At 38.9% G+C, this 143,185-nt stretch overlaps 8 protein-coding genes and 3 pseudogenes across 12 annotated transcripts; 3 read left to right on the top strand and 8 right to left on the bottom strand.

Moving 5' to 3' along the window:
- Positions 1-765: 765 nt before the first annotated feature.
- On the bottom strand, positions 766-3,902 carry LOC143534314 (protein indeterminate-domain 12-like). Its single transcript, XM_077028826.1, has 3 exons — positions 3,509-3,902; positions 2,502-2,901; positions 766-1,564 (listed from the first exon to the last, which is right to left on the bottom strand). The coding sequence occupies exons 1-3, from the start codon at positions 3,693-3,695 to the stop codon at positions 784-786; spliced, it is 1,368 nt and encodes a 455-aa protein (XP_076884941.1). The 5' UTR covers positions 3,696-3,902; the 3' UTR covers positions 766-783.
- A 1,145-nt stretch (positions 3,903-5,047) lies between these two features.
- LOC143534344 (uncharacterized) lies at positions 5,048-6,015 on the top strand. Its single transcript, XM_077028853.1, has 3 exons — positions 5,048-5,137; positions 5,205-5,630; positions 5,740-6,015. Exons 1-3 carry the CDS (start codon positions 5,048-5,050, stop codon positions 6,013-6,015), a joined length of 792 nt encoding a protein of 263 aa, XP_076884968.1.
- A 9,352-nt stretch (positions 6,016-15,367) lies between these two features.
- LOC143534345 (putative mitochondrial-processing peptidase subunit beta, mitochondrial) lies at positions 15,368-26,329 on the top strand (annotated as a pseudogene). The gene is made up of 10 exons (XR_013135537.1): positions 15,368-15,532; positions 16,299-16,383; positions 23,807-24,195; positions 24,750-25,035; positions 25,109-25,264; positions 25,341-25,443; positions 25,490-25,606; positions 25,714-25,748; positions 25,939-26,046; positions 26,121-26,329. The product of XR_013135537.1 is annotated as a putative mitochondrial-processing peptidase subunit beta, mitochondrial (transcript).
- Positions 26,330-26,393: 64 nt separating this feature from the next.
- Positions 26,394-39,643, top strand: LOC143534346 (putative mitochondrial-processing peptidase subunit beta, mitochondrial; annotated as a pseudogene).
- Positions 39,644-51,023: 11,380 nt separating this feature from the next.
- Positions 51,024-54,023, bottom strand: LOC143534315 (putative hydrolase C777.06c; annotated as a pseudogene). The gene is made up of 12 exons (XR_013135530.1): positions 53,942-54,023; positions 53,026-53,144; positions 52,806-52,918; positions 52,575-52,616; positions 52,426-52,481; positions 52,253-52,340; positions 52,061-52,181; positions 51,901-51,977; positions 51,710-51,773; positions 51,590-51,640; positions 51,461-51,509; positions 51,024-51,316 (listed from the first exon to the last, which is right to left on the bottom strand). The product of XR_013135530.1 is annotated as a putative hydrolase C777.06c (transcript).
- Positions 54,024-55,232: 1,209 nt separating this feature from the next.
- LOC143534316 (thioredoxin-like protein YLS8) lies at positions 55,233-60,177 on the bottom strand. The gene is made up of 2 exons (XM_077028827.1): positions 59,999-60,177; positions 55,233-55,650 (listed from the first exon to the last, which is right to left on the bottom strand). The coding sequence occupies exons 1-2, from the start codon at positions 60,116-60,118 to the stop codon at positions 55,342-55,344; spliced, it is 429 nt and encodes a 142-aa protein (XP_076884942.1). The 5' UTR covers positions 60,119-60,177; the 3' UTR covers positions 55,233-55,341.
- A 1,146-nt stretch (positions 60,178-61,323) lies between these two features.
- On the bottom strand, positions 61,324-65,295 carry LOC143534369 (nucleosome assembly protein 1;2-like). Its single transcript, XM_077028871.1, has 12 exons — positions 65,127-65,295; positions 64,974-65,017; positions 64,783-64,878; positions 63,690-63,782; positions 63,446-63,524; positions 63,304-63,365; positions 63,023-63,207; positions 62,756-62,933; positions 62,628-62,671; positions 62,311-62,512; positions 61,656-61,670; positions 61,324-61,575 (listed from the first exon to the last, which is right to left on the bottom strand). The coding sequence occupies exons 1-12, from the start codon at positions 65,194-65,196 to the stop codon at positions 61,510-61,512; spliced, it is 1,134 nt and encodes a 377-aa protein (XP_076884986.1). The 5' UTR covers positions 65,197-65,295; the 3' UTR covers positions 61,324-61,509.
- Positions 65,296-68,747: 3,452 nt separating this feature from the next.
- On the bottom strand, positions 68,748-73,862 carry LOC143534347 (uncharacterized). Its single transcript, XM_077028854.1, has 5 exons — positions 73,731-73,862; positions 72,273-72,425; positions 71,205-71,461; positions 70,079-71,124; positions 68,748-69,995 (listed from the first exon to the last, which is right to left on the bottom strand). Exons 2-5 carry the CDS (start codon positions 72,410-72,412, stop codon positions 68,748-68,750), a joined length of 2,691 nt encoding a protein of 896 aa, XP_076884969.1. The 5' UTR covers positions 72,413-72,425; positions 73,731-73,862.
- A 37,710-nt stretch (positions 73,863-111,572) lies between these two features.
- LOC143534317 (uncharacterized) lies at positions 111,573-112,685 on the bottom strand. 2 transcript variants are annotated; one of them, XM_077028828.1, is made up of 5 exons: positions 112,627-112,685; positions 112,238-112,339; positions 111,940-112,152; positions 111,757-111,863; positions 111,573-111,680 (listed from the first exon to the last, which is right to left on the bottom strand). In XM_077028828.1, the coding sequence occupies exons 1-4, from the start codon at positions 112,640-112,642 to the stop codon at positions 111,769-111,771; spliced, it is 426 nt and encodes a 141-aa protein (XP_076884943.1). In that variant the 5' UTR covers positions 112,643-112,685; the 3' UTR covers positions 111,573-111,680; positions 111,757-111,768. The 2 variants fall into 2 exon arrangements, with proteins under 2 accessions (XP_076884943.1, XP_076884944.1); XM_077028829.1 differs by having other exon boundaries at positions 111,573-111,695.
- A 1,478-nt stretch (positions 112,686-114,163) lies between these two features.
- LOC143534319 (protein IQ-DOMAIN 6-like) lies at positions 114,164-117,640 on the bottom strand. Of its 2 annotated transcripts, none has more exons than XM_077028831.1 (5): positions 117,274-117,640; positions 116,087-116,335; positions 115,169-115,375; positions 114,965-115,078; positions 114,164-114,880 (listed from the first exon to the last, which is right to left on the bottom strand). In XM_077028831.1, exons 1-5 carry the CDS (start codon positions 117,343-117,345, stop codon positions 114,287-114,289), a joined length of 1,236 nt encoding a protein of 411 aa, XP_076884946.1. In that variant the 5' UTR covers positions 117,346-117,640; the 3' UTR covers positions 114,164-114,286. The 2 variants fall into 2 exon arrangements, with proteins under 2 accessions (XP_076884946.1, XP_076884945.1); XM_077028830.1 differs by having other exon boundaries at positions 116,087-116,341.
- Positions 117,641-119,969: 2,329 nt separating this feature from the next.
- Positions 119,970-122,411, bottom strand: LOC143534349 (IQ domain-containing protein IQM1-like). Its single transcript, XM_077028855.1, has 8 exons — positions 122,083-122,411; positions 121,823-121,928; positions 121,391-121,456; positions 121,201-121,289; positions 121,015-121,102; positions 120,690-120,920; positions 120,506-120,607; positions 119,970-120,414 (listed from the first exon to the last, which is right to left on the bottom strand). Exons 1-8 carry the CDS (start codon positions 122,409-122,411, stop codon positions 120,040-120,042), a joined length of 1,386 nt encoding a protein of 461 aa, XP_076884970.1. The 3' UTR covers positions 119,970-120,039.
- Positions 122,412-143,185: the final 20,774 nt, after the last annotated feature.

Genomic DNA, 143,185 nt, shown 5'->3' on the forward strand with positions numbered 1-143,185 from the left:
TGAAAGTTGGATAATTGTTGATTTTTGGATAAAACCTTATGGACGAAAACTTAAGCTTACTCAACATTTTGTTTATAACACTAGTCATCATGTGTAGTGCATTATGGAAACAAATGTACCCACAGTCACACTTGTTACCAACTTACAATGCAGATCTTTCTTTAACATACATGCCAAAACTATTACACTTTACACGTTTATCATCATTTTAGTTTGATTCATATCAAATATGTATATATTATCATGCCCTTTTCAGAAACTAAATAATTCATGTGGATATTTGTAACTTTAATTCATAAAGTTTATAATACAAAATTGTTAATTGAAGTTACCTATTGCCACTTCACTTAATATTTTTTGTGAATATGTACAATAAGTAAAATTAGAAATCAAAAGCTAAATAATTTTATAATATTTCATAACATTGCATCTATAATTATTTAGCTTCTTATGTTATTTTAAAAAATAAAAAAACACACATGCATACATAGATATAGTATGTCTAATTTCACAACATTTGTCACGGATAATATTATTTTTCATAACCATTTGAGGAATCTTTCAATGGCCTTAGGCTAAGAATCCAATGTATGCATATACATTTTTTAACTCAATTATTCAAATCAAAACCCTACTTAAATGATTTAAACTTTTGACTGCCATAGCATCACATGTGTGAACTTACAATATGCATGGAATATCATTGCATCCTCAAAAGTGTTCTTCCTTTTGCATTACAGTAACAAAAGTAACAGTAAAAAAAGTAACTAATAACTCTAAATATCATATATTAATACTTTCATCAATGCTTCCAATATCATCATCATCACCATCTTTCAGCCCCAAGAAATCCCTTGTCATATTCATCATCATCATATTATTATTATTATTATTATTATTATTATTATTATTATTATTATTATTATTATCAACAACACCATCTTCTTCTTCTTTCTTTGTAGCATTTGCATCCAAGATTTGACTAAATGCATCATCAAAACTTGACACATCAACAAAACCATCTTCACTCATCAACATCATGGTCATCAAGTTCATGTTCACAGGATGGATAAAAGATGTGTTATGGGGTGTGGGCCCACCATCAGCACATGCTTCAAGAAGACTACTGCTTGTACCACAAGTGTTGTTACCAGCTGCTGGAGAGTTAGCAGACACGTGAGGTATGTATGGTTGGTGTTGGTGGTGGGGTCCACCAACCAAGGAAGTTGTAGCACTTGTACATGGTGCTTGAAGACTTGTACCCCTACTACTGCTTAAATGAGTTGTACCCATCTCAGCTGCTTTTTGCAGCATTGCAGTAGCTGACATGTATGGTGTTGGATGGTAGGATATCATGTGGGGCCCATAGGTATATTGGGATTGTAACCAAGATGGAGGAAATAATAATAATGGGTTTTCTTCTTTTTTCAAGAAATGACCCGGGTCAAGTAGATGGGTTGGTATTTGACCCGGGATTGTTGTTGGCTCAAGTTCGGTGATGGATCTTGCACTCTCTTGTGCCAGTGCATCACAAAAAGCTCTGTGTGTGATGAAACTATCCCTCCTGCACATGTTGATCAAGATTATTATTAAAAAAGAATATATGCCCATGAACAACAACACTCCAAACACAAGAAAACAAAAAAAGTTTGTTTTTTTAAGTTCTTGATCCAAAATCACAGACGCCCACAAAGGAAAAATGACTAATTTATTCCAAGAATTGTACTTTTAGTTATAAAAAAGTAGTTAAAGAAGCAAAGAAAACCATCTAGGTACAAGTTTTTAATCCAAAAGACACACACACAAAGCAAAGGTACTAATTTATTTAAAGGTTTTGTATAAAGAAACATCAATGACACGTTATTCAGGCATCACTTATGTGTCGCACGAGTTTTGTAGGAAAATGCAAATGTGGGTCGCTGGAAGACGAAAATTGGTAATATACTAATACGTTCGAACGAGCCAAAAATCATAATGCCCGTATAGTATGATTTGTTTGACAACAAAAATGACTAATGCAACATTGACAACATGATACAGGCTATATAAGAAAATGTGAATGTGGGTCGTTGGAAGACGGAAATTGGTAATATGCTCATACGAGACACGAATTATATTGCCCGTATAATTTGTTTGACGACAAAAAATTTGATGACAAAAAATGAGGATGTAACACTAACAACATGATACGAGCCATATAACCATCTTGTTCATTCTAGTCCTTATGATATGATGTGTATACTTGATTTTGCATTATAGCTATATGGACTTTATGACCTAATGCTGCATTATATACTAGACTAGTCCCTATTGAAAAATTGTAATTTTAATCCAAAAAAAAAACAGTTAAAAGAGCCCAAAAAAAACAGTCAATAAATATGAATAGGGACTTCATTTAATAAAGATTTCTTCAATAAACAAACTTCCAATAAACATGAAACTTATGGTTATATTGAATGCTAGAATGTTATGGTAATAATAAATGAAGGAATTTTTGTTACCTTGAAAAAAGGGTGCCACAATCACATTTGTACTCTCTTGTGCCACAAGTTTTGGAATGAGCTTTCCAATCAGATTGAACTGCATACTTCTTTGAACATTTTTCACATTTCCACTTTTTCTCACCATGCTTTCTGCAAAAGTGTTTCTTGATTCCTGTTAAGTCCCCTAAAGCCCTTGATGGTTCATGATGCACACAGTTCACTTCTGGACACACATACACTTTCTTCCTCACCACTTCATTCTTGTTCCTCTGCTTTAGCTTCCATGGCAGGTTGTGTCCTCTTCTGTGAAGCTGCAGATTTTGATCTCTTTGGAAACCTTTGTTACACATCTCACAGACAAATCTGTTTGTTGCCATTAGTGTTGTTGGTGATAAAGATATCACTTCTGCTTCTGGATCTACAAAACACGCACAAAAAAATATATTATTAAATAAATAAGATTATCATATTTTTAAAGAAACTTGATTATGGTTTCAACTGTTTTTTTATATAGAAAACATGTTTTTCTTTGGAAATAAATTGAAAACCAACCATTCTTTTTGAAAATGAAGATTTAAGTGATTTTGAACACAGGTCAACTGTTTTTTATATATAAAAATATGTTATTCTATAGAAATGATGAAAAAATACTGAAAACCCACCATTCTTTTTTGAAAATGGTGAAAACCCCAAGAAAAAATATTTGAAATTTCAGAAAATTTGAACCTGTGTTGCCAGGAAAGTTTTTTCTTTTTTTTTTTTGAAAATGGTGAAAAAATTGCTTTTGGTTTCAAAGTAACAAACTTTTTATGAAACTAGTGAAACCCCATGAAAAAATATTAGATTTAAGTGATTTTGAACACAGGTCAACTGCTAGTCCATCCATGGGAGACATTATTTTATATAAAAAAATGTTTTTCTTTAGAAATAATGAAAAATATTAAAAAACCCATAATTCTTTTTGAAAATAATGAAAAACCCAAGATTTTATTATATTATATTTTTAATTTCAGAGGATTTTGAACCTGGGTTGCCTGGAAGATTTCTTTTTTTCTTGGTTAAAGGTTGACTTTGACGTGGTGGAGGATGTGCAGCTGCAAAGTAGTTTTGATGATAATTGCTTCCATTTTCTTGACTTATATTCTCAGGAGTTGCATGAAGATCAGATGCAGAGTTACTCAAATCATCTTCCAAAACCACATTCTGCTTCATCTTCTGTCACTAGGTGGTTTCAATATTTATATATATATATTATATATATAGTAGGAGTGTGTCTATAGAAATGAAACAAGGATATGTTGCATCATCATAAAAAGATAAAGATGAAGAAGACAAAAGGAGAATCAAACTTGGAAACAAGCTAAAGATTAAAAAAAAACAAAGGTTTTTGTTTTTAAGTTTAAACCCTAGTTTACTTGATGAAATCCAAACTGTTTTGCAAAGATTTGAGCTATAATATGACATCAACCAAAAAGACAATGTTTAGTTTTTTGGAAGAAACTGAAGCAGTACTGTATGATCAGCTAGCTGTTGTTTCAACAATTTCACACACACTGGTGTGTGTTGTTCTTGATTCTAGAGAGAGAAAGAAGGTGTGGATGAAAAGAGACGTGAATGGGAATGAATAATAATAATAAGTTAAAAAGATGAGAGAGAGTGGGGCTAGGGTTGATGTCTGACTTAGAGTACTGCTTGCTTTCTGTCTTTTTATCACTTCTGTTTCCCAATCTCACCTTTTTTTTATATATATTTTTTGTTTTCTTTTTGCATATTATTGTAGTTAATTCTCTCTTTTTGACAATGAAAGTTTCAAGTATTTTGTGTTGGGGTTTGCTAGAGATACACCACTTAGCTTATTTAAACACCATTCCCTCATCTAATCATAGGCCTCATACGCAACGTATGCTGGCATACGCAACGTATAGAATAATAACTTAAGTTAGTCAAATCAAGGAAGCTATACGAGTCATATGGAAAACCATACGAGTCATATGCTTCACAAACTATACGAGTCATATGCTTCACAAACTATACGAGTCATATGCTTTTATATACAGTTCGTATTATATGGAAGACGAGACGTATAAGATTTCATACGAAGCATGTAATCTAACATAAACATATGAACCGTATATGAAAGAATACAAATCGTATGCATGTAGGTGTTTGAAAACTCATGAGAAGTAATCTATACGAAATGTGTAGGAAATAATACGAAACGTATGACGAAGAATCTTTAAAATTGTACAATTACTTTTGCAAGAAGCGTGAAACATATTTAATCCATCAATCTGTCACATATATTTAGGCCTCATTGATTCTTTGACCATATTGTGAGACTGTAAGACGAATATTAGGAATAAAAGGAATCTCTCAACCATATAAATTGTGTGATCTCATATGGTTTTTTACCCACTTACTTCTTAAACGATATACATCTAACAATGAAGTGTGTGTATATTTTACTCACTTCTTTCTCCCCCTTCATCCCTTCCAAATGTTGTTAAAAATATTACCAACCTCAATTTATTTTTCCAACCACATTGATAAATTTCGTTTATGAAATGCATAATTTTGAAGAAAGTTTTGTGGAATCCGATGAATCTTTCGCCACCGTTTTTGTGGAATCTGGTCATTTTTTCACAACCGAACAGGTACAGGTTTTCTATTCATGTTTGTATTACGTTATCCTGTTATTAACAAAAATGAATCTTATTTTAGGGGTTTATGTGTTTCGATGAGTTGAAGCAATGGGCGTACAACACCGGACTTAACAATGGTTACGTGATAATTACCCAAAGGTCTAAGACAAATGTTGCTGGCGACAAAAACAAGTTGTTTCTTAGATGTAATCGTGGTGGTGTATGCAAGGGGAAGGCAACTGGCAGACACGTTGGTGGTACCAAGAAAATCAACTGTCCATTTCAGTTGATTGCAAAGTACCACAAAGAGGAAGATGGTTGGAAACTAAAAGTTGCGTGTGGTACACATAATCATCCGCCTGCTCTATATATGGAAGATCATGAATTTGCAAAGAGGTTGAACCCTGCGCAAAAAGTTTTGGTTAAGGATCTGACAAACCAGAACGTGGATCCCCAAAACATTATATCAATAATAAGAAAGCAGGACCCTCGTTGTGTGTCTACGGCAAAAAAACGTATACAACGAACAACAAAGGCAGCGAGTATCCCTCCACGGTAACAAGTCTCCGATGCAAGTTATTTTCACACTCTTGGATAATGCTGGTAACCTTTAGGAGCATGATGTAAATGAATCCACTCACAAGTTGGAGAGGCTATTCATCGTTCATGAATTATCGTTCCCGATTTGGCGTGCATTCCCGCATGTGCTGTTCGTAGATGCAACATACAAGACAAATAGGTACGGTTTGCCATTTGTCGAGTTTCGGGTTTTCCCATCGGGTTCGAGTTTCACTGCCATCCCTACTTACATTGCCATCCTAAAGTTTATGTACTTGTTCAGAGGCGACGTGTCGACGAGGGGCAGTCGCATGGCAATGCCGGGACGGTGATGTAACACCCCGACCGAAGGCGGATTATACATCGGGGCGCCACGTATTGTTTCATTACTCGCGACACTATTGGGTGTCAATATTTAATAAATACATTTTCATTGCGCGAGCGCAGAACATGAATCATAAATTAACATAAATCATATCATAACTTAAAATATTCAAATAACATAATATGTCTTGTTACATTTTAATCTAGGTCCAAACAAAAAGAAAACATCCTACGCGTCCAAGAGATTCCCAAAAGCTGCTACAGCAAACCTGAACATGTGTTAAAATAAAACGTCAACACTTGCGTGTCGGTGAGAAATCAAGTTTAATAGATATAAATAGATAACAATATCTGCGCGCATCATGTGTATAACTGGTGTTCAACAAGGGTGTAATCAGATTGTGATCAAGCCTAATAGATCATAGCTCATAGTTCAACCCGTGCTCCCAATTGAGCACAGAAACAAGAAAACTGTGCAAGTGTAAACAAAAGAGAAATCATAAACGATAGTTCTCCCGTGTTCATCTAATGGATCCATGAAAACTGCGGAATAGGCCGACAAGACGGTTAATGATCCACACATACAAATAAACAGCCAAGTCTACGTCCATAACACATGGGGTTTTGCGCGACAAAAGTTTATAAACAAGTTTAAGACTCAAGTTTGTACGAACACATGAACATCCCAAAACATTAAAAATAAAAAGGGATTAGGTACGAGATTACTCACATGTAAACGGTGCGTTGAAAGGTAACGCAAGAACCAAACTTTCAACAAGCGAAGTTAACCTATAAATAGAGATTATTGGTTTAATGATTTGTTTTATGCCTTGAATATATGTTAGCATAGTAATATGTATCTTTAACAAATTATTATATATTATATATTACCGGAAATCTGGGCAGGACAAGGGAAAAGACGAAGGCAGGGAGAGGAGGCGGCTGAGGAACAACGGCAGTGGGCAAGGAGAAGAGAGCAGAGGAGAGTTTAAGTGTTTGTGTGTGTAGTGTTAAATAACAAGAAAATAGTATTATATATAGGGAAACCCTAAGGAACACAATCCCTTAAAAAGAGGGAAAGATCTTATCAAATCAAGCAAAAGATATCAAAAGGCAAAAGATTCCAAAAGCAAAAGATACCAAAAGATATGGCAGCCGGGGAACAGGAAAAAGGGCTGACAGGTTACAGAATAAAGCATGGGAGGAGTCAGATAAAGGTACTGGTCAAGGCATGGGAAAAGCAGATTTCAAAGGATTATGTCAGTCACTTTTTCTGCCAACCAATGGGGTTGGTGCGCATGCTGCGCCGAAAGTGACTATTCAGACAGAAGATAAGATATCACAAAAGAATACAGGCTGACCTAAACAGAAGAAAAGACTTAAGGTCTAGCGCGAGAAGACTCGAGCGCACGCGCGAGGGCGAAGGCAGACAGAGGACAATCCTTAGCGCGCCGCGGGAAGGACTAAAATCCTTAGCGCGTCGCGGGAAGAACTACCATTCTTAGCGCGCTGCGAGAAGAATTACAATTCTTAGCGCGCTGCGAGAAGAATTCGTCTCGCGAAACGCAGGGACAGCCGGTCTTCACGCAGGCTTCCTTGTAAAGAGTCTGGCGCGTGGAGCTGCGCAGACATCCTTAGGCGGGAAGAACCAAAGGACAAGCAAAGAGTTAAGAGAAAAAGGGGTTCAAGGCTTAAGGGTTAAGCAGAGGGGCGGGACGGCGACAAGAGAGAAAAGAGAGGCGGGACGGCGACAAGAAAGAAGAAGAGGCGGGACGGCGACAAGAGAGAGAAAGAGAGGCGGGACGGCGACAAGAAAGAAGAAGAGGCGGGAAGGAATTATTATTAGTAAGTAATATAAAAATATATGTATATAATTTATTTAATGTTAAATTTACAAAGATTAATAAACAAATTTTAAATCATAAAAAGAATCGGATTCGAAAACGGGTACCTGGGTCGGGTCGGATTGGGCAGTTGTCACAGTCTCCCCTACTTTAAGAAATTTCGTCCCGAAATTTATCTCGAAGTAGGTTGCGCAGAGAAAAGGTGCGGGTACTTGATCTTCATCTGATCTTCCCTTCCCAAGTGAACTCGGCTCCGCGCTTGGACTGCCAACGAACTTTAACAATAGGGATGCGACTGCGCTTGGTTTGCTTTACCTCGCGATCCATAATCTCAACAGGCTTCTCAACGAAATGCATAGACTCATCAACTTGAACTTCATCAAGTGGTATGTGGAGGTTCTCGTCAGCTAAACATTTCTTGAGATTGGATACATGGAAAGTTGGATGCACATTGCTGAGCGCGGGCGGCAGGTCTAGCTTGTAGGCAACTTTTCCCACCCTCGCAAGAATCTTGAATGGACCAACATAACGAGGTGCAAGCTTACCTTTCTTCCCAAAGCGGACAACACCCTTCCAGGGCGACACTTTGAGGAGAACAAGATCACCAACTAGAAATTCGAGAGGCTTCCGCCTGCGATCTGCGTAACTCTTCTGTCGGCTTCTGGCAGTCAGCAGATGATCACGGATCTTGGCGATTTTATCGGTTGTCTCTTGAACTAATTCGGGTCCTGTGATTTGAACTTCACCCACTTCGTTCCAACAAATCGGTGAGCGGCACTTTCGACCGTAAAGTGCTTCAAATGGGGCCATACCAATGCTGGAATGATAGCTGTTATTATAAGAGAACTCGATCAGAGGTAGGTGTGAATCCCAATTACCTCCAAAATCAAGAACACAAGATCGAAGCATATCCTCAAGGGTTTGGATGGTTCGCTCAGACTGTCCGTCAGTCTGAGGATGATATGCAGTACTCATGTCCAAACGAGTTCCTAACGCAGATTGGAGAGATTTCCAAAAGCGAGATATAAAACGGCCATCGCGATCGGATATGATGCTCAAAGGAGTACCATGACGGCAGACAATCTCCTTGACATAAAGATGCGCAAGTTGTTCAACACGGTAGGTTTCACAAATGGGCAGAAAGTGGGCAGACTTGGTCAATCGATCCACTATTACCCAAATGCTATCATGTTTGCTTGCGGTCAAGGGTAACTTGGTGATAAAGTCCATTGCTATACTTTCCCATTTCCACGTAGGAATTTCAGGTTGTTCGAGCAAACCAGACGGGCGTTGATGTTCAGCTTTTACCTTAGAACAAGTTAGGCATTTAGCTACGAACACAGCAATATCCTTTTTCATACCAGGCCACCAATAAGAAAGGCGCAAATCTTTGTACATTTTGTCAGCACCAGGATGAACGGAATACCGAGATTTGTGCGCTTCACACAGTAGGACAGTGCGAAGATTCTCATCATTGGGAATCCAGATGCGATTGAGATAGTAGAGAATTCTACTCAGATTAGGGACAAAATGCGCTTCCGCGCCACACGCTAACTCGGCGCGAAGGTTGCCATTGCTGATGGATGCGCGCTGCGCGTCACGAATGCGTGATCCAAGATTGCTTTGAATCGGCGCGAAGTGAAGCTGCGTGCGCGACAAGATACAGTTAAGCTGGCAGGGTTTGCGGCTGAGCGCATCAGCTACCACATTAGCCTTTCCAGGGTGATATCGGATCTCACAATCGTAATCGCTGATGAGTTCGTTCCATCGGCGTTGTCTCATGTTAAGTTCCTTTTGATCAAAAATATGCTGGAGGCTTTTATGGTCTGTGTAAATGATGCACTTAGTCCCATAGAGGTAGTGTCTCCAGATTTTTAAGGCAAATACAACTGCACCAAGTTCGAGGTCGTGAGTCGTATAATTCTTTTCGTGAATTTTGAGTTGCCTTGACGCGTAAGCGATAACCTTGCCTCGTTGCATTAAGTACACAACCGAGACCTTGGTTGGAGGCATCACAATACACGACAAAATCATCATTACCCTCTGGTAAAGTTAGAACAGGAGCTTCGCACAACAATCGCTTGAGCTTCAGAAAGGCTTCTTCTTGCTTCGAGCCCCAAATATACGGTTTGCCTTTGTGCGTTAAAGCTGTTAAAGGCAAAGCGATCTTTGAGAAGTTCGAAATAAATCGCCGGTAGTAACCAGCTAAGCCCAAAAAGGAACGGATTTCGGTAGGAGTGGACGGTGTAATCCAGTTCTTGATTGCTTCAATTTTGGATGGGTCGACATGAATACCCATCTTGTTTACAACATGACCAAGAAACTGTACTTCATCCGACCAGAACTCACACTTGGAGAGTTTGGCATAGAGTTGTTCGGTTCGAAGCTTTTGCAACACCAACCGAAGATGTTGCTCATGCTCGGCCTTGGTTTTAGAATACACCAGAACATCATCGATGAACACGATCACGAATTGATCCAAGAAAGGCCTACACACCCGGTTCATTAGATCCATGAAAACAGCGGGTGCGTTGGTTAAACCGAAGGGCATGACCAAGAATTCAAAATGGCCATAGCGGGTTCGAAAGGCAGTCTTGGGAACGTCCTCTTCGCAGATACGCAACTGGTGATAGCCAGAACGGAGATCGATCTTAGAGAAACAAGAGGCACCTTGGAGTTGGTCAAAGAGGTCGTCAATACGCGGTAAGGGATACCGGTTCTTAATGGTGAGCTTGTTCAGCTCGCGGTAATCAATACACATGCGAAACGTACCATCTTTCTTTTTAACGAACAACACCGGAGCACCCCAGGGCGAAGAGCTAGGGCGAATGAATCCTTTAGCGGTCAACTCTTGGAGTTGACTTGCTAATTCTTGCATTTCAGCGGGTGCAAGACGATAAGGAGATTTGGCTACAGGGGATGCACCAGGGACAAGATCAACACGAAACTCGACTTCCCGAGCGGGAGGTAAACCAGAAAGATCATCGGGAAAGACTTCAGGGAAGTCACGCACGATGGGGATTTCAGAAAGTTTCTTCTTTCCTTCATCGGGTTTGACCACATGGGCTAAGAATGCAACACATTTCTTCCGCAAAAGTCTTCGGGCTTCAGTGCATGACATTAGTTTAAGACCGTTAGATGGTTTCTCGCCGTAGATATGCAGATCACCATTTTCTCGAGGAATGCGAATCATCTTTTTGGCGCAAATAACTTCGGCGCGATTTTGCGAGAGCCAGTCCATACCGATAATAACATCAAAACTTCCAAGAGGCATGGGAATGAGGTCGATTAGAAAATCATGCTCATTAAGGTTAAGCGTGCAATCTTTGATTACGGAGTTTATTAAAATAGTTTCACCATTAGCCAATTCAACTGAAAAGTTTTCGTTTAAGTTTACTCGCGGTCGCGCAAGTTTTTGCTCAAATGCGCGAGAAATAAAACTTCTATCGGCGCCAGTATCAAAAAGTATGGATGCATATTGTCCGTTAAGTAAAAATGTACCATTAACCACGTCATTATTCGCTTGCGCTTGGTGCGCGGTTATATTAAAAGCTCGTCCGCGCGTCACTTGGTTCGAAATTTGGTTAACTGGGTTCGCTTGCGTAATCTGAACTTGTAGTCTCGGGCACGCGTTCCGGAAATGACTGGGATCACCGCAGTTATAGCACGACCTGGGTCGTGGATTAGGGTATGTTGGTTGTGGGTTCTGCAGGTAGGTTGGTGGTGTTTGCGCAATTGGGTTGGAGGGAAGGACTCTACAGTTTTCCGCATTGTGACCAGCGCGGCCACATCGGTGACAAAGTCGGCACGGGACTTAAGGTGGGTGGTGAAGTCTACAGGTTGGGCAAAAGGGTTGGTTTCCTGTGTAAGGTTTCTTAGTTGATGAGGCAGGGAGTGCGGGATTGGTTAAGGCATAGTTATGGACTACAGGGGGTGTTGGGTAAGTTGACAGTGGGTTAGGAGCGTGTACTGGAGGTTGGTAGGCGGGTTGCTGGACAACGAGTGGGTTGGTAAGCGCGTAGGTTTGATGATTGGATTTGCGCTTACGCTTGAGGTTGTTACGGTTTGAGGGTTCTGGCTTGGTTTCTGTTGGTTCTGGGACAGTCTTGGTGAGTTTGGTCTTTTCGGCTCCCCGCAGGAACAGGGTTCCTGCTCTGACATGGTTGTCGCTGAGCACAGCGGCCAACTCGATGGCGTCAGAGAGGGTTGCTGGGTTCCTGGCCCATACAGAATCTTGAATTTCCATGGGAAGACCCCCAAGAAACTTTTCGATAGCTCGGCGGGAAGGGGTAACTAGGTGCGGGACAAGCAAACTAAGTTCGTGGAAGCGCATAGCGTACTCGCGCGCTTCACCACTGTACTGTTTCAAGTTCCAAAATTCCTCCTCAAGGCGCTTTATTTCGTTGGGAGGGCAGAATTCTCTAGTCAGAAGTTCCTTGAATTCCTCCCAGAGCATGCTAGAAGCAGCTTCTGCGCCACGCGCGTGAGCTACTCCATTCCACCAAGTAAGCGCCCTTGATTCTAGGACACTTGAGGCGTATAAGGTTCGTCGGTCTGGAGGGCATTGGATATGGAGGAAAGTGTTTTCAATTTTCTCGAGCCACTGGAGCATCACGGTGGCTCCTTCAAGTCCGGTGAATTTCGGAGGGTTACCCGCATTGAAGGATTTAATATTGTATCCAGAGGGGTTGGTATTAGTTTGGTTTAAGGCTTGGGCTATTGCGGCGGCCATTTCCTGGGAACGTTGCTGCCTACGTCTGCGCGAGGCTTCTCTCCTCTGATGACGGCGAGATAGCGGAGGCATTCTATAAAAGTTTTAATTTTTGTTAATATCTTGGTATGGGAAATCGTTTTAGCGCAAAGTATATCGTCGTAAAACTTGTTTCGCGGAGTTAAATGCTATCAAATTTTGAAATAAAATATGAATTTAAATGCAAACTTAATACAGGTAATGAATTCGAATTGAAAATCGACAATTCATGTATCACCATGACTTTTCAAATCTTCAATTTAAAATATCGAGTAAATGAGCATTGAAGGTTGACCATTCATGTATCACCATGACTTTTCAAATCTTCAATTTAAAATATCGAGTAAATGAATATTGGAGATTGACAATTCATGTATCACCATGACTTTTCAAATCTTCAATTTAAAACATAAAGTTAATGGTAATTGAAAATCAACTATTCATGTACCACCATGACTTCTCGGATTTTCAATCCCCACAACAAACGAATATGTAAGTAAAGAAATAAATTGAAATTTAATAAAAATCGAAAGATCGCGAATAAAACATGAAATCAAGTGCTGCGTATGCGCCAGCATATTTTATAAATATCGAGTAAATAACAATTAGCGCGCAAACATGAGATATTTCTCATGCGCGAGAAGGGACTCTTAGGTATTCTAGGTCGTTACGTCTAACCACCTATCCTAAAGTCACGGAGCTCTGATACCAATCTGTAACACCCCGACCGAAGGCGGATTATACATCGGGGCGCCACGTATTGTTTCATTACTCGCGACACTATTGGGTGTCAATATTTAATAAATACATTTTCATTGCGCGAGCGCAGAACATGAATCATAAATTAACATAAATCATATCATAACTTAAAATATTCAAATAACATAATATGTCTTGTTACATTTTAATCTAGGTCCAAACAAAAAGAAAACATCCTACGCGTCCAAGAGATTCCCAAAAGCTGCTACAGCAAACCTGAACATGTGTTAAAATAAAACGTTAACACTTGCGTGTCGGTGAGAAATCAAGTTTAATAGATATAAATAGATAACAATATCTGCGCGCATCATGTGTATAACTGGTGTTCAACACGGGTGTAATCAGATTGTGATCAAGCCTAATAGATCATAGCTCATAGTTCAACCCGTGCTCCCAATTGAGCACAGAAACAAGAAAACTGTGCAAGTGTAAACAAAAGAGAAATCATAAACGATAGTTCTCCCGTGTTCATCTAATGGATCCATGAAAACTGCGGAATAGGCCGACAAGACGGTTAATGATCCACACATACAAATAAACAGCCAAGTCTACGTCCATAACACATGGGGTTTTGCGAGACAAAAGTTTATAAACAAGTTTAAGACTCAAGTTTGTACGAACACATGAACATCCCAAAACATTAAAAATAAAAAGGGATTAGGTACGAGATTACTCACATGTAAACGGTGCGTTGAAAGGTAACGCAAGAACCAAACTTTCAACAAGCGAAGTTAACCTATAAATAGAGATTATTGGTTTAATGATTTGTTTTATGCCTTGAATATATGTTAGCATAGTAATATGTATCTTTAACAAATTATTATATATTATATATTACCGGAAATCTGGGCAGGACAAGGGAAAAGACGAAGGCAGGGAGAGGAGGCGGCTGAGGAACAACGGCAGTGGGCAAGGAGAAGAGAGCAGAGGAGAGTTTAAGTGTTTGTGTGTGTAGTGTTAAATAACAAGAAAATAGTATTATATATAGGGAAACCCTAGGGAACACAATCCCTTAAAAAGAGGGAAAGATCTTATCAAATCAAGCAAAAGATATCAAAAGGCAAAAGATTCCAAAAGCAAAAGATACCAAAAGATATGGCAGCCGGGGAACAGGAAAAAGGGCTGACAGGTTACAGAATTAAGCATGGGAGGAGTCAGATAAAGGTACTGGTCAAGGCATGGGAAAAGCAGATTTCAAAGGATTATGTCAGTCACTTTTTCTGCCAACCAATGGGGTTGGTGCGCATGCTGCGCCGAAAGTGACTATTCAGACAGAAGATAAGATATCACAAAAGAATACAGGCTGACCTAAACAGAAGAAAAGACTTAAGGTCTAGCGCGAGAAGACTCGAGCGCACGCGCGAGGGCGAAGGCAGACAGAGGACAATCCTTAGCGCGCCGCGGGAAGGACTAAAATCCTTAGCGCGTCGCGGGAAGAACTACCATTCTTAGCGCGCTGCGAGAAGAACTACAATTCTTAGCGCGTCGCGGGAAGAACTACCGTTCTTAGCGCGCTGCGAGAAGAATTCGTCTCGCGAAACGCAGGGACAGCCGGTCTTCACGCAGGCTTCCTTGTAAAGAGTCTGGCGCGTGGAGCTGCGCAGACATCCTTAGGCGGGAAGAACCAAAGGACAAGCAAAGAGTTAAGAGAAAAAGGGGTTCAAGGCTTAAGGGTTAAGCAGAGGGGCGGGACGGCGACAAGAGAGAAAAGAGAGGCGGGACGGCGACAAAAAAGAAGAAGAGGCGGGACGGCGACAAGAGAGAGAAAGAGAGGTGGGACGGCGACAAGAAAGAAGAAGAGGCGGGAAGGAATTATTATTAGTAAGTAATATAAAAATATATATATATAATTTATTTAATGTTAAATTTACAAAGATTAATAAACAAATTTTAAATCATAAAAAGAATCGGATTCGAAAACGGGTACCTGGGTCGGGTCGGATTGGGCAGTTGTCACAGGTGAATCAGTATATGTGATTAATTAATATGGAGCAGCGTATGATAAGGATGGAGAGGATGATAGAGTGGTTGGTTAGAGACAGGAACAGTCCCACTGATGATGTGCCACCGCCAAAGGAGTCGCGGCCGCAGGAGGAGTCGGGCTTTCATGATGTTGGTGATAATGCTAGTAATGACGGTAGTGATGATGCAGGTGATGATGATGCTAGTGGTGTTGGTGATGATGATGATAGAGGTGACGGTGATGATGATGATTTTGGTGATAGTAGTGACGAGGATCATGGTTTATGATGATGATGCCTAGTATGATAAATGCACAATTTAGCTATTATGGTTTTATCTTTTATTGTTGACGCACGTAAACGTTATCTTTTTTTGTTGTATGTGTGAATTCTAGTAATTTGGATGGATTTAGCAGTAATTTCCTTTTCAAACTATTTTGGGGTTTGATGAATGTTAATGCTTTTATTTTTATGTATTTGTTATACAACTATGTGAGTTTAGTATTTAGAAATGTTCATGGTTTCGTCTTTTTTAGGTCAAACCCAAAACCGACCCAAAGTCTTCACAATTGAAGGAACATGGCCTATGTTCGTGTTCATTCATTTAGTTAATGGAACGAAATTCCTTGCTCGTGTTCGTCATATATTAAAAGAGCAGGCATGGTCGAATGGCCCGTCAAACAGTTCTTCAAACATTCGGTTTATTTACAGCCCCAGTTAGGTTACACTTTGTTCTCCAGTAGAAGCAGGCTGCAAAATTCATTGATATGAAAGTAATTATTTAAAGGGATCATTGAATTAGTGTTCTACTGTTCTTGAATTCAAGCTAAATCATTATCAAATTCATTTAAACCATAATTATTGTCCTGTTTATTCATCTTTAGATGTTAGTTATGTCAATAATTGATCACTGGTTCATGATTTCTGATTTTACCAAATAAACCATATTTACTAACTGCAAATATTATTATTTGCAGTTGAACCAAAAAGGATATCCTGGTGCAAGAAACTCACATGCAATCACTATTGTTGGAGACAAAGCTTACGCCTTTGTTTTGGATGGTTACAAGTAAAACTTATTTTGTTACACATTCAAATACGAACGGTATACATTTTAAATGATTCGTATTTAAGCTATACGAAATGTATCCTTTTTATACGAAGCGTTTATTAATTTTACTTAAAAGTTGTTCATATGAATCGTATGTTTTTTCATATTATTCGTATTGTTTATACAAAAGCCATATGAACCGTATAACATTACATACGAAGCGTTTATTAATTTTACTTAAAAGTTGTTCATATGAATCGTATGCTTTTCATATTATTCGTATTGTTTATACAAAAGCCATATGAACCGTATAACATTACATACGAATCGTATGATATCTGAAAAAGTATTACAGCATACGCAACGTATGCTGAATGGTGTGCAAATATACCTACTTAATAGGTGTAGATTGTGTACCTTTAGAATTTGCCTTTGTGTTTAATACTTTTCTATTTCCAACCCCTTTTAAGTCTAAACTAAATTAGCTCTAAAGGTTATGTGTTATGTAATAACTAAAAAGCGTATAATGTCTTGTCATATTATTATCATGTAGACAATAAGTTTTAACTAATATACCTTTTAACTATCACGTTGTAATTAGCTTGCTAGAGATTAACAAAAAAGGGAAAAAAACTTTGATTGGTGTGTGCAAGGACGGATTCCACTTAATTATATTTAACGCATTTTTTGGCTTGGAGCGAGGTGTTGTTTCAGATGTTAGCATGTTTACATGACATGAAAACGTCATGAACGTCTTTCAACAACAAAATAGCCTAAGATATATGTGTTTGTGAGTGTTTTTAAAATTTAGAAGAAAATATAAAGTAAAACAAGTTACTATTACACTTAATAAAATTCTCACAAGAGAAATAAAACGGGAAAATTTCTTAAATAACCCATTTGAAGAGAGAGAAATTTTAAATGATCCATTAATAATCAATATTTTCTCAAATGGATCAACAAATATGGACTGGAGCGACGAGATTTAAAAGATTTGAATCTCGTATGTTCCGTCCAGATTTAAAGTGAATCCGTCTTTTTCGTCTTTCCAGTCCAAATTTTTAGAAAATTTTTTTGTTATTTTTCTCTAATATATTTTTCTCTCTCCTTCAACCTCTCTCTTCTTTTTTTTTCTTCATCATCATCATCATCATCTTCTTTTTATTCATCATCTCCATCGATTTCTAGATTTTGACTTGTCCGAGGAGAAAGATTTCATTAAACACGGAGCGGCTTTATCGTCATCTTCATCATTGTTACATAAATCATAGTAATAATTTTCGATCAACGACGAGAAATCTGAAACTTGACCATTTTCTATTAATGGTTTTTCATTTTATTTTCGGTGATGAATAAGAAAAGATGATGATGATGATGAAGATAGAGAAGAAAAAAAAGAGAGAGAGGTTGAAAGAAAGAGGAAAAAGTGTTAAGAGAAAAAGACAAAAAAATTCTAAAAATTTGGTCTAAAAAGACGAAATTATTAAAAATTTAGACGAGAAAGACGGGATTATTTAAAATTAGATGGGAAAGACGGGATTCACTTTAAATCTGGACGGAGCAGACGATATTCAAATCTTTTTAAATCATTTCGCTCTAGTCCATAATTGTTGGTCCATTTTAAGAATATTGATTAATAATGGGTCATTTAAATTCAGACGGCTAGGTACAACAATAGGGTCAGTAGTCTCTATATTGCATCGTTGAAGCTGCTTCTTCTCTCTTGCAAACAAGCCTACTACAATGACAAGGAAGGGCCAGTAAGTAGAAGGGTAAGATGACCGCGGAGAAAGGCATTACCGGAAGGAAAGTAGCCCAACTCAATGTCTCTCTCTTCAAATAGATCATTTAGAGAATATTCCTATATAAAACTCTAATTATCTATATATGATTACAGAAGTCTAAATAATAAAATTTACCGATCCAACATGATAATAATTGAACAAATACTAAGGCTGAGTGTAGTGGGCGTGGACTCGGGCGACAAAGGGGCGAAATTGGGCGCAAACACCCCCCCCGGGCGATATGTGGGCGAAAAGGGGCGGGGGGCGGGTGTTTTTGTCGCCGTGGAAGAAGAAATATTATTATTTTATTACATGTTGTGTGTGTATATATATGTATGTGTATATGTATATATGTTGTGTGTGTGATATATATGTATATGTATATATGTTGTGTGTGATATATATGTATGTATATATGTATATATGTTGTGGTGTATATATATGTATATATGTATATGTATATGTGTATATGTTGTGTGTGTATATATATGTATATATGTTGTGTATGTGTATATATATGTATATGTATATATGTTGTGTATGTATATATATGTATATGTATATATGAATATATGTTGTGTGTGTATGTATATGTATATGTATATGTATATGTACCAACCGAGCCACCCGAGCTATCCGTTTCAATTTTTCGACCCGAACCTAAACATGTACGCCAACCGAGCTATAGTATATGTTTTTTTATATTTTTAGTTATGTATTTTTTTGTATTTCTTTTTAATTTTAATGCATTTTTATTTAATATATTTGAAAAAATTGGTTTTTATTTAATTATTTGAAGAAACCGTTTGGATGTTCTAAGAAATATAAAAGGAGCGTTTAATTATAAAAAGAAAATAATAAATAATGATACTGTGGGCCCAACTTGTAGCCCCTACACCATTACACCCCAAAAACAAATTCGCCCATTTTGCTGACTGGGCGCCACGTGTCACAATTCGTCCCCAATTGTAGCCCCTCCACTACACATAGCCTAACACCGTAAGTTTTTCTTTTATATTATTTTATGTCATTTTATTTCCATCTCAAGTCTTATGCCTAATTATATATATATATATATAAATGAGAAGTTTGATGCCGCTAACCAAGTGCGGCACCAAACTTGTCCATACCATTTTGATTGTCTATTTTAGTATAGCGAATGTAACGAGAACCGACCTAACGTCATTTTTGTTTACGTAACAGAAAAAGACTGAATGTTTACGTAACAGAAACAGACTGAATTCGTGTAAACTCACTGCATCAACGTCCGAGACTGACAATGCTAGGGCTTTGATGCCATTTGGTTTTTTTGTTTTAGTTCCGATACCATAACGACCATAACGAAAACAGACCGTATGCCAGTTTTCCTTTTTATATTTTGTTTTTAGTTCCGGTACCGTAACGAACGAGAAAGAAACTAACCAAATTCGCGTAAAGTCAGTGCCTTTTGTTTTATTTCTAGTACCACCGTAACGAAAACCGACCAAATGCCGTTTTTGTTCCGGTATCGTAAGAAGCCGACTGAATTCACGTCGACTTATCATCTCAACGCTCGAGAATGACAACGCTTGAGTTTTATGTTGTGCCGGGTAAATTCCTAGTTAGTTTATATTTGTGTTATAATTTTCACTATAGTTTTAACGACACGTAATCTTATAATTGTAATTTACGTGATGCCTTCTCATAGTTTAATAGTATATAATCACTTGATGAATTTAAATTTCCATAATGCAACGTTAGATATATGGCTTGTGGATAAAACTTCAAGAGAATACATGCAGTTTTTAACTTTGTATCACTAACATCAGGGGCGGATTTCATTATAATTCATGCTACGCTTAACTTTTTTAACGAAGTATATTTTTTAATGCAAATCTTTTTTCTTAATTTGGTATTGGTTACATATGAACAAAATTTTTAAGCCAACACTACCCTTTTAACTTTTTATCTAAGCCAACACTACTTAAAACGACACGGAATATATGTTAACACAAGACTACAATTTTTACACTAAATTCCATGTTCTATTTATTTTATTGACACTCCAGATGAATGTTTTTGGATCTATTATTAAATAAAATATGATATTTATTTGTCACTATATACACCCAATAATTTAATTTTGAAATGGGATGTTGCTCGACCGAAAAGTAATCAACATGCTCTCCAGTCTCCACCTTTATCTTTAAAAATTTATATTGTTTCTTATGTCTGAATATATTAAATATCCAAAAATCGAGTTAATTAAGTGCACAATTTATGAAGATCAACTGGACAAACAGTAGAGTTGCCTAACACATGATATTCATAGATTAACAATTAACATAAAGTTAAAGGTAGGTTACACTATTACAAAGATACAAGATAGATTTATATCCATATTTGATATAAATAAAGAACCGTCCGAATTTCACAAACATTTATAGGTGATGTATATAACATAATCATATTTAATTTCATAAACAAACATGGTTAAGAATTATAATATGTGCCATAGATAAGCATATAAGTGAATGTCTTTGTGGCTTTTCTAGTTTTTTCCTGATTAAACTTCGTGTTTCTATGGTCATCTTGTGTTGAACCTCCATTAAAAGACCTGATCGATTAAAAGGTAGTCTATGAATTATTCAGCATGACTCTGAAAATTTCTCAATTAATGCTTCATTAACCATTAAGAGTTGTCTTTTAAATTTTAATTGAGCCAAATACGCTTCATGTTTGACATGTTCAGCGTTAGCCTCTTAATAGTATTATTAAAAGGCTAACAAACAACCCGTTAAGTATTATGTTATTATCTTGCTCAATATTACGTATCCCAATCGGTGCCAATATAATTCATATAGAGGTTTTTGTAAAATCAATGAGATTAATATCGAGAATAAACTCTTTCCCACTTGGAATTTAGTCTACTTTTGCAACAAACGGCTTCCGATCAAATTTATCTTTTTTGGCTGGTATATCGTCCTAATTCAGCTACCTACGATTGATGAGCTGATAAAGCGAGGCATTTGCACCTCATCGCACTTGTTTGCACGCAGGTTCTCTAAGATCCTAAAACATGCCTATAATTCTTGAAATTGTTTTCATATATATTTTAAATACCAAATATATACATAAAATTATAGCAAGCAAATAATAATACATAGGTGTATTGTATACATGTGTATGGTTTGGAGGGTAGGATGGGTTTGGGTTTTTACTTTTTATGGAATAAGTAAATTTGGAAGATGCTGACACATCAATTTGAAACGGAAAAAAATTGAGATTTCAACGAAAAAGATCGACCAAATCTTTCCTCAGACTTGACACGTCGTTCACAAGTTTGACCAATGTTTATCTATGTTCATTATCACATAAATCAATAAATTTGTAGCAAACTTATTTTATATTTATCAATCTAAAAACCTAAAAAAATCAAACAAAATGCATATGTACAAGCTACCAACTATAAACGAATTCCTACTGCATGCATATTTGAATTCAAAACATAACTTAAATGTACTAGACTTTTAATTTTGTTATAAGTGTACGTTGCGGGTCGATTGAGCATGCCGGCTACGATGTCACGTTTGTTTAGATTTTTTATATACGCCTGCACATATGAAACTCAAGTGACACCGTAATCTTTATCAATAAGCCTTATTAGCTGTTGGCATTAAGGGGTTAAAGGTAGAAAATCAATGAAAACTTAATTCGAACCTAAAGACTTTTGTTAGAGGAACTCGAATACTTATCATTATCAATGTATCGATTTTAAGTATACAATCCGGCATGGCCGGCACAAGCATAGGGTTTGCCGGACAACCGGCCGAGCCGTAATTTTGAGGGCTAATTTTATATGTTTACATATTTATAAAACAGGTATGGATCTTCATGTTATTATATATCGAGCAAAATTCTTATTTTTATCCATAAAAGCTATCGGGTCCATACTATACTTTTGTTATGTATATTATTATTATAACATTAATGTCGTTTAAAATTACCTTATATATTTCGTTACTCACTAAGGCTTACCCGTCTTTTTATTTCGGCTCCGTCGAAATATTTAAATTTTAGAATACGGCTCTACAATCCGTTCGGATGCTGATTAAGAAGTTAAAAAATAGGAAATCAAGTTTGATTTGAATTCCGTTTCTTTGAAATTATAAACATCCCTACTTATACTCAAAACACTACTGATTTAAGCTACGACTCCACTAAAAATGTCTCAATCAACTTTAATTTGCTACAAAAACATATATTTAGAGTCCAATTAAGTTGCTGTAAACACCCCTGAGGTCGGTCCCATTAATAATTCATAATGGCCCATATAGGTTATCTATCTATATTCTATAATTCTATATGTGTGTAACATAGAGTTCACGGCCTCACGGTCACGGGTACTCAACATAAAGTAGATGGGCCTACATTTATTTGATCATTAGTATATTTATGAGCTGGCTAGAGGAAAAACTCAAAAAAGCCACCTTCTTTCAATTAATTATTAATTCATTTATATATTCACATCTTTTTTATCTATCTATGCTATATTATAATATAACATCCATAGCATCTAACAATTTGAATAACATGTAATACTAATTGTAAAACACTTAATGTATTTGGTTAAGAGATTAAGAAATCATGGATGTCTATAGCTTAGGTTGATTGTAGTATATGCTTTAACCTTAAGTTTGAAATATTGAAGTACAATGTTTTTGTGCAAATCGTTTTGTAATTGTGAAGACGATCCGAATGGTGTATATTAGAGTTGTTTTTAACTCGTTATGTTATTTGGAATTCACTTTTTTGTTATAGCAAATGATTTTGCATGAACATATGGCCATTTTTTTAATTATTGTTTAAGTTGGTGAGTGAACTATTGAATTATACAAATATGAGTCAAATTAAATAACATGAACTCATGGGCCGTTCGGAACCCACTATCTGAGTTTTTAAGAGGGCTGACAAATTTAGATTGCTCCATTCAAAATGTTTATAAATTTGACAAACTTAGAGGCTCCATTATTGATACAGGGGTTTCATTTTAATGAACCAAACACGATTTTGTGTTAACCGATTAAGTGGTAGTCTCTTATCAGAATCTTTAGGATGCTACCAACTACCAAATGACATGTTAATGAAACCATGCATCCAGATTGGGATGTTACTGCACCGAAACTATATACATATTACATATGAACATTTTATAATAAGTACAGGTATCACACCGAACCGATGTTGTACGAAACGATACCGATATATTCAGTACCCACATTTCCAAAAAAAATGGTATTCATTTTCCAATTATGGTACCAATCTCATCCCTAAATTACACACCTAACCCACCCCAAACAGCCTCTATTATCTGATCCGACTTGAGAATAACATACACTACTAAGTAGACGTGTACAAAACCGGTTTTAAACCCAAACCGAACCGGTTTGGTCAATAGCTGGTCAAAACCGGTTTAGAAGCAACATAGGCCGGCCTGGTCACGTCGGTTCGGTCTGGTTTATAAACCGGTTTTAAACAAGCTGGTTCGGTTTTAACTCCGGTTTGATAGATCTTAAGGGGAACCGGTCCTGAAACTGGCGGTTTGGGACCGGTTTGGGTGAAACGGTTTTAAATCCAAACTGGTTCGGTTCAACGGATACTCTCGTGGCAGTTCGTAAGCTTACATACCCCGATACACACTTAACAACTCTCTCTAACGGTCTCCGTGTTGTCACTGAATCCAATGTGGCCTTCAAAGACACGTCTACAAGTGTCGGGGTGTGCATGGATGCCGGGTCTCGGTTTGAGTCGGTAGAGACCAACGGGGTTGCTAATTTCCTCCAGCGTTGTATCATATCATCTGCTTCATCTAAGAATAATAGTAATATGATTAATGGGCATATATCTAAGGAGCACACTGGTTATTACGTCCAAGGAACAAGTGATCATAATATTGTCCCAAAGGCACTACATATTCTATCGGATGCATTGCAGAATTCGACGTTTGAAGAAACACTCATTGATCGGGAGCGTACTTTGATTCTTCGTCAGATGGAACAGGTTGTTACTTATGTTCATGAACGTTCGTTCATTTTTATTGTAATAAATACGTGAAAAGGGGCTTGTTTAAATTATATGTATATGTTCATTGCTCATTTGCGTTCATTTATGTTTGTTCTATTAGGTTTGTTTAAATTGATGAACAATTTTAGATGAACAAACATGAAGTCATGAACACAAAAATTTTGTTCATATGTTCATGTTCGGTTAAAGTTAAATAAACGAACACGAACATTTACTCATTCGGTTCCTTTATAGACCGATTAATTCATATTTCTTTCTAGACTTAGTTTAATAAAACCAATACCTCATTAGTTCGTTTTCATTATTATGTTACAAATATTAAAATCGTTTTCAGTAGGATCGGTTTTGCCATTCAGAAGGTGGTGGCGGCGCAGCTTGTTGTCCGCTTACTTGCCTCTTTATTGTAATTGGATTCTTATATTTGAAATTAAAAGATACCAATATATCAAAAAAAAAAGTTGAATACTTTATATATCTTTGAAATGGGTGATTACCTTATGTGTGATTTATGTAGTGAATGTTGGTTTAAGGCGCAAACATGGAACGAGCAAGTAATGTTTGATCATCTGCATGCTGTTGCATTTCAAGGCAGTCCCCTCGGTAGGCCGATTCTTGGACCTGCAGAAAACATCAAGAATTTTACAAAGAAAGATATTTAAGACTACTTTTCAACACACTATGGACCCCACAGAACCCGCAGTTAAGCATGATGATGTGGTAGATCAGGTCAACAAGTTGTTCACAAAACTACCTCTTAATCCTGTTACTACAAAACAGTTGCTGGATAAACAACCTGCAATATTCACTGGCTCTGAGGTAGGATTTTAATCATTTTATTTAATATTTTGCATTTTCCTAATTATTAATTAATTATAATAATAATAACCAGATTCGTGTACGGGATGATGATTCTCCTCTTGCTCATTTTGCTGTTGGTTTCAAAGGAGCGTCATGGACCGATCCAGATTATGTAGTTTTAATGCTCATGCAAGCTATGCTTGGATCATGGAACAAAACAAGAACACATTATACGGGGTCGGTTGCTATTGCTATTGTTATTGTTATTGTTGTTGTTGTTGTTGTTGTTGTGTGTGTGTGTATTTGACTTTGAAAACTATGACAGCAATTTGGTATGGATTGGTGAAGTTGCTGAGAGCACGATGGCCTTCAACACCAACTATAAAGACACCGGACTATTTGGCGTCTACGGTGTTGCTAAGGTGAGTTTAGGCTGATAAACTTTATATTATATCTGATTACTGATTGCTAGCTTAATGCAGCCTGATGGCTTGTGGAATAATGAAAGAGATATGCTGCAGACTATGTAAATGGGTCGACGATGATGATATTATTCGTGCTCAAAATCAGGTCCTTTTATTATTCCTTGAAAAAGCATATCATATTATCATTTGCTTGATGCAAGATGAAATAACAAAGTCCTTTATTTAATAAAAATCTTTGCAGCTTAAATTTTCACTGTTTTTTTTAACACACATGGAACCAACGCGGCTGAAGACATTGGACGAAAGGTACACCGGACACTTAATATTAACCAAACGCTACATGTGACTTGATGTAAATATACAAGGTAGAATCCTCTTTAGAAATATTGATCCTTTTATATATAACACAAACCGAACTAAATCTGGATAATGGGTAAGCGAGCAACAAGCTGCGCCGCTATCCCAAAGTATACTATGTCATTGTCTTTCTTTGCAGTTTATTACATATGGGCGTAGAATCCCACTTGTCGAGTTATTTCACAAAATTGATGCAGTTGATGTTGCTAGCTTCAAACGTGTCGCCAACAGATTTATATATGATCAGGTAATATTAATATATGCCTCACCTATTCATAGTTAGAATATTATAAGCTTACATATTTCAAGATTTGATTGCAGGATATAGCAGTGGTAGCATCCGGACCTACCAAGCGACTGACAGACTACAAACTTTTACATTCTCGCACTTACTTATTCCACGCTCACATTGTTAAAAAATGACTAGATATAGTTGAAAAGGGAGGGCGACCGACCCAGGCCAGTCTCTCGAGAGGCCTATAAAATAACTCATTGATGTAATGGATAATGGATTTTCCTAAGAGTTGAAGGAGCTAATGTCACTTCATAGTACATTTGACTAAAAAGTCAACGTGTCTTCTTTGTTTATAATAAATGGAGGCATATTATCCACAAATACCTATATCTTTATTATTTTATGTCAAGTATATATATTGTTAAAGCATCAACATATTTTATTCACCTTATGTATGTTACTCAAGTCTTGTGTGGTGAGATCGTTTAGGCTTGTCAAGCCTTAGCGAGTCTTGTGTATTTTTAACTTGGAAAATTGGATTGTAATAATCCCAACTTAATGCAGTTGGTCGATAATAATCTCAACTTTGAAAATAGCTGTCACTGATCCCAACTTTCACACTATTTGTTTTCATTGAACCTCCATTAAAAAAACTTAACGACGTTAAGTTTTTTCCAAATTTCAAATTGATTTTTTAGGGCTTTTGATCGGAATGAGAATGTGAATCGATTGATGTAAGACTTAACTTGAAATGGCGCTTCAAACATCTTGCTTTTTGTTAATTAAAAGTTTAAACACCGGAATTGAAGCATCTTTTAGTCGTTTGGACCACCATTTGGAGGTAAGTTTTATATTAATCGACTCGTATTCTCATTTCGATCAAAAGCCCTAAAATATAAATTTGAAATTTCGAAAAAACTTAACGCCGTTAAGTTTTTTTTAACAGTGGTCCAATGAAAACAAATAGGGTGAAAGTTGGGACCAGTGACAGCTATTTTCAAAGTTGGGATTATTATTGGCCAAATACATTAAGTTGAGATTATTAAAATCCAATTTTCCTTTTAACTTTAACTCTTTTAGACTTTTATGTATTATAACTACCACTCAACGTCTATGCACGGGTTGGTAGTAGCGTCCTGCGAACTCTAACAAGGTTAAATCTACGAATGGGTTGATAGTATGCAAAGGTTAACTAGTAGTTATTGCTATTTCTTACTTTCTTACTATAAATCTGAAACCTCTTCTCCTTTTCAAGGCAGTGGTAAGTTTTATCATGTTCAATCATCCATGTCTCAAACCTATCCTGTAGTTCTTCATCGCAATGTTCGTTGGGCCATGGGATAATAAAGGCTACCCTTACTAAAAGGATTACAAACACTCTTGCTTTTTTATTAGTCTTTTAAAAAAAGGTTTAATGTACTTTTTTTTAAATGCTTTATTTAGTTAAAAAAATTATTTAATTTAAATGCATATTTTAATAGTTAAATATAAACAAAATTATAAAAAAATAAAAATAAATATGTTATAAAAGTTTTTTAGATTAAACTAATTGTAGTGGCGGGTGTTAATGTGAAAGTTTGGTGTTCTAAAAGAAAGTAATGATTTTTTAGAAACGTTTGTAATCTGATGTGATGGTTTGTGGAGTTCTAACGTTGTTGATGCTTTAAGTAGAGATGTACTAAAAACCCGAACCCCGCCGGGTTTTTATATGTTCGATTTTTACTACCCGACCCTACCCTGATTCTAGTACCAAAACCCGCACCCGCAACTGAACTCAATTTGTACCCAGTAATACCCGAAAGATCGCAATTGGTTCCATACCCGAAACTGAGTCCCCCCCCCCCAAACCAGGTTTTTTCGAAATACCTAATCAATACCCGAACTTACCCGAAAAAAACCTCCAAAAAGTGCAGCCCCTTAAAAATTTCAATGTTAACCTGAAAATACCCGAAAATAAAATATTCAAATACCCGATTTTAGAATATTTTGTTCTATACCCGAGTCAAATACGATGCATAAAGTTTTAAGAGACGATAACCAACCCGGGTATGACCAATACCCGATTTTCCAATAACCGGTCATACCAAAACTGGTTCCATACCTGAAACCCCGATCTATGTCCATTGGGCCAGGGTTGTGGTTGTATTTGTTATTAAACTCCGTTTAAAAAAAAGTCAGCAAAACCCCAAACAAAACACAGTACCCACCCTAGATCATCTTCCCGCCGATCTCGCCAAACTCACACAATGCGCCGGACCCTCAAAAACACTCTGCTCTCCGGCCTTCAACCAGCTGACGTGTCCGCAGTCAAACTTGGCCACTCTTTCCAACGGTCTCCGTGTTGCCGTCGAGCCCAGTAATGTAAGCTCGGAGACAGCTACTACAGGCGTTGTCGTTTACGTTGACGCCGGGTCAAGGTTTGAGAGTGTAGAGACCAACGGGGTTGCTAATTTCCTCCACCGTTGTATCATATCATCCAATAATAATATTAATGGGCGTACATACAAAGAGCACACTGCTTATTACTCTCAAGGCAGTGATGTGCCTAAGGCGCTGCATACTCTATCGGATGCATTGCAGAATCCCACTTTTGAAGAAACTATTATTAATCATGAGCGTGATTTCATTCTTAGTCACATGGAAGAACAAAAGGTTTGTTTTTTTCAATTATTATTATTATTATCAAGTTGTATTATTTTTTTAAACAAATACCTTTTTACTATGATAACAGTATTAAAGTTGTATTTTTTTAAGCCCAAAGTTGAATGCTTTGAAGAAATTGATGAAAAGGGACAAATTGTATTATACTATAATGTAGGGGTGGGTGTTCAGAAAAACCAAATTCATAGTTCAATTTTCGGATGCGGTTTTATTTGATTGCGATTTATATGTTGTGTTTGTTTGAATATTTTGATGTTGTATGGACTTCAAACGGCTGTCCAGGACATAAACATAAAGTAAATATAGGCAAAATTGTTGAATTTGTGGTTTAAATCAGTTTGTTCGGTTTTAACTGAAACCGAACCAAATTGAATTAGGAGCAATTACGGTTCGAGTGTTACCTTTTCGTATTCGATTTTTTTTATTAGGGTGAAAAATCTCATAACCAAACGAATCAAATCAACCAAATCGATGAACACCCCTAGTATACTGAATGCCGGTTCGTTTCAGGGGAGTGAGCAAGTGATGCTAGATCATCTTCATGCTGCTGCATTCCGAGGCGGTCCCCTTGGTAGGACGATTCTTGGACCTGCAGAAAACATCAAGAAGATTACAAAGAAAGATATTCAAGACTACTTTTCAACACACTATGCTCCCCACAGAATGGTGATTACAGCCTACGGACCTGTGGTTAAGCATGATGATGTTGTAGATCAGGTCAACAAGTTGTTCACAAAACTACCTGCTAATCCTATTACTACAACACAGTTGCTGGATAAACAACCTGCAATATTCACTGGCTCTGAGGTAGCTAGGATTTTATTTTATTTCTTGCATTTCTTTTTCCTAGTTTTTAACTAATTATAATAATAACCAGATTCGTATGAGGGATGATGATACTTCTCTTGCTCATTTTGCTGTTGCTTTCAAAGGAGCATCATGGACAGATCCAGATTTTATAGTTTTAATGCTCATGCAAGCGATGAATGGATCATGGAACAAAACAGGAAAACATAATACAGGGTTCGTTGCTATTGTTATTGTTTTTGGTGTTGTTGCTGTGTGTGTGTGTGTATGGGTTGAGTTCTTTCCAGAACTCCAAAAAATTTATGAACTTTAAGAACTCTTAGAATCCAACTGATAGACACCTCCCAGGCCAACGGATCCTAGCCATTAATGGTAATTGAAAAAAAAAGATGGGTCGGTGCTATCGGGAAACGTTTGGGCCCGTTTGACCCAGGTGGGTCTGTTTACAAAGTCCCCATGATGATCAAAAACAGACCCACCTGGTTCAAATGGGCCCAATTGTTTCGCGATAGCACCGGCCCATCTTTTTTTTCAATTACCATTAATGGCTATGATCCGTTGGCCTGGGAGGTATCTATCACCAACCATTGTTTTAAACTTTTTTTTATATTAATACGTAGTTTTATCTATTTTTATACATAAGTTTGTGATTACATAAATAAATCATGAGTTTACTTTGGAAACTATGACAGTAAACTGGCAAGTTATGTTGGTGAGGTTGCTGAGAGCATGATGGCCTTCAACAACAACTACGGGAAATCAAACTCAAATGAATTTCTTAGCCAACTAAATCTGAGCTCACACTGTGAGTTCATGGCCCCTTTTTACTCTTTACCGCTTTATAACTATAGGGGAGAAAACATAAACTATTTTATACGATAATGAGGAAACAAGGTGTTAAACTTTTAGCGGGTGAATCAAGAAAACGAACACGAAGATTTGATCAACACACGATCGACTCTTTTATTAAGAAAACGACACACGAGAAAAACTTAATAATTTTGATACAATGTATGGCTTATATAGAGCCCATACATGACTAATCCTATACTAACTCAAATACACAATTTGAATCTAAAACAAATATGATTAAATAAAATAAGACTAACTTATCTTGTAATAATAAACTAATTATTATATTAATTACTCTCCAAGATTTTAGGAGCCTTCAATATGGTTTGGTGTTGGACACGTTTAACACTCCCTCTTAACACCAAACTTCTTCTAATCGTGACACACGCGAAGCACCTCGACTCGGAACAACCTGCGACTCAACTCAACAGGTCACGTCTTCCGGCTTCGACTCAAGTGTTGAATTCCAACACTCCCTCTAGGTTCATACTTGGTAATTCCAAGGTCTTTTATGGTCCCGCAACACCTGTATCTCTTTAGACTTGATTTCTGGTCTCGCCACACGCCTTCACATGAAGTTGCGTCTTGGTTCGTTACTTCTTAATCTACACAAGATCTAAGACATATTCAACTCACCTCCAAACGGCCTTATCACATGCCTTGATCATCTTCGGCGGTCTCCTACGAACCCACTGTTCGTACAAACCGAAACCATCGAGCCCGCTGTCTTCTATTTTGACAGTCCCAAAACCATAACTATGTGACCAATTTTGCCACCGGTTCTAGCTCCGTAACTCATCCCTCGCTGTTGTTAAAAACATGAACCGTTTCTGCCATGCACGTTACAATTTGGTCCCGAAACCGGACCTCGAACATCTGATGTTGTTGTCTCGTTTAGACAGCCCGAAAACGCTACCACTTGGACTGTTGGGTCATCGATTCAGCCCACTAAACTACACCGACACATAGAGATTTTATCATCCGGCACGGTGATGACACATCATCGCGACCCCGACACACGGAGATCTAACCATCCCGACACACGGTGACGGCACGTCATCACTGAAACCTTTAACTCGATGAACACCTAAACAAAGTTGACACACAACCCTATTACACTCCGTTATACTGGTGTACCGAACCATCTTGTAACTCCCTCATCCCCAGTGGTCAGCCGCTACAAACCGCCGGTTGCCAAGAACTGATCTTGGTAAAATTCTTGCGCATGTTTGCTAAACTAATTAGCGACACTTTCTATTAAAACTAGAGACGTTTGATCGGATTCTTACTATGGATAAATTAAAACCAAACAAGAACAGTATGTTTGCTCAACCAAGCGGTTCTTTTCCGGTTATTAATTCGACTCACGAATACTTCTATCGGAAACTTACGGCGATCGGAACCTGGACACACCTTTGTTCGATAAAAAACTTACCATGATGGGTTCCGTTCCAAAAAAAAATCAAACGTTGATTACCTTTGTTGTATAAACAGGAAGTAAAAGAATGGGTTGGACTCAATTTATTTGAACACTCCATATTACGGCTTGTTAACCCATGGCCAACCTCTTCACATAAGCCAATCAAGATTTACCACCATCATATTTCTTCTCTAACAGCCACGAACATATCGTCACCCAGTCGTCCCAAACGGTACTCCCGCACAACAACGATTGACCCGAAACACCTCACCGTCTTCGTCTATTGTTGTTGTTAGTCTTGCGGTTTCGAGTCGCGACATAAGCCAATTTTTCACGCTAGCCCTCCACCGACGGACACACTCGCCGGTGGAGGCTGCCCCGATCTTCAAAACGCTTCCTGAAGAGGTATGTACCCGCCTCAACATCGAGCGAGGCGGGTCAACCCACAAGATATAGACAAGAGGCTTGAAATCAAGCCATTATGAAGGCACAAAGCCAAAACCTATGCGCGTGACGCATATCACATGCTCACGCATATCACATCTGCGCGTGGCGCATCCGCGCGTGGCGCATCCGCGCGTGGCGCATATCACATGCTTGTGCATATCACATCTGCGCATGAAACATCTGCGCGTGAGAATAAAGAGAAGACCTCGCGCATCCTCAGGATAGGCGCATATCACACATGCACATAATCAACCTCGTCCTTATCCAAATCAGGATTAGGGCAACCTTGATTGTGCACGTCAGACAACCTTCCAGAAGGTATCTTTTTAAGGAATAAGAATATGCTGATGTTGACAGCTGCCAATGAAAGGTGGACAACTCAGCAAAACCCATGTGCTACCACGTGATTGCACATGGGTCAGAGAATAATCAATGAAAAAAGCACCAGGTGTCCCAAGGACACATGGCGCAAAGCAATTGGAGGAGGCCAAAAAGGCCCTAATTGGGTCTGAGCCCAATCATTGGAAACCCTAGCACTATAAATACCACATCAACTCCACAAGGAGAGGTATGCCCTATTACACAGTATTCAGCTATATTAAGCAATACATTCCAATTTCCTTACTCTCAGATTATTATCTTCTCCTACAAATTCTTATTCTCACACCGGAGGGTTACCCCAAAGAGGACCCCTCTGTCCCTTTCTGAGGGGTAAGTTTACGGTGCTGTTCATTTTGTAGGTGGAAGAATCCAGATTCCAAAGAACCATCGGTGAAATAGCATAATCACACCCGAGGAAAGTAGATCGTCTACCAGTGAGTCGATCCACGTTTCTTCATTGGCGCCATCACCTGTTACAACGGCAACAAAATCTCATCAGATCTCTAAAAAAAAAATTTTTCACCATGGTTTCTGGTGTTCGTAACAGCGATCAAGTTCTGGAGGATATTAAGCGTGAGGATGTTAATGAGGGACAACAGTTTCTGAGGGTGCCGCGTGATTCTACGCGCACCACCAGTAACCATCCCTTCATCACAACTCCTCATGGCCAGACTGAAACTCCTCCAGACGATCTCACGTTCCAAAATCTTACCGGCGCGAAACAAAAAGGACCAATGGGTCCAGAAGATGAAACCAATGACCCTAAAGAATGGCTCATAAACGAGCAACGACGTCTAATGGACAAGTACAATGAGATGGTCAAACACAAAAAGTTAGCCGACTTAACACAAAGGCTAGCGTTTGACAAGCAAACTGTTCATGGAACAAAAAGGGCGCGCGCGCCGGAAGAGGGTCACTCTGTTCACACTGAACACGCTGAGTTTAGTGATGAAGAAGTTCACAGCATGAGGAAGACGCGAGATACTCATGCAGGAGGCTCACAGCTCCGCGCGCACATGAACGTTTAACAACTCAACAGTTTCCTTGGTCTGTTTCAGCTCCTCTTTGTCGGACGCTGCTGCCGCCAAGGCCTCTTCCCTTTCCGCCCGCGCAGCATCAAGTGCTTCCTGGCTAGACGCTGCCGTCGCAAAGGCTTCATCTTTCTCGGCCTGCGCGGCCGCCAGCTCCTTCTTCAGGCGCGCAACCTCACTCTCCAATGATGATTTGTCAGTTATAGACTGGACAAGAGCTTGGTCACGCGCCTCCGCGTCCAGCTCCAAGTCGCGCACTCTACGCGCGTACTTGGCCGCGTCCGCCTCGGCCGCCTGTAGCTTCTTCCGCGCAGCCTGTAGCTCATGCCCGCGCTTCACGAAGGCGGTGTTGGCACTTGCTCTGTTCTCGCTGAGCTCTGCTTGGAGTTTCTCAGCTCTCTCTCGAGCATCAGAAAGATTCCAAGCAGACACTTTAGCCTCTTGCTTGGCTTCCGCAAGAGCATCACGTACCTTTACGTAATCATAGCGAAGCTCTTGGGAGGCAGCAAAGAAAGCCGACCCAGAAAACAGATGATCGTTGAGCAAGTCCTCGCGAGCGCGGTCCTCCTGAAACCTCCTTTCAGCTGGAGGCACAGAATGAGCCCAGAAGTCCTCACACACACCCATGGACTGAAATGAGCTGTCCTCAGTAATATTCTATCTCGGGCGGTAAATGTGATCGGCTTCCTGCAAACACAAAGTAATGATCTAAGTCATCAAAACACTAATATGGAAGTCCGCGCAGCAGAGCAAAAATGAACCTATACATGCGGGGATGAAGCAGAAAAGTCAGCGCCAGCCCCACGAGAAGACTGCGCCGCGAAATCGCGTGGCGCTGCAGGGCTGGCGCGGTCGCTGTCGGAGCCTTCAACTTGAACCTCATCCTCCTCTGAAACAGGCATTTTCTCCTGCGACCTGGAAGAACCAAAACCAGTCTCGCGAGGAGGGCTGCGCGCAGGAGGAGGTGAGGGAGGTCTCGACGCCGCCAGGTCGGCGCGTAAAACGGCTTCCTGCTCCTTAGTAATCCCGATGAGGGGAGATTCAGCGCTAGCAGGAGCAGGAGCAGAACCAACGGCGCTCACACCGGCGCCAGGAGTGCCGCCAGAAGCTTGTACGCCAGCTATGACTCCTATGAAAAAATCAACAAAAAGAAATGGTTCATTACTTGATCTAAAAGAAAAAAGTCAGAAAATAAAAGCGCAATACATACCTTGGCGCAACGCCGTTCGCGAGTTAAACATCGCCATGAAGTCCATTCTCCCCTTTTTTGAGGGTAAAACAGGGGACTTCGAAGCGACATTCGGCGCAGCCTCGGCACCTTGTTGTGCCTGAGGTTGATCCACCAAAGTCGCCGGTTCTACAAACATTTGAGTAAGCAAAGATTCATTAGTAATTCTATCAGAATCGCGCTTAGAACCATAAAGGATAAGCAAAGTATACCTGTCGAAGAGGAAACGGCAGGCGCAACGCCGCTTCCCTTTTCCGCCGCGCGAAGGGAGGAGGTAGCGGCAGCATACCTCGTGTGGACTGGAGGTCTGCCCACTTTTTTAGGCAGGGAAGACAAGGAAAACTTGGAGGTAAACTCCTGGGTTTTCTCAAGTCCCTTCGCGAGGATCCTGAACAACAGGGGCATCATCTTTTTTCTGTTTCTTACTGGCCCTTGCGCCAGTTTTCCCTTTAGCCTTACGCTTTAGTTGGGGCACCTCAGCCTCCTCCTCCTCCTCCTCCTCTTCCGCGAGCTCCAGCTCGTAGTTCTCAAGCGCGTCTACAATACACGCAACAGAGAGGTTAGCCAAATCTGGTATCATAAAGGCATAAGCATAAGTACAAAGGCTTACCAGCCGCGTCGCTGTCAAAGCGAAATCCCAGATCAACAGGGATGAACATGTCATCGAAGCGATCGGGGAAGCCAACCTCCCCAGCGCCCAGCGCGACGGAGCCACCCTCCATATGCTCATCATAGGCGGCGTGGACATACTCCTTGCTGACTGCACAAAACAAGTCAAATGATATCAGCAAAACGAATTATATTCGTGCAGAAGTAATGCAATGAGTTAACTTACACAAGCCGTCAACTTGGATAACGGGCTCAGTCGCGCTGTCGGCCCACCTCCTGCTCATACCAACCCCCACCAGCGCCTCCTCGCAAATGTTCTTGGCGGGGGATGGTTCGGCAGTCAACTTTTTAACCCAGGCGCCAGTTGGGTTCTTGAAGACACCCACATCCGCAGGCGCAGAAGAGATCGCGCGCATGGTCATGCGGATGGGGATCACACCAGCCTTAATGTAAAAAAATCTCTCAGACCAGTCATGAAGGCTCTTGAAGGAAACAGTGCAGCACTTGACCTTCTGACTGCGAGGAATGAAGGAGAACCAAGAATCTTGGATCTTTGGCTTATAAAAAAATTGAAAGCGACGAGGGGTGGGCTCCTCGCGCTGAGATTTGCACATGAACTCAAAATGAGTCATGCGCACGAGTCCAAACGGATGGACTTGGGATATATGAATCCCATAAAACCTAAGCAGCGCACCCACAAACCTTGTCATCGGGAGACGAAGGTTGCAGTGGGTGAAAAATGGCAATAAAGGGAGATATAGCCGGTGGGCGGGTCCGCCGCCGTTTGCCCGGCCGCCGGCAGCATGCAGCCATACTCAGGGAGAAAACCCTAAGAGGCGATAAGGCTGTCAAAATCGGACTGCCTCAGTTTGCAGGGGATCTCATCCCACTTCTTCACTGCCTTGGTCTTCCCTACCTCCTCCGATGAGGCCTCAGCAGCCCTCTTCCCCTTGCCGGTCTTCTTCAACATAGACATTACTAACGATTTCACACGGCGATTGCTGGGGGAGATTGTGTTGTCTGGGCTATCAGACATACAACAGAGTCAGGCACAAGTTGCTTCTGAGGAACGGAAATCTGGAAGATAGGCACTTAATCGGAATAGAAAGAAAGGAAAGCTCTGAATAAACAACAAAGAAGATGAAGGATAAAAAACTCAAAGGGCTTGCTTTTATAGGCCCAGGAGAGAGGAAAATTGGTACTGATCGGACTTCACGCGCCCCCACTCGCAGGTGTAAACCAACGCGAGCGCGACACGTGTCCCTGACACTGTGTGAGGGGACACGAAAAGAAACGATACAGGTGCTGCCAGAGTTCACGCGCCACCACTCGCGGGTAAGGACCAACGCGAGCGCGACACGTGTTCCTGACACTATGTGAGGGGACATGAAAGGCAACTGTAGCACCTCGAGCACACGAAAAGTCTGACACGTCTCCATCACTGACGCATGTCAGCAACAACCAACCACGTACAGGGACGATTTGTTTTCAACCAAAAGGATAGAATTTCGCGCAACGATGAGTAATAAGAAGAAAAGACAAATCCTACTAAAAGAACAAACTATTAAGTCTAATATCTATCTTACCTCGCTCGCGCGAGACAAGACACACATTAGACTGGGGGGGCTTGAAGAGGTATGTACCCGCCTCAACACCGAGCGAGGCGGGTCAACCCACAAGATATAGACAAGAGGCTTGAAATCAAGCCATTATGAAGGCACAAAGCCAAAACCTATGCGCGTGACGCATATCACATGCTCACGCATATCACATCTGCGCGTGGCTCATCCGCGCGTGGCGCATATCACATGCTTGTGCATATCACATCTGCGCATGAAACATCTGCGCGTGAGAATAAAGAGAAGACCTCGCGCATCCTCAGGATAGGCGCATATCACACATGCACATAATCAACCTCGTCCTTATCCAAATCAGGATTAGGGCAACCTTGATTGTGCACGTCAGACAACCTTCCAGAAGGTATCTTTTTAAGGAATAAGAATATGCTGATGTTGACAGCTGCCAATGAAAGGTGGACAACTCAGCAAAACCCATGTGCTACCACGTGATTGCACATGGGTCAGAGAATAATCAATGAAAAAAGCACCAGGTGTCCCAAGGACACATGGCGCAAAGCAATTGGAGGAGGCCAAAAAGGCCCTAATTGGGTCTGAGCCCAATTATTGGAAACCATAGCACTATAAATACCACATCAACTCCACAAGGAGAGGTATGCCCTATTACACAGTATTCAGCTATATTAAGCAATACATTCCAATTTCCTTACTCTCAGATTATTATCTTCTCCTACAAATTCTTATTCTCACACCGGAGGGTTACCCCAAAGAGGACCCCTCTGTCCCTTTCTGAGGGGTAAGTTTACGGTGCTGTTCATTTTGTAGGTGGAAGAATCCAGATTCCAAAGAACCATCGGTGAAATAGCATAATCACACCCGAGGAAAGTAGATCGTCTACCAGTGAGTCAATCCACGTTTCTTCACTTCCCGATACGAGCCCTAGGCTCTGATACTACTTTTTTTTTTTACAAACAAAAAAAAAGTTTACTGAACTTGAGGAAAAGAACCAAATAACAAACAAAAGAGAATTGGGGTTTATATAATACCCATACACAAGACTCCTACTCCTACTCCTACTCCTACTCCTACTCCTACTCCTACTCCTACTCCAACTCCAATACGTAATAGTAATTTGAAAAAACAAACTCAAATTCAAATTAAAACAAATCTTAAACCAAATCTTTAATAAATGGATAATGATAACAATTAATTTAATCGTTATCCCGATCTCCTCCAAGCCACCCCATGAGATCAAAACCGAACCGCCCTTGAACGCCAAGCAAATATTGTTTACGTTTAACACTCCCTCTCAATATTTGCTTCGTCAAGACTCCCTCTCAATCTTGACTTGTTCCACCGAGGTCTCTAATCCCCAAAAGTAATCTTAGCTCTTCAACATTAACTTTTGGACGATTTTCTTTACGTGTGTTCACCCAATTAATTTCACGGTTACACAAACCTTTACTCTTCCGTTTATTGGGTTTGATATGCACCACCGACCAACTGTCTCTAATTATTGTACTACCATAAATGGTACTCACTGTTACTTGTATATAAACTGAGTTGACCAACTCATCATTAGCACACAACAACCCAACACTTGCATACCCACTTGATTTATCATCTTTCTCATGCATCATGCGTGTATGCATGACCTACATGCGACTTCCATCTCATTGGCCACCTTTTCATGCCAAACATGAGCATGACCAACCTCTAGCTTTGTGGTGGGGTCAATGGTGCACCACTTATGAGACCATTTATCTACTGTCTTTTTCAATATGCAAACACCCTTCAATCTCTAACATTGATTCTTTCCAAGGAACATCACGACCTAATTTTTCATGCATGATGAGTTCCCTATACTCAAATTCATCGTCAACATTTGAATCTAGTGGCATCCAAGACCCGAAATTTAAATCTTGAATATCCAAATTTTTAGTATTTCCCAATCCATGGGATCCTTGCTCTAAATTCAACGTCATGGTGGTTTCAATCTTCACAACCGAAACATTAACTGCGATAGCGATATTCATTAATTTGAAAGTTCCACACATCGATCAACCAAACCGCTAGAGCTCGTGCATTCCGATGTGTTCGGACCCGTGAAGCAAGCTTCAATCTCGGGTATGTAATATATGGTAACCTTTATTGATGATTTTCCTAGGTTTTTGTGGGTGTATTTCATGAAGGAAAGTCAAAGGCCTTTAGCAAATTTAAGGAGTTTAAAGGCGAAGCCGAACGGGAGATAAAACATGATGTCGAGTGTCTTCGGTCCGATAACGGAGGAGAGTACACGTCAAGGGAGTTCAACGAGTATCTAAAGGGAGCTTGGTTCGGTAAAATTGGAGAATTTTTAGAGGCGAACGGGTTTGTTTCTACTTCGTCCGATACGAGTTTATTTGTTCGAACCGAAGAAAATAAAGTGGCGGCGGTGCTCGTTTACGTAGATGATCTTATTATTACCGGTGATCTAGTTGATGAAATTGATCAACCGAAACAAAATCTGTTTGTTAGATTTTGTATGAAGGACCTGGGTAAGTTGAAACATTTTCTCGGGTTAGAAGTTGAGTACAAGCGAACTTTAAGCGGGTGAATCAATAACACGAACACGAGATTTGATCAACACACGATCGACTCTTTTATTAAGAAAACGACACACGAGAAAAACTTAATAATTTTGATACAATGTATGGCTTATATAGAGCCCATACATGACTAATCATATACTAACTCAAATACACAATTTGAATCTAAAACAAATATGATTAAATAAAATAAGACTAACTTATCTTATAATAATAAACTAATTATTATATTAATTACTCTCCAAGATTTTAGGAGCCTTCAATATGGTTTGGTGTTGGACACGTTTAACACAAGGTACATATCTTTATACGAACTTGAGTAGACATGTGCAGTGCCTAAAGTCCCGAGGCATGTATACTATCACCATTAACTGCGCTTGTAGCCATGGATTGTATGAATAGTACTATTGGGTCTGACAACCCCTCTCATGGTGACCTGGAGCCTAGAGGATCAAATGATTATATCCCCGAGGGATTCTAGGGCAGTAACTAAGGTTTTGGATTGGTTATAGGCTCATGGGTCTCATTAATTTGTATTTCTTGCAAACTTACAGAGGATCATCGTCGCTTGATTTAAATTATCGTTCAAAGTTACTTGTTTTAGTTATCACATGTAGTTCAAGTTTTACGACCAAACACTTTCTATATCGAGTCATCAAACCTGTGAACTCACCAACTAATGTTGACGTTTTCTAGTAAGTTTTTCAGGTAGTTATATAAAGATGTAAGGATTCATGAAGATGAGACCTCAATGCATATGTAGGATGCCTATTTTCGAGTGGTTTCGCTTGTATAACCCGAATGATGCTTGGGACATATACGAGAAATCTCCTTATTATGTTCAACTATTGGTTATAGGCTCATGGGTCTCATATTATTTGGTGAGAAATCTCCTTATTAATCTCACCAAATATTTGATATGGTATTCTTATAAAATAGAGATATACTAAAAATTAGAATCAGAATTTTTTTTATAAAATATTATTTATAATTTAGAAAAAAAATTAAAAGAATAAGCGGGGTCATGGGTCTTACCAAACCCAGATAGTTTTTAAACCGAATTATTCATTTATTTGTGAAACCATTTCATCATCAAATTCTAAATATATTATTAACTTCCTTACAACAAATAAAATTAAAATTCAAAAAAAAAAATAAAATACAAATATTATAAACAAATAATATAAAACAACCTCATGAACCCACCATGTATAGGGCCGTAATTTCGTAATGTCGCTTTTATGGTACGACAAAAGTCCAACTAGTACAATAGAAAATATATTATGAAAAAGAAAATGACTACTCACAATTAGCAACAGGGCCGGCCCGTATGTATAAGCAACCCAAGCTAGGGCTTTGGGCCTCAATTTATAAAATAAAAAAAACTGTCATTTATATATAATAATTAAGTTAATAAACTTCATAATTGTTACTGCTGTATCGTGATGGTAAAGTGCAACAGGGCTATTCTGTTTGACCTGAGATCGAGACTCATCCCATCCAGAAATTTTGTTTTTTATATCTTATCCAAGATAAAAGTATTCCTTCTATATTAATTTCCAGCATTTCAAGTGTATTTCATTTATCTTAAAATGATGATTAATATATTAATTTATAACCTTAATATATACATTTGTATTCGGTTGTAGGCAAAGTTTGAAAGATTAAAATCAAACTTTACGCTCATTTTTCTTTTCTAACAATTATGATGATATGGGATCATTATAATTGTAAACATCCATGTTAATATATGTTTGAGTGTGTGGTGTTGTCCAAATATATATTTTTAACATCTCTAATCAAGTAATTTTGTGTCTTGTTCTTAAAACATTTGCAACCTGGTTGGTTTTGTTTATGATACAAATCTAATTTTGTCATGTAATAATTATGTTATAGAGTAAAGCCTCTAAATAATAGAGGTGCACAAAAAACCCGAATGCGGAACCGGTTTTTCTAATACCCGGGTTTTTAATACCCGAACACGTACCCGACCCTACCCGTAGGGTACGGATAGGGTATGCATTTTGGCACTAAAACCCGAACCCGAACCGGACCCGATTTGTACCCGGTAATACCCGAAAACCCGATTTGTACCCGGTAATACCTGAACCCGGAACCGGGGTTTTCCAATACCCGAAACCGGGTATTTCAAATACCCAATGTATACCCAAAAAATACCTTAAAAATACCCAAAAAATACCTCTAAAAAGTGTAAACTTTTAAAAAATCCAAAAATACCGGAAAAAAACCGAAAAACCCGTAAATAGGGTTTTTCCAATATCCGATAATAGGGTATTCAAATACCCGGTTTTAGAATACCCGTTTCTATACCCGACCCGAACCCGATGCATAGGGTATGGTTTTTAGAGACAATACCCGACCCGAACCCGACCCGACTATTACCAATACCCGTTCTATACCCGAACCCGGGTATTTAAAAAACCCGATTTGTGCACCTCTACTAAATAGAAAGGGGACTATTTTAGTTTTATATCTAACCTATTCATTTAAATAATAGTGAAACCAAAAGGAATAATATATAGACAGTACGAATTCACAATAAATTATCAAGGCTTCGGATTTTTTATTCGCTTTGGGTCACCAAAATGGTTGGGCCGGCCCTGATTAGCAAGAAGTTGAAAGAGTACCACATATAATAAAAACAAGAAGGCTAATTAAAAAAATTCATAGCGTTGCAAAGTAGTCACGTAAAAGATGTCACTCGTTAAAAAAAAGTTAAAAACATTAAGTATACAAACTTATATAACTAGACTCAAAGTTACTAAAAACGTCAGTTTTGGCTAATAAAGTTTAAATTATATATGATTACTAATTGCTAGCTTAATGTAGCAAACAATCTAAGTTTAACACTTAAAAGTTATCATCCAGTCCACCACACAGACTTCAACAAGAAAATATGCAATCTAAATTCAACAACCGACATAATACATAAAAAGTTAGAACAAAAGACGTTACACCGGCAAAAACAACTATTAATAATTAACCTACAAATGGCTCGGCTGCTCCAGTCCATAAAAACTAACAAACACGCATGATGTTAATGAATATATAAATAAAAGGAAACTGATAAACTTTGTAAATATCATCATCATCGTACTCAATATATCTCACCAATAGCAAAGCTATGGTAGGAACTGAGGAGGGTAAGATGTAGACAACCTTACCTGTATCCCGTAGGAATAGAGAGGCTGCTTCTGGTGAGATCCCAGCTCGATAGTAGTTTTGCATCAAGCCTTGGACATAAGACATATAACACTCAATCATCCGGACACCGGCCGATTAATGCATGTACCCTTGTCTTTCAGCCATTAACGCCACCACATGATGCTTGATTAACCTTCAACCACTTTTAACGTTATTTTCACGATATTAGTAAAATAACGTCAAAATTAGTGCAATTTCATTTTTTGCCCATCTGCGGGTTCACACATTTATACATTATATGTGTGCACCACAAGCAGGGCCTATAAACTTTGTAAATATATCATAGGAATTTCAACTAGCTAAGCTAACCTTGTTCAAACGTCCTCTTCATCACACATTTGCGGGGACACTTGAAGTCTGAGTAGGTCCTATCTGTGAATTGGTTGATCGTTTGCATGTTAAAAGGATCGACGTTTAATTTGTCATCTTCTATCTCTCTCACTTTCTTACTATAAATCTGAAACCTCTTGTACTTCTCTTCAAGGCTGTGGTAACTTTTACTATACTCAATCATCCATTCCTCGAACATATCCTCTAGTTCTTCTTCCAAGTACCCATTCGGCCTCAATACGGGCACCCTTGGCGAAGACAAACAAAGGAGATGACAAAAAAAAAAGCTCATTGTAATAATAATAATAATAATAATAATAATAATAATAATAAAACAAATCAGCTATACCTTTTTGCACAAAGGATCGTCGGAACACGTCGGCTGATTGCTTCATAAATTGGGCCATTCAAAATGAATTGAATTTTAGTAGGGCTAAAGGAAGATTAAATCAATAAGGTTTTATTTATTTATTTATTTTGTTCTTTTAACCCCTGCACTTGTTATTCTTTTGCCATCTACTTTGGTTTTATTTTGGTGCAGTGAAAAAATTCCTTCTCATGCATCACTAACATTGTTTTTTATGATATATATATATATATACATTTTAAATATCAGGTCAGGTTATTCTACAAAGTATAATAAAATAAGAATGATAAAAACTGTAGCAAAAAAAAACCTTTAAGAAATAATAAAAAAATAATAAAAAAAATCATTACTTCAAATTTAATAAAATCAAAACCCGTTTGAATCGTTTCCACCAATACCCGATTCAACCCTACCCGAATACCAAAAAAAACCCAAAAAAACCGGTGAAATACCTGACTATACCAGAAACTCTGGTTCTTGAAAATACGCGGGTTGTGCACCTCTAGTTTGGCTTAGAAATGGTTCAACCGGGTTGATTGGTTTACCCTATAATAATTTCTAAAAAATTCAACTTCAATTTAAAAAATATCCAAAATTACATGATTATATAATAAAAAAATAATCTAAAAAAGAATCCTAAAGTCGCTCGACGGCAATATTGAGAACAATTGGATTCAATGGTAAATTGATCGACGGTATGGTGAATAGATCGAAACGCGCCATGTTAAAACTTAAAATAAGGAAATGGTTCATGGATAAGCCGCTAAAAGTCTAAAGTCTAAACCCAAAATTTAGCCTTAGGTACAAACCGGTATTGTTGGTATTCCAATTTATGATTGTACAATCTATACACCGATCGTTTAAACCGAAACCAATTAAAGTATCATTGATCAGAGATTGAATGTGGGAACATAAGAAGCCAAAATGTTTGGCGCCACACGACCGCGCCAACCACTACGGATAAGCTCGGTGCCATACCCATACCGATCCCGATTTTCTTAGAAACTTGGTACCGTACCCATCCCGAAACATCAAATCGGTACCATTTGCTCATCCCTATTAACCACCACGCAATGTCTTATCCGCCCTTGACCTCCTTTTGTTAAATACTAGACCAAGCTTTCTTGAAATTGTGTGAACTAGAAAGTATTTTGATCTATCATACTTTTAAAATGCATTAAAACCACAATGTTTTACAATCATACTAACTTCTTTACTCATTTATATCATGTCTCATGTCACATAAGCTAAGTAAAAAGTTGCATAAACAACCCAAAACACTTGATAATTATTACAGACCAAAGATAGACTTTTGAACTTTGACATATATCATAAATGCATTTCACCATCAGCTAATGCTCTTCCTGCAGATACAATTTTAAATAGTAAAACATGATCCGACCCAAATTACTAATTTTAAATAGTAAAACACTTACCACTAATACTACTATGGTTTGCATAGTGGACATTCACATCTTGGTAGTGCAATGCGAGGACGGTACGCCCCACGCACAATAGGGGTGATTCCAGCCTTCACTTTGAACGCCAAATTGTAAGGAGAATTAACATCCCGTGCGATGTGCATGAAACCTTTTTTTACCCCAAGTCTTATCCCAACTATTTTGGCCATAATACACTTTTTCCCCAAATTCATTAAACCCATAGACAGTATCAACATGGCATGGTTCGTAGACGGTCTGATAATGCCCGGCTTGATAACACGTTCCTCAACAAGAGGATGTCTATACACCCCCTGTCAAAACAAGAAAAAAGATCACTGTCAATTTCAGACGCTTTTGTTTTAAATAAATAACATGTTCGTGTACTAGGGGTGCTATTTGTTCATTTAAAATCTTCAAAAACACAAAACATTTACCTTGCGATATACGGTGGCACCGGCTTTAATCAAGACACACATATAACAATGGACGTTTTTGTAAACTTGATGTTTTTTAAACTTCTTTTAGTTGATAAGTTTTATTGAAAGAATGATAATTTTCTTTTCATCATCATCATCATCGTACTCAGTAAATCCCACCAATAGCAAAGCTATGGTAGGGTCTGAGGAGGGTAAGATGCAGACTACCTTACCTCTACCTCGTAAGGATAGAGAGGTCGCTTCCAGTGAGACCTCCGGCTCAATATGAATAAAAGAAAATATGAATAATATACCAGGATTGTTGTAACATGTGACCACTATTCTTGTGGCGCCCTTCGGTTTGTAGGCTAAGCTATAGGCGAAACTGAAATCCTCGTCTCCTATAATCAGCATCCTCTTACCCTTCCCCAAAGCTGTTGTGGACACCATTATCCTGAATGAGTATCAATCTTATTATCAATAACATCAGGAATCCATTAGACAACTTTGTTTGGAAGCATTCTTAGCCGCTAAGATTGCACCTCTCTCTCCAATATGTGATGAAACCTAGCAAAAATAACCTGTCATGGACGATTTCTGATTAGATTGCAGCTAAATGCTACAACATAGTAGAGTAGCTTACACCGGGAGCCAAAAAGCGCCAGATAATGCTCTATTTTTTCCACACAAAAATAAGGATCAAATGTTATCGATTAACGATTATCTTTTACGATGAATGCAATATCCATTAAGAACTTTAATAATATTAAACTTTTTTTTAATTAAAAGTTTTAAATGTTACTACCTCATCTATATAGAAAGTATTTAGATCTTATTGTAATAACAGAAAGAAAAAATTACCTGAAGCCCAAGAGATTTTGAAATTAGCAGGATGTATAATACATACTAAAGCTCTAGAGATTTTAAAATTAGCATGCAGTATATGTTGGAAAATTTGTTACGTGTGCATTAGTAGGTTGTTATGACACAACAAATGCACACTAATAGACATTGATGAATGAGATATCGATGAGTGATTGTGTGTATTTGAAAGAAAATACTATAGTGGTGTATTCCACATCGGTGGGATGGAGAACTTGTGCCTTGTTTTTCCTCTATAAATAGAGAGGTAAACTAAGTTGCAACACACACAAAACCTTACACACAACACAAGCATTGTTGCAAGGTTTTTCCAACTTCTTCTTCTTCTACATTTCTGGTTTCTTTTATTCGAACCTTTTTCAGGTTTACAGTTAACTCCGGCAGTACTACTGCTCCGGCTGTTGTACCCTGGGAAACAACGAGTTCTCTTGGGAGACTCGAAATATTGTTTTAAGGGCCCCGTGTTCAACACGATCCTCAGCCAAACCGTTTACATTTTTTTTTGTATTGTATTTGGTTTATTTCTTTGATTCCGTATTGTATTTCAGATTCTTGTATTGTATTGTATGAGTAATAAAACTGTTTGTTAATTTTCTGTTTATTTACTCAATTCACGAATTCGGTTCCTACAGTATAATAGTATAATATATACTAAAGCTCTAGAATACGCGATTCACTAATTCGTTCCAATAATGTTTAATTGATGAAGGAAATGCACTTATCAAAAGTCTATTGCTTTACAAAAATTTAAAAGTTATTAACTTGAAAATACTAATATTTATCTATTTATCATCCTTATAATTTTTTTCGTTAATACTAAATATTACACTATTCTAATATTCTAATTTTTACTATTATGTTGTTTTTTTTGGAGTCAGGGTCCCTTGGAAGCAATTTTTCTATTCCTAGAAATAGAGATAAGGTTTGCTACATCTCATCATCTTAAACTCCACTAATAGTTTTTGCTATTTATGAGATGTAACTTGTATTGTTGTAACTTGAAAATACTTTTATAACTAATATGAATACCAACTACAATTTAAACCATTATTTATATATACTGTGTGAGAGAGCGAAGTTTAACATATGTTCACTCTTTAAAAAAAAAAGAAATTGTAAAAAAGAATATAGTTTACTAAGCCAAACCATCAAACTGATATTGGTTACCTTGGTACCAAAACATAGCATATCTATTTGAGCCATTAGTGAAATAACCGCCGATATTTGGCAGCCTTCGATTACACTGGTGACCGAAATCAGGCTTCTAGTTTAGTTATTTCTTTGTCTTGAACCCTTTTCAAATGGGAACTCTGTGAGAAAATGAAAAGGATAGACAACTGATTTGAAATATAAATGAATATAACAGCAGAGATTGGGAAATATCACACATCCTTTCATCTGAAAAGTTTAGTTACTTTATTTATAGTTTTTATATATTAGTAACCTACCACACATAGGGCCGTAATCTCGTAATGTCGCTTTTATGGTACGAAAGAAGTCCAACGAGTACAACAGAATATATATATATTATGAAGAAGAAAATGACTACTCACAATTAGCAAGAAGTCGAAAGAGTACTACATATAATAAAAACAAGAAGGCTTATTAAAAATTTGTTTCTATTGATCACGAATCTAATTTTGACAATCATTAATAGGTCACTCAATATGTAAACATAAAAGGATGTTTATTGATATGTTTTAATTTGGAACAGAGACACGAAAACGCAGTGAGGAGATCAAGCAGGCTAAAAACGCGCTCATCAGTCATGTCTCCAAGAATCAGCCTCGTAACGGTTGTTTAGGAAAAAAAATATGATATAATATTGCACATCAATGATCTTTGAACTCTTTTAGAATTGTATAATAACCTCATGTGGTAGATTTTAACTCCTTTAGATATCCCATTGTTTATTTACTATTTGTTTGAAATAATTTAAGGTTTGTGTAACAAGTTATATTATTAACTTTTGTGTTATACAAACAACCTAAGCAACTTATATCTAAGTATACATGCAATACTTGAGCTATGCCAAAAAAACTTACATAGTGTGGTTTGGCTAATTCGGTTTGGGCTATTATAAGCCAATGCTGCAAGATCTCGCCCATTTTTGCGTTCTCTTTGAGAAACATAATAAACAATCACAATTTTATTACATGGAGTAAAAGAAAAACTATTCAAGCGATTATTTCGATTTGTTGTTGCTGCATTTAGAAAACTCGAAGGTTCGGAGCACTACATAGTCGAACTTGGCTTGTAAGGCTAAATATTAGAGAAGACTTACTGTAGCAACCATGTTTAAATCTTATTATAAAATTTGGCAGTTTTCAAAATCTCAAAACACCCACTTTGACGAGTAATATCTTTCTCGTACAAACCTTGTTTTGGACCCGGTTTGTGGTGTTACGAAGTAGTCACGTAAAAAAATTTCACTTGAGAAAAAGAAAGTTAAAAAAATTACAAGTACCAATTAATAACTAGGCGCAAAGTTATTAAAAAAACTGTTTTATTTTTTATAAGAATTAGCAGTTTTCAAAATCTCAAATTACCCGCGTTCACGAGCAATATCATTCTTGTACGAACCTCATTTTGGACACAATTCCTGACGTTGAGAAGTAGTCACGTAAAAGAGGTCACTCGAGAAAAAGAGTTAAAAACTGTTGGAACCCGTGACTAACAAAAACGTTAAGTATACCAACTAATATAACTAGACTCAAAGTTATTAAAAAACTTTTTGAATCCATACATGATTACTGATTGCTAGCTTATATGTAGCAAACAATCTAAGTTCAACACTTAAAAGTTATCATCCAGTCCACACAGACTTCAACGAGAAAACATACAATCTAAGTTCAACAACCAATGGAATACATAATAAGTTAGAACAAAAGACGTTCCAGCGGCAGCAGAATAATTATCCTACAAAAGGCTCGGCTGCTCCAGTCCATCAAAAACTAACACCAAACAAACAAACATGCATGCATTCATGATGTTAATGAATATATAAATAAAAGGAAAATGATAAACTTAAATATATCATAGGAATTTCAACTAGCTAAGCTAACCTTGTTCAAACGTCCTCTTCCATTTGCGGGGACGCTTGAAGTCTGAGTAGGTCCTATCTGTGAATTGGTTGATCGTTTGCATGTTAAAAGGATCGACGTTTAAGTTGTCATCTTCTATCTCTCTCACTTTCTTACTATAAATCTGAAACCTCTTGTCCTTCTCTTCAAGGTTATGGTAACTTTTATTATACTCGATCATCCATTCCTCGAACATTTCCTTCAGTTCTTCTTCCAAGTACCCGTTCGGCCTCAGGACCGATACGGGCACCCTTGCTGAAGACAGACAAAGGAGATGACAAAAAAAAAGCTCAATTGTAATAATAATAATAATAATAGTAAACAAACAAAATCAGGTATACCTTTTTGCACAAAGGATCGTCGGAACACGTCGGCTGATTGCTTCAGAAATTGGGCCATTCAAAATGAATTTTAGTAGGGCTAAAGGAAGATTAAACCAATAAGGTTTTATTTATTTATTTATTTTTTCTTTTAACCCCTACACTTATTATTCTTTTGCTATCTACTTTGGTCTTATTTTGGTGCAGTGATAAAATTCCTTCTCAGTCATCACTAACATTGTTTTTTTTTTATGTTTTATATATATATACATGTTAAATATTGGGTCGGGTTATTTTACGATGAGAGCGAAAATAAGAATACTGAGAACTGTAGCAAAAAAAAAACCCTTAAAATTATAAAAAAATCATTACTAAAAATTTAATAAATCAAAACCCGCTGAACTGTTCCACCAATACCCAGTCAAAATCCGACTCAACCTTACCCAAAACCCGAAAAAGCTGATCAAATACCCGACTATACCACGAACTCCGGCTCTTGAAAATACCCGGTTTGTGCACCTCTAATTTGGCTTAGAAATGATTCAACCGGGTTGACTGGTTTACTATATACAAATTTCTCAAAAATACAACTTCAATTAAAAAATATCCAAAGAAAAAAGAATCCAAAAGTTGCTCTACGGCAATATTGAGAACAATTGGATTCAATGGTAAATTGATCGACCGTATGGTAAATAGATCGAAGCACGCCATGTTAAAACTTAAAATCGGGATGTAAATGGTTCATGGATAAGCCGTTAAAAGTCTAAAGTCTAAACCCAAATTTAGCCTTAGGTACAAACCGGTATTGTTGGTATTCCAATTTCTGAATGTTCAATCTATACACCGATCGTCCAATTTACCAGGCTAAAACATCCAGGAAGTATAAGTTGGTTTTTAAAGCATTGCATATCTATGATATATAAATACAAGAAGTATAAGTTATTATCTTAATTTGTTCAACATGCAAGCTACATATTTACCTTTAGTTGTTCTTTTGTTATTTCTTTACATGGTGTTTACATATGTATCTCAAAATGTACCTATTTTCTATACAGATTCCCCTGTATTATAAGTTGATTTTTATCTTAAATTCATTGTTTTTAGTTAGTGAATTTTCAGGTAATTTATGTATTTTGGAACGAAACGAGCCCATTGGATGACGAATGCACAAAGGGCGGAAAATAGAAGTTTTCAAGAAAATAGAAGATGATATGGTTCATTTACTTCGATACACCATATTCAAACCGTTGTCGATCACACCAGTTGACTGATAGAAACCGAAAAGTTAGCCGCGATACGGGCTGTATGCCGTTACGAAAAGAATTTATTAATAATATGATGGCATAAAAAATTGCACATCAAAATAAAGCTCATTCATCATGGCTGCCATCAAATTATCAGGCATCAACATGTGACCAAAACCATAACTCCAGAAATGATCTAAAACAACTGAGATTCTATATATGTATACAAATGATCAATTTAATGCTTCAAATTATATAAATTTATCGGAACACGAAGCCCGTCATAACTGAGTTGCACATCAAGACCTTCGGTTTCCTTTAACTTCAAGAGTCCTTCATTCACTTTCTCATGATCCATCAAATGCATCATACCTTCATTAATCACAAAAAAAATATGATTATTCCATTATTAAACTTCATAAAGTTCAAACATTTAAAACAAATTACTTTTCAACTTGATAATTGATGCATATTTGAACAGTTAAAATAAAGAAATATTGATATAAATGAAAATACCTGTGAAAAGGGTTCTTTTTGGCTTGATTTTTCTAACTTCTTCCAAAGCCTAAGATTAAAACCGATTTCAGAACCAACATGATAACAAAATATTGATGAAAAATTATAGAAATTTATTAAATTCAAAACCTTTGGGAGTCCAAAATGTGTTGAAGAGGATCGATCTGGCCTTAACGCATCCTGAAAACACACGATAATATTATATCACGACTAGAAGTCGATATTTCATATGTGAAAATGGATAATTACCATTATAAGAATCTCACAGTCTCTTAAAAGGGGATAAGTCTCATCAGGCATTTCACTAACATCACTGCAACAAATGAAAAAATATATATATTCAAACGCAGGACGCTTTAAATACAACTGTGTATATGTGAGTGTTGTTGGATAACCAAAGCTTTATATACTTTGTAAACTTAATATGATACTAATCTTACCTGATGTAACAAACGTCGCCAAAGCGGAAGCCAAGAGATCGGTAATTACGACCATGCCAAACTGGTAGTGGAGTAAACTGATGACACAAGACAAGCAACCGCATCATAAAAAGAACAATATTCAAATTTTCTTTAATATTATTAGAAGGTGAAATCGAACCTGAAGATCATGTACAATGAATGGTTTTTCATGTATGATATCAAATTGCAACTCCGAGACCGCAGCCCCAGGTGTGACAACGCTCTTGTCTACTAAATAATAATGGGTTTTTTTTCATCACCTGCAATTATTTTACAAAACACCAACTTATTGTCATTATTTATATAATAAGTTTATTATTAGAAAATACACTAACTTTGCACCTCAAAATCACGCTCGGCTACATAAATTGGAATATGCGGTTGGACATTATTTGTCCAGTCACGAAGGTCATCCAAACCTAAAATATATATCAACCAATTTCAGTTGTAAAAATCATTAATATAATGACGTATAACTAACACAAAAAAGTTTAATAATGAGACCTCCGATTGCATCAGCATGAGAATGAGTTATCACAACCGCGTCTAGTGTTCTTATCCTGAAAAAAATAAAATTTAAGAGGTCAAAAAGTATTATTCTTATAGCAAAACAATGTAAGAGAAAACGACTGCCAGCGTTATTGCATTATTACCCGTAAGTAGGGAACCAACGAAGGGCACTTTGGTAAAAGAACCTGTAAATGGAGTCAAACGCGTAAGATTGCCACATTGAATTATATTCCATTGTTAAAGAAACTGCTCAAACAATAGAATATAAAAACATGATATGAAATTTCTTTTCATAACATGATATGGAATTTATTTTATTTAATATCATTTCATAAAGGTATAGACTATTATTGGATAAAAACACTTTTACATACTTGCCGGCATCTATAAGAATGTTGCATACACCAGAAGGTTTTGGAACACGAATAAGGATGCTCGTATTAAGTCTCCTATTCTTATTTCCCGGTTCCACAGCTTTTGTGCAAACCTGAAAAGCCAATGAGACACTCGTGTTGTAAAAAACAAAAATTCAAATAAATATATATTAAGATCCCATTTGTTCTTTTAAACGAGTTAACTTAGTCTGATGAATACCGGGCATTTCTTTAAGGGGTTGGTAAGACAGCTCACTCGTGGAATCCCTTCACTGGTTCCAGTCCCCATAAATATGATTTCGGGCTGCTCGATAGATACTTGATCTCCCTTTTGTACACCTTCATAAAAATGAATAATTGTTCAACTAGCAATTACCAATTTGAACACATTCACACAATCGATAAATTGCACATACATATCACTCATATTATCATATATATACGGCTGTAAGCAAACAGAACATTTAGCGAACAGTTCGTGAACCGTTAAGCGGGAAGTTTGTCTGTTAAAAATTTAAATTAATGAACGAACATGAACAAGGAATTTCGTTCGATTATCTAAATGAGCGGACACGAACAGAGGCCATATCTGTTCAATTGTGTTCATTATTTTTTGTTTGTTCATTATATTTTTAATATTTCTTTAATGAATTTATTAACTACATTTTGCAAAACTATTAAGTATTAACTATAAAACAAAAATATACATGAGTATTATGTAAGGGTGAGCAACAACCAAACAGTTAACCGGAACCGAAATTAACAGAAAACCGAATCAGCCAAAAATCAGTTATTATTTTTTTTTTTGTACCCTCGGTTAATTAATTAACTAACCGAGCAGTATCATTCATATCTTCACATATTTCTAGCATTAATTGATTAACCGAATTAATTAGCACCAAGTTTGGTTTTGCTTATTAACCGAACCGAAAACCGATAAATTATAACCGAATAAACTGAGCCAATTAACTGTAAACTGATTGGTTAATTAATAAAATGATTCGCTTCTGTTGGTGAAGTTAGAAATTTCGTTTACCGTTGGCTTGTCCGATAAAAGCAAGCTAAGCTTAACGGACGAACATGAACAGTTATATATAAACATAGCATCAACTTAAGAAACTAAATTAAAAACTGACTAGAAATCGAGTTACGTGGAGCAGCTGAAACAATGGGTGTGGTGAAATGAGTAGTTCCATAATAATATCTGGAAACTACTGATGAGATTGGTTGTCAGGGTAGAAGGAAATGGGCCATGTGTTAATATCATCACTAACACTAACACTCACTCGCACTGACTGACTGAATGAATGAATGCTTCTTGTTCAAGTCAACAAACAAACAAAGGAAAACCTTGACTTGGTTATTGGGGAAGAAAGGAGGATCAAAAAGGTCAATATCTTTTCTGTTAAAAGTTTCAGGTTTCATCCTTCAACTTATGTCAAAACGCTAAATCCGCCCAAACTAGTAAGATGCATGCCTGTAAACGAACACGGAAACTTAATCCAACATATATTTTGTGTTCGTGTTTCTTTATTTAAAAATAAACATGCTCGTGTTTGTTTGTTTAAGCTCTAAACGAACAGTTCATGTACATAACTAAACAAATATTAACAAACTTATATGAGCAAATGTAGATAAATAAATGAGCGAACAAGTTGATATAAACATCAATGTCTCATGAGTTGATGATCAGGAAGTCTTTGTGTAACTGATTTCATTGTGGGAACTAGTCAATAAATGGGTAGAGTATATGGTCTGCGAGAACGGGTGGTAATTTTTTTTACTTAAATTATTATGTCATATATGGCTTCCTTGGTTTGCCATATCGCCAAATGGAACACATTTTTAGTGTATTTGCCGTTTCATTGTTGATACAACATGCTTATTTGTTGATGGGTACTTCTTATCATACACATTTATAACAACCGAATTATCTAAGAAAACGGAAACTAGCAAGGCGTTGGATATACAAACAATAAACATAACTGACAAACAGACAAACTAAATGTATTGGTATTGGTACATATACTACTACGACTACATGTATCGTGTCATTTAATGCTATCCAAATGACATCACCGGTTACCTCTTCAAAAATAATAAATAAAATAACTAGTGTTTTCCAATAAAAAATATTACAAAAGTTTAAAACGTTGATATAAGTTTTTATCTATTTTGGAACAGTTTAGCTTATAAGAGGAAGAGGGTTTAGATAAAATGATTTTGGAACAATTTAACTAGTCATTTAAACAGTTTTCTACTAAAGTTAGAACTGGTTCCAGTCATCCGGTTTCAGTTTGATTCATTGGTTTCAATGGTCTGTGGTCATAACCATAATCGGCCAAACAGCTTTATCAAGTTTCACATCAGATCAAGTAACTGGATACACAAGATGATTAAGCAACGTCGTTAAACCTCATAACATAGTTTTCAAAAGACAACAATCACACCAATATTATAACAATTCAAAAGTCACAGCCAATTTAAGTCTTTCAAAACACAGTTCAAATACACAGAAACTCTGATCCGAATGAATTTAGTAGCGGTACTTGGTGGAGTAATCTTTGGGGGCAATGACCAAACCACGCCCCTTGCGGGCCCCACGGTAGACGGTCTCAACAATGTCTATGAACTCTTGTTTGTCCTTCATTGCCCAGTTGATCTTATTGTTGTTACCAGTACCAAGATCAATCATGATATGTTTGTTCCTGAAAAAGAACATTACAGTTGACGGATCGTACAGTTCATACATGGTATTGAAGTCGGGTACTTCTGTGATGTCCACCAAGTATATTACAGCAAAGTTTTTTATTGTCTCCGCAACTGAAGAAAGCACTTCATCCATCTACAGATTCACAAAAACAGGGCAAGTTAGATTAATACAAATGATCAACATCAACAAAAACTGCAAAATTGGTAAAGGTGGCAAATGAGCGGGTCATAAGTCCGGTCATGTTGGGCCAAACCCATTTTTGTTGGTATCTTTGAAGTTCATATGATAAACAATTAGTGTACCACGTATAAACAGAAACATTATTTACCAAAGCTTTGCTATGGTGGGATTTTACTGAGTATTGTTATAATAACCCAAACTTTTGTATTAGATAACAAATATATATATATATATATATATATATATATATTATATAATAATAATAATAATAATTTAAAAGTTAAAACCTAATGAGTTCAAACTCAATTTTGATCACATGTTTTATCATCTTCTAGAAAACCTTGTTTTCAAATTCAAATGAACGGCCAGATAATTCGGGTGATCTCCGAAGCCTCGTTACCAACAACCTCCGTTATATATTGTTAACAAACTCCATCGCACCATTCTATCAACTACTCTCACATCACGCCTATCTCCACCTCCCTCACAGAGACTTCACTTTGTTGCTATTACGAGTGGTCGCCGGCGACTCCATTGCTGACAAACCGTCACGAACCGATCACCTAGCAATCTAGTTTCTTCCTGTTCGCGACACTAGGTAACCTAGCAATCTAGTTTCTTCCTGTTCGCGACACTAGGTAAATAAGCAAACCATATTCTAAGTCAATTGGTTTATGCATATTAGTTTTAATGTAAATGCTTGCTATACTCAGTTTCAAATTCCGACGTCGTACGCCACCACCGCCGCGCATCGCGTACCGTATCGTGTTTCAACTTCCGGTTCCTTTCCGATTTAAATAAGGTATACAAGAATCGCCGTACCCTTTACTCCTTAAATTCTTGTTCTATAGAATGTTGATCCGAACGATTATTAATATGTTCTAACTGCATGAACAGCTTAGTTACTGGTGCGAATTCCCACCGTTCGAGTTGTCGTGTTTGACTTGTTCAGTTTAGACAGACCGATTAAGTCACCGTCACGCTTCCTCGCTTTACTGTTACCGACCTTGTTCAACAACTGAGGTAACAATTTTATCCTCACTGTCGATTCCGGCGACTAAAAAGGTGTAAACGTAAAACGGAATTTTAAAGAATAAGAATATTATATTAATAATAGAGTTAATGTGTGTTCATATTATTTTTCCCTTTGTACTGTTGTGTACATGTTTGTTTTCTTATTCAAAACATGCCCACCTTAAATAGATCTAGTCTTGTTCTCTTTATCCTTGTTATTGTTAGTTTTGGTTCTCACAAGCTTGAATATATGGTTAAGAAGATGTTGTCTTCATTTGTCAAATATAATCAGTCTTGAAAATTATAGGTATTTGACTTTTTATACTTATTATATATTATAATTCAAGAGGTGTACGAATGATTGTTAAACCATTTAACAACTGAGAAGGGTCAAAAATAAGTTTTGGAAAAATAATGAGAACAAGGGCAAAAATAATAACGGTAAACCGCCTCGGTCGTCGGAAGTCGTAGCTACCATCGAATAAAACGACTAACTTGAGTTTCTAAATTTTAAATTCAAACTATGAACATAGGTAGGTGTTAGTTTGACTTAACCCGACTCGACTTTACTTGTTAGCTCATCGACTATTAAGGTACGGATTCTGTTTTTCTTCACTCATAGTATTGGTTCTAGTCCATTTTATATTCGATGTCCGTCACTTCGTAGTGCGGATTTTTGTTATCTGTCAGTTACAGATCTAGTTCGGTTTATTCGTATGATATGTTTATATTAATTTTATAGCATGCAATAGGTTATATATATTTTGAATTCATTATTGCATGTTCCTGTTTAAATATTTTTAGTTATACGACTTTAGTTCAGTACTCTGTTACCCGAGCATTTCTGACTTGTTGTTGGGGCGTCAACGACATGGCACTTATCGTGACAGTGCGTAATCAAAGTTCACGGCGTCTCTGACCGTACTTATGTAGTACCCTGGCCACTTAGAGGCGAATAGATCGATCTTAGCTCCGACTCCTGACTTCTGTTTGAGATGGAACAATGTGTGCACGCCACCCACACCGTCTCCTTGGTGCATGGACTAGCTAGCTGTGTACCCCTCTGTTTAGGCTCTGGGTGCTTCCGTATTACACGACCTATTTATTTTAACAACATCGTCGTGTATTTTAGTAATTATATTTTGTTTCGCTATATTTCTGGTCCGTTTTGATATGTGTATATGCATTTGGTTAAATTTGAGTATATTCAGATCACGTCCCGATCATGTATCAGATTATGTTTCGCATCTAATTATAGTTCGGTCTAAAACGTGGTTTTATATCCGCAATAGTTTCAGTTTCAGTTCAGTATGTGTTTTGTCTTATGTATGCCTTTACCTGTACTATTGTTCTCTCCGTTACTGGGCAATTTTTGGCTCAGCCGTATTTTTTTTGTTTGTGTCTGTCTTATTTGTTAGCAGGTAATTCGGGAAATCGGGGAAATCAGTGATGAGAGTAAAATGAAGCTCAAGAATAAGGACTTGATTTAACTTTCTTTTATTTAAACATTTTATAAATTTGACTTAGAATTTCTTTCAGTTTGTTTTTAACTCTTTTGGTTGTCATGGGATTCTTTTCATTTCGTTTAAATGGATTTTGTTTGGTCTATGATATCTGTAATAGTGACACGTCAGCCTGTTCCGGGTTGGGGTGTTACAATTGTTGTAGTGAGATTATGATTCTCATGATTTAAAAAGTTGTTTCTTACAAGGTTGAATAGTCCTCGTTAAAGTATCATTGCAACTAATGTTTATAACATAATTAGTTTGTTGTGTGTTTATTGTGCAAATAGTTAGATAGCTATGCCATGCCTTGACTCAGCACAGTTAGATTTGTGGTTGAGTTATACACGTATGAATTGGTTATATAAATTCAGTTTTAAATGCTTGATAAGTTGTGTGATACTAAAGACTAAAGATAAGGGGTCAAACACATCAATTTGTTGAATTGAAGTCGAAACTGGTTAATCAAACAAAAGTGAAAAAATTGTACCTTGCACCTTTGTTCAAAATTGCTTTAAGCAGATCCATGCAACTTTAGTTTTTAAACAGTAAAAGTACGTTTGCAAACCATACAATTAAAAACTTTAACAGGATTTATAAATTTAATTGCTAATGCATGTGTGGTGGATGCTTTAAGGGAATCACCCAGACAACTGACCAAGTAACAAAGGAAGCTTAGAGCCTCAAGATGGATCAACATGGATGTTTAAGCTCGTATTATTGGTTTATAATAGTACCATCCCAATCTGGATGCATGGTTTCATTAAGTTAAGGTACTCACTGAGTCACTAGATTTGACTCCCTGCACCGTCACATGTAAGATTCACTCACCAACTTAAACAATAAAATTGTGTTTGCATGCTAATGCAAAAACTCATTTGACACATCTTTTACGAACTTGAAACCACACATTAGAGTGCAGCATCTTTTGTAAGTATCGATCTGCACCTATATCTATATCAATTATTGCATGGCATTTAATTTAAATGTAAAACATGGGACAACAAAGCAATACCTTAAGTTCATGAAATGGTTAAATTAGTCCATATTAACCCAAAAGACATATAATAACCTGATATACCGTCATCAGAGCTACTTGGTTATCAGTTATCGGTCCTCATGTGAAATATCGGTACCGATAATATCAGCGATATTGACCTATATTTCACCGATATATCACCAATATTCCCGATATCAATGTTTTAAGTCTTAATTTTCAACTTTTAGTCTTTAATGTTAGTGTTTTGAGTCTTAATCAGTTCCTACTTGCTACAATTGTTCGTGTTTTGCAAGTTGCAAAAGGAAAACTTGTTAATGGTAGGAGTGTATACTGAATCGTTAGTGTTAAACTGCTATATATATATAATTCCTGCATGATATTAAAATTATCGATATCCCACCATGGTATCTGATATTTTTCCGCATTAACTGCTTAGCCAATTACTAGATGCAAGCAGCATGAGGCCTCTATGAATTGAATTAAATCACATCCTTAAAACTAACTTCCATACCACAATAACCAATGCCAAATAATATTTACAATCCAATTTGCACTGACAAAAAGGTTCTCCTTCTATATAAACTCAATGATTAACTAATTAAATAATATACTAGGTACAATTTATTCACCTAATAAGCTATAAACATCATCCCCAATTTCAAAATTAGGGCACCGCAGTCAATAATAACCTAGCAGCAGAAATTGAAATAGATGCAAGCAGTAACATAATAATGATAATAATATTAATGGATGGATGAAAGTTATTAATAGGTTAGGTTATTACCTGCATACAGGTTTCGTCCCAATCATGGCCGAAGCGGATAACCACGAGACGCTCTTCCTCGGCGAGGATGGCCTGATCGACGGCCCAGCCGGAGTGCAAGTGCGGTAGCAAGTACGACATCTTCTTCTTTCACGGGAAGCTACTGTGATTGTTTAGAAAACTATGGATATCGAGTTGTGTACGTACTTGGTTGGTTGCTTTGCTTTGTAAATAAGCGAGCAGCTTGGTTTTCTTTATGTTCGTATGTTTAATAAACAAAACGGATACGGACAAAAAGAATTTGCTTGGTAAACTTAACGGATAAACACGGACAATGGCAGTGTACGTTCGATAGTGTTCCTGAACGTCCGTCCGATTACGTCCATTTAATAGTATTGTGTATGTCGAAATTCCTTGAAGAAATTGAAGCTTGTTTCTAGTGAAACACTAGAAGTTTGTGGATGTCATGTGATTTAATGTTCATCAGTGTTCATGTTAAGTAGCTTGGTTTGTTTATGTTTGTTTGTCCATTAACGTTCATTAGCTTCCTTAATGAACGGACACGAACTTTTATTCGGTATGGTGTTCGTGAACCGTCCGTTTATCCGGCAAAAGCTTGACGGACGAACACGGACAATGTCTCATCCAGTTCAGTTCGGTTCGCTTACAGCCCTATTAATAACCAAAGCTAAACTTGGGCTAAAGTTTTTAAAATTTACATAACAAGTCAACCAACTCTTTGTTTATAATTATATGAAATGGAGATATAGAAGCTAGAATTATAGAAAAATTTAAAGATATAAAAGCAAGAAATGTATAAAATCACAGGGTTTTCGGAAACTCAGGGATACACAAAAAACGTAACCGATTTTAGTTGATTTGGTTTCGGTTTATTTTGTGTACTCGTTAACTTATGCTAACCAATTTATAGAAAGTGGATTCACCATCTTGTTAGTCCGGCACATCTTCATGACTCATTTCACTTAAAAAAACATGTGCAATTTGTTAATACCTGGTGGACCACTTTTTGTGTACACTTTAACTTACCCCTTAATGCCCTTCATTCATTACAACTTCAAATTTCTTATAATGATCACCAAATATGCAACGAGAAAAAAAAGAACCGAAGTTGAAACATCATACATCAATATCAAATTGTAGATTTTATATTTCAAACGATTCGACATACTTCAAGGGCACGAATGCATCATGTAAAGACAATCTATTGGTTAACCTTTAAAGTAACAAAAATGCCTACTAGTACACCTACAAATTCCCTGCTTCTAAAAGCAAATAAAGCATGACAAAAATGGTAGTGTCATTGATAAAGATTTGATGCACCAATATGTTAAAAATGACATGACCATAACATAACATACAAAACTAAAACCATAAATATATTTCATAAGTTGTTTCTAGAATTCCACAAAAGCTAGGCATCTCAACTGACAAATATATAATAATCAAAAAACAGAAAATAAATCAACCCAAAACACCACCAATAGAGCACCTAGTCTGTGCACCCATGAAACCTACTGCTGCTTGCACTCGGGTGGTCGCTCACCTTGTTCGCCACCAGCATGAACAATACCACCCTTCTGCAGTTAACAAAAACATAATCAGTTAATGCGTACTTTTTAAAAATAAAAATGACAAATGATCAGGGTCGTTATATCACCTTTTGTCCGGAAGACTGCAAGCCATTACATGAAACAAAACCAAAAGAAAGATGAATTAGCATATTTCCAAATCAACAAAGTAAAAAAAAATAGCAGTAACACTTTTTTACCCTCAAATCCTTCCTTTTAATACCATTTCATAAAATGTGGAGTGCGTAAGCAATTAACTTCGATTTAAGATGCAAATTAATGACCAGCTTAAAAATATTTTCTCATTTAAATTTTAAATATTTTAATAATTTGCTGATGTGGTACTGATTAAAACCATGTCAGCACACATCATATATACAGCATACGCTAACAATAATCGTTTGGAAATAAATCACAAAAATGTTATTAACTATAAGATTAAAAACATTTATCTTTCAACTTATATTTAGAAAATAACTGATGTATGCACATTAGACACTACAGAACATCTACATACCTACAATGACAAATAAAGATGCCACATCATCATCTTTTTTTGAAAAATCAGTAAAAACGTTTCTACAGGTTACTAAAATCAATATACATGTTATATGGTGATTGTTTGCTAAAAATTATAATAACATGTAGCATGGGTAACATTTTGTGCTCGAATAAAGTTTGGTTAAATTCAGAAAACGTGTAAAGTTTGACCTATAATCTAATCAAACATTGATAAAACTGTACCTTCTTGCTCCTGCCCTTGGTCTCCTCTTCGTCTTCATCATCATCATCATCATCATCCTCGTCATCATCATCCTCATCTTCATCCTCATCATCATCAATGTCCTCATCATCATCTTCAATACCTTCAAACTCATCCTCATCTGCAGCTTCACCCGTGAACCAAGAGACAGCATGAGGGATTATTTTATCCCGGATGGTTGAACTGAGTAAAATAAGCATGTCAAGTTTAGTTTTAACTACTGACATTAAAATTACCATTTAATGAAATAATTAACAATAATATAAAATATATAAATGAATAAAAGTGTGTAGCTCACCCAATGTCATAGTCTTGTTCCATTTGATTCTGAAGTTCTTCAGCCTACCAAATCAAATTATTTCAGCAAATACTGTAACACAGAATTAATCAATAATTTCAAATGACCACTTTGGACTAAAATTTTACCTGCTCTTCGTCGATGTCTTCCTCATCATCTGGCACTTGTGGGGGTTTAAAGAAATTGAAAAAACTCTCACAGTCTTCTGTTTTGGTTATAGGCTTGGCATTCTTTGATCCCTTTTTCGGCTTCTTTTTCAGTATCTTCTGTGTCAAACATTTTCCAGGTAACCATTCAATATCAGTCCTGCGAAAGGCAATAAAATGATAAATAACAAGAAACTAAAAGAAAAGATAGCAGATATCGTATATAGAAGTAAGAATGTAATGAGTTACCCTGTGGCCTTTTCCAAAATAGGCTCGTCATCATCAATCATATGATATGTTTTGGTCAAAACAGAGTTCTTGAAAAATGGATTGGTGTCAAAGAAGAACTCAAGCTTAAAACCCTTGGGATCATCTATGCGACACCACTTAATATCCTTCAGATACTTGAGAGCTTCTTCATCTCGTTCTGAAATCTGATGATAATGTGCAAAAGTCAAAATCAGTGCAAAACAAAAACGTCACCTTTTTTAAAAAAAAGTATTAGCATAAGTTATTAACACAGTTTATACCTCCTCAGCCAAAATTTCATTATTCTTCATTGCATTTAACCAGAAACTTGGCACACCTTTTTCTGTAACAGACATTTTGCAGGAGTTACGTTTACTTAACACAAACAAAAAAAGGTACAAAACTTTAAAAGATTTTTTTTACCTTCACCTTCTTTATCATCTGCATCCATTGCAGTATCATTAGCTCCATCAACTTCAACACCATTCACTATATCATATCTCTGCAGTTTCAAAACATGGTTATATACACTAGTTTATATAAAAATAACAATGTGTTTGATTGGACATCTAAGTTAATACTGTTTTCATTTTTCTGATTTTGATCTCAACAACATATAGAATGGGGTCTCGGTAACATTACAAACATCAAAATCACAAATACACACCTTTGAATATAGTGGAGCGTATAGCTTCTGGTATTTTGCTTCCAGAGCAGCTCTTTCTTCAAAAAACTTGGCCTCAAGCTCATCATGTTCGCTCTATACATAAATAGAACAGTAGCATTTAGCATTGTCTCAATTTACCAAGCCATTCATCGTTAACCAAACACTAAATGCTAGCATAAACTTTCCATGTTCAAGACAACAATAATAAATCCTCTTTCAAATCCTGTAAGTCCTGTTTATCTCTCACCAACGCATAGTAATTCCAGTCAAATCAATTGCCCTAGATAAAGTTTCTACAAACATTCATTTCAAATGACCAGTCTGCTTAATTCCTGGTTTGCTAATACACACTACAATCTTCATAATCACTCAAATTACACATTCTCAAATAGCATATATTCAACTTCAGGCAAACACTCCCAAAAACCACTTATCCAACAATCCAGACTAATTAAAACAAGTTCAACCAATAATCAGCTTCTAAACACACCAAAACACTTAAATTACACATGCTCGTATTGCAACCATTAAATAAATCTAGCATAACTATATACTAAATTTACTTCAATAAACATTCCGACACTCCTCAAAACAAATTGAGCGCCCAATAATCCAAACCAATCATAACAAACTCAACCAAAACCAGCTTCTAAACACTCAAATTGTGCATGCTCATATCACAACCATTAAATAAATCTAGCATAGCAGCATACTAAATTTTACTTCAATATATATTCAGATAGGGTTGTTCAAAAAACTCATGGCTCGTAGCTCACTTAATAAAAGCTTGAATAAATCTAGCTAAAAAAACTTGATTTCAAACAATCTGAGCCAAGCTGCCTCATTTTTTTAACCAAGCCAAAGATCAGTTCGGCCCATGGCTCAATCTTAAGCTAGTTTAACTTCAAGCTCACGCCCGAGCTAAACTGAGCTGAGCTGCCTCATTTAACCAGCTTCTAAACACTAAAAACTAACTATAACAAATTCAACTAATAATCAACTTCCAAACACACAAACTACACATGCTCAATCAGCATACATCAAACAAATTCATCATAAACACTAAACTAAACATTCCTTAAATCATTCATACCTGAATTTCTCTCAAAAACTCAACTCGCTTCCTAACCACCGGACTCAAACTCTCGAGAACATCCGTGTGGTGCCCTGCAAGGTTCTGAAGCTTATCCTGCAAACAATACACCAAAAACCTAAGTTAAATCACAATATAAAAACTAATTAACAACAAATCATAACAATTAATTAATATTAATATACAACAACCTTTAGTGCGTTTACAAGGCCAGCACGATCCTCAGCACTGAGAGCTGAAACAATAACCATAACCATTAACCAAATCAATCAAACAGAGCTTTAATTTAAGCTGACGTGGCAGTATATCAATTACGGTTTGGAGATAAGATGTGAATAGCGTACCTGCGGCGGCGGCCGGAAGAGATGAGCTGAGATCGGAGACGTCGAATTGTTCCTTCTTGTTGTTTCCCATGGCGGACGGTTGATTGATTATACGTACGGCTGGATGAAACCTTAACGAGTGTTGATGACGAATGAAGGTTTGAAAGATAATGTGATGAATGAATATTATTATTTATTAATATTAGGGTTTATGTAGTCATCATCAATAAGTTTATTAACCAACCACTTGAGCTGGTTGCTGGCTGGCGCATTAAGATTTGGATGTTGGGCTGGTTTCACGTTTGGGCTGGGCTTAAATATGGCTTTTGGTTAGAGGTGCACAAATCGGGTTTTTCTAATACCAGGTTTTGACGGTATGGAAGATATTGTCTCTAAAAACCATCATACCTTATGCATTAGGTTTTGACGGTATGGAAGATATTGTCTCTAAAAACCATCATACCCTATGCATTGGGTTCGGGTCGGATATCGAACAAGGTATTCTAAAACCTGTTATTTGAATACAATATTCTATGTGTTGAAAAACCATATTATCGGATATCTTTTCGGGTATTTTTCGAGCATAGATTGGGTTTTTTAAGAGACTGCAGTTTTTTGGGGTATTTTTCAGGTAATTTCGGGTATTTGAAAACCTCGGTTTCTGGTATTTGACTAACCTGATTCCGGGTATGTAACCAGTTTATGTGTTTCAGGTATTGTCGGGTACGAATCATGTCCTATCCATACACTAAGGGTAGTGTCGTGTTCGGGTTTAGTTAGTAAAAAAGACGAGTATATACAAAGCCATGTTCCGGTATTTTTCCGGGTCTGGTTCTGGTATGTTCGGAATTTTGATTATTTTGTGTGAGTTTAGCGGATTTTGGTCGAATCAGGACCATGTTTTGATTGGGCAGAGATGGAACCGGTTTCGGGTTCGGTTTCAGTCTCTCTGAGGAACTGAAACTTGGTTTGTACCCGTGAATTGGGTAGGATTGGTCAGGTACACCGAGTCAGGTCCAAAAACGACTATAGAAGTCTATTAAACTGAAATTACACCATTGATGCAATTCAACATTCTGGCACTTAGATCTATTCTTGATCCACTCTAAACTTAGTATCTAGACCTTGTCAACAATCTTATAAACGGAAAGATTAAGTTAGTTTAATGATGTGAATAGGAGGTTTCGATCTCAAATACATGCCATATTGACAATGCGTAGATGAGTCAAGGTGTCTCATCAGCCTAACTCGAGTGGCACTTGTGAATAAAAGCTACCGGAAAAGGGCCAAATGAAATGACGTGTAATGTGTTGTAAGCGTTAATGGAGTAATTACGCGTCCACCCATGGGCCTTTAGTCAATAGTTTTCTTCAATATCAACTTCTCTCTAAATTTGAAGTGGCAACGGCTCTCTAAGATATGTGGTAACCGTCGATCGCTTGTTTTTATAATGACGGAGATTATCTAAACTTACCCCTTTTGACAAAATTGGAGAGGGGTCACTAATGTAAAAGGTTTATAATTGTCAGGATTTAAAAAGTGGTTTGTGAACTTTTGGTCTTGCTTTTGATGTTTTATGCCTTTATGGCTCAATGATCTTGTGATGCAAAGTTGATTACACAAATCCAAGAATGTAATAATTGCGAGAATGCTAGCTCCTTAAATAGATAAAATAGAAATATATAGGAAATTTGAGCAAACTTTTACGGGCAAATGAAGCGTGCATCGATCACAAAGGATCATACATTTGTTTGTCTTTCAAAGTTAGATGTTGAAACTCGTTTTCCTGTCTTTCTCACGTTACAAACATTGGAAAAAAAAACATTTGTGTATGTTTTGACCTGACAAAGTGAACGGTGACCAAAATGTAACATCTTATTTCTGATATATTTTATAAAACATGTAGAGGTTTTAGTTATTGACTGCTTTAGATGTGAAAACTAATAGTAGTAAAAGAACCTATGGGGTTTGAGTGAAACTTTGCTTTGATAAAGTTATCATTAGTAAAATATAATTGGGGGGGGGGGGGGGGTTGCTATTGGTGGCTTAAACAAAAAGCTAATTTATATTGGTCTAACAAATGGGAAGCCGACCCACATATGTTCCCACGTTATTTCGAATCCATGAATATACTGAAAACTACAAAAACGTGTATAATTATGTATATCGGTGTACATTTAAGAAGGTTATATACATGATAAAACCACGAGAGTGGGAAAACATACTATCCATTATCTACATATGCATCGTGCGGTTATTTCAGTACTCAACGTATTATAACACGTCAGAACTAACAATATGTTAAGAATTATTGCAAGAACTACATGATACATCGAAGATAATCAAAGTAGCATGTATTTATTATTTTTAGGTTTTATACTTGAAAAAAACCCATAACTTTTAATAGGATTTCATATTAAATTCAAAAAAAAAACATACCCCTATTTGTTATTTTATACTTATAAGATAACCAAGCTACGTCCTCTAGAGTATAACGAGGCAAGGTACTCAGACAGACACAAAACTAAGCGTTTATACAAGATATCAGAGCCTATACACCTCGTATATGGCTATTCGTGCCATATAGGCGTAGGTAATAAAATAGGTCTGGCACCTATGTACCTATACGACTCGTATTAGGGGTGTGCACAAAACCGAAAAAACCAAACCAAAACCGAACAAATCAAAAAAACCAAACCGAAAAAACCTAACTAATTAAAAACCGGTGGTTCGGTTTTGAACTTTTGAAAAACCAAAATATTGGTTTTGGTTCGGTTTTGTATATTGTAAAGAACCAAAAAAACCGAACTGAACCGAAATAACCAAAAATTAAAACCCAAAAACCCGCATCTAAAATCGAAAACCCGAAAAAGTTTGCCCAAAAAGTTTTGTCTCAATTAGCAAAACCGAAAAAACCGCATCTAAAACCGAACCTAACCCAAATACAGAAAACCGAAACCTAACGGTTTTAAAAATCATAAAACCAAAAGTTTGGCTTTTGGTTGGGTTTTAGTCAAAAACCGCACCGAACCGCACCATGCACACCCTTAACTCGTATAGGCCTTGACAGGCTGGTGTTTGTGAAATGGGGCTTGTAAACTTGAATCAGATTGAAATAAACACTTTCAAACACCCTATAGTATGCAGATGACTATCAGCAACTGTATCATCCAAACACTTTCCGCTTATCTGCTTAAAACTCGCCGTAAATTCAAACATGAACTATATTTTTTTTTTTTAAATCGATCAGCTGCACCCTTTTTTATCAAGTTTTTTTATAAACATGCCACATTTTTTTGTCACAAATTCAAACAGATCATAAACAACAGAGCAATATCTCAAACTCCAAACCATGAGTATATAAAATAAAATAAAACAACAAACAACATTGTCTAAAAACCCAAAAACCAAAAACCACAATTCATGTCTAAAAAGATAAAAACACCTCTATAAGCTATAACATAAATATATCCAGCTGACAGAATATACTACTAATAAGCAAAACCATACCTGTCTCTGATAACGGGCGATCATAACTCGACTTACTTTAGCTAAAACTTTAAAGATGCATTAACAAGATTATCCTTATCCACTGTTACTTATTATTGATATCGTCTTTAATATTATCTCAAAACGAAGGCTTCACGGCTTCCTTTTGACTATTTGACTACGAGAACTCTCACCCTTGCGCACCAGATCCTCAGTGTTTATCATCCAAGGGTTGTCCGGTCCAGGCGAACTGATATCTGCGGGGTTCTGGTTCAAAACGCATACGTCAGTGTTGACCGGGTCAAGCCTCGATCCAAGCGCGCGGTTAACTATTGTGCTTCGGCCTTCACTCGCCTGCCACGGGAAAGGAAACACAACTGAATCCACCGGTTGGAAGCCGCCCGGAGCCAACGACGCACCTCTTGACCCATGAAAAACTTGTTGACCATGAATAGAGGCGGTCAAATTAGCGTTTTGACTGGGTCGAAGCACGCTAGTATGCGAGGTTCCAATTGGATTGCCGAATGGGCTAATTCTTTCGGTCACGGTTGAGCCGCCGTGACTAAAGCAAGAAGAATTTGGTCTCGGTTTCGGTTTCGTTACGCTTGTTTGACCGGTCAAACTGAAAGGTTGATGGCTTAACTTCCCTGCATCCATTAAGCTTAGCAGCTGCATTGCGGGTATGGCTTCGTTTGAATACGAAGAATCAAACGAAGACATACGGTTTCGGTTCACATCCAAAGATTCAAAATTGTTTTGCTCTTCAGCCACAAGATTTAGATCCAAATTAATCATGTTCTTACCCTTATCTTTTTCCGAGTACTTTGCATACGCCTGACCAAACGGCATACCGCCTGCTTCATGCTGACGCGTACCGGCACCGCTGTTGTACTTATTCAAACCTTCGAGCACCTTCATATTATTCGGACTATAAAGATGAGTTTGAGGCCTTTTACCGTTCCCATTCAACGCATAATGATAACGCGAATCATAATCATATTCATAGCGTCTCTGAGGGCCCGCATCCGACATCCAAACGCCATTAAACGGCTTCTTCTGATTCATTGTGAAATTCGAAACTCGGTCTTGATGGAAGAATCCGCGAGGTGGACTTCTCATGGGACTCACGTTCTCGCTCGGTCTTATCATGTTGAGATATTCAGGATGCGAAGGTGTCATTTGTCCGTTCATAGGTTTGCGAAAACTCCCGTTCTTGTTAGCTTCAGATAAACTCCTCTCGAATTGATTTCTCGCCATAAGCTCGATTACTTCACGTTCATCCGATCTCCCGATCGAAAACATATTTTCTTGTCTTTGATGATTATTATTATTATTAGGCCTTGTGAATTCAGAGTACCCTCCAACTCCAGTATTGTTCCTCTTGTATGGATCCGAAAAATCCTATAAAATAACAACAAACACAAGATTAATCATTATCGCATAACAACTAATAACGTTAAGCGCAAAATTAAATATAACAGTACCAGTTTCTGATGCCCCGAGCAACCGCCATACGAAACTGGTCTATCCAACAACCTCATCGAATCTGGTTGAATCCTAGGCGGAGAGTTACTCGCTTCTGCCGAGAAAAAACCGGGCTTTCTGCTGAAATCTTGGTTCGACGGGCGGTTCAGAGCGGAAAGTTGAGACCGAAGGTTGGATTGCGGGTCATGATTTAGAGAAAGATCAAGCCCAAGCCCCGTACCTGCACTGGCCCGACTATCATCCTGCATCCTCCTTGAATCCTCAACAAAAAACTTACTTTTAGTCGGGTTGCTCGGTGGTATCTTCTTTGAAGCGCTGACTCTCTTGTCTGACTTTAGCGAGTTCATGAAGTTCGGGTACGGTTCTGTTGCTCTGCTTCTCGGTGTGCTATAAATAAGAGGAGTCCGGTTTTCGGTCCTTCCCATATCACTGAATATTGACCGCCAAGCTGTCATTGGATCACTTCCAATTCTCCCGTGAACTGAACTCCTCTGCGCCCCGGTTTTGTTCCACTCGTATCTGTTAATGCTTTCTTCAAACTCACGGCCTCCCGGATTTCTAGAAGGTTCCGTCACGTTGGTTTCTGGAACCGGAACCGCAACCGCCTTTGAAGACTTTGACCTTTTAGGATCACGACGATCATCATCATCGTGATGTTGATCGTTATCATTGTCATGATCATGCAGCGTTTTTTGTTTAATCCGAGGAGGCGATGAAGGCAAGTTGTTCTTCGGTTGCTGATTTTCGGTATTTCCACATAATAATTCCTTCAGTAAACGGACTTTTCGAGTCTTTCGTTTTGGATGTCCGTTTTGGTAATTATCGATCTCTTGACCAGGTTCAAGAGGTTGACTTATGGTCTCGTTGCCTTGGGAATTCTCGTGATCTATCAACTCATTGATCACTAGTTTACCAGCAGTACTGTCGGTTATACAAGGTCTAGTCGGTTCTTGAGGAACGTTGACTCGATCGGTCAATTCTTCAGAAGTTTGACTTTCATCAGCTTCTAAGTCAACAACCATGGCATCATCAACAGCTCTACTACCTATTAAAAAGTATTAATTAAAACCATGGTAGATTTAAAATTTAAAAGTTAAAATTAAGACTTGTTGAAATGTAAATTACCTGAAGTGCCCTCACCGAAAGGAACAAATGGCACTCGGTATATATCTTGTCGAGGATGCGGCCAAGCAGGAGGTGAGAATGCATAGTGATCAACTGAGATTAAAGCAGTCTCAGTTGAGGCATTTGCAGCTTCATTATTATTCTGCAAACACTTTTCGCAACGCCAATATCTAAAGTTTGGGACTTCCATCGGTGGCAGTTCAGTGAAAGGTAACACGCTACTGTTAGCCCTTTCACGCATTCCAGCAACATAACCTCTGCATTGACCAAATATAAAGGTCAAATAGACAGTTAGATAATCTTATATACGCATACTAAAGAAATGGAAATAGACAGTTGAATAGATATAACATTAAGCCCGAAACTAAATAAAATTCAAAAAATAAATAATAACATATATGCTATTTGCAAGAACCTAAAGGATCATAGACAGTTTACTAGAAGCATTTATAAAATAAAATTCTTGCATGGTAAAACAAGTACGAATTCACATCAAGCAAACATATTCAAATTATTATAGATAAACAAACGAATATAACTAGCTAGCTAGCTAGTGATTGTGCGAAGAGTATTTAATTTCTATCGTTAACAATATTGTCTCACATGCATAAAAAAACATAAAAGTAAACATTTGTTATCAAAATCTCCAAAACATGCGTGAATATTACGTCTTAAAGACATTACTTACAGCAACCTTATAACTTGTTGATATTATAATTTCATTCACAATAAAATGTCTACTCAAGAAACCATTCAACCTTGAGCATATCACTAACTAGCTAGTAATTGTGGAAAAACTATTTCTATCAAAATAGATAACAATGTATAACATACAAAATAAAGCATAAAAAAAAACATTTATTATCAACATCTCTAAAAACATGCCTTAAGAATAACTTATTGCAGCCTTATAACTTGTTGATATTCTAATTCCATTCACAATAAAATGTCTACTCAATAAACTTTTAAACAAAGCAAATGCAACAATAAAGATAGTTAATCGAATATTAACACCAACAATTAATCTACTTCATAACATGCAATAAGAACCGAAACACTAAACCTTACCGTATTGAAAAATGGCTACACTTTGAGACATCTTCCTTCTCCTTCCTAATACCAAGCTTGATGCACAAGGAATCGATCTTAACAGTTGAGTAGCTGGAGTTAAACGCTGGGACAATGCCCCTCTCGTCATTTCCGTTCATGACTAAAATATTACTGTGACAAGAGAAACATACATGTTTAGTTAAATGTTAACAAAAGTTATAATAAATATAAATCAAAACATAATAGCATATGATTACAAACAACGGACTTAATCTTTGAAAAAAAACATGCATGAAAAATTGCGTAACAAAGGACCAGCCTAAAAAATCAGAAGTAAAACTAGAGCCATGCATATAGACACTACACTGTGGTCACAGCTAAAATTAACCATCAGTCACATATAGCATATAGATGTATAGGAACAAACAGATAAAAAAAACTAATTAAAACACTGTGACATGACTGTTGGAAGACAATAATAAGCAGATACCAAAATAAAAATCTTACCTTTTTAACAAATCAAGAAACATAAACTCATAAACTTAATTACTTAACACAAAAAATCACATCATTTATTCATCATACACTTCATGTATATATGCTTAAAGTAACTTCATAATATGCAAACTCAATGTGAACACACAAACTTATAAACAGTATCTTAAACATAATAAAAATCAGTTAATAGACTCAAACTAAATTTCACTAAACAGCTGCAGGTACATACATACATACACTATAGAAACAAAAATAAATAGAAATATAATAATAATAATAATAATAATAATAATAATAAGAGTGCAACATTAATCCTACTGATCCTATCACGTGTAGAACAACAATAACACCTATAAAGCATACATTTTTTTGTAACCCTATTAGATAAGGAAACTATATCATAAAGATTCACAAAATTCAACATAAAAATTTAATTTTATTTTATTAAACAAATAAATAAACATAAATATTAACATAAAGTCATAAACTGATACACATAAACAAACCCTAGTATATAGTAAGCTAGAAGAAAAAAGTCAACAAGTCAACCCAACAATTAGGGTTTTCTTTATACCCAGCCGCACCCACTAAAAAAAGTAAAAAAATAAAAAACACAAAAAAATAAATAAAAATAATAATAAATTATAATAATAATAAAACCTGTACAGTTTTCAAGAAAACCCCAAATTCAAACCCATCCAATTAACCCCAAATTCACAACCGATTTAGGTTTACAACAACACACCAGTCAAATCCATAACAACACATAAACAAAACTAATAATAATAACAATAATAATAACAGAAACCCATTATCATAAACTGAAGACCCAGATCATAAACATAATAATAATAACAAACAAAAGCAAACCCAGATCTGAAACCAACCAGTTTCTTCAATACTCAACGAAAATGAATAAAACAAGATTCATTAGATCAAGAATTGTATAACGATGATAAAAATCGAAGCTTTACTTACCGATTTGAAATGGGTGTTGAGTATTAAGCCCGCGAATGTTCCGAAAACCCTAGTCGTCACACTTTAGGTTTCCACGAAATGTAGAGAGAGAAAGCATAAAAATCAAGTGAGAGAATATGAAAGTGTGTGTGTGTGGGTTTCTAGAGAGTAATAATAATAACAAGAATAATAATAACAAACAGATATATATGTATGTATATATAGTGAGTGGTGGGTGGGTGTATATGTATATATCATTTATGTTAAACCCTAATTGACTCCACGCGCACGAGACATGTTTTGTCATTAGTCTTGTCGGATAGTCCAAAAAAGCCCAAGCACTTATCTTTAATATGATTAGTGCGTGGGTCACACGGTCTATAGAATGAGTGTTTAATGGTTATAGAGTTACAGGCTTTATTAATTTTTTTAATGTATTGATGGTGAAACCGATATTGTTGGTTTTAGATTTTTGTGAAGGGTAAAACCGGTATAATGGAGGATTGTTAGGGGAGAAGTATTAACTATTAAGTGAATTAGGGTTTGATTATTGTTGTGGTAACTACGTTTTTTTTTTAATTTTTTTTATTTAATTAATAAGTTGATACATTTTTATGCAAAATATTAGAGATTGTAAATATGTAAATATATTAAGTATTGATTATTGAAATGAAAGAGGAGGCATTTATGTTAAATAATGAAATACATTCACAATTGAATTTTTTTTATTGGTAGTTGTATTTCACGGTTTTTAGAATGCGCGTGCGATAGTTATATACTTCAACTGCTTTTATTTTTTTTAGAGTTTTTGGTAGGTGGGCAGATCGGGTATAATGGAAAACTGTTAAAAGCTGGAGGAATAATTAAAATAATCGGGGTCTGATATTTGTTAAAAAATTAATTAGTTATATAATTATTCATTAATGCGTTGATACGTTTTTTTTGTAATGAATTGATAAAAAGCAAAAAATTAAAGTCGTAAAAGTTAAGTATTAATTATTGATATTTAAAATTGGTCTAATGGTATGATATCCCTTTTATAAAATTAGGCGGTGAGTACAGATTCTCACATATTTTGAAACTAGTAAGATCAAGGAATGGATGTTACATTTTAGGTTCAATAACAAGGGTTAGTGATTGTGTAAGACATATAATTTGATACTTGCATTCAATAACTTTGAAGAGTTCTTGAACTTAAATGATAATTTAATTAACATGTATAATATAACGAAATTGTTTTAGCGCCCTATGGTAGGCGCTTGCCAGTGTAATTTTTAAAAGTTTAAGTTTTGCCATTCAAAATGGGACAGCGTCACAACTTGTTGCGCCCCTGCCTTTTGTTTCGGTGTAATTATCAAAAGTTAAATTTATCATCTTAAAACTAAAATAAATAAAACAAATTAAGGGTAAATTGATCATTACCAATTTGTCAATTATTTATTTGTTTATTAGTGATTAATGCATTTTTAATGAATTAGAGAAAAACAAAAAATTAAAGTTGTAATAATTAAGTAATAATTAAGTATTAATTACTGATATTTAAAAGGGGGCATTTATATTAAAACAATAAAATATTTGCACAATTTGGTGATTCTACGAATCTCATGGTCTTAAAGTCGGTCATAGTGACCGGTTTCATATATGTTTAAAACTTTAATTGGTCGTTCAAAAAAAATATGCACAATTCTTAATGATTTGACGTATCTGGTGGTCATAAAGTCGGTCATAATGACTGTTTTCTTATATGTAAAATAATTTAGTTTGTCGTTTTAAAAAAATGCATAATTTTGATTGCATCAAGACAATGAATGTTACATTTTAGGTTTGATAATAAGGTTGGTGATTGTGTAAGATATATAATTTAATAATACTTGCATTTAATATGTTTGAAGAGTATATATGTAACTTTCAATAATAATTAGGTTTACATGCATAATAATAACAACGCAACATGAGATTCTAACTTGGAACAGAAGTATACATCCTCAATTTTAAAACAACGAGATCAGGGCAATGAACTTTACATTTTATGTTTGGTAATAAAGCTTAGCAATTTTTAAGATATGCCTTTCAAAAAAAAGATATAATTTAATACTTGCATTTAATAACTTGAGGAAAATTTATACTTAAAATAATTAATAGGTTTACATTTTTGTAACAGCTTTATAGGTTTACGTACATTTCATAATAATAATAATATTTTTTTTTCGAAATGTACCATAATAATAATAATAGAAATAATAATAATAATAATAGTTAATAATAATAATAACAAATAAGCAATTCTGATTTAGAACAAAATTATACCAAGCGAACACAAATACTTCGTAAAATATTATTAATACCAAAAGTCATTACTAGGGTTTGTCATTTGTGGTTATATGACAGGAGCGCGCGGCCCCCCTTGAAAAATAAATAAGCAATTCTAATTTATTGTGATCATTTTATCATTAATGACGACTATTTTTGGATAAATAAAAATATATGGTATTGCCTATAACATAACATTGTAGAGATGTAGGTTTGATTCCTTCTTTGAACGGTTTAACGGATATCTGGATGAATGGACAAATCAAGGTATTAACTTTAAGTTCAAACTCGGCCAGGGCAGACTCAACCTCTTTGGTGACCTAAAATGATATATAAAGACGAGGCGTTGTTTTAAAAAATATATCTTGCTTTCACTTAAAATAATCAATATTTTGTCATCATTTTTTGCAAACACATAAATAATCTACACCTTTTTAGACATAATTTAGTTTAAACGTTGCACAAACCACAAATTACAAATATATAATTATTAGTTTTGTTTTGGAAATAGACTTAGGAGGTGGGACCCTAAAACCTTAACTTTATTTTGTTGTTCTTGGAGATAGCCTTGTTTGAACCCGACAAGAGGTAATGGTTTACGAATTCTATGTGGTTCCCATAGCGGTTGATGGGTCGGCCTTGAACATAACCCCAAACAAAGTAGGTTTAAGCGTGAGATCCTCACCTAAGAAAACACTATATTTGAGCGATAATTATTTTTAGACTTAATTTATTTAAAGAAAAGTATCATACACATATAAATATATTCTAATTAAAATAAAGACGTCAAAGATGTTTTATTCCTACGTAAAGACATAAAGTTACAAAGCAGCTTGTCATTTAGGGCATTGAATATCTTTTGTAGGTTATGCATTATAATATTACGATAATAAATTACCAAAAGATATCATGATATGACCAAATTAACTCCTAAATCGACGATAATTTTTTTATCTGCAAAAAAAGTACCAAAATTTTATACTAATCTTACTTTGAGAATTCAACAAACGTAATTGAAATTACTAAAATAAATACTTTCTTTGGTTATAAATGTTTTTACATAACATTAAAATTGTATGGTTATTATGTATATACAAATAATAGTTTATTAATAAGTTTCATTGTGTTTTATTAAAACATATAATAAAGTAAATTATAAAAAAAATTATAAATCATGTATCATGTTTTGTCACTATGAAATCAAAGAAACCTTCACGTCACGTTTGTTTTTTTAGTTAAAATGATCATAATGCACTAAATGACGGTTTTGTCAAACTTTAGGCTTTTTTTCATGTGGGACACAAACCATTTGATATCTTAATTGGTATATGATGATATTAAGATATCTTTTTAATTAATGTACTCTTATTTTAATTAAATAAAGTTTCAACATCAATTTATCGTTATACACTTTTATAAGTTCTTTATACTAATTAGTGTAAATGCTTATAATAATAAAAAATAATACGAAAGATATTTCTGCCCGGTAATTAAATAATTCAGATGATACTTTTTATTATTTCTTATTTCTAGAAAGTTTCAAGATATATATAGCTGTTATTTTTTACTTTAAACTTTATGAAATAGTAGCACATTGATTTCAAGACTTTATTATTTTGTTTTGGTTGATACTATTCGGATATAAGATATAAATATATCAGTATATCTTTCCCAATGGACCGGATCAAACGTATTTATTTTCCGATAAAACTAGTACATAATGTCAGCTTATAAAAGGAATTTTTAGAATTAAAGATATGCAAGCACAGTACAAAATTAAATATACCCACATGCTATTTTTATTTTTCATTTTCAAACAACATAATTATATTATTATAATAGATATTCATTTTCAAGAAAGCTATTGATGTAACTTGTACGTGTAGTCAGTTAAGTTCAATTCATTTTGTTAACAAAAATATATGTTTTTAAGTTTTTTACTTGTAATGCAAAACATATATAATGAGATAATAACACGTGTCTTATCTCTCTGCAGGGTATCTTTATGGGTCATAAAAAAGACATAAAGGTTCATCTTTTTATATAGACATAAAGATGTAGGCCAACATATTAATAAGAAGGTCTCATGAGTTTGGTAATGGTTAATTAGAAACACAAATATGTGCACTTTCACTCCTTTCGTATATACACAACCTAGCTGGCTAGCTCCCCACGTTTGTGAATAATTTAAAGTTTGATACTTCATAAAATAATTATCCGCCAACTATCATGTTCAACTTTTTACATATTTTAAGTAATTTTTTATTTTAGATCTCTTTTAACTAACACATATTTTAAGTAATTTTTTATGTGGGTTCTTTTTAAGTAATTTATTTACTTGTAATCTTGCACATACATCAAAACAACACAAATAGTTTATTAATGTGAACTTGTTATTAATGTTTATAATAGTTAACTTCTTTTTTATTATTTCACGATAAAAGAAAAATAAATTTAATTTGGATATTGAACCATTACATCAAGGTCATAACCTTAATTATGCATCTATTTAAACGTTGTGGATTCGGTACGACAAACTTGATGTAATATCCGAATCACATTTGGGACGGGTATAAGGTTGAATAGTCAACCATAACATGTTGGTCTAGTGGTACGATACACTTCTCACAAATGTAAGATTGTGGGTTTAAATCCTTGCAGATTTACAAGGTAAAGTGGAATTTAGGTGTTAAAAATTTGTCACTAACAAAAGGGTGGGTCATCCGGCATGTGACCTGGTATGGGATTAATTACTTTTAAAATTCTCATGTTTAGGACGGTTATGAGAATTTGTGGTGTATCCGTTTATCTGATTCGATTACCGATAACATATAATCTCGATTACTAATTATATACCAGGCATGACTTTCTTTTTCTTTATAATATTGTTAGATATATATATAATATATAATATATCCGATTACATTACAAGTTCTGCCAACTTGATTTATTTTAACTCTTGGGTATGCCCGACACCCTACACTAACAAAATTATGTTTGAACCTCTTCTCACCCCCCTCCCCCCCCAAACAAAAAATAAACATCTTTCATATAAAAGTGCTTTTACGAAAACCCTTTCTAGTTTGTATGGTCAGGTGTAATTCCGACCAAATTCCTTCACAAATCATTCAGAAACAAATTAAACCTACACACACTATAAATGTCTATACACGCGTTCATTTGTTTACACTATAACTATCTCTCAAACCTTTAACTACGTACAATGTCTCGGTGTTTCAAACTACGGGAGATCTTTGTTTCAGCATGAAATGATGTCATTTTGACCCATTTAACAACCTATTTTGATAATCATAACATCATAAAGTAGACTTGGGTTGTTTTGGCCCATTTAACGACCTTTTTATTAATTATTATAATATCAAGAAGCAGGTACGGGTTGCTTTGACCCATTTAACAACCTGTTTTGGTAACTATCGTATCATAGAAAATGTATCATTTGAATAAATTTTATTTTCAATTTTTAAATGTACACTGGAAACCATTGGAAGTAAATCATAATTTGGGATGGATTTGACCAACCTTTTTGTGACCACATGTCTATCTTGGTGATTCTTTTTTTATTTGTATTTTATCTTGTTGTACGAGCATCCACCAAAGAAGAAAGAGATTATCTTGTTGTACGAGCTCTATATATTGCCTGAGATGGTTGTGGAGAACCTTGTTTTTCATTCCATTAGTTCATTCATTGTGTGTATGACTCGATCAATGTATACCTATAAGTGAAGCAAAGGATGAGGCAACATATTCATCCTTGTTTTTTATTTTTGTATATAACTTTTATTATGGTTTTCTTTACCGACTTTTGATACTAAAAAGGGGAGTGAAGGAACACCGAGAATAAAATTATGATATTGAAGGCCCACCATTGGTTGTGACATCACATAGTTAATTGCGTGAAAAAATTATGATTCGTCGAACTTGGTTACGCTTATATGATTGTTGAAAAATCGCATCTCTCATTCCACAATCATCTTATCAACAATTAGTGGTGAAAATCTGTTGGTGGTTTGTCAATGAAACAACTAACCAATGAAAGATTGTGTTGGTGATTATTGAATGACGTGAACCATCAAAAGTCGTTGATCAACTGTCGGTGAAAAGTCTTTCGTTGGTGTATTATTAGTGAGTCCAACTTTCAGAGAAGCAGTCCTTGATAATTCCAACCGTCCTCGGTAGCACGTGGTTTTATCATATCGAACCAGAGGCGAAGGTTATGAAGTCCCGATCACCTCCTTTTTTTTGTTTAGTAGAGTAATTATATAGGTATTGAATCCAGACACCCTTAAATCATTTTTCAATAATTTTGGTTACCCTTTTGATTAAGTCCAAACTTCGCCACTTTATCGAATGTAAGATCCCGTTCACTAGTAACCCATAATTTTCTCTTAAATTTTTAAAACCCCAAAATGTTAAAACTTGTTTTATATTTCAAAATTTTAAAATGTGCCACTCAGAAGTTTGTGGAACTCATTTTTTTAATGTTCATGTAGAAACAACAAATTAAATAAACATATTATTTGTATAATTAAAAAAAACTCAAATCTTAAAGAAAGTTGGGAGTGGAAAGTGACCCAACGCAGGGGTCATTATTGCAGTCACATACCATATACATCACGTATGTCCTGATGTCCAGGAATTAGAATTCTTAAAAATAATACAACTTAAATTATAAGATAAATAATATATTTTTTCTTTTACTAAAAACGGTTAATGTAGTGAAGAAACACTAACCGGACCCCGGGCAGATTACTGGTAACCTGGGGGTTGGATAGCTGTTTCCCACGAGGGGTTAGACCCTTGGAAGATGGTTCTTCTGATAACCTGCAAAACAGACACCGTGAGCTCGTCACTGAGAAGGGGGGGGGGGTTCCTCCTTGTGACCACTCTCCGGCGTGAGAATCAGACTAGATTGCTCTTTAAATATAAAAGTATATTAAGAGATTGCTAGAGCAGATATCAGGTATAATATGATGATAATGTAGTAAGATATGTTGTGTTTTGATGATCATACCATTTGGGGTATTTATAGCCGAAGGTAGGTTTCCAAGGAGGTATGGCCGGCTGCAACAGTGTTCCTGTTCATCAACAGTAGCCTACGCACGTGCCCTGCTGGTAGTTGGTGGGTAGGCAGCGGCTGATAGCGACCAGGCCTGCTGTATACTATTCCCTTTCCACCAACTGCCGGCTACGCACGTGGTATGACAGTAGTTGGTGAGTAGGCAGCGGCTTAATAGTGATATAGTACAGGAGCATGCTGCTCGCCATACTGTATCAGTGAGCTGTCGTATCCCTGATCAGATCTTTCGCCCATACCTCGTCAGGTACAGTAAAAGGTCCTTCAGTATACAGACTGGCTTATTTGAAGAGGTAGGTCCCAGCAGAGCCCAGTTGGACCCGCAAATAAGCCAGTCTGTATACTGAAGGACCTTTTACTGTACCTGACGAGGTATGGGCGAAAGATCTGATCAGGGATACGACAGCTCACTGATACAGTATGGCGAGCAGCATGCTCCTGTACTATATCACTATTAAGCCGCTGCCTACTCACCAACTACTGTCATACCACGTGCGTAGCCGGCAGTTGGTGGAAAGGGAATAGTATACAGCAGGCCTGGTCGCTATCAGCCGCTGCCTACCCACCAACTACCAGCAGGGCACGTGCGTAGGCTACTGTTGATGAACAGGAACACTGTTGCAGCCGGCCATACCTCCTTGGAAACCTACCTTCGGCTATAAATACCCCAAATGGTATGATCATCAAAACACAACATATCTTACTACATTATCATCATATTATACCTGATATCTGCTCTAGCAATCTCTTAATATACTTTTATATTTAAAGAGCAATCTAGTCTGATTCTCACGCCGGAGGGTGGTCACAAGGAGGAACCCCCCCCTTCTCAGTGACGAGCTCACGGTGTCTGTTTTGCAGGTTATCAGAAGAACCATCTTCCAAGGGTCTAACCCCTCGTGGGAAACAGCTATCCAACCCCCAGGTTACCAGTAATCTGCCCGGGGTCCGGTTAGTGTTTCTTCATTGGCGCCATCCGTGCATAAAGCTAGAACTTTATTTTTCTCCAGTTTTTTCAAACTTCTACAAAGATGGTTAGAGAAATTCCGGTAACCATAACCCCTGCTACTAGGGGGAATACCGGCAACACAGTTTTTACGAACACTACCCCGGCTACTGAAGCCGGGGCAAGCGAAGTAAATTTTACGAACACTACCCCACTTACCAAAGCTGGGGCAAGTGCAGTAAATGAGCGCCTACTGGGATCCACTGATACCCAGGTTGAGAAACGAAGACTCCCCCGCCAGACTCTCGATGAAGTTAAGGCATGGGCGGAGGCACGACAAAAGGAATTCCAGGCTGAGTTGGACGAACGCTTGCGTTCCGTACAACAAGCCGACGAATTCGAATACTGGGAGGATGACTCGGAGGAATCCGACTCCGACGCGAACCCTCGCCATAGGGCAAAAGGGAAGCGTAAGGAAACGGAATCCCAACCGAAAAGGCATTTTGGACAAGCCTTCAAACCAAAAAGCACAGGTGGAAGTCCACGAGACTTCTCTAAAACGTTCAGACCAAACGTTGCAAATGCAGGAACGTCCAAATTTGCAAGGGACATTGCTGAAGCAATCGCCCCAAAGAGTGCCAAACAAATGCCCAACATAGGCACATATGACGGTATATCTGATCCAGACGATCATTTGAACAGGTTCATAGCAGGGGCAACCGTCAGCAATTGGACGGAACCCACGTGGTGTTACATGTTCCAAATGACGCTGGTTGGGGCTGCTAGAGCATGGTTCGATCGTCTACCGGTCAACCACATCTACGACTGGGCAGACTTCCAACAAAAGTTTAGCCAACACTTCAGCCAGCAACGGAAGTATACCGAGGAGCAATGGACAATCCTCAAATGCATACGAGAGGAAGACGAATCTCTGCCAAACTTCATCACTCGCTTCAACTAAAAGAAGCTAAGTTTGGGCAATATCAGTGAAGATCTTGTTCGCGCTGCCTTCATCCAGGGCGCACATGACCCAGAGCTCATCCGCACCCTAACGGGTAAAGATGGCATGCCATCCACATGGGATGGCATCATGACAGCAGCAAAACGCTATGCGGAAACAGAGAAGCAACTGGGTAGAGATCTCCCACAGAGCACAAACCTCTACACCCAGAGGACGAGAGAAGACAACGTCCTCACCGCCCGATTAAATAAAAAACGAAAGTTAGGCATCTGGCAGTCAAGGGTAAACTTTGACACCTCATCCGGCTTGCAAAATCGGTTGGGCGGAAGGGATAATGTACAGTCGCACCGGAACTCCAGATGGACGCCACTCACCAAAAGCGTCACTGAGATATTCGCCACTGAAGGGCTCCCATGGCCAAAACCGCCAATAATTCGACATCGTCACGATGCAGATCGGAGCAAATACTGTGACTTTCACAAGACAAAGGGCCACAACACTGAAGAATGCATAGATGTAAAAGATATGGTCGAAGCATTTGTCAGAGATGGGACGCTCGCGCACCTCGTGGCGTAATAAAGGCTGAGCAGGCGGGTGCGTATAGAACCCCAGCTGGGGAAAACACGAATCAATTCCAGCTTCAAAATCGAGACTACATGCTGCGTAAAGAACGAGATCCCGAACCAGGTGCGTATCGGCTCGATGGCACTCCCATCCCAACAAGGAAGGGAGCTCATTTACACAGTTTGCATGTAAATCAATTCCAATTTGTAAAGAAAAGGCCAAGAGCCACTTCTAATAGAAATGATTCTCTTAAGAATATCGAAGCTGATGATTTTACATTTATACTTTTCTAGACACTAATATGCACCGCATAATTACGTGAAGTCATTGCATGGGAAGGCGGTCCTACCCGCACGAACCCAATAACGTGACAAACCTTCACGCAGGTCAGTTGAAGGGGAAAAAGTTCAGCACCCAAAAATGAAAGTGCCGGTCTATCCGCATGAATCATTAATGAAACTGAATAATAACCTATCAACAACCGCGCGTCGAACGGTTAAAACTATCCAACACTGGTGACGGCATTCACATTACGTGAAGTCGTTGCGTGGGAAGGCGGTCTTACCCGCACGAACCCAATAACGTGGCAAACCTTCACGCAGGTCAGTTGAAGGAGAAGAGTTCAATTATTCCATTAAATGAAAGTGCCGGTCTATCCGCATGAATCATGAAAGGAAAATGAACACTAACCTATCGACAACCGCGCGTCGAACGGTTCAAAACAAAATTCTTAAAAAAGTAAGAAAAACCTACACGCAGGTCAGGTATGGGTAAAGTTTTGCCATCCTACTAAGTGCAAGTGACGGTTCTACCCGCACAATCACGAAAGAGGAAGCAAAACTTCACACCTATTATCAACCACGTTCAAAGGTTAACTTATCCTCAAAAGGTAAGAAAAACCTACACGCAGGTCAGGTATGGGTAAAGTTTTGCCATCCTACTAAGTGCAAGTGACGGTTCTACCCGCACAATCACGAAAGAGGAAGCAAAACTTCACACCTATTATCAACCACGTTCAAAGGTTAACTTATCCTCAAAAGGAAAGAAAAACCTACACGAAGGTCAGATAAGGGTAAAGTTTTGCCATCCTACTAAGTGCAAGTGACGGTTCTACCCGCACAATCACGAAAGAGGAAGCAAAACTTCACACCTATTATCAACCACGTTCAAAGGTTAACTTATCCTCAAAAAGTAAGAAAAACCTACACGCAGGTTAGATAAAAGTTAAAGTTTAGCCATCCTACCAAGTGCAAGTGACGGTTCTACCCGCACAATCACGAAGGAGGAAGCGAAACTTTAACCCACTATCAACCACGTTCAAAGGTTCTTATTCTAAACACTTGGAAAATTGCTAATTTAAACTAAGTATGCAAGTCATAAGTTTATAAAGCAAGGAACTCAAAGAAGGAAATAACAATCTTATACGCAAAAAGATTAATATTTCAAGAATATATTACAAGAATGGCCGGGTAACTACCCGCCTAAAAGAAAAAATAAAAAACTATACAAGTCTTAGCAATGGGAAGGGATCTTCAGGATCAAGCCTCAGGGCCGCTTCCACTTGGACCCGCTCCGTCAGAAGAACGGGGTGGTTCGAGGAACGCTTTGAGGACAGCTAACCCATCATCAGCAGCAGCTACTTCGTCCACCTTCTCCACCACTGGATGCGGGAAGGCGGCGTATTGGTTCAATGCTTGGTCATAAATGGCTTCAGTATCCACATTGAACAAAGGGAAGTTGGAAGGCGGGACGCCTTTCTCAACAAACCCTAGACCAAGCATGAAGCCGGCATTTTCCCCATCATCATGAGAAGCGTTGAGGGCTGCGGTCATAGCATCATCGTAGGAGGTCTCTGAAAAGACCCGACGCACAACCTACAGAAAAAAATACATTAGAACCTTTTCTTACAAAAGAAATGCGTGAAGATAAATCTAAACATACCTGAGGCAACGCTTCTCGAAGAAGCCATCGGAGGGCAGCTTGAGCTTCGGTATGGGCGCGTTCGGCTTCGCTCTTGTTAAGGTTGGCAAGTAAAACTTCCTTAGCGGCAGCCTCTTCGACGCCCTTAAGCTTCCGCTGGGTCTGGTCAAGCACCCCCCTTTGGTCCAGGATTTCCTGGAGTTTCTTGGCATCTTCCATTGCCAAGGCATCATGAGCGCGTTGGAGAGCCTCTAATTTGGCCTTGAGCTCCTCATTCTCCACACGCAAAGGTTCAGCAACGGCTTCAGCCTTGGCAGCCCTCTCGGTTGCGTTTCGCGCAGTCTCCCTGGCCAGCCGAAGCTGTTCATTCACAGCTTGGGCAGCCTTGGAGCGGGCCTCGAGTCGCGCCCGAACTTCAACCTCGAGGGCCTTGAAGGCCTTCTCCTTGTCGGCGGCAGCTACCGCCAGCTGTTGGTTCTCCTCCCGAAGAGCACGCGCCTCAGATATGTCCTTGGCGTGAGCTGCTTTCAACTTGTCGTTTTCACGACAAAGCAGCTCGACGCGCGGCTGCATCCGGGCCTGGAGAACCCGAAGCTCATTAGTTAGCCTACCCTCCTGGTAGCTAACCATGGCTTCCCCCAACGCGCCCGGAGGAGCAGCGTGGCGAGCCCAGTCCACGCACTCCACGGGTGTGCGAAGGGTTGTTCCTCGGCGTATGTTCCATCGAGGAACATACACTTCATTGGAATCCGACACTGCAAAAGAAACAAAAGCAGTAAGGAAAAGATGATGAAAAACATAAGGGAAAAAGAAAGGAACCCTACGCACCTGTAGGGTCAATGACAAGCCGATAGCCGCCAAACCCATCACCTGAACCTAAAGGAAATCCATCCAACATGTCAGGCAGACGGGAAGGTGGCAAAGATCGGCGTGAAGCCCTGCGCGTACCTGATGGTCCGGCTATCGGTGCCGGTGGCACGGGCATGGTGGCAGCCGCCGTGGTCGCCGTCGTGGTCTCCGCCGCGGTCGCCGCCTCCTTAAAAGCAGCAGTAACCGCCGGTTCCGTGAAGGATGCCGTGAAAATCGCACTCACGGCCGGCGGTGACGTCATCTCGGCCGGAACAGTTGGCTCGACGGAACGAGCAACTGGACCAGCGGATGCAGGCGCAGGCGACTGGGTCGACGCCTCAGGAAGGCTGACCGAGCCTACCGTCATTGGCGAGGAAGTACTCCCCTGCGTTTCACCCAGGATTGCGTCAACATCCACGCCTGCACAAAGAAGAAAGTGTTAAAAGAAAATTATGAAGTGACAAATCTACAAAGGCATTATGATTATACTTACGGGTTTTCTTGACCCTGAACGTACGAACGGGCGGGGAGGAACCCGATGGAGCCGGCCTCTTGGTACCGGTCACCGTCGTCTTCGTTGGTTCTCCGGAGGTAACGGTCGTAGCCTCCGGAGCAGTGGTCTTCTCACCACCGGGCTTCCCCGCCACCTCTTCACTATCTGACTCCGTGTCAGATAGAACCACTGGATCAGCTGTGGCCTTCTCCTTCCCCTTCACGCCGGCAGCAGTCTTCTTCTTCCGCACAAGGGGAGGACCATCTGCGGATTCCTCAGAAGAAGATAGGATGTAAGGATTTCCAACAGCGGGTACAGCATTGAGGGGTTCGGGATAAAATATCTCCTTACCTGGCCGCCGGTGGCTCAGGATCTCTTGGCCTGGCGGATAGACCTCCACAAACCTATCCGCCGTTTGCTCCAGGATGGGCAACTCATTGTCGTCCAGAGCACGAGTGCCCACCCGCACGGGATGGTCAGCCTCCCGCGGGAACAGGAGCGACTCCAAATTATTCCCCTCTGAAAGAAAAGAAACAGTTAGAAAATTAACTAATATCAGCAAGAAAGACAAGACATACCATAAGGAATAGAGTTCAAACCATATTCAAGAAGGATGGGAAACCGGGACGCATCCTTCCATACCCGGCTCATCCCCAGCAGCACCATCCCGGACTCCGCAAACCGGTAAACCGGAGATTGGACCCGGGATATCTTCGCGAACCATTCCGCCTCCTGGTAGCTGGAAGCGTGAAGGCTCGGAAGCGCTTGACCCTTCTTGAACTTCATAGCAATGGGGATGGCGCGGGCAGAGATGTAGAAGAACTCCCGCTTCCACGATCGGAGACTGCGCTCGGTCACGCAGATCTTCAAACCCTTAATACGGGTTGTCAGGGTGTACCACCCCTGGACGCACCTCCAAGTATAGAAGGTCATCAGGCGGTCCACGTAGGGCTCAATACCCAGAATCCGGCACACCCACTCGAAGTGCCGGACCTTGGCAATCGCCATCGGATGCACCTCGGTCAGGTGCACACCGTGCCTCTCCAGGACACGATACATAAACTTTGTCAATGGAAACCTAAGGTTCCCATAAACAAAGAATGCAGCATACACCCCGATCTTGCCACTGGGGGCATCGTACACAGTCTGGTGGGATTCAGGAAACTCAGGCTCGAGAGACTCGAGCATGAACTTCCTGACTATGTACTGGTACTGATCGAGAGGTAGAGCACACTGGCACTCGCCAGCAGTACTCCTATCGTCGGCTACAGCTTCAGCATCATGAGAAGACATTTTTGCAGAAAGAAGAGTGATTTCGGGAAAATGCTTGCCTGAAAAAGGGGAGTATTTGCCGGAAATCACTAAGAAGAAGAAGAAGAGAGGTGAAAGTGTGGATTACAAAGGGGCCTCTCCCCCTTTATATACTAATCGCAATTAATGCGGTGAATTTAATGCGGAGGAGAGAGAAATCGAAGGTGCAATGAAACTATGACACGTGGCAAAAAGCAGGCTGGCAACAGCTGTTGACAGGACGCGTGCCAGTAATTTCGCGGCTACGCGCCCGAAAAATCGTGCCCACGCGCCAGGAAAAGCGTCTGGAATGACCATGTTCTGTCACGTCACCATAACTTCCTGCACGTCCTGACAGTCAGAAGAAACCGTCGCACGACGTTTCAGAGGTTTGGACTGTTCTTATCTTTCCACCAACTCTTCGAATTTCAAAATTCAAAATTTAAAAAATATTAAAAAGTAAGCGGGAAAATACCCCTTACCCCTTGGCGAACAAGTAACCGTTAGACGGGCGCGGGTACAGTGTAAAGGCAAAACCCTTCACATACCTAGCACCCGCAGGGAATTGAAGCCAAGTAAACCTTGGCGAAAAAGTAACCGTTAGACGGATGCGGGTACAGTGTAAAGGCAAAACCCTTCACATACCTAGCACCCGCAGGGAATTGAAGCCAAATATTCCTCGGCAACCAAGTAACTATAAGACAGGCGCGGGTACAGTGTAAAGGCAAAACCCTTCACGTACCTAGCACCTGCAGGGAATTGACGCTAGGAATACCTTGGAAGTAAAGTAACCGTAAGACGAGCGCTGGTACAGTGTTAAGGCAAAACCCTTCACATACCTAGCGCTCCGCTGGGAATTGAAACCAGGAAGGATCTTCTGGGCAATGCTTGCGGAAACGGAAATAACATCCCCGCATAGCGGGAACGTTGAGAACTACGTTGTTTGAAGCTCCAGGATGGAATTGGTGGTTTTAACATAATTGATCACTATGTTCAAAACTACCAAGACCTCATGGAGAATCCACACAACTGGGACTCAATGCTCCTGACTTGCGAGGAGGTTACAGACCTACCCGCATCATACCCAAAGACCAAGCAGGAAACTCGGGCATTTCTGCAAGTGACAAGGACTTCCCATGGAAAACCTTACAAAACCCTTTTCAAAACCCTTTGCTTAAGTCCAAAAGTTCACCTCACTTTATTAAACACGCATGAGAAGAACATTGGACTGGGGGGACTTGAAGAGGTAGGTCCCAGCAGAGCCCAGTTGGACCCGCAAGACTCACCTTAAACAGGGACGTCTGCGCAGAGACCAACTGGATCCGCAGGACCAACCATGCTCAGAGACGTGACGTCCTTACGCGCAGTATGCAAGCTGGTCCCGCAGGAAATGCCTCCCATGGTGAAGGACTCCGCCTGTTCCCGCAGCCTCGGATACAAGCCATGAGGGAAGGCCACCCGCGCAGCATGGCTACACGCACTAGGTACTTAGCTCTCGATCATTCAGTGTCACCTGAAGGAATGAGCAAAGCCGGGAGCAATCCCGCACAGAGGCGGGAGGGGGAATATTCCCGCCCAAATAAGCCAGTCTGTATACTGAAGGACCTTTTACTGTACCTGACGAGGTATGGGCGAAAGATCTGATCAGGGATACGACAGCTCACTGATACAGTATGGCGAGCAGCATGCTCCTGTACTATATCACTATTAAGCCGCTGCCTACTCACCAACTACTGTCATACCACGTGCGTAGCCGGCAGTTGGTGGAAAGGGAATAGTATACAGCAGGCCTGGTCGCTATCAGCCGCTGCCTACCCACCAACTACCAGCAGGGCACGTGCGTAGGCTACTGTTGATGAACAGGAACACTGTTGCAGCCGGCCATACCTCCTTGGAAACCTACCTTCGGCTATAAATACCCCAAATGGTATGATCATCAAAACACAACATATCTTACTACATTATCATCATATTATACCTGATATCTGCTCTAGCAATCTCTTAATATACTTTTATATTTAAAGAGCAATCTAGTCTGATTCTCACGCCGGAGGGTGGTCACAAGGAGGAACCCCCCCCCCCCCCTTCTCAGTGACGAGCTCACGGTGTCTGTTTTGCAGGTTATCAGAAGAACCATCTTCCAAGGGTCTAACCCCTCGTGGGAAACAGCTATCCAACCCCCAGGTTACCAGTAATCTGCCCGGGGTCCGGTTAGTGTTTCTTCATGTAGATAAAATATAACTCGATCATATCATTTTAATGTTTAACAAGTTTTGACCCCTGCTTTGTCGGACGATCATTTTAATCGTCAACGATAAAGCCATCTGACTCTAACGCTATCAAAAGTGAAAGTGATGAGCGAGAGAAAGATAAAAGACATTTTGGATTTGTTTGTTGAGGAAGCAAGAGGCATTGATGCTATGACATACTTGTTACAACATATTTTGGCCGAGTTGTAATTTTTATGAATGGTAATACATGTGAGCGGATGAGATGTGGTTTTTAATATATACCTATAATATCTAATTTATTTTTGTAATGGTATAACTTTGTTTATTTTTATTATACTTTATGAAAAGTGAAATATTGAAACCTGTACTAGTGCTTACACATTCTAAAGTGATTCCAGATTTATATTTTTACTCTTCAGTTTATGATGATTGTGAAATTGTAAATTATTTTACTTCAGTTGCAATTATTAATACCTAATAATTATTATATATTTATAAATTTGGTGGCTTAAGTCTTGATTGGGCAACTTGTCGCACATACTTGTCAATTGCATTTTTTTTTTCAATTTCTTTTTGTTTTATGTCTAGGATAGTAACGAAATAACGGAAGCCGACCAAACGTCAATTTTGTGGTTTTTTGTTTGATTGAGTTTTGGTACCGTGACAAATATGATGGACCGACAACGCTCGAGTCCACCTAGACTCATCGCCTCAACGGTCTTCACCCCATTCGTGCACCTCAATATTTATATCATCCATTTTTTTTTTGCTCTGGCACCGTAACGAAAACTGACTGAATACCAATTTCGTTTTTTTAGATATTCTAACGAACGTGTCGGAAACCGACTGAATTCACGTAGACTGACCGCATTTTGTTTTAAATCAGGAAGCGTAACGCACATAACAAAAACCAATCGAATAGCAATGTTTTTTAACTCCGCAACCGTAACGAATGTAACGAAAACCGATCAAATTTGCGTACACTTATCGTCTCAACACCCAAGAACAACAACGCTCCGTCTTCCTAACATCCGGGTCTTACCGACCATGCCACCCATTAGCCTACCTTATTTTTTATATATTTTTTTGTTTTATTTTTGGTTTTTAGTTATGATATCATAACTCATGATGAATCCAAAACCGATCAAATTCGCATTGATTTATCGTCTCAACACCCGAGACCAACAATAATTAAGTTTTATCAACCTTCCTGACATAATACGCCGGGTAAAACCCTAGTTAGAAACAACTTGAAGTTAAGTTTCTATAAAGTACTCATATATCTTATCATTCCAATTTCCAAGCGAATTGTTTTTTTCTTTTTTTTTTTTTCTGTTTTCCTTTTTCTTTTTTAAACTATAGAGTCGTTTGATACAAAGTTATTTATGTAATGCTCAATGAATTTGGATAGTCTATTTACATGTCATTTACACATTGATCAAAACCAAACGTTATTCCACACACTTAAAAACATCACAATATATTAAATGAATACAAAGTAAATTTTGTAAAATTTATTGGTATACAGGTCTTTCCAAACTCTCTAGCTATTTCTTGTCTCGGTAGTCTCGAATCTCGATAACCTGACTTAGAAAATATATGCTTAAGCCTATTTTATATATAAATATATAAAAAACAAAAAAGCAAACCTCCGGGTTTACAGAAATAGTAAAGATTGGGTTTATGCAAAAGGGTCACGACACACGAGCATGTTGCAAAATGGTGTTTCAAATCTAGATTCGAGTTGTTGTGAAGCTCGCGATTTTGGATAACCCTTAGTGGAGAGGAGGTGCGCGCTTCTTTCAAATTTAAAAACTTTCTTAAAACCCGGCCTATCCTGCATTAGCATTTAAGTTTTACTCTGAATTATTCTCCTGATACCAATCCTTTCAATCATACAAATATATAAAAAGTTTCATTAAAAAGATTACAAATTTCATACTAAAAAATCATAATAAAATAATTTGTTGCATCTTGCAACTCATCTACTAGATTACCATTATAGACCGGCTCAACTGAAAATCTCTTATATAGACTGATGTTATTGCATTTCCATCGTCATTTAGAGTCATAATAAAATATCTTAATTATACATGCATAAAGCTAACAAAATGATTCTAATTATCGGGCCTTAGACCAATACCCCAAGTATTTGTGAATATTAAGAAAAGTTAATAAAGAAATACCAAGAAAAGGATTTTGAGGACTTACCTTGGTGCATAAAACGCATAACTGTCATGCTCAAACCATTGAAGTCAATTGTTAAACGAGTCATTTTTATGTTTGATACTTGTTTTAATCTCGTCGTCTCTAACATGTTAAACACGTTAAGACACAAACTAACAGCCCTATGAATTTATGTCATTTTGAAGACTTGAACCTAAGGCCTCCAACAACATTTTTTAATATGATAACACTCAAGTTTCATCATGACGTTAATCAAACAAACCACAAATGTTTAATATAGTACGAACTGATACCATAACGAAGGGAGCAATATTGATCGAGCTCCTGCCATGTCCCGACGTAACATGTAGTACCCTCACCTGAAGAGGTAGGTCCCAGCAGAGCCCGGTTGGACCCGCAGGACTCACCTTGAAGAGAGACGTCTGCGCAGAAACCAACTGGATCCGCAGGACCCACCATGCTCAGAGACGTGACGTCCTTACGCGCAGTACGCAAGCTGTTCCCGCAGGAAATGCCTCCCAATGGTGAAGTACTCCGCCTGTTCCCGCAGCTGCGGATACAAGCCATCAGGGAAGGCCACCCGCGCAGCAGGGCTACACGCACAAGGCACTTAGCTCTCAATAATTCAGTTGTCACCTGAAGGAATGAGCAAAGCCGGGAACAATCCCGCACAAAGGCGGGAGGGGGAATACTCCCGCCCAAATGAGCCAGTCCGTACGATACTGGAAGATCTTTTGTACTGTATCTGACGAGGTATGGGCAAAAGATCTGACCAGAGATACGACAGCCCATTGACAACAGTAAGGCGAGCAGCATGCTCTTGTACTGTATGTCACTATTAGCCGCTACCTACTCACCAACTCCTGTCATACCACGTGCATAACCTACAGTTGGTGGAAAAGGAATAGTACACAGCAGGCCTGGTCACTGTCAGCCGCTGCCTACCCATCAACTGCCAGCATGGCACGTGCGCAGGCCACAGTTGGTAGAACAGGAATACTATTCAGCCGGCCATACCCTCTTGGAAACCTACCTTCGGCTATAAATACCCCAAATGGTATGATCATCTCATCTTATCTTGTATCTTACATCTCATACCTGATAACTGCTCTAACAATCTCTTAATATACATTTATATTCATGAGCAATCTAGTCTGATTCTCACGCCGGAGGGTGGTCACAAGGAGGAACCCCCCCCCCCTTCTCAGTGACGAGCTTACGGTGTCTGTTTTGCAGATTATCAGAAGAACCATCTTTGCCGGATCTAACCCCTCGTGGGAAACATCTATTTAACCCCCAGATTATCCGTAATCTGCCCGGGGTCGATTAGTGTTTCTTCATTGGCGCCATCCGTGCATAAAAGCTAGAACTTCATTTCTTTTCAGTTTTTTCAAACTTCTGGAAAGATGGTTAAAGAAACTCCGGTAACCACAACCCCAGATACTGGGGGGAATACCGGCGACTACACAGATTTTACGAACACTACCCCGGTTACCCAAGCCGGGGCAAGTGCAGTAAATTTTACGAACACTACCCCAGTTACCCAAGCTGGGGCAAGTGCAGTAAATAATCGCTCACTGGGATTCACCGATACCCAGTTAGGGAGACAAAGAACGAGGCTCCCCCGCCAAACACTCGATGAAGTCAAAGCGTGGGCGGAAGCACGTCAAAAAGAATTCCAAGCTGAGTTGGATGAACGCTTACGTTCACTCCAACAGCCTGAGGAATTCGAAGAATACTTACACGATGATTCGGAGGAATCCGATAGTGACGCAAACCCTCGTCATAGGGCGAAAGGGAAGCGTAAGGAAACTGACTCCCAACCGAGAAGGCATTTTGGAGAAACCTTCAAACCAAAAAACGCGGGTGGAAACCCACGTGACTTCTCCAAAACATTTACACCAGCTGCTGCAAAGGCGGGAACGTCCAAATTCGCAAGGGACATTGCGGAAGCAATCGTTCCGAAAAGTGCCAAACAGATGTCCAACATCGGCACTTACGATGATATATCCGATCCAGACGATCATTTGAACAGGTTCATAGCGTGGCAACCGTCAGTAGTTGGACGGAACCTACGTGGTGTTACATGTTCCAAATGACGCTTGTTGGGGCAGCTAGAGCGTGGTTCGATCGTCTACCGGTCCACCACATCTACGACTGGGCAGACTTCCAGCAAAAATTTAGCCAACACTTTAGCCAACAAAGAAAGTATACCGAAGAGCAATGGACAATCCTCAAATGCATTCGAGAGGAAGATGAATCTTTGCCAGACTTCATCACTCGCTTCAACTCAAAGAAGCTAAGTTTGGATAATATTAGCGAAGATCTTGTTCGCGCTGCTTTCATCCAGGGCGCAAACGACCCAGAGCTCATCCGCACCTTAACGGGTAAAGATGGCATGCCATCCACATGGGATGCCATCATGACAGCAGCTAAACGCTTTGCGGAAACGGAGAAGCAACTGGGTAAATATCTCCCCCAGAGCACAAACCTCTACACCCAGAAAACAAGAGAAGACAACGTCCTTACCGCCCGACTAAACAAGAAGCGGAAGCTAGGCATTTGGCAGTCAAGGGTAAACTTTGACACCTCATCCGGCTTGCAACATCGGTTAGGCGGAAGGGATAACGTACAGTCGAACCAGAACTCCAGATGGACGCCACTCACCAAAAGCGTCACCGAGATATTCGCCATTGAGGAGCTCCCATGGCCAAAGGCTCCAATAATCCGACATCGTCACAATGCTGATCGGAGCAAATACTGTGACTTTCACAGGACAAAAGGCCACAACACTGAAGAATGCACAGACGTAAAGGACATGGTCGAAGCATTTGTCAGAGATGGGACACTCGCGCACCTCGTGGCGCAATGAACGCTGAGCAGGCTGATGCGTGTAGAACCCCAGCTGGGGAAAACACGAATAAAATTGCAGCTTCAATGTTGGAGACTACATACTGCGTAAACAACGAGATCCCGAACCAGGTGCATATCGGCTCGATGGCACTCCCATCCCAACAACATGGAAGGGAGCTCAATTACACAGTTTGCATGTAGATCAATTCCAAATTTGTAGAAAAGGCCCAGAGCCACTTCTAATGGAAATGATTCTCCTTAGAACATCGACGCTGATGATTTTACATTTATACTTATGAACTTTCCACACGGATATGCCGGTCTTCGCCGCATACATAAGTGTGAAAGTCGTTGCGTGGGGAAGGAGGCAAAACCCGCATAAACCCAAAAAACGGCAAACCTTCACGCAGGTCAGTTAAAGGTAAAGTTCAGTCATCCCACTAAATGAAAGTGCCGGTATATCCGCACGAATCATGATAGAGGAAATTGAACACTAACCTATTAACAACCGCGCGTCAAACGGTTAATTTATTCAACACTGATGCCGGTTTTCACCGCATAATTACGGGGAAAGTCGTTGCGTGGGGAAGGCGGCAAAACCCGCATCAACCCAAAAGACGGTAAACCTTCACGCAGGTCAGTCATAGGTAAACTTTGGTCATCCAACTAAATGAAAGTGCCGGTCCTAACCGCACAAATCATGAGAGGAAACCGAACCTATTGACAACCGCGCGTCGAACGGTTAACTTATTCAAAATACTTTAAGAAATTTCTAAAAGGATGAGGAAAACCTCCACGCAGGTCAGATATAGGTAAAGTTTAGCCATCCTACTAAGTGCAAGTGACGGTCTTACCCGCACAATCACGAACGAGGAAGCAAAACTTCAACCTATTATCTACCACGTTCAAAGGTTAACTTATTCTACACTTAGAAAATTTCAAAGGAAAAGATGAAGAAAACTTCCACGCAGGTCAGATATAGGTAAAGTTTAGCCATCCTACTAAGTGCAAGTGACGGTCTTATCCGCACAATCATGAAAGAGGACGCAAAACTTTAAATTATTATCTACCACGTTGAAAAGTTAAATTATCTAAGTACTAAAGAAATTGCTAAGTTAAATCAGAATATGCGTGAAATAAACAAGGCAAAGGATTGGCAAATAATCTTTAATACATCGAAATTCAATTATTACAAAGATTGCTGGGTACATACCCGCATACAAAAGAAGCTATACAAAAATAAAAATTTACTCTAATGGTGGAAAGGGATCTTCAAGATCAAGCCTCAGGACCACTACCACTTGGACCCGCACCATCCGTAGAGTGTGGCGGTTCAAGGAAAGCTTTAAGGATAGCTAGCCCATCATCAGCAGCGGCAACTTCGTTTACCTTCTCCACCACCGGATGCGGGAAAGCGGCATACTGATTCACTGCTTGGTCGTATACAGCTTCAGTATCCACATCAAATAAAGGGAAGTTGGAAGGCGGGATGCCTTTCTCAACGAACCCTAGACCAAGCAGGAAGCCGGCCTTTTCCCCATCCTCATGAGGAGCGTTGAGGGCTGCGCTCATAGCATCTTCATAAGACGTCTCCGTGAAGACCCGATGCACAACCTACAAAGAAGAAAAAATACAAGTATCAAAACCTTTTCTATTCACAAAGAAGCGTAAAGACATTATGAAGTTAAGTTTACCTGAGACAACGTTTCTCGAAGAAGCCATTCCTTGGCAACCAGAGCTTCTTGGAGGGCAGCTTGAGCTTGGTTACGGGCGCGTTCGGCTTCACTTTGGTTGAGGTTGGCAAGCAACACTTCTTTAGCCGCAGCCTCTTCAACGCCCTTTATGTAACATCCCGAAATTTCAAGATAATATTAATTATATTACTTAATAATAGAGGGAAAGTTTACTCGGATTATCAGGAAATAAATAAAAGAATGGGAGTTGGTATGGGTCGGGCTAGTGTCGGGTAATGGACGTGGGTTATGGACTCGGATTAATAGAGATGGGTTAAATGAGAATGGGCCTTAGGTCCATGGGATTTCAGGGGTATAAATATCCCCTAAACCCAAAATATCTTTCATTTTTCACCAAACTCCCTAACACACACACACACACACACACCACACACTAACTTCGCCGGAACCGGGCCGAGCCAAGGGAAGAATCGGGCAGGTCCGAGAGAAAGAGATTAGTGTGCTAGCAGGTTAACGAGATCCAACAAGCTCAAAAAGGTATGATTCTTGGCCTTTAAGGTTTAAAGATCCAAGCTTTTTAGTGTATAAGCGACCGAAGATGGTCGGGAAGCATAGTGGGTGATATTGAACCATAGCAAGGGTGTTAAAATCGCTCGAAATGCTGGAAAGAAACCGAACAGCGGCTGTCTGGGCAACTTCGCCTTCATCTAGGCAACTTCGCCTTCAATGCGACGAACTTCGCCTGCAAGCTAAGTTCGCCTGATGAACTTCGCCTGCAAGCTAAGTTCGCCTGATGGCAACTTCGCTATAAAGTTAAGTTCGCTTGATGATAACTTCGCCTGAAGCCAAGTTCGCCTAAGGTTTAACTTCGCCTGAAGCCATGTTCGCCTAAGGTTTAACTTCGCCTGAAGCCAAGTTCGCCTAAGGTTTAACTTCGCCTGAAGCTAAGTTCGCCTGAGGTTTAACTTCGCCTAAAGCCAAGTTCGCCTGATGACAACTCCGCCTACAGCTAAGTTATCCTAAGGTTAACTTCGCCTAGAGCTAAGTTTGATTAGAAAATAAATTAAAAAGCGATAAGTTAAGTAAGCTAATACTAGGCCACCAGATTAGATCAGACGAGTATTGATACGTGTAACTTGTACAGTCAGCCGAGCTCAGTTAAGGAAGGGATTTACAGCTATCAGAAAAAGAAGCAGAGTTCAGGTGAGTTTCTAGCCCCATTTATGTGTTACGTTTTCGGGGCTGTGTGCATACTCAATGTGATAGTTAATACACTTACCTTAAATGGTAAGTGTATGCCGTGTATGATATATGTGATAGATATGATTGATTGCATGACGGTACGTGAACGATCTTCGGATATTGCACGTACTGTCAGGATGTAAATAAAGATATTAATATTGTATGTAATGTGAGGATGATGTATAAACATTATGAATGAAAGCTTGTCGGTACGTGAACGATCTTCGGATATTGCACGTATCGTCAAGGGAAGTGATTAGCTCCTTACATGGATATTAAATAATAACTTATAGATAGTGTTCCTTATATGGATATATATAGAGTTCCTTATATGGAAAGTATAATGTTCCTTTTATGGAAAGTATAGTGTTCCTTCTATGGAAAGTATAGTGTTCCTTCTATGGAAAGTATAGTGTTCCTTTTATGGAAAGTATAGGGTTCCTTCTATGGAAAGTATAGGGTTCCTTCTATGGATAGTAAAGTGTTCCTTCTATGGAAAGTATACAGAGTGTTCCTCCTATGGAAATTCTATATAGTATGATAATGGTAAAGGTTCTTTTAATAGATATTACGTGATGATCCTCCTATGGACATTTATACGAGGTTAAGGTAGAAATATGTGTCTTCGGATACGTTAAGAAATATATGAGAATAAAATTGTATGTTGCCTGATTAACTAGAACTCACTCAGCGTAGCTGACTTTTAGTATGCACGCAGGTGAGCTGATTATAGAGATAGCATGAGGATGACACACGGCATGGTTTGAACGGCTGGCATCTGAAGAAAGAAGTAAAGATGTTTTAAATATAAAGTTTTGTGTTATGGTATCAAAGAAAAGATTTAATGTTTTGTAACAAATGATTGATGTTTTATATTCCGCGAAAAGTTTTAATAAACTCTGATTTGAAGAACTGTGTTTATGAGTAAATCCGACGCTAAAGTAAGGTCACCGGGTTCGGGGCCTTACAAGTTGGTATCAGAGCATAAGTTCGAGAGATTTAAGCATCCTACATGCTTAGACTCGAACAGAGAATGGGATTTAAGTAAGAAAAGAAAGAAGATGCCAGTTCAAGAATGCTATGTGTCGCTCAAGCAAAAATCAGTAAAGGTAAAGTGTATGATTAAATGATATATGTTAATGAGAAAGAAAAGATACGTGAACGATAAGGATAGAAGTAATTGATTGTTTGATTTGACTAACTGCTTAAGTAGAACCAGCACAAATAGACTCATAAAGGGAGGCGAATAGGACACGGAAAGCAACGTGATCAGCTAGTCACAGCTGGCCACTGTTATTACCTGTTAGCCTTGCTATCCTTGTACTAAATAGTTCCTTGAGTGATGATGTTTGTGTTGTCCCGTTAAGAATACTGATGGCTGGAGCTGGAGAAGTTGTGGGAACTGGGGGTCGCACTGGACGTCGTGGCAGGCCTCGTCTTGTCCGGCAACCCTCGGTAGAAGAAGTTTCCCACACCGAAGATGAAGGGAGCGCCGCTGGAGGAGACCAGAACAACAACGAAGAAGTTCAACTTAGCCCTGCGGTTCAAGCAGCCATTGTTCAAGCTGTAGTTGCTGCTGTGAAGAACCTGAATCCCGAAGGATCTGCTGGAAGCCGTGAACGAACCGTTGAAGGGGCAGGTGGTAATAATAGAAAGGATGACGAGAGGGAAAGGGGTGACTCGAGTGAGGTAAAGTCTGTGAAAGACGATGATAGGAAGAGGGGCCGAGGCGGTTGCAACTATAAGTCCTTCAAAGGTTGTGACCCGCCTAAGCTGACTGGTTTAGGAGACGCAATCGCTACTCTTCAGTAGATAACCGCCATGGATAAGGTTATCCGAATTAGCGAGTGCCGTCCTGACCAAGCTGTCGGTTATGCCACTCAATCTTTCGAAGATGAGGCTATGTATTGGTGGGAGAGTGTGGAGCAGAGGAAGACCCGTGAAGAGATCAAGGCGATGAGTTGGAATGACCTAAAGGACATGGTGATGAAGAGGTTCTGCGCTGATACAGAAGTTGAAAGAGTAGAGATGAAGTTTCTGAATTATAAAGCGGGAGAGATGACACAACGGGAGTATACTACTGAATTCAACCGCATGTCTAGGTTGGTACCTGACATGGTGAACACCGAAGCTAAAAGGATCAAGTGTTACGTAAGGGGACTTCCGCGGAATGTTCGCACTTTGGTTAAGTCTAGTAAGCCCGCAACATTTGACTCGGCCGTGGAATTGGCCGAGATGATTTATGAGGACCTTGCCAACTGTGAAGGGGAAAAGATAGAACCGAAGAAAAAGAACCCAACCCCAGAACCAGAGGAAGCCAATGAGGTGGATCCACGCAAAAAGAAGGCAAGGCAAGAGGGGTTCACTACTTGTGAAAAATGTGGGAAGAGACACCCCGGAGAGTGCAGAAAGGGATTAGGTGTTTGCTACAGGTGTGGAAGAGCAGGACATTCCTCTTGGGAATGTAATGATTACCATAGGTGTCACAACTGTGGAGGACGTGGGCACCTAGCAAGGGATTGTAAGAAGCCAAAGGGGGGACATGAAGGAGAGAAGAGTGCTTGAGGTTTAACAGATTCCTCCGTATGCTTAGAGAAAACATTCAAGAAGGCTAGATGCTAGCCATAAGTATTAAATCTATGTGTAACTTATTGATGACTCGATGCGTGTTGATTTATGTTGAAATTTAGACTGGTGTTTATTAATTATGGTACGAATTGTCTGAATGCATGTTAGTCATGATAAATTGACGTGTTGTGATAGAGTGTCGACTTAGGTTTTAGCATTAATACGATTTAAGACAAAGCCTCTTAAAGATCGAAACGAGACTTGGTACATTGAGGGCCTCATGGACAAGCTACCTTAAATAGCTAATACACATGACCACCATTCGATAACTGCAAAGTCGGAAGTAAGAAGGGTAACTCAGAAAACGAAGGCGATTCAATAAAGCGTGTAAATATAAGAAGTTTTCCTTTTATAGGGAATAAGTTAGGTTTCGGGGACGAAACCTCTTTAAGGAGGGAAGACTTGTAACATCCCGAAATTTCAAGATAATATTAATTATATTACTTAATAATAGAGGGAAAGTTTACTCGGATTATCAGGAAATAAATAAAAGAATGGGAGTTGGTATGGGTCGGGCTAGTGTCGGGTAATGGACGTGGGTTATGGACTCGGATTAATAGAGATGGGTTAAATGAGAATGGGCCTTAGGTCCATGGGATTTCAGGGGTATAAATATCCCCTAAACCCAAAATATCTTTCATTTTTCACCAAACTCCCTAACACACACACACGCACACACCACACACTAACTTCGCCGGAACCGGGCCGAGCCAAGGGAAGAATCGGGCAGGTCCGAGAGAAAGAGATTAGTGTGCTAGCAGGTTAACGAGATCTAACATGCTCAAAAAGGTATGATTCTTGGCCTTTAAGGTTTAAAGATCCAAGCTTTTTAGTGTATAAGCGACCGAAGATGGTCGGGAAGCGTAGTGGGTGATATTGAACCATAGCAAGTGTGTTAAAATCGCTCGAAATGCTGGAAAGAAACCGAACAGCGGCTGTCTGGGCAACTTCGCCTTCATCTGGCCAACTTCGCCTTCAATGCGACGAACTTCGCCTGCAAGCTAAGTTCGCCTGATGAACTTCGCCTGCAAGCTAAGTTCGCCTGATGGCAACTTCGCTATAAAGTTAAGTTCGCTTGATGATAACTTCGCCTGAAGCCAAGTTCGCCTAAGGTTTAACTTCGCCTGAAGCCATGTTCGCCTAAGGTTTAACTTCGCCTGAAGCCATGTTCGCCTAAGGTTTAACTTCGCCTGAAGCCAAGTTCGCCTAAGGTTTAACTTCGCCTGAAGCTAAGTTCGCCTGAGGTTTAACTTCGCCTAAAGCCAAGTTCGCCTGATGACAACTCCGCCTACAGCTAAGTTATCCTAAGGTTAACTTCGCCTAGAGCTAAGTTTGATTAGAAAATAAATTAAAAAGCGATAAGTTAAGTAAGCTAATACTAGGCCACCAGATTAGATCAGACGAGTATTGATACGTGTAACTTGTACAGTCAGCCGAGCTCAGTTAAGGAAGGGATTTACAGCTATCAGAAAAAGAAGCAGAGTTCAGGTGAGTTTCTAGCCCCATTTATGTGTTACGTTTTCGGGGCTGTGTGCATACTCAATGTGATAGTTAATACACTTACCTTAAATGGTAAGTGTATGCCGTGTATGATATATGTGATAGATATGATTGATTGCATGACGGTACGTGAACGATCTTCGGATATTGCACGTACTGTCAGGATGTAAATAAAGATATTAATATTGTATGTAATGTGAGGATGATGTATAAACATTATGAATGAAAGCTTGTCGGTACGTGAACGATCTTCGGATATTGCACGTATCGTCAAGGGAAGTGATTAGCTCCTTACATGGATATTAAATAATAACTTATAGATAGTGTTCCTTATATGGATATATATAGAGTTCCTTATATGGAAAGTATAATGTTCCTTTTATGGAAAGTATAGTGTTCCTTCTATGGAAAGTATAGTGTTCCTTCTATGGAAAGTATAGTGTTCCTTTTATGGAAAGTATAGGGTTCCTTCTATGGAAAGTATAGGGTTCCTTCTATGGATAGTAAAGTGTTCCTTCTATGGAAAGTATACAGAGTGTTCCTCCTATGGAAATTCTATATAGTATGGTAATGGTAAAGGTTCTTTTAATAGATATTACGTGATGATCCTCCTATGGACATTTATACGAGGTTAAGGTAGAAATATGTGTCTTCGGATACGTTAAGAAATATATGAGAATAAAATTGTATGTTGCCTGATTAACTAGAACTCACTCAGCGTAGCTGACTTTTAGTATGCACGCAGGTGAGCTGATTATAGAGATAGCATGAGGATGACACACGGCATGGTTTGAACGGCTGGCATCTGAAGAAAGAAGTAAAGATGTTTTAAATATAAAGTTTTGTGTTATGGTATCAAAGAAAAGATTTAATGTTTTGTAACAAATGATTGATGTTTTATATTCCGCGAAAAGTTTTAATAAACTCTGATTTGAAGAACTGTGTTTATGAGTAAATCCGACGCTAAAGTAAGGTCACCGGGTTCGGGGCCTTACACTTTAGCTTCCGCTCAGTCTGGTCAAGCACCCCCTCTGGTCCAGGATCTCTTGGAGCTTCTTCGCGTCTTCCATCGCCAAGGCATCATGAGCCTGTTGGAGCGCCTCTAATTTAGCTTTAAGTTCCTCATTCTCGAGGCGTAGAGGCTCAGCAACAGCTTCAGCCTTGGTGGCCCTTTCAGTTGCGTTCCTAGCAGTTTTCTTAGCCAGCCGAAGCTGTTCGTTAACAGCTTGGGCAGCCTTGGAACGGGCCTCGAGCCGGGCCTGAACTTCAACCTCAAGGGCCTTGAACGCCTTCTCCTTCTCCGCAGCAGCCGCGGAGAGCCTCCTATTCTCCTCCCGGACAGCCCGCGCCTGAGCTACTTCTTGAATGCGAGCTGCTTTTAACTTGTCGTTTTCACGACAAAGCAGCTCGACGCGCGGCTGCATCCGGGCCAGGAGAACCCGAAGCTCATTGGTTAGCCTACCCTCCTGGTAGCTAGCCATGGCTTCCCCCAACGCACCACTGGGAGCTGCGTGAAGAGCCCACTCCACGCACTCCACAGGTGTGCGAAGGGTTGTTCCTCGGCGGATGTTCCATCGTGGAACATACACTTCATTGGAATCCGACACTGCAAAAAACAAAAAGCAGTTAGGAAAAGATGATATATAAAAAAAAAAAAAAGGCCAAAAGAACCCTACGCACCTTAGGGTCAACAACAGGCCGATAGCCGCCAAACCCATCACCTGAACCCAAGGGAAATCCGTCCAAGAGGTCAGGTAGATGGGAAGGAGGCAGAGGTTGGCAAGAAGCCCCATGCATACCTGAAGGATCGGCCGTCGTTGCCGATGACGGAGGAGGCATGGTGAAGGCCGCCGCGGTAGTAGAAACCAACGGAGGTGAACTCACTATAGGCGAACTCACAACCGTGGTTGCCGCTGCGGAGTCCGAAGAAAAAGTAACCGCCGGCTCAGTGAAAGATGCGGTAAATATGGCACTGACAGCCGGCGGTGATGTCATCACAGCTGGAACAGTTGGCTCAACGGAGTGAGCAACTGAACCAGCGGAAGCAGGCGCAGCCGCTTGGGTCGTCGCCTCAGGTAGGCTGACCAAGCCTACCGTCATGGGCGGGGAGGTACTCCTCCCCGCTCCACCCTGGAGTGCGGTAGCATCCACGCCTGCACAAAGAAGATAAGTATTAAAGATGGAAAACTATGAAGTTAAAAATAAAGTTTGTACTTACGGGTTTTCTTGAGCCTAAAAGTGCGGACAGGCGGGGATGAACCCGATGGAGCCGGCCTCTTTGCGCCGCTCACCGTCGTCATCCTGGGCTCTCCGGAGGTGACAGTCGCAGCCTCCGGAACAGTGGTCTTATCACCACCGGGGTTCCCCGCCACCTCCTCGCTCTCGGTCTCCGAGTCAGACCGAGGCACCGGATCGGCAGTGGAGGCCACCTTCGCCTTCCCCTTCCCGCCGGCGGCCTTCTTCTTCCGCACCAACGGAGGACCATCTGCGGATTCCTCATCAGAACATAAGATTAGAGGAATTCCAGCAGAGGTTTCAGCATTGAGGGGTCGAGGGTTGAATAGCGCCTTACCTGGCCGCCTGGCGCTCAGGATCTCGTGGCCTGACGGGTAGACCTCCACGAACCGTTCCGCCGTCTGTTCAAGGATGGGCAACTCGTTCTCATCTAGAGCACGAGTACCCATCCGAGCGGGACCATCAGCCTCCCGCGGGTACAGGAGCGACTGCAAGTCGTTCCCCTCTGAAATAAAAGAAAAACAGTTAGAAGACAAACCTATATAAACAAAGTAAACAGAGCATACCGTAAAGAACAGAGTTCAAACCGTATTCGAGGACGATCGGGATCTTTTGCGCATCCGCATCCTTCCACACCCGGCTCATCCCGAGCATCACCATCCCGGACTCCGCAAAGCGGTAAGCCGGAGATTGGACTCGGGATATCTTCGAGAACCATTCCGCCTCCTGGTAGTTGGAGGCGTGAAGGCTGGGGAGTGCTTGCCCATTCTTGAACTTCATGGCAAGGGGGATGGCGCGAGCGGAGATAAAAAAGAACTCCCGCTTCCATGAACGAAGACTTCGCTCGGTTGCGCAAATCTTCAAACCCTTGATCCGGGTTATCAGGGTATACCACCCCTAGATGCACCTCCAAGAGTAGAAGGTCATCAGGCGATCGACGAAGGGCTCAACGCCCAGAATCCGGCACACCCACTCGAAGTGGCGAATCTTCGCGATCGCCATCGGGTGCACCTCGGTCAGGTGTACACCGTGCCTCTCCAGGACACGGTACACAAACTTTGTCAAAGGGAACCTAAGATTCCCATAGACAAAGAATGCAGCATATACCCCGATCTTGCCTCTGGGGGCATCATACACCGTCTGGTGAGGTTCAGGAAACTCAGGCTCGAGAGACTCGAGCATGAACTTCCTGACGATGTACTGATATAGATCGACAGGCAGAGCACACTGGCACTCGCCAGCAGTACTCTTGTCATCGGCGTACACCCCAGCCTCCTGGGCTGAAGCCTCAAGATCGTGAGAAGACATCTTACACCCCTTCGTCCCTTCTTCATCTCCATGATTTCGTACGTTCCCTTCCTTTGACTTGTTTTTCACCGAACGGCCGCCCATGCCGGAGATGATAGTGGTGTAGCTACGACGCCATGGGAGAAAGCATATTGTTAAGACTAACAGAGAATAGAAAGTGATGTTCTCGTTCCTCATTTTATTTATACTATATAGCCTTTCAAAAAAATAATAACATATGTTATAAAATATCACTTTCAATTCTCTAGCATTAAAGTGGTTATGAACTTATTTATATGTATATCTTGTTCCAATAATTTAGCAAAAATGAATTATATATGTGTCATATCAGACGTGGGCCAGTACATGCCACTCAATATGTCTTTTGAGTATAGTATTTAAAATCAAGCTTAAAGTTAGTCGACTGCACATATATAGCTTTTATCATTATTTAAGTAACAAATATTCTGTACTGTAGACAATATTTATAGTTTACCTAGTTTAGTACGAGACACCCTAAACTGATAATGATGAAAGCATAAAACAAAGTCAGACATGCGCGCCAACTGCCAAAATTGCAATATTTGTTCATTGTGCTATGATGAAAAATTGAGAAAAATAATATCTAAAACATATTATATTGTTTTCTGTTACCAATCTTTTGAAGTACTCAAATTAACTTACACTAAACAACATTGAGAATATAACCTTAATGAGATCCAAAAATCAAAATATATCTAGGTGGTAAGTATTTGCAAGAATTTTTTTAGAAAATAAAATATTTATATACTTATTGTGATAAATAAAAAAAACTTTGTATATATATATATAAATAATTTTGTTTTCAAACCTGCATGTTCGATGGGAGAACGGTCATGAAACATGAATACATGCTGATCGATCGCCCATACCGACTAAGACGATCAACGGTGCACACACATTGGCACCATATAATTAGTACGCTACATGTATGCTAGTTAACCACTTAACCGGCACCATATGTTATAACACATGCACGATTAGAAAAAATTATTTTGGCCTTGAGTCTAATAATTTGTAAGTTGTGACATATATGCATGGGATCAATTGTGTGTTATTGTGTGCGCACCCTAGATATATACGGAGTGTATTAATATATATACGCATCATATGTTTTCTTTTTTACATTTGGTAATAATATCAGTAAATATATATATATTACAAGTGTCCCCTCTTAATTAAAGAGCCTATATTAATTATAACAGTTAACTTTTTTGGTTTACTCATGACTCTTGAACTAAAAACACACACATATATATTTTAATCATTGACTCTTAATTAGTCTAAAAAAACACACATCTTACATGATCATAATATCCTACACTTTCTGTTTAATGCAGCAGGTATGTCGCCTTTCTTTCTATGGAACAAAGAATATCAAATGCAGGAAAGACAAAGACAGCACGACATCTATATAGACATGAAGTGTGGTGCATACGTAGTAGGAGCAAGTCTCCTTAGTTAAGATTGGTCCAACTTTTGTCTCTTTTTATACAAAGAAAAACAGTTGCAGATTTTTTTTTTACTTTTTGGATTTTTCTGAATAATGTATATACAATAAAAAATAAACCATTTTGCAAAGCAAAAAGAAAATAAAGAAAAAAAAAACAGTTGCACTCTTTTCTCTTGCGGCATCCTCTCTTGTGCCATTTTATTATTAGTACAATAAAGAAGTTGATGTACAAGGCCATTGATCCTCTCCTGCTCCATTTTTCATCTTGTTGCGCCGGTAATAGCAACGCCAGGTAGCTAAGTTGGTATAGAGACACGTGTCAATCTCCTGTTGATGATAATCTAGCATATTCTACATGACTATTTTGGTGATTTTTCTTATTTCATAATGGCGCATGAGATGAAAGACTGGACGTGGGGCAAAAAAGTTGGTATGGGGAAACGTGTCAATTTCAGGTTAGATGGTTTTATGTACATGATTAGACCTATTATTTACAAAAGAAATATGTTATGTGATTTATTTCATTTAGTCGTTCATTGTCCGCTAATTACTGCGTACGTAAAACGTTAAACCTACCATTAACTTCATGTACGTAATAATATATGTATACGGCTCAAGTTACTATTTATGGATTTGAGTAGGGTGAGAAAACCCCACCACAAATTAAATTAATTGCAAGAACGACTTATGACCTAACCAAGGTAGGTTCAGTTTTTATACTTTAAGAAATAATAATTAAATACTATAATAAAGCTAGGCAGTTTAATCACGTAAATAAATAATTATAATTATATAAAATAATTTTGTTGCTGTTTTATATAATATAAAAATTTATAAAATATATGTTTGCATACATTACATATGTTTTAAAGCAAACACCAAAACATATCGAAGTTCAGATTACTCAATATTATCCAACCCTAGATGCAACTTGATAGCCAAAATGTCAAAGTGCAACATTTCTATCAATTAATTACCTAAGTTTCTCGATGCATCGCAAATGTTTAATCCAATGATGTACCAATTAATGGTGCCCTTTTGGGACATACCGGTGTAGATCACGTGCAATTTAGGCACATGTTTTGGGCTTCTGTTCCCGCTACCAAGAGATTTGAGGATCGCCAACCTATTGGCTATTATTAACACTTTATGTCACACATGTTCTTTATCCAGGAATGAGTAAATTTGGTACCGGTATAATAAGTATAAAGGCAAAATGATGTAAGCTGCATGACAATAATCAAGCAAGATGTAAGTTGTTCATCTAAGTCTACTAGTCTAGAAGAGTAGATGTATAAGACCCCTATAGTGGGGCGCTTTGGCCACATAAAAAACCCCAAAATGTCCGGGAACACAAAACGTCAGGTGGGGGAAAATGTGGATGAAAGAAGATGACCATTGGTTGGTGAGTTTGGTTAATTTATTTTATTTTTAATAAAATAATAATAAATAACAATACTGAAGTAATGATTGGAAATGACTCCATCCATTACACACTTTTTTTGGTCAAAAAATCTTTATGATGATGTGGCGTAAAACACCCCATAAGAGCTCCATCCACTATACACGATCTAAGAGGGTCGACTTTATTCTGTATTTTTTTTTCTACCTGCTATTAAGGTTTGGGTTAAAATACATAGTTTTTTAAAGATAGTCGTAGGAAGTATATCACACGGACTCCGACTGAACTCAAACTAGCAGCATCGGAATTACCTCATCGAACTCTACGATATTAGATTTTAGTTTTTTACTTTTCGATTTCTAGCTTGTAGATTTTATAGTTTTTATTAAGATCATTGTCTTTTTTTCTTATTTTTGTTATTGTGTATTTTTTTTCTCAACATTGTGTTGTATAATATAACATTGTGTTATATTTTACTCAACGTTATATCATATTTTACAATCCATTGTCTTTGTACCATTAATCGTAGATTTGTAAGACAACTTAACTCTCAAGTTTTACTACTAGTAAATAAGTAAATAGCCATGTTACGGCTCCACCAGACCCAACCAAAGCGTGCTTCATATATAAACCACCATTGTTGTGTTTAATTTCTAGAGAGTGAATGTGAATCAAACCGATGGTGACCGGAAAACGTATCAAGCTCACCACTTGAAACCAGCTGCCCCATGGCCTCATTTGAACTCGCCGGAGTCTTGCCGGAATTAGTACATACATAGAAAGAGAAAACAATTCTTTATGAAATCAAGTTTTATTATTTATTTCTATAGTAAATGATTTTTTTTTTTTTTTGTATTTTTTACTTGGTTTAAAAGTTTAGTAGAAAAAGTAAATATGGTGTGGGGGCATTCTCAGTCAACCCTTAAGGGTTCTACGCAAATAATCCCTCCAAGGATGGATGAGAAACACCGCCTCACCCCCTCCCCTTAATGCCACACGTGACGGGGTCTAAGTAACCATGTTCACGCGGGTTATTCTCTCATCCAACCAATATTCTTTTTCTTTTCATTTCTTTTTCTTATTAAATTATATAATGAAAAATAACTATCAATTTTAGATTCTTGCTAAAGTTTTTAAGCACTTAAACAAGCTATCAATAATATGGGACACACATGACATCCAAGTTTAATTATACTAAAATGTATTTAAATACTTAAAACCAAGAAAATGCACAAACAAATTTCTTTAAAGATAAAAATAAAATAAAATTTTAAGACCGTATCAATAAAATAAAAACAGAAATCTAAAAGATTCATATCTCAACTTTCATCTGAATCTGAAATCCAAAATAAGTTACACAACTAGCTGTTGAACTCTAAACATAAAACAATAACCAAATTCTGTGGTCCGGGCAGATTGAGCTTTGGCGCGAGCCTGGGCTCGAACAAGAGCCTGCAAGCACCTAAGTATCACTGCAGCTTGTTTTCTAACAAGCCGACCTGGTACTATCGCTTGCAGCCTGACCAAAGCCTTTAGAGCCTGCAAAGCTCGTTTTGCCTAAGAAAAGCACATCAATAAAAAATATATAAGCATGTTAATAAAAAATTATGTTGATTGCATTTTGTGATGGTATGAATTCCAGATTTAACACTGTTTATAGCGTTGACCGAAATGTCAGCAAACTGCTATGCAGATATTTCTAACACAAAAAAATACAACATGAACCTAACAAAAAATCCTCGGGTTTAGGCTTAGCATAAACTGGTCACGGTCAAACCGGTAAACATGTTTAGCTAAATAGAGTGTGATTGTGTCAACTGTCAACCCAGCCGTTCGAGGGTTGACCTGTTTAATCCTTCTATTTTAAAAAAAATGTGTTTTATGTAATAAATTTAATCGATTTGGCATGTTATGCCAAAATTTAAAACTTAAAAAGAATAGTAAATAATTATACTAAAAAATTGTGTTTTATGTCAACCCGCGAATATTTGTGCTGTGTTTGGTTCATATATGTTCGAACAAGGCCCGTTTAGCACCCTTTGTGTCAACCGAACCAAACCCAAACCGGAATTGAAAAATCTGAAAATTAGCCCAAAATAAAAACTGGAAAACCGACACCGAACCGATTTCGAAAATTCATAAACCAAAGTTACTGTTTTTGGTTTAATTTAAGCCCAAAACAAACCCAACCCGAACACAAAATAACTGAAAAAAAAAACTAAATATACAGGCCCAGGCACGATTATAATCCTGCTTCCTTTCTTCAACCGTGTTAACCGAACTAGATTTCTTACCGACAATTTGGGCTTAGGTTTTAAAACAATCTTGGTCTGCGCAAGTTTATCAGTTTTTGAACATTTAGTCAGGACATCTGATAATAAGCAGAACATGGGGCTGTTTAGTTATCAAGAACCACGGTTTGGAGACCGTTGTGTCGTGCAACACAGTAAGCTGCAAGTCGGAGATAAGATGTCGGAAAATGTTGAAACTCAAATTTCTGTTTTTCGGTGTTTTGGATAAATTTTTGGTCGAATATCGTGTTTCATTCGAAAAACTAAAACAAACAATAGAATGCAAATTTAATGGCATAATAAACTGTTGTTTTTCTTAAAAAATCCAATATAAAAACATCTACCTGTAAAACATATATAGAGTGATTAACTTAATAAAAAACCTACTACATGATAGTTTCAACACACAAGTAACATCCTAGTCTTAATACAGAACAGAACAAAATAGAAAGCAGGGTTCTTTGAGTAACGAAAACTCAAGGGCGGCGGCGGCTGTTGCTGCTGATAGAAGAGTGCCTGTTCCAACAATTAGAAAATCATAGAAAAATTATTTTTAAAAAAAAAACGGGTAACGTACTTTTGATGGTAATTACTTTGGGTCGATTAAATCCTCCTCCTCATCGGTCACGATATCATCAGAACTCGCGTCAGAGTCTTTCCCACCATCGATCTCATTAGCTACAACTGAATGATAAATAAAAATGGTTACTATACTATACTAGCTCTACTAGATGGATAAAGAGAAACTTAACATGTTTACCATCTGACTCAAAGTCGAGGTCATATAGTTTGATTAAATCTAGTTCAGTTGATTCGGGATACGGTTTGGGATACAGTTGGTGACAACATAGATCATGGTTATCAAAAAGGTCGCGTCCGCGTGCCATCAACTGTCGAATAATATCTTCTACCGTCAAAACCGAAGCAGGTGATTTTGTGGACTTGTTGCGCTTGTTGGATGGTTTCCCATTACCTGGAACAATATTATTACACGTATGATATGGTATGGTATGGTACTCGATTTCAGAACAAATAAACAAACATCAACAAGTAGATACCATGAGCAAGTGATTTTGTGCTGCCCCCTAGCTTGTTAGACGGTTTCGTATAGAACAATCTACGACGCGTACTCAGACCGAGTGCAGCAGCGGGTTTCCCTGCTGGTTAATTAATATTTCAAAACATACACACATATACAACCGTAACAAACTAACAAATAAACAAACATAGATAAATCAAAAGACTTATTCATGAATATAAATACATGCATACATACAACCATAACAAACTAACATAGATAAATCAAAAGATTTATTCATGAATATATATAAATATATACATACATACCCTGACAGTGATTTTCTTCTACCACTCTCAGGGCATATTTACATACATATATATACATACATAGAATCATAACAGTAGCAGTAGAATGTTAAAGACTCACCATAAAGCTTATTCATTTGCCTGGAGTTCAATTCAAACGATTACAATCTCTTCAAACTAGCTACGGCTTTTATTATTATAAGTTTATTATTAATGCTTATTAACTTGTTGTATGGGCCGAAATAACACTATTCAAATTTAAAAAAATTGGCCCGCATATTATAGGGCTTTTGATATACGAGTCTCTTTAGAAGTGTCAATTTGGGTGTGTGAACTTACAATTAACACAAATCAAGCTGACCTGATTGGGTCATCGTTTTGAGCTAAGTTTTACATCAATTGACTCGTATCCTACTTCCGATCAAAAACCCCAAAAACATTAGTTTAAAATTCCCAAAAAAGTATATAACGTCGTTAAGTTTTTTTTAACGGAAAACCATTGGAGGCCAACTATTTTTAAATTTGAGACCGACAATGTCGATAAAGTGAATAGTGATTATTATCGGCCAATATCATTAACTATGAATTATTAAAATCCAATAAACTTTATTATTATTATTTTATTAAATTATTATTTTGGGGGAAATAATAATAAGGCAAAACCCATTTTTTTTGAACGACCAACTAATTAACGCCGAGTACTCTGTACGCGGCCCCCAATGGCTAAAGGTAGCCTAAGCCGGCCACTAGTCCGGACGGACAGAGCCCCTAACGATCCACCTGTTGAGGGATTCCACGGATAAAACCCGACCCTCACGCCCGCCAAACGGCACGACAGCGAGAAGCTGGTAAAACTGAGTGAGATCAAGACTTGATCCCTGGCAAGCAATGGTCATCCCTCATATCTCCTAACTTGAAATCACAAACACGAAAAACAAATCAGGATGACAATTTAATTTATTTATCGTGAGGAGAGAATTGTATATTTCACCCTCCCTGGATATTTACCCGAGTCAAAATTTTAATTGCGTATTTTCACCTCTTTAACGTTGTTAAATATGACAAATTTTCTTATGTTGATTCATTTTTTATTAAACAATAGTTTATATATTCACTATACTCTTAATTATTATTATTATTAGTTAGACAGCGACGGTGGTCGTGGTGGCAACGGCGTGACAATGGTTGTGTGGCCACGACAACGGTGGAGGTGACGGTCAGGAGGTGGTAATGGTAGCGGTGGGCCGGTGGCGCTGGTGGTTGTTGTCAAGTATTGTTGTTGAAAGAATATTGTGAAAGAGGAATTAAACGAAAAAAACTTATTTCATTACCTAAGGGTAAAATAGCATTAACATATGGGTGAAACATAGCATTAACAATTAAGTTAAATTAAGCAAAAATGTGTTTAAATTGCGCACCCCAGTGCGCACTAGGCTCCTGCATTTGCGCAGGGTTCAGGGATGGGGCCAAATCGATTCATGTCTGACGTACGCAGCCTTACCCTATACATTTCGTGCAAAAGTGATTGTTTTTACGACTAGAACCCATGACCTCTACCCTCCAAGCTAAAATGTATTTAAATACTTGAAATCAAGACAATGCACCAACAAATTTCTTTAAAGATAAAAATAAAATAAAACTTATAAAAACAGAAATCCAAAAGTCAACTGACTTTCATCAGAATCTAAAATCCAAAATAAGTCAAACAACAAGCTGTTGAACTCTAAGCATAAAACAATAACCAAATTTATAATCTTGTTAAGAACTATATAATGCTTCTTTCAACCTCTTCTACTTCTCACTTCATCATACCTATCAACAAACATAGGTGGATACAAATCTTTATCAGTGTCACTTCTTCTTGCAGCCACCCCCTTCGAAAGCGGGCTCGGGTTTTGACCATGAGCCCGCCTTTTCGCCTTGTTCGACTCAGTAAGACTCATGTAACTCGGTTTGCTCACACTCCCCTCTTTACTCCCACTAGATACACGAGTCGCTTCCGAAGTTAAAGACGACGAGTTGGTTGACGATGCAGTGTCGTCAAACACGGACCCAGAACACGGGTTTGTTGATGATGATTGTGTTATTGTTATCGGGCTTGACATTGACATTGACATGTACGGTTTTGCAGACACTCGAGTTGAAACTAGATTCTTTCTGATCTTTAGTGAATCATTGTCTGTATACGAGCAAGACTTAACGCTACGATCGTCAAGATTCTTGCTTTCGGATGATAGTTTTGGAGAGTCATTGGTTTCCCAAGTTTTAGCAGCCATCCAGCCGTTTAACCAACTCCATTCGGAGTTTTGTTTACCGGATCTTGGTGAACACGCGTTGCTTTTACCTAAAATGTTGCTAGGATTCGCGCGTTGTCGCTATAAACCAAACAAAAACACATACCAAGATAATATTAGTAGCTTAAAAATAACAAAAAGTTAACGAATAATAATAATAACTACCTGTTGATAAAGGGCATAAGCCTTAGCTCTATCCCTCTTAATGACACCATCTTGCTTCATTTGTTCTTTTATTTTTAATTCTTCTGCACTTGCATTACTATTGCACCATCCACCCTATTCAGTAAAACCGAAAAAATATTAGCTTGGTAACTAATAAATTACAGTCTCGAATTCAAAACAGTTAGTACAGTGGTTTCATTGTACCTCAGAATTTTTGACAGTGCCATTTTGGTTTCTGGAAACATCAGGACATTCTGTGGTCCGGGCTGATTGAGCTCTGGCACGAGCCTGGGCCCGAACAAGTGCCTGCATGCACCTAAGTGTCACATCAGCTTGTTTTCTAACAAGCCGACCTCGTACTATCGCTTGCAGCCTGACCAAAGCCTTTAGGGCCCGCAAAGCTCGTTTTGCCTACGAAAAGCACATTGATAAATAATATGTATATGCTAATAAAGACTAAAAAAAATATGTTGCTTGCATCTTGTGATGGTACTGATTCCAAATTTTACACTGTTTTTAGAGTTGACTCAAATGTCAGCAAACTGCTATTCTAATGAAGCACGAACCTGACATGAAAATAAAGCACGAACCTGACATGAACTGGTCTGGGTCAAACCTGTGAACATGTTTAGCTAAACAGGGTGTTATACCCTTCAATTTTTAACATTCTTTTTAAGTGTTTTTTATGCTATAAATTTAATGGATTGGGTAAATTATGCCAAAATTTAGTACTTTAAAAGAAATAGTCCAAAAAATGTATAATCAAAATGCATTTGCTTAACATACATTTGCTTTTTTTATTGTAAAATTGTAACTCTTAAGGTATTAATATACAAAATAAAAGTATAACAAAAAGTAAACAAAAATCTGGTCAAACGGGTCGCGTTCGTGTCAACCCGCAAGTATTTGTGTTGTGTTCGGTTCATATGTGTTCGAACAAGGCCCGTTTAGCACCCTTAATTACAGGATGCTTAGAAAAGTTATAATATTGCATAAAAGAAACCACCAACAAGCATAAGTTGATTTCTAATGACACTATAAGATATGATATCAATATTCCTTATATTCATTCTGCAGCATGACAGATTGGTTAAAAAGAAAATAAAAGTGACTAAAAATTACCAGGAAAGAGCGAAAAACCGACTGAATTCGAATTGCAGCCCATTCTTTCCTAACAAACATGAAATCTTTAGGTGGAGCTCTAACCACAGTGGCCATAGCAGCCGAAAACGAAACCTCTTCAACACGAGAAGCATCCGAAGTTGACAAACGCCCCGCACCTTTTATTGCCTTTGTAGATGATGTTACTGACGAACCGCCTGCTGACGGGCTCCTCCACAGCTTCCATGTTCTGCTCTTGTTACTCGCAGTCTTCTCCTACCCAATTAAATCAATTAATTAAGTGTCTGCGTAAAACCGAAAAAACAGAAAAAACCAAAATGATACAAAAACCCCAACGGTTTGGTTTTACGTTTTCTGTAAAAATCAAACAGAATCGAACTGAATTTATAGATTTTCATTTTTTATTTTTTATCACAACTATATTGAAAGAATTTAATAAATAAATGTATCACAAATATTTTAGCATATATGCATAATAATCAATTAAATATATGTTAACATAATAATTTAATCCAAAAGATATATTAACATATTCTAGCATATAAATATATTTTTAAAACTCAAATGGCAAAACCGAAAAAGCCAAACCAAATAGAACACAACCAAAAAATAAAAAATTTAAAAGCAAAAAATTTTCAAAAATTCCAAAAACTATAGTTTCGATTTTTAGCCCAAACACGACCAAAATAAAAACCGAAACCGAACCGTATAAAAAAATTCATAAAGCAAAGTTTCTGTTTTTGGTTCATTTTTAGCCCAAAACCAAAACTGAACCATTTTAAAAACTTCAAAATATTCAATTTTAGCCCAAAACCGACTCAAACCGAAAACAAAAAAACTTTCAAAAACCAAAGTTTGTGCTTTTGCTTCAATTTTAGCCCAAAACCGACCGAAACTTAAAAATCCAAAACCAAACCATTTTCAAAACTTCAAATACAAAAGTTTCGATTTTAACAGAAACCAAACCGTGCACACCCATCAATAAAAAAACCGAAACCGAAAAGTATTCAAACACTAAAGTTTCTGTCTTTTGTTCGGTTTTAGCCCGAAACCGAACCAAACCGAAAGAAAGTAACCGAACGGTTTCAAAAACTCAATAACCCAAAACCGACCCAAACCGAACCGTTTACAGTTGCACACCCTTAAAGTAAATTAAAAAAAAATCAAAATGAAAAACAACAGATTACTTGATCAGAAGTACTGGAACTGGACTTCTGAAACCCAATCAACGATTTAATCCATTTCGCAGATCCTCCCATTTGAGAGAAACCGAACCGGACCGGACGGAAGCCGTAAAACAAAACCTCTGCTTTATAATATGAATATGAAGAGATTAAAGTGGGTTTGTTTAAAGGAATGAAGTGGGAGAGACATTTGAATTTTGAAAGAAAAAGTGAGAATTAAAGAAGAAAAAAAGTAACGGATAGTTTTTATTAAATATGGGAAGATTGTATTGGTATTGGTATTAATGGGCGCGTAACGGCGTCAACGTCATGCGTTTCTTTGATTTATGTGCTTTGAATATGGTAATGGTATGGTGGTGGAATTGTTTTTGGATCCCGAGAGACTGACTATAACTGGCCAAAGTTTATTGGGCTTGTGAAACAGAATTCAAGATAAGCCCAAGGGGTACCATTGACCAATAACTAATTTTTGATTATGTGATGGTGTCGATTCGGTTTTGGTTAATGATTTCGTTATTGCTCACAAATTAAATCAAGCAATGGTTTAGGAGGGCAACATCTACTTTCACTAAGTTTGGTGCGGTGTAGGGAAGTTAGTTTGGGTGAGTTGATAATGAGTGTAGGGATTCTTAGTGCAGTAATTTTTAATGTAATTATATTACATAAATGGATGTATGGTATGACACTGAATGTGAATACTCTATAATGAGTTTGGATCAGAATGAGTTGTTTAAAGAAAGTGTTAGAATGAGTTCAATTAATCCATCTTGATCCAGATAAAGCTAAAAAAATGAATTAAAATATGAGAAGGGTGCTAATGATGGAATTTAAAAACCCTTTAAAATAAATAAATAAATAAATAACTCAAAGTACTAATAATCAAAATATAAATAAAAAATGAAAAAAGTAAAACAACTATAATGTTTCCCGCCGTTCTAGTTGAAAAAACAACCAATAATTTCAGTTTGGTCTTTACGGTTTTGAATTTAGCTTATCTTAGACCTAGTGTGACTTATTCCATGTTTTTGTTTGTCCCATGGTGATCATTAAAACATATTATGACCCAAAATAACCCATATTAACCCAAATGGGTTAAACTTGCCAAGCCTATTAAATGTATTGAATTTTGATGAAGTTAATTAAAACTTTAATCAATAACCGACGTTTTAATTGAATTGACACGTTAATAAGAGTAATTTCATCATGCTACTCTTTATTAGTACGATACTATGATGATAAATAAACAAATAATAAGAGCATTTATATGTGTTATATGATAATCTACTTTCTGTCGGTTATAATAGTGGCTTTTATAATAGATCATCAACTTTGTTATAGACAGCCCAAACATAATTATCAAAACCAATTATTTAATTGACTTATAAAGTCATAATCAACATTCATATAAAAATACTTATTATATATATAGATTTAAATTTCGTAATATAAACTATATTTCAAAACACACATTTAGTCTTTAGACACCCTTAAAAAGACTTAGAATTAAGAGGTAAGTTCTAAGCACCAATGACCAAACCAACTTAGCTTTGAAAGTTGTTTAGAGCCAATGAAGACGTACACTCGGCATAGATTAGGTCTTGAAGACTCAGTCATGGTCTTCAATAAGAGAAGAATAGTTCAAATAAATAAATATATAATATATAAATAAAATACATACACACACATACCAAAATAATATAAGACTTATAGAGTGAGAGACATATACACGTATTTGAAACTTTTGTGAATTAATTAGATAAATGAGTTTGATATGTCACAAACAGGTCGCTTATATAACAGCTAAGCAAGTCTTTGATATGTGTCATTGACAGCATCATTTAGCACTAAACATTTTTGTTATTAATACTTAATTTTCTATATAGAATGAATTAATGATTTCCAGGTAATAAGTATTGGTTTATTGGTTATTTTAATCAGAGTATCAGACTATACTAACTTGTATGGTCGAGTTAAATAATGTGTTATCGTTAATGTTTAATGTCGCATACATAAATTTAATATTTTTAGTTTTGTTAGTATAAAATGCAGGTCTTTCTAATAATTATATATGTGACAAATTTGTCATGATAATTGTATGATATAAACTTCCTTTTAATCTTAAAAACAATTTTATAGAAAAACTGGTTGTCTGGTTTCTAAATATATCTATTATATATACTTAATTTTTGTTACTTATTTTGTTTTTGTTTGAAAAAATCATATTGGTACTTGTTGAAACTAAAAAACATGCGAAAATTATTGGATTGATTGTATTCAAACTACAAGAACACTTATCGACAATCATTTGTATATTGCATATCATTGTATTCTTGAAATAAAAATTAAGTATATTTATAAATCTTGCACATAAATAAATGTTTATATAGCTATTCATATCAATAAAGCTTGTAATATATCGAATAACTGTGTGTGCATGTATTAAACGCAATTGTAATAGATCATCTTCAACTTCAAAACCCAAACATCTTCTCATAAAATAAGCGAATTAATGATACGGAATTAAGGATCAATATCATTATTATTCAATGTATACATGTACATACATAAGAATACATATGATGTCCCGTGAATCCCTTTATTGTTCTAAATAAAAAGAAATAAAAGTTTTAAGTTTTCTTCCTAGAGAAAAAATAATAACAATAATATATTTCACGAAATTGTTAGAATTGTTAATCCCATGTTAGCAAGTAACAATTATGTAATTACTAAGAACCAGAGATTATTATTTAAGTTTAGGCTTTACGTTAATTAGTTATTCCGGCCCATGTTAACAAGTCGTGGCGAAAGGTGCATGTAAGGACTCGGTCTAGGTGAAGGGATTGGCCCATTGCTAACCATTGTAACTTGTCTAGGCGAAAGACTAAGTTGTTCAAGTGCTTGAAATTGTAGTTTCATTGGGTAATCTCTCACACAACCGATCCTAGGACCCGCACCGGATGTCCATCTTGGTGATTTCATATTTCCAAGATCACGTGTCCCTATTTTCTCACAATGGACATTGAACAACTGGTCTTCGTTTATAGGTTGTACTTTTATTGACAGTTTTCCCCTTGTTGAATCACGCTTGGAGTTACCATCACAAGTAACGTTGGGAAACGGATCATCGTCGTCTAGTGGGCATTTCTACACATCATAGTTAAATAAATATACTTATGATAGACATAAATATAATTGTAAACTAATAAATATTAAAATAATAGATAATTTGAGTTACCTTAACATTAGTTAAATCAACTTGATGCTTCTCAAGATAGCAAATGAACTCTTTAAAGTTTTCTTCTGTTGGGTGATAATGACCACTATATGGCCATATAGCCTGTCACATGCAAATATTTATTAGTTTTTATCATTCTAAATGCTCATATTAAATGATACCATTCTAAAGCAAGTAAATATACCTCAAGAATGCCATCATGAACCACCATTCGCCCTGCCGCGGTGGTGGCTGCACCGGCCAGAAAACTAGAATGTTGAAACAAACCCTTTATCTTTTGGCCAACATACAAGGTTCTTGATGTGCTAAGTACGAATATCCATTTGGTTCCTTCGGTGGTTTTCACAAATCTTCGACTATGTTTGTATAATAATTTTCCTCCCTCGATAATCACTTCGTATTCTTCCCTCTCTTTCTACATGTGTAGAACATAAAATCATGAATATATAAGTTACTTATTGCATTATAGAATAAATAACATGTAGTATAAAGTTATGAATGAGGCATACAGGTCCAAGATATTTAATGCACTGGGATTGTAGTATGGTTCTTGGACATTTTTCAACGTTTATTTCTTTACCATCTCCGATGTCAAGCCTGAAAATATCACAAAGTAATACACGTTAAAGATAATCAATGTAGCTTAATACGTTACTAATACAATATTAATCGGTTTAACAATCTCTAAAGATTACCAGTGAAAGAAAGGTTGTGAACTTTGACTTGTAAACCAAACATTGTGGTATAATTGTAGGTTGTGTCCATAACGATGGCGTGGGTCAATCTGTGAAAACGAATTTAACGAATGAAAATTAACGAGCTAGTTAAATATGTTATATGTTATGATCAAACAAGTTTATCTATTATATTGAAGATTTGGCTTACAGCTTCAAGCCAATGGCAAATGGCTAGTTTTTGAGCTTTTTGGTCTTTGCATAGGCCTTTTCCAACCTAGAAATAATACATTCAAACAAATTTATGTATTAATTTAATATAAATGAAAGTCAAGGGTACTAAAATGTAAATTGTTTTATAGTTGGATCATTTGAATCCAATGGTCAATGTTCAAACTCATTAACTTATTACTTCCATTGCTTTGAAGATAAGTGGCCCCACAACAATATGTCAAATATTGACTCACTTGAAAAAATTAATATTATTATTCTAATTTTATAAATACAAGATTTGTAACACGTGGGCCATGGTAGTTCAAACTTATATTCCCTTCTTAAAAGGTAAAGGTATTATTATACTAGATGTGACTAAATATTTGACAAGGTCGATTTTATGATGGTACCACCTAGTACTAAATTATACCTTTGCAACCCGGGTACAAGCTCGCCCCCACCGCGATATGGCACTCTCCGGCTTGTCGGTGCAGAAAAACGACACCGAACTCCTTTTAAAATCCAAAGCTTTCCACCTGTATAAAAAGATTAATAATTAAATTTAACTGAGTCAGTCGATGTTACTTATTTGTTTAATATTGAGTCACATCAAGTATGTCAAAACTCAAAACATGAAAATAATAACTTATTTTTAAGCTTATGATAATAGTTAACAAGTTAATAACAAACCATAGTTCTTCAACAACAACTGCGCAATCCGCAAGATTCCTTCGAGTTCGGTAACTCTTGTAGCATTTCTGAATCGTAAGAGCCGCATCATTGAGCTCGTTAACCGGCCTTGGATTGCCAACAAACTCGTGGAACACTTCATGATCATTTGATCTTCTTGACAAGTTTTCTTGATCAAGAACAAGATTCTTGAAAGAAAAACTCGTCTCCAACGACGGAATCTTCGTGTCGGGTTGTTCGGTGGATCGACCGTTGATGATAGACAAGAATTTAGTTAAATCACGAACTCTTTTAAGGACCCAGAAAAGAGACAAGAACTTAAGTCCCATATTGATGGAACGAATGAATGAATATTAATTAGGATTTAAGAATATAAAGTTATTATGGTTGGTGGAATTGAAGTGAAGGTGTATATATAGGTGTGGGAATTGAATGAATGAAGAGGAACATGTGGAAAGCGATGCAACCGTCAAAGACGTATGTATAGTTCGAAAGAGTGTACGTGGTGGTGTTGGAAAAAGAGAGAACGTGTTGTGCCAAACATGAAACATATATGGGGTTATGAGTTATAACTATTTGTGGTTTCTCAACATATGTATAATACATATGATGTATAGTATGTTATATATATGTATACTTTGTTTGGTTTGGTTCAATATTTCATCCGTTTTTTAAATAAATATGTTTATGGGTCGATTGGTCCACGGTTTATTTATTTATTTAAGTTCGTTTATAGTATTTGATTAAGGTATTTTAAGATACTTAAAAAAATATAGAGAAAAAATTGAATACAATAATCCTTAACGTACAAAAAGATATATATTTACGAAATTGATCCATGAAATCACATTCCAACATCTCAAAATAGTCAGTACATACCCAATTAATCATTGATTTACCGAAAAAGCATATTTGGATCGTTAATCAATCTTTTTACTTTTCTCCACGAAATTCGTTTTGAGCGTTTTAGTATTTTTGCCTTTTATCGTTTTATTTTTACCTTGAACGTGATTCACATACGTTAAAAATTATTGTATGTTAATTTGACCCTAACAAAAAAGACATAGCACTGCAATTAATAAAAATACTGTAGGGGTATGGTACTAAACCCGGCTTACGACCTTAATTTATTATGTCTGGCTTATTTTATTATATGGACTAATACAATATTATTGGGCTGAGGGGGTTTTGTGGAGGTAACCCTAACTGGGCTAGGCCCATTAGGGTACCATGATGGTGGCCATGAGGCTCCCTATATAAGGAGGTCTCCACCTTCTTATTAAGGGTTCTTGTTTTCAATAAGAGCCACCACCATAACCATTTTTGTGTCTGTAAACAAGAGATCCTCTAGATTTCTTAGCAGTCACCTCCACACCCCCAAAAACCATTACAGATCTGAGCGGAGGAGAGCGAGATTTGGTTACATCATCCCGTAGAAGACGATCCGCACTATGCCTGGTACGTTTCGTGCTTCTTCACCGATGATGGTGGTAGAGTGAATTTCATCCATGCGGAAGCGTGACGAGCCCCGGTAGTAACCCGCAAAAGTTGTTTACGGACGCGGAATGGCGCGAATCAACCCGCTATGGAACTCTCTCGTGATCTGCGGGAGCCAGAAATGACCCGCGATACATCCATGATGGCTGAAGTTAACTTGTGGGAGTGCGCATGCGGCTCTTTATGGTTGCTAGTTGATCCTCGTGAGTGCCCAGATGACACGCCGTTAGTGTTTCATGGTGGCACTGTGCCGGGGCTGGAATATCTGAGCGCTTATGTCACCCGCGGGAGCGGCTGTCACGTCTTGCAGTCCGCTAATATGACCTGCCACGGACGGCTTTTAGCACGTCTACTCACATGTGACTGGTGGTGGAGTTGGTCTACTAGAGGGAGTATGGAGCACGCATAATGCCTGCGGGAGGCGGAATTGACCCGCCCTAGTTTTACTCGGAGCTTTCATGTGGTCTGCGGAAGCCATAGTGGTGGAATTCATTCGCCGGAAGTTTTGCACGTAGCTCGCGGGAGCCTGAGGCGATCCACCAGATGCTTTGGATTCCCGTGATTGTTGGTGAATATTGTGTTGATCTATCAGAGCTTGCATGCGAAACGAGAGGGTCCCGCCATAAGTGATTAACACGCCATCAATAACTTAACATGCCGGAGTCCGAGGTTAACTTCTCTTCCCGCAGGTGTTGATGGCATTGCCAACCCGCAGGTGTTGATACGCGGATCGCGGCTATGATCCGTGGGTGGAGTTGCCAACCCGCAGGTGTTGATACCCGGATTGCGGTTATAAACGGGTTTTTCCTTCGCACGTGTATAAACTTTCTTGGACATTTTATACTTTGTAAAATTTGCTTTTTATCAAGCGCGGTGCAGACAAGCGGACTCCGTGGATCTAACAAGTTAGAGGCGTGGCTCCTCGGCGGAGGTGGTGGGTGATCCTTAACGGTGTGCATGCATGGAAGCGGAGACTTGATCTCCGATGGCGCGTATGCATGGCAGCGGAATCTTGATCCTTGGTAGTGCGCATGCATGGCGGCGGAGTGGTGACTCGTGGGCCCACATGCATGGTGGCGAAGTCTTGATCTTCGGCACTGCGCATGCATGGAAGCGGAGACTTGATCTCCGGTGGCGCGCATGCATGGTAGCAGAATCTTGATCCTCCGCAGTGCCCTTGCATGGCGGCGGAGTGGTGATCCAAGGTCGCGTATGCATGGCGGCGGAGTGGTGATCCGCGGGCGCGCATGCATAGCGGCTGAAAGTTGAGCGCGCATGCATGGCGGAGAGTTGAGTGCGCATGCATGGCGAAGAGTTGAGTGTGCATGCATGGCGGCGAGTTGCGCATAAGCATGGTAGAAGGTTGCGTGCACATGCATGGCGTTGGAGTCTTCTACGTAAAACCAAAAGCATGGAGTCGTCTTTCGAACTCACATGGTGGTTTCCGCGGGCGCGCACGCATGGCTGCGGAGTGAGGATCCGCGGGCGCGCGTGCATGGCGGCGGAATGGTGACCCGCTGGCGAGCATGCATGGTGGCAGTCTTGATCCCGGCGGTGCGTACGTATGGTGGCGGAATGGTGATCCAAGGTCACATGCATAGCGGCGGAGTGGTGATCCGCGGGCGCGCATGCATAGCGGCAGAAAGTTGAGCGCGCATGCATGTCGGGAGTTGAGCGCGCATGCATGGCGGAGAGTTGAGCGCGCATGCATGGCGGGAGTTGAGCGTGCATGCATGGCGATGGGTTGAGCGCGCATGCATGGAGTGTTGATCCGCGGCTGCATGCATGCATGGCGGGGTAGTGCATTATTCGCGGCCCGCGCATGCATGATGGTGGAATGCTCATCCGCGGGGACGCATGCATGCATCGTGGCGAAGTCTTCCACAAGTGGTGGAGTGTTGATCCGCGGCTGCACGCATGATGTATGAAGGCGTAGTGCACTATCAGCAGCGGCGCGCAAGCATGTCGGTGGAGTGCAACATGTGCATGGCGCGCATGCATGGCGGCGGATTGTTCATCTGCGGAAGCGCACGCATAGCGGCGTAGAGTTGATCAGCGGGACACGCATGCATGCACGGTGACGCGATGATCCTTAGCTCGCATGCATGGTGACGTATTGTTGAAACCCATCGGCGCACATGAATGGTGGTCGGGTGCTTACCTGCGGAGCTTGCAGGTGACCCGCCTTGGTCAGAGTTTGTTATGTCGGAGCACGGCGCCCATGAATGGTGTCGTCTTCCAAGCTCATATTGTACTATTTTTGACCCGCATGGGGTCGTCTTCCAACCCGCATGGGGTTTTGATCCGCGGTGCGCATGCATGGCGGCGGAGCGGTTACTCGCGGGCGTGCATGCATTGAGGCGGAGTCTTCTGCGTAAAACCGAAGGCATGGAGTCGTCTTCCGACCCGCATGGTGGTTTCCGCGGGCGCGCATGCATGGCGACGGAGTGATGACTCGCGGGCGCGCATGCATCACGGCGGAGCATGGATATTTCCGCAGTGGCGGAGTTTTTCCGAGACTGTTATCTTTAGTTTCTCCGGTGGTGATGGAGGAGCATCGATATGCGTGTGTGGGGTACTCTTTTTTCATCACATAAAGGCAAAATTTTTTGGGGATGATTAAAAGCTGGAGTGTGTCATGCTTTCTTCAAATGAGTCATCCCAAATCATCATATTGTTGTATGAGAGTTAGAACCAGATCTGATTTCAGATCTGCGAAGGAATTAGAACCAGATCTGACCTCCGTCACTCCAGAAACACAGATCTGGACATGAAACCGAGAAGATTGAGGTGTGGTTCGTTGCCGGTCCCACGGATGGCGCCAATGAAGAAGCACGAAACGTACCAGGCATAGTGCGGATCGTCTTCTACGGGATGATGTAACCAAATCTCGCTCTCCTCCGCTCAGATCTGCAATGGTTTTCGGGGGTGTGGAGGTGACTGCTAAGAAATCTCGAGGATCTCTTGTTTACAGACACAAAAATGGTTATGGTGGTGGCTCTTATTGAGAACAACAACCCTTAATAAGGAGGTGGAGACCTCCTTATATAGGGAGCCTCATGGCCACCATCATGGTACCCTAATGGGCCTAGCCCAGTTAGGGTTACCTCCACAAAACCCCCTCAGGCCTATAATATTGTATTAGTCCATATAATAAAATAAGCCAGACATAATAAATTAAGGTCGTAAGCCGGATTTAGTACCATACCCCTACAATCGGGGACTGAAGAAGCGATCTGGATGTCTTTCGTATGATGAATGAAGGTGTTTTCTTGATGTATGAGTATATAGAATTTGCATGAAATGGCACAAAAAGTGCTTATATTAATGCAAAATATATGGCTACGCGCCAAAATTAAAGGTTGGGAATCCTAATAAACCCGCTCGGCTACGCGCCGAATATTAGGTTGGGCACACCTCATAATTCGCCTAAGGATGGAAGACATCCGAATATATAGGTTGGGAATCCTTATAAACCCATACGGCCATGCGCCAAACTTAAAGGTTGGGAATCCTCATAAACCCATACGGCTACACGCCATATTTAAAGGATGGGAATCCTCATAAACCCATACGGCTACACGCCATATTTAAAGGTTGGGAATCCTTATAAACCCATACGGCTACGCGCCAAACTTAAAGGTTGGGAATCCTCATAAACCCATAAGGCCACGCGCCAAACATAAAGGTCGGGAGCCTAATAATATCCCACATGGCCACGCGTCAAACATAAAGGTCGGGAGCCTAATAATATCCCACATGGCCACGCGCCAAACATAAAGGTCGGGAGCCTAATAATATCCCAAACGACCACGCGCCAACGTAGGTTGGGCACACCTCATAATTTGCCCGAGGATGGGAACCTTGTAATACATCCACTTTTAGTTTATATGTTTTTGCAGGTTCGGCTACGAGTCGCACAAGCACCTATGACATTATTATTATTATCTGGCCGTTTGTGCCTCCATTATTATTTTGAAAACAAGTTGGGATAGTCATCCTGCGTAGAAGAGGCCCTTGTGGACCAGTCATTATCATCATATTATAGCTCATAAGCCGCAACTCGCGCATGCTCCATTATTTTATAGCTCGTAAGTCGCCTCGCGCGCAAGCTTCATTATTTTTATAGCTCGTAAGCTGCCTCGCGCGCAAGTTGCATTACATTATTATCGAGATGCGCACTCTATCTTTTATCAGGCCCCGCGCCACTATTGTTATGATGCGTGCTATATCTTATTCATGCCAGTGCACCATCATTATCATAAGGATCACAACATGTCACCATCATGGAGAAAACCTCTCAAAACTAAAAGACAATAAAGACAAGGCCGTAGAAAGGGGAAAAAACCGCCTCATATCCTAACACACCTTATGAAGTCCAGCGCTCCACCTAAACGCTTGCACGCCTAGGAGCAACACTGGACTTGGGGGGCTTGTAGGGGTATGGTACTAAACCCGGCTTACGACCTTAATTTATTATGTCTGGCTTATTTTATTATATGGACTAATACAATATTATTGGGCTGAGGGGGTTTTGTGGAGGTAACCCTAACTGGGCTAGGCCCATTAGGGTACCATGATGGTGGCCATGAGGCTCCCTATATAAGGAGGTCTCCACCTCCTTATTAAGGGTTGTTGTTCTCAATAAGAGCCACCACCATAACCATTTTTGTGTCTGTAAACAAGAGATCCTCGAGATTTCTTAGCAGTCACCTCCACACCCCCAAAAACCATTGCAGATCTGAGCGGAGGAGAGCGAGATTTGGTTACATCATCCCGTAGAAGACGATCCGCACTATGCCTAGTACTTTTCGTGCTTCTTCAAATACATTAGAGGAGCACCCATTCCCCACTTAGATTGTATGTGTACAAATATTAATTTGATAGATATTATAAAGTTAAAGTTATGAAGTACTGATATAATATTTAAATTAATCCGATATTTTTTAACGACCGTCCACTTTTTTTATCGACAAATTGTTTATCGCGGGTAAACTAGTTTTTATTTTTAAACGGTCGCGGGTAAACTAGCTAGATAGTGTGTGTATGTAGTTTGATATATATTATAAAGAGTTAAGTAACGGAATACTAATATATATTATTAATCCAATATTTCTTTGTTTTTCCTCTCATAAACTCACTTAGCTAGCATTTTTTTAGGTACTAACTTTATTTACATGATAAACTTGCACAAAATTATGAAACTTTATTTTTAAAACAAGTTTAAGTGTTTTCGGCATTTCTATATACTTCAATACTTGGTAAGTTTAATCAATGGTGAAATTTGTACTAAAATGCATCGGGAGAGGGGCTCAATTTTTTAGACAAAAACGAGCAAATTTTATGTCACACACCTACATTTTATAAGGGTGGTGGAGTGTTCAACCAATCGCTAACCATATCTATTATGTTCTTTTTCCTTCATGTCAGTGTCACGTCATTTCATCCCTAACCATCTTCCAACAAAATATGAAAATGTTCATCTTTCATCTCAATCCATCTCCAAACATTGATAGAGAGAGAGCGTGCGCACCACCTCCCTCCCGCAAGCACTCCGTCCACCCTAACAACCCAAAATCGTCGTGTTTTAAAAAGAAAAGGAATTAATGAAGACATAATGCATGGTGATTTGAGAGATGAGTAAGCGTAGGAAAAGAGACGTGAGTCATAAGTTTATAACTACATGATTATATATGTTATTGCTATTGTGTTGTTGTGTTATTAGTTTATTACTATATAAACTACTGTTACATAAAAATGTACATAAAATTGAAACAAAAAATAAACATGTTATAGATATTTATTTCAATCAAAACAAATAAGAATATGAAAACTTTAAACAAAGAAGAATATGAAAACTTTAAAACAATACTGGTCAATCATTAAGAACACATCTTTGGAACATGATACAGTGTTAAGGTGTATCTCATTTATTCTAGAGGTGAAGGGTGTGCGAGTAAAAAAAAATATAAACTTCACAATGATATTATTTATAGTGCTGCCACTGCTACGTACAAGTAATAACACTAATGTATTAAGTCAGTAAAAGAAATGTCTTAACAGGATTTAAACATGTAAAACTATGAACTTGCGATATAATATTAAAAAAATATTATTTAGTTATAGACTAAAATAGTAAGACAGAATAATTGGTTGACCTAACTCAGGACTAATTGAGTAATTTGGTGTACGAAGAATCGATCAATCTTCGGTTGTACGTCAATAAATGATTCGGTTATGGAGTTTGAAAATTTTACAAACCAAAAATTTGTCGAAGTGGTTCGAAAGCCGTGTAGTTAAGTTTATTTATTTATTGAACGGTAAACTAATATACTCCTGATCAAACTATTGATAAGTTGTCCGTCAGTTTTTTCATCACCAATTAATATTTATTTATTGAACGATAAACTAATATACTCCTGATCACGCCTATATCAATGACAGAGTATCACACCATTTTAGCTGACGGTATACTGATGTAACAGACCGTCGGTGATACTCGATTGCTTAGGAAATAGGAACTTATGATTTCATTCTTTGAAACAAGTTATAAAATAAATAAACCTTATAATTTAAGTTTATCATAGGACTATAGGAGGAACACAAAAGCTAAAAATATTGTCAAATAAACATGTAACATTAGTTATACATTGAAAGTTCTTTGTGACAGATTTTTAAATAGTTTTCTAAGTTTTTTTTTTCATAATAAACTTGTATGACCATATATGTTTTGACTCGTCCTTATTTTGTAAGATTATTGAAACAATCAAATTTGGAGGCAAGCGTAAAACATAACTCATCAAACCATCATTGTTTAAAATATAACAATAGTAGATATGGAGTAGATATGAAGAATGGTTTGTTTTTATTCAAATTTGATAGTTTATAAACATACAAACACACACATATTAATTAGCATATATATAAAAGGCTCGGTTGATACAAAAAGTGATTTTGCAAGGGAAGCGTACAATATATACATAATGCAACCCGTGTATTTTAGGGCGATGTTAATATATACACTCATTGAATCACAAGTGGATTTAGACATATTTGTAATGATTTTTACGTACGTTTTATGATACTCGAACAAATCATCTGTGTGCCAAATCCGAACAACTTATTTGTAATTTTATAATGTTGGACATATTGTTTTAATTGGTTTATAAATACACTTTTGTCACATAAACTAATTTTGATTGTTATATATACGTACATGTATATTGACTAGTTCATACCATATTAGTATTAGTGTAAACTTTATATGTTATGGTTAGGCGTTGATGGCACGGATCATAAGCACTTACAAAGAAGCTTCAATGTATAATTTCATGTGGGTTTCAAGTTTCAACAAGAAGGAAAAGACTGTCTTTTTTTATAATAAGGAAAACTAAGTTGGATGGTTGTTATATATATTCATGTTTTTTAATACCTTTGTTTAATTAATTGCTAGCAAGATAATTATCGAATACATGCATGCGATTAAAGAAAAAAATAATATAAAGTAAACAGTTATTTTACAATAACTCTTACGCTATAAACCAGACTATTTTGGAATTAAATTTATTTAATAAAATTTAAAGCAATGTGCTCGAATATGTTCGTAAAATGCAATAGAAGGTGATATATTTGGACTTTAAACTGCTGTGTTCAGCTATCGAAAGTGTTACTAGATTTGAGAGTAAGTAAAGATAATAGATGATATTATTTCGGATATATAGTGGCCGGTTTAAGTGAATGTTAGCGAATCCAATTCATCTCAAGTTATTGATCTTTCAACAGAGACTCTGAGAGGTCCGACTCCACTAAAATATCCTTATACGTCGAAAATAATCACCGTTTATATTGTCTCAATAAAAAGATACTAATTATCCCTAAGCTCGTATAAAAATATGATATTTACTAATACTTAAAAAAAATGAGGAATATTAATTAATTACTATAAGGTCATGTATAATATATATAAAAATCAAATTTCTCATTCACCGGTAAATTAACTTGAAAATTTTAACCGGTTAGTAAAGTGTTCGTTTATACTGAAAGTTTATGCTCATAAATTGTTCGTTTATAGTATTAATGAACGTAAACAAATATAATTGAGCGAAAGATTATAAACAAATGTGAATCTAACAAACATAAATCAACAAAATACATGCATTAGTTAATCTAAATAAACGAACTTAAACCAGATAAAGTATATATACACGAAACATGAACAACTTTTTTTAAAATCATAACTAAAACATAAGAACACAAAATATGTAGGACATAAACTGGAAGTAAAGGATACAAAGGGGAAATCGAGAGCTAATTAAAAATCTCACTTGCTAAAACATGCATTCGTTTTTATTGAAATTATATTTATTTAGATCATAGTTTTGAAAGTAATATCAATATATCAAGTGACGAATTGTGATTAACCAATGAAATTATGAGGGAGAAACTATAATGCAATATTTTTTGAAAAACTACTCATTTTAGTAAATATCTTTGAAAACCTCATTGTATATAATTTATTTACTTATTGAAAAATCAAGGTAATGAAAGAAATAGTGGATTCCATTGTTTCTATGGTTACTTCTTAAACGATGAGGTTTTCTTCATACACCGAAGCTTTTTAGGGGACAAACCTAGTGAAGTAGCACTATTACAATCATTGATGCTATAGTAGAATTTACATAACTATTTATGTGATATCCAACATGAAATATCACAAGTAAGCAATTGAAAGAGTGTCATCTATATACATTACATGAACTCAAGCATTTTTTACGATAACATAATACATTATACATTGCTAATGTGGTATTTAATTTTTGTAACCACTTTACTGATCCAGGAAGAGATTCTCATGGCGTGTGCCCCATCTTTCGTCTAATTGATGTAATGATGTTCTCTAGAAAAGTGGTGGATTGGCTAAGGCATATTAATTTCTAACAACGATGTGTTTTTATTATTGCATCGTATTTTTATTATGTGGTATGAACCTTACCCAAACTGAACCGTCAACCGACGCGATTTTTTTTATATTTAATTCTATGACATTTGAGCGTTTATAAACAGTTCACCCTCTAGAAAAAGTTTCATTGATCCGCCCCTACCTAGAATGATGTCACGTGTCTACATAGGTTTCTTTTAATATAGTAGTAAGAGAGTGATAAATTGTTGGTTTATTTATTCTACAATTTTTAAACGTAAATAATTATATGTCATTATTTTTGACAAGTTATACCATAAAATCAAGCACTTTGATCTTGTTTTGAATAAGTATTTTAAGCGTGTTGAACTAGGTGTGTGCACACGATGTAAGAAACTTTAAACAATATATGTACGTGTCAAATTCAAAAAAAGCCAAACCCTATTACCCCACCCATTATATTTGCTTCTTGGGTTTTTAGCATAACTTATCTTCTTTAAACAACCACTCACTTTCTGTTCCTATTTTCAAGACAACGTGCGAAGATTTTCTATGTGAAAACTGAAATGGTCTTGCATTTATGAACAGGTCTAAGCATGTTCATGATCAACATACGTTTACAACTTTATGGTGACTCAAATGCGGTCTGGTCTTGAGTCATGAATGACCAAACTTTGTGTCATTTGAACAAACACTTGATTTCTTGACCCTAGCTAGCGCGTTTTATATATTCTTACGGTCGAATATAATATTTTTTTAACCGTGCATATAATAAGTCAAGTGATGCTAGAAAATTACCTAATGCTTGTAAACTAAAAGTTATAACTAAAGAATAACATACGCAAGGTGAATATTTTTCGTCTGAAAATTTTTATACGTAGTTTAAATTTAACTGTTTTCACAACAAACAAAAAAAATTAAGTCCCCCCCCCCTCCCCTTCTCTCATTTATATATATATATATATATATATGAAGAAACACCAGTCGAACCCCGACAGATTACGAGTAACCTGAGGGTTAGATAGACGTTTCCCACGAGGGGTTAATTCCGGCAAGATGGTTCTTCCGATAACCTGCAAAACAGACACCGTGAGCTCGTCACTAAGAAAGGGGGGGGTTCCTCCTTGTGACCACCCTCCGGCGTGAGAATCAGTCTATATTACTCTTTGAATATAAAAGTATATTATTAATACTAGAGCAGTTATCAGGTAAATTATACAAGATATTAGATGATGAAATGATATTACCATTTGATGTCTTTTATAGCCGAAGGTGGGTTTCCAAGGAGGTTTAGCCGGCCTACTACTCTGCCAACTGTGGCCTACGCACGTGCTCTGCTGGTAATTGGTGGATAGGTAGCGGCTGACAGTGACCAGGCGTGCTGTTCACTTTTCCTTTTCCACCAACTACAGGCTATGCACGTGGTATGGCAGGAGTTGGTGAGCAGGCGGCGGCTATTGGTCACAGTGCTGTGGCGTGTTGTCTGCCATGCTGCTGTCAGTGAGCTGTCGTATCGTTGGTCAGATCTTTTGTCCATACCTCGTCAGGTATCACACAAAAGATCGTCCATTATTATACGGACTGGCTCATTTAGGCGGGAGTTTTCCCCCTCCCGCCTTTATGCGGGAATGTTCCCGGCTTTGCTCATTCCTTCTTCAGGTGACTACTGAATTATTACGAGTTTGAGCCTTATGCGTGTAGCCATGCTGCGCGGGTGGCCAGTCCCTAATGGCGGGTATCCGCACCTGCGGGAACAGGGGATACTTGGAAACCATAGGGAGGCATTTCCTGCGAGACCAGCTTGCGTACCGCATGTGAGGTCGTCACAACTCTGAGCGTGGTGGGTCCTGCAGGTTTGGTAGGTCGCGGCGCAGACGTCCCTATGGTGAAGTCTGCGGGTTCAACTGCGCAGACGTCCGTTTAAGGAGTCTTGCGTGTTCAACTGCGCAGACATCTCCTTTTAAGGAAGTCTTGCGGGTCCTAACCGCCTCTGCTGGGACCTACCTCTTCAAGTCCCCCCAGTCCAATGTTCTTCTCATGAATGTTTAATAAAGTGAGGTGAACTTTTGGACTTAAGCAAGGGGTTTTTGAAAAAGGTTTAGTTTTATGGGTTTTCCGCGGGAAGTCTTACCCACGGGTTTCCCAATGTCACGCAGAATTTCCCAATGTTCTGCTTGATCTCTGGGATGATGCGGATAGGTCTGTAACCTCCCCGCAAGTCAGGAGCGTTTAGAACCTTTTTTGTAGATTCTCCATGAGGTCTTGGTGGTTTTGAACATAGTGATCAATCATGTTATAACCACCAATTCCATCCTGAAGTTTCAAACAATCTAGTTCTTGACGTTCCCGCTATGCGGGGATGTTAATCCCGTTTCTGCAAGCATGGCCCAGAAGATCCTTCTTGGTTTCAATTCCCATGGAGTGCTCGGTATGCGAAGGGTTTTGCCTTGACGCTGTACCCGCACTTCGTCTTATTAGTTACTTTACTCCCAAGGTATCCCTGGCGTTAAATCCCTGCAGGGCTAGGTGCGTGAAGGGTTTTGCCTTAACACTGTACCCGCACCTGACTTATGGTTGCCGAGGTGTTCCTGGCGTTTAATCCCCTGCGGGCGCTAGGTATGTGAAGGGTTTTGCCTTAACACTGTACCCGCGCCCGACTTACAATTGGGTGCCGAGGTATGACTTTTTACGGGTGTTAGGTATGTAGAGGGTTTTGCCTTAACACTGTACCTGTGCCCGTTTTGTAGTTGGGTGGAATGCCAAGATTTTCTCGGCTTCACTTCCCTGCGGGTGCTAGGTATGTGAAGGGTTTTGCCTTAACACTGTACCCGCACCCGGCTTTATAGTCGGGTTTTTTCCGGTTTCCGTTCCCTGCGGGTGCTAGGTATGTGAAGGGTTTTGCCTTGACACTGTACCCGCACCCGGCTTCATAATTGGGTTTTTCCGGTTTCCGTGCCCTGCGGGTGCTAGGTATGTGAAGGGTTTTGCCTTGACACTGTACCCGCACCCGGCTTCATAATTGGGTTTTTCCGGTTTCCGTGCCCTGCGGGTGCTAGGTATGTGAAGGGTTTTGCCTTAACACTGTACCCGCACCCGGCTTCATAATTGGGTTTTTCCGGTTTCCGTTCCCTGCGGGTGCTAGGTATGTGAAGGGTTTTGCCTTAACACTGTACCCGCACCCGGCTTCATAATTGGGTTTTTCTGGTTTCCGTGCCCTGCGGGTGCTAGGTATGTGAAGGGTTTTGCCTTAACACTGTACCCGCACCCGACTTCATAGTTGGGTATTCTTGGCTTCTGTTCCCTGCGGGTGCTAGGTATGTGAAGGGTTTTACCTTAACACTGTACCCGCAGCCGTCTTACGGTCAACTGGATAGCCAGGGTAAGGGGTTTTTCCCGCTTACTTTTCGAATCTTTTTGAATCTTTGAAATTTGAAAAGTTGGTGAAAGGATAAGAACAGTCGTCGTGCGACGGTTTCTTCTGACTGTGTCAGGACGTGCTGGAAGTTATGGCGACGTGACATTATATGGTCATTCCAGACGCTTTTTACGGCGCGTGGGCGCGATTTTTCGGGCGCGTGGCCGCTAAATTAAATTCACCCGTCCTTTCAACAGCTGTTGCCAGCTTGCCTGGTGCCACATGTCACGGTTTCATTGCACCTTCAATTTCTCTCTCCTCCGCATTAAATTCATCGCATTAATTGCGATCACTATATAAAGGGGAGAGGGTCCCTTGTAATTCACATCTTCACTTCTCTTCATCTCTAAGGCGATTTCTGGTGAATACTCTCTTATTTAGTTGAGCATTCCTCCGAAATCGTTTCTTCTTCCTTTGCAATATGTCTTCTCATGATGCTGAAGCTGTAGCCGACGATAGGAGTACTGCTGGCGAGTGCCAGTATGCTCTACCTGTCGATCTGTACCAGTATGTCGTCAGGAAATTCATGCTTGAGTCTCTTGAGCCTGAGTTTCCTGAACCCCAGCAGACTGTGTACGATGCCCCCAGTGGCAAGATCGGGGTATATGCTGCATTCTTTGTTTATGGGAACCTCAGGTTCCCATTGACAAAGTTTGTGTACCGTGTCCTGGAGAGGCACGGTGTGCACCTGACCGAGGTGCATCCGATGGCGATTGCCAAGATTCGGCACTTCGAGTGGGTGTGCCGGATTCTGGGCATTGAGCCCTATGTGGACCGCCTGATGACCTTCTATACTTGGAGGTGCATCCAGGGGTGGTACACCCTGACAACCCGGATCAAGGGTTTGAAGATTTGCGCAACCGAGCGCAGTCTCCGTTCGTGGAAGCGGGAGTTCTTCTACATTTCTGCCCGCGCCATCCCCATTGCCATGAAGTTTAAAAATGGCCAAGCGATTCCGAGCCTTCACGCCACCAACTACCAGGAGGCGGAATGGTTTTCGAAGATATCCCGGGTCCAATCTACGGTTTACCGGTTTCCGGAGTCCGGGATGGTGATGCTGGGGATGAGCCGGGTATGGAAGGAGGCGTCTCGGTTTCCCATCCTTCTCGAATACGGTTTGAACTCTATTCCTTATGGTATGTCTTGTCTTTCTTGCTGATATTCGTTTGTCTTCTAACTGTTTCTTTTCTTTCAGAGGGGAACGATTTGGAGTCGCTCCTGTACCCGCGGGAAGCTGACGGTCCCGTGCGGGTGGGTACTCGTGCTCTAGACGAGAACGAGTTGCCCATCCTGGATCAAACGGCGGATCGGTTTGTGGAGGTCTATCCGCTGGGCCACGAGATCTTAAGCCACCGGCGGCCAGGTAAGGCGATACTCTATCCTCAACCCCTCAATGCTGTACCCGCTGCTGGAATTCCTGACATCCTGTCTTCTTCTGAGGAATCCGCAGATGGTCCTCCGTTGGTGCGGAAGAAGAGGGCTGCCGGCGGGAAAGGGAAGGAGAAGGTGGCCTCCACAGCTGATCCGGTGCTTCTATCTGACACCGAGTCAGATAGTGAAGAGGTGGCGGGGAACCCCGGTGGTGAGAAGACCACTGCTCCGGAGGCTACGACTGTTACCTCCGGAGAACCAACGACGACGACGGTGACCGGCATCAAGAGACCGGCTCCATCGGGCTCGTCCCCGCCCGTCCGTACGTTCAAGCTCAAGAAAACCCGTAAGTACAAACATCCTTATCTTTGTAGATTTATCACTTTATAAATTTATTGAAACACTTATCTTCTTGTGTAGGCGTGGATGTTGACGCATTCCAGGGTGGAGCGCAGAGGAGTACCCCTCCGCCGATGACGGTAGGCTCGGTCAGCCTACCTGAGGCGACGACCCAGGCGCCTGCGCCTGCTTCCGCTGGATCAGTTGCTCACTCCCTTGAGCCGACTGTTCCAGCTGAGATGACGTCACCGCCGGTGGTAAGTGCGATTTTTACAGCATCTTTCACCGAGCCGGCGGTTACGATTGCTGCGGATTCTGCGGCGGCGACCGCGGCGGCGACCACGGCGGCCGCTACTATGCCTCCGCCACCGGCAACGACGGCCGGCCCATCAGGTACGCGCAGGGCTTCTCGCCAATCTTTGTCACCTTCCCATCTGCCCGACCTTTTGGATGGATTTCCCTTAGGCTCAGGCGATGGGTTCGGTGGCTATCGGCCTGTGATCGACCCTACAGGTGCGTAGGGTTCTTTTGGCCTTTATATTTTTTCTTCATCTTTTCCTAACTGCTTTGTTTCTTTTGCAGTGTCGGATTCCAATGAAGTGTATGTTCCGCGATGGAACATCCGCCGAGGAACAACCCTTCGTACCCCTGTGGAGTGCGTGGAATGGGCTCGCCACGCTGCTCCCCATGGTGCGTTGGGGGAAGCCATGGCTAGCTACCAGGAGGGTAGGCTAACCAATGAGCTTCGGGTTCTCCAGGCCCGGATGCAGCCGCGCGTCGAGCTGCTTTGTCGTGAAAACGACAAGTTGAAAGCAGCTCGCGCCAAGGAAGTATCTCAAGCGCGGGCTCTTCGGGAGGAGAACCAACAGTTGGCCGCAGCTGCTGCGGAGAAGGAGAAGGCCTTCAAGGCCCTCGAGGTTGAGGTTCAAGCGCGACTCGAGGCCCGCTCCAAGGCTGCCCAAGCTGTTAACGAACAGCTTCGGCTGGCTAAGGAGACTGCGAGGAACGCAACCGAGAGGGCCACCAAGGCTGAAGCCGTTGCTGAGCCTTTACGCGTGGAGAATGAGGAGCTCAAGGCCAAATTAGAGGCTCTCCAACGTGCTCATGATGCCTTGGCGATGGAAGATGCCAAGAAGCTCCAAGAGATCCTGGACCAGAGGGGCGTGCTTGACCACACCGAGCGGAAGCTTAAGGGCGTTGAAGAGGCTGCTGCAAAGGAAGTGCTACTTGCCAACCTTAACAAAAGCGAAGCCTAACGCGCCCGCACCCAAGCTCAAGCCGCCCTCCAAGAAGCTCTGGTTGCCAAGGAATGGCTTCTTCGAGAAGCGTTGTCTCAGGTATGTTTGGCTTTACGTCTTCACGCTTTCCTTTGTACATAGAAAAGGTGTTTGACACTTGTATTTTCTTTTGTAGGTTGTGCATCGGGTCTTCTCAGAGACTACTTATGATGATGCCATGAGCGCAGCCCTCAACGCTTCTCATGAGGATGGGGAAAAGGCCGGCTTCCTGCTTGGTCTAGGGTTCGTTGAGAAAGGCGTCCCGCCTTCCAACTTCCCTTTGTTCGATGTGGACACCGAAGCTGCATATGACCAAGCGGTGAACCAATATGCCGCCTTCCCGCATCCGGTGGTGGAGAAGGTGAAGGAAGTCGCTGCTGCTGATGATGGACTTGCTATCCTCAAGGCTTTCCTTGAACCGCCACACTCTACTGATGGGGCGGGTCCAAGTGGAAGTGGTCCTGAAGCTTGATTCTGAAGATCCCTTCCCGCTGCTATGATAGACTAGATTTTGTTTTGTAGGCGGGTAGTTACCCGGCCATTCTTGTAATATATCTTTTGTGAAATACAAATCTTTTTGTGGATAAGACTGTTATTTCCTTTGGGTTCATTGCTTTATAAACCTTATATGACTTGCATACTTAGTTTAAATTTATCGATTTCCCAAGTGTTTAGAATAAGTTAACCTTGAATGTGGTTGACAGTAGGTTGAAGTTTTGCTTCCCCCTTTGTGAGTGTGCGGATAGGACCGGCACTTGCACTTGGTAGGATGGCTAAACTTTACCTATGTCTGACCTGCGCGTAGGTTTTTCCTTATCCTTTCATAATGACTTTTAACCATTCGACGCGCGGTTTTTAATGAGTTAGTGTTCAGCTTCCGCTACCAGGATTCATGCAGGTATACCGGCACTTTCACATAGTGGGATGGCTGAACTCTTCCCCTTTAACTGTCCTGCATGAAGGTCTTGTCATTTTCTGGGTTTATGCGGGTTTTGCCGCCTTCCACACGCAACGATTCTTCACTTGATGCGGTGAATACCGGCATTAGTGTTCGAATCGACCGTTCAACGCGCGGTTGTTAATAGGTTAGTGTTCAGCTTCCTCTACCAGGATTCATGCGGATATACCGGCACTTTCACATAGTGGGATGGCTGAACCTTTCCCCTTTAACTGACCTGCGTGAAGGTTTGATGCTTTTGGGTTTGTGCGGGTTTTGCCGCCTTCCCCACGCAATGACCCTTGATGCGATGACTACCGGCATTAGTGTTCGAATCGACCGTTCAACGCGTGGTTGTTAATAGGTTAGTGTTCAGCTTCCTCTACCAGGATTCATGCGGATATACCGGCACTTTCACATAGTGGGATGGCTGAACCTTTCCCCTTTAACTGACCTGCGTGAAGGTTTGATGCTTTTGGGTTTGTGCGGGTTTTGCCGCCTTCCCTGCGCAACGATTCTTCACTTGATGCGGCGGATACCGGCATCTCCATGTGCAAAGTTCATAAAATATAAATGCAAAATCATCAGCTTCAATTTGAAGGAGAATCGTTTCCATTAGAAGTGGCTCTAGGCCTTCTTTACAAATTTGGAATTGATCTACATACAAACTGTGTAATTGAGCTCCCATTAGGCGTGGCTTGGATGGGAGCACCATCGAGCCGACATGTATCTTGTTCTGGATCTCGTTGTTTACGCAGTATGTAGTCTCCATTGAAGCTGCGATTTTTATTCGTGCGTTTCCCCAGCTGGGGTTCACGCATCAGCCTGCTCGACGCTCACTTCGCCACAAGGTGCGCGAGTGTCCCATCCTTGACAAATGCTTCGACCAAGTCCTTTACGTCTAAGCATTCTTCAGTGTTGTGGCCTTTGGTTTTGTGAAAATCACAATACTTTCTCCGATCCGCGTTGTGGCGATGCCGGATAAACGGAGCCTTTGGCCACGGGAGCTCCTCCGTGGCGAATATCTCGGTCACACTCTTTGTGAGTGGCGTCCACCTGGAGTTCTTCTCCGGTTTCACGTTATCTCTTCCGCCCAACCGATGTTGGAAACCGGACGGGGCGTCAAAGTTTACCCTTGACTGCCAAATGCCCAGCTTCCGCTTTTTGTTTAATCGGGCGGTAAGGACGTTGTTTTCCCTCGTCTTCTGGGTGTAGAGGTTCGTGCTCTGTGGAAGATCTCTACCCAGTTGCCTCTCGGTTTCCGCAAAGCGTTTAGCTGCGGTCATGATGGCATCCCATGTGGATGGCATGCCATCTTTGCCCGTCAGGGTGCGGATGAGTTCCGGGTCGTTTGCGCCCTGGATGAAAGCGGCGCGAACGAGATCTTCGCTAACGTTGCCCAGGCTTAGCTTCTTAGAGTTGAAGCGAGTGATGAAGTCAGGCAAAGATTCTTCCTCCTCTCGGACGCACTTGAGGATTGTCCACTGCTCCTCAGTGTACTTTCTTTGCTGACTAAAGTGTTGGCTGAACTTCTGTTGGAAGTCTGCCCAATCGTAGATGTGGTGGACCGGCAGACGGTCGAACCACGCTCTAGCTGCCCCGACCAGCGTCATTTGGAACATATAACACCACGTGGGTTCCGTCCAGTTACTGACGGTCGCCCCCGCGATGAATCTGTTCAAGTGATCGTCAGGGTCAGAAATACCATCGTACGTGCCTATGTTGGACATTTGTTTGGCACTTCTTGGGGCGATTGCTTCCGCAATGTCCCTTGCGAATTTGGACGTTCCCGCCCTTGCCGCAGTTGGCGTGAATGTTTTGGAGAAGTCGCGTGGGCTGTTGCCCACGTTTATTGGACTGAATGCTTCTCCAAAACGCCTTATTCATTGGGAATCCGTTTCTTTACGCTTCCCTTTCCCCCTATGACGAGGGTTCGCGTCTTCCTCGGATTCCTCCGAATCATCGTCGTATTCGAATTCTTCCACTTGTTGGAGTGAACGTAAATGTTCATCCAACTCAGCTTGGAACTCTTTTTGACGTGCTTCGGCCCACGCTTTAACCTCATCGAGTGTTTGGCAAGGGAGCCTCGTCTGTTGATTTTCTAACTGGGTATTGGTGAATCCCAGTGTCTGATTATTTACTTCACTTGCCCCGGCTTGGGTAGCTGGGGTAGTGTTCGTAAAGTTTGTGTACTCGGTATTCCCCCTTATAGCTGGGGTCATAATTACCGGAGTCTCTTGGTTACTCGGTTTTGGGACCGGAGTATCCTTAACCATCTTTCCAGAAGTTTGAAAAAACTGGAGAAAAATAAAGTTCTAGCTTTATGCACGGATGGCGCCAATGAAGAAACACCAGTCGAACCCCGACAGATTACGAGTAACCTGAGGGTTAGATAGACGTTTCCCACGAGGGTTAATTCCGGCAAGATGGTTCTTCCGATAACCTGCAAAACAGACACCGTGAGCTCGTCACTAAGAAAGGGGGGGGGGTTCCTCTTTGAGACCACCCTCCGGCGTGAGAATCAGTCTATATTACTCTTTGAATATAAAAGTATATTATTAATATTAGAGCAGTTATCAGGTAAATTATACAAGATATTAGATGATGAAATGATATTACCATTTGATGTCTTTTATAGCCGAATGTGGGTTTCCAATGAGGTTTAGCCGGCCTACTACTCTACCAACTGTGGCCTACGCACGTGCTCTGCTGGTAATTGGTGGATAGGTAGCGGCTGACAGTGACCAGGCGTGCTGTTCACTTTTCCTTTTCCACCAACTACAGGCTAGGCACGTGGTATGGCAGGAGTTGGTGAGCAGGCGGCGGCTATTGGTCACAGTGCTGTGGCGTGTTGTCTGCCATGCTGCTGTCAGTGAGCTGTCGTATCGTTGGTCAGATCTTTTGTCCATACCTCATCAGGTATCACACAAAAGATCGTCCATTATTATACGGACTGGCTCATTTAGGCGGGAGTTTTCCCCCTCCCGCCTTTATGCGGGAATGTTCCCGGCTTTGCTCATTCCTTCTTCAGGTGACTACTGAATTATTACGAGTTTGAGCCTTATGCGTGTAGCCATGCTGCGCGGGTGGCCAGTCCCTAATGGCGGGTATCCGCACCTGCGGGAACAAGGGATACTTGGAAACCATAGGGAGGCATTTCCTGCGAGACCAGCTTGCGTACCGCATGTGAGGTCGTCACAACTCTGAGCGTGGTGGGTCCTGCAGGTTTGGTAGGTCGCGGCGCAGACGTCCCTATGGTGAAGTCTGCGGGTTCAACTGCGCAGACGTCCGTTTAAGGAGTCTTGCGTGTTCAACTGCGCAGACGTCTCCTTTTAAGGAAGTCTTGCGGG

This window comes from Bidens hawaiensis, unplaced genomic scaffold (assembly GCF_021521415.1).
Source record: "Bidens hawaiensis isolate Kalapana, Puna unplaced genomic scaffold, B.hawaiensis_p1.1 tig00010132_1, whole genome shotgun sequence".
Lineage (NCBI taxonomy): Eukaryota > Viridiplantae > Streptophyta > Magnoliopsida > Asterales > Asteraceae > Bidens > Bidens hawaiensis.

Coding starts and splice junctions, on each gene's coding strand:
- LOC143534314 (XM_077028826.1), bottom strand. CDS start 3,695: ATGAAGCAGAATGTGGTTTTGGAAGATGATTTGAGTAACTCTGCATCT. Junction 2,902..3,508: donor AAATCTTCCAGGCAACCCAG/GTTCAAAATCCT, acceptor CGTGTTTTGTAG/ATCCAGAAGCAGAAGTGATA. Junction 1,565..2,501: donor TGTGGCACCCTTTTTTCAAG/GTAACAAAAATT, acceptor CAACATGTGCAG/GAGGGATAGTTTCATCACAC.
- LOC143534344 (XM_077028853.1), top strand. CDS start 5,048: ATGCATAATTTTGAAGAAAGTTTTGTGGAATCCGATGAATCTTTCGCC. Junction 5,138..5,204: donor ATTTTTTCACAACCGAACAG/GTACAGGTTTTC, acceptor ATCTTATTTTAG/GGGTTTATGTGTTTCGATGA. Junction 5,631..5,739: donor ACCCTCGTTGTGTGTCTACG/GCAAAAAAACGT, acceptor GGTAACCTTTAG/GAGCATGATGTAAATGAATC.
- LOC143534316 (XM_077028827.1), bottom strand. CDS start 60,118: ATGTCGTACTTGCTACCGCACTTGCACTCCGGCTGGGCCGTCGATCAG. Junction 55,651..59,998: donor GGGACGAAACCTGTATGCAG/GTAATAACCTAA, acceptor GTGAATCTGTAG/ATGGATGAAGTGCTTTCTTC.
- LOC143534369 (XM_077028871.1), bottom strand. CDS start 65,196: ATGGGAAACAACAAGAAGGAACAATTCGACGTCTCCGATCTCAGCTCA. Junction 63,366..63,445: donor AGATGATAAAGAAGGTGAAG/GTAAAAAAAATC, acceptor TGTCTGTTACAG/AAAAAGGTGTGCCAAGTTTC. Junction 62,513..62,627: donor GAACAAGACTATGACATTGG/GTGAGCTACACA, acceptor TATTTTACTCAG/TTCAACCATCCGGGATAAAA.
- LOC143534347 (XM_077028854.1), bottom strand. CDS start 72,412: ATGAACGGAAATGACGAGAGGGGCATTGTCCCAGCGTTTAACTCCAGC. Junction 71,462..72,272: donor TGTAGCCATTTTTCAATACG/GTAAGGTTTAGT, acceptor TGGTCAATGCAG/AGGTTATGTTGCTGGAATGC. Junction 71,125..71,204: donor TTTCGGTGAGGGCACTTCAG/GTAATTTACATT, acceptor ACTTTTTAATAG/GTAGTAGAGCTGTTGATGAT.
- LOC143534317 (XM_077028828.1), bottom strand. Junction 112,153..112,237: donor CACAAAATCACTTGCTCATG/GTATCTACTTGT, acceptor ATATTGTTCCAG/GTAATGGGAAACCATCCAAC. Junction 111,864..111,939: donor CCTCGACTTTGAGTCAGATG/GTAAACATGTTA, acceptor TTTATCATTCAG/TTGTAGCTAATGAGATCGAT.
- LOC143534319 (XM_077028830.1), bottom strand. CDS start 117,345: ATGGGAGGATCTGCGAAATGGATTAAATCGTTGATTGGGTTTCAGAAG. Junction 115,376..116,086: donor CGGTTTTTCGCTCTTTCCTG/GTAATTTTTAGT, acceptor TGCTTTTCGTAG/GCAAAACGAGCTTTGCGGGC. Junction 114,881..114,964: donor CTTATGCCCTTTATCAACAG/GTAGTTATTATT, acceptor TTTGGTTTATAG/CGACAACGCGCGAATCCTAG.
- LOC143534349 (XM_077028855.1), bottom strand. CDS start 122,411: ATGGGACTTAAGTTCTTGTCTCTTTTCTGGGTCCTTAAAAGAGTTCGT. Junction 121,929..122,082: donor GTTGTTGTTGAAGAACTATG/GTTTGTTATTAA, acceptor CTTTTTATACAG/GTGGAAAGCTTTGGATTTTA. Junction 120,608..120,689: donor TTCATGATGGCATTCTTGAG/GTATATTTACTT, acceptor TGCATGTGACAG/GCTATATGGCCATATAGTGG.